Source organism: Varanus komodoensis, unplaced genomic scaffold (genome assembly GCF_004798865.1).
Source record: "Varanus komodoensis strain SLA01 unplaced genomic scaffold, ASM479886v1 scaffold12, whole genome shotgun sequence".
NCBI lineage: Eukaryota > Metazoa > Chordata > Lepidosauria > Squamata > Varanidae > Varanus > Varanus komodoensis.
The window spans coordinates 8798397-8942575 of record NW_025335349.1 but is presented as its reverse complement, the minus strand read 5'-3'; the positions used below and the strand labels follow the sequence as shown (position 1 = coordinate 8942575).

At 40.6% G+C, this 144179-nt stretch overlaps 2 protein-coding genes across 11 annotated transcripts in view; both read right to left on the bottom strand.

Moving 5' to 3' along the window:
• Nucleotides 1-40828, bottom strand: part of MYO6 (myosin VI) — a 124106-nt gene extending 83278 nt beyond the window's left edge. For all 5 annotated transcript variants that reach the window (XM_044421628.1, XM_044421629.1, XM_044421630.1 and 2 more), the window contains exons 1-2: nucleotides 40739-40828; nucleotides 6080-6212 (exon numbers count right to left, since the gene is read on the bottom strand). In XM_044421628.1, coding sequence (XP_044277563.1) covers nucleotides 6080-6196 — 117 coding nt within the window. In that variant the 5' untranslated portion in view covers nucleotides 6197-6212; nucleotides 40739-40828. The remainder of the gene's footprint in view (nucleotides 1-6079; nucleotides 6213-40738) is intronic.
• Nucleotides 40829-51706: 10878 nt separating this feature from the next.
• Nucleotides 51707-115726, bottom strand: SENP6 (SUMO specific peptidase 6). Of its 6 annotated transcripts, none has more exons than XM_044421622.1 (25): nucleotides 115012-115722; nucleotides 106458-106551; nucleotides 98859-98922; nucleotides 96504-96646; nucleotides 95315-95416; nucleotides 91616-91636; nucleotides 86962-87032; nucleotides 85982-86112; nucleotides 84852-85227; nucleotides 77984-78216; nucleotides 75170-75343; nucleotides 73721-73754; nucleotides 71471-71656; nucleotides 70540-70766; nucleotides 69808-70077; nucleotides 69245-69345; nucleotides 69052-69168; nucleotides 68108-68230; nucleotides 66780-66872; nucleotides 62464-62897; nucleotides 58559-58662; nucleotides 57532-57620; nucleotides 57126-57194; nucleotides 56886-57036; nucleotides 51707-53968 (listed from the first exon to the last, which is right to left on the bottom strand). In XM_044421622.1, the coding sequence occupies exons 1-25, from the start codon at nucleotides 115079-115081 to the stop codon at nucleotides 53759-53761; spliced, it is 3687 nt and encodes a 1228-aa protein (XP_044277557.1). In that variant the 5' UTR covers nucleotides 115082-115722; the 3' UTR covers nucleotides 51707-53758. The 6 variants fall into 6 exon arrangements, with proteins under 6 accessions (XP_044277557.1, XP_044277559.1, XP_044277560.1 ...); XM_044421624.1 differs by having other exon boundaries at nucleotides 69808-70023; XM_044421625.1 differs by having other exon boundaries at nucleotides 86051-86112.
• Between the last annotated feature and the right edge of the window lie 28453 nt (nucleotides 115727-144179).

The following is a 144179-nucleotide window of genomic DNA, read 5'->3' as shown; positions in this document are numbered from 1 at the left end:
TGAATTACAGTAAAGATAGATTATGTGATCAATATTAGGAGAATATATCCAAATGTTCAACTGACATTGACTGACAATGGCAGTCTAACATTTGTCTATTAGGTGTATCTTATTCATCCAAATAAATGCTGGTACAATTAGTTAATTTTGCATCCCCAAACTTCCCCTATCATTTGGATCTTGTGCTTCAGCTTCTGAGAAGAGTCCATTGGGTCAGTTTGAGCTACCATCTGCCACATGCATGCAAAAGATGCTCTAGACAGTTGGTGACCATAAGCAACGCATCAGGGAGGGTGCAGGAGACAGAGGAGAGGCAAAGATGTTAAAGTCTCACTATATAAGTACAAGTCTGGTAACCCAATGCTGGGTGTCATCCATTGATTTCAATAGGCTTGCTGTACATTCTTCATTAGTAACTTAAGTTTCATTGCTTTCAGTAGGTTTATGCTACATATGACCAAATAAATTAAGCCAAATGTTATTTCACAATTGCCTTTGTTCCTGATTTTTACACCATTTATATTCTGACTAGTTCAAATAGCTATACAAAGGGTCAGCACACAATTTTGCTACTTTTGTCAATCTCCAATAGTTAAGGGCACAATAAGAATGCAGACCACAGAATCCAGGAATGCATGGGAAGGACAACCAGAGAGAAACGCCAAACTATGACCCTGGATCCAAAGCTCTGTATTTCCCATTCTTCCTATGGAATCACTGCAAGTACCGAGCATTCAGCTTCTCAGGGAGAAGACAGTAAGTAGTTTCTGTGCATGCAGTTCCCTGCAAACATGGTGAAATCACCAAAATGACGCCACATTCTGGAAAGTGAGAGCAGCACAATGCAAGCATTTTGATAGCACCACCATATGTCTGAGATTAAAAACCTTAATGAGGATCTGTTTTATCCAGAAAAAAAGCAGACTGGGAGGAGGCCAAATAATTATCTGGACAGCCAATCCAGATCCTTTGGTCTACTTTCCCACACCAACCCTAGATTAGATGACTATTGATTTTAGGTTGAACTTGGAATACGTCTACATGCCATATGCCCAACTCAGTGAAATACAGCTGCTTTGCTTTTAAAAATAAAACTGACCAAATGGGTTTATATCAGAGGACACCATGTTATCCATTACAAAAATGATATACAGACAAATCTACTCTGGAAACTCTTGGGTTTTTTCATCTGTTAGGTCCATCTATATATATCCAACTTTCCTCTAAAGTCACATCCATGATGCCTCTTCTCTCCTTGTTGTTGTGAGGCAGAGGTTCAATGTAATATCCAGTCTTAGGACACGCAATGCGAAGTAGCTGCACTTCAGTGGCATTACAATGGAGAGGACATAAGCCCAACTCTACTTTTCAGTCTGTCCAAGTTCAGGGCACCTCAGGGACAGCCCTTTGCCCAAGTCTTATCACAGAACTGCAGCTTCCTTTTAAGGAAAAACCTTATGCCAGTCCATTTTAAAGAGCTAATCTGTTACCACTTAGTTTTCATGAACGAAAAGGGCACTTGGATTTAACATAAAAGGTAATCATATTATTGCTAATGTTACTTTGTACTGTATCTCCCATCAGTCCCTGCTGGTATGACCAATGTTCAAGTAGCACGGGGAAAGATTCTCTCTGAAGGACAGTAGACTGCCTCCCCCAGGACATCGCCTTCTTGCATTCAAAGAATTGCATTTGAATGAATCCTTACAGTCACAGGGCAAGGTGTTGTTGCTCTTTGCCATCAAGGCATCTCCAACTAATGGCCACCCTATGAATGGAAGTTCTCCAAAATGTCCTATCTGTGACAGACCTGCTCATCTGGTATAAATTCAAATTTGTGGCTTCCTGAAGATCATTAAGGTAGGGGCAACCATTTCTTTTTCTATACAATTGACCTATAAAGGAAATGCAAACAACGGCATGTCCCTCTCCTCCCTATACAAAGATATGTAAAGACCTATGAAAGACCAACAGAAGAACATACTATCTGACCAGGATAAAGTAAAGAATGGAAGCAATATACAGAACAACTTCATGGAAAAGTATGATAACTCCTTCAAAGAGGAATCCTATGATTCAAAGACAACCTACAATATCAGAAAGTGAAGTGAAAGCTACTTACAATGGCCAAGTCATCAATTCAAAGGGAGGTGGTAGCCAAGAAATTGGAAGATGACAGACTTGGTATGATAGCAATGAAGGAACTAGAAGAGATCAACCACACTATTCTATTCCAAATCACTATGTCTAGGCATGAAATCTGGACAATGAAGAAGTGAAGGGGAAGAAAAATGACATGTTTTAAGACAGTACCGGAGGTGTTTTGCAAATACCCTGGGCTGGCAGAAAGCCAAACAAGTGAGATCAAGCAAGACCTTCCCTGGAAACAAGTATGACAAAACTGACACTGTTGTACTTCAGGCACACCATGAGAAGGGACAATTCTCTGGATAAGCAGCAGGCTAGGGAAAGTTGAATGCAGAAGAGGAATATAAGATGGATCCATTCCATAAAGGAAGCCAGAGCCCTGAGTTTGCCAGAACTGAGCAGGGCTGTCAAGGAGGGGACATGCTGGAGGACATTCATGTTCATAGGTTGGCCCCTAAGTGGAAGATGATGTAGTGCCACAGAACAACAACTCATTGAGTCTGAATGTTTTTTTCAGGCAGGCAGAGAGCAAAAACATCTGTTACCTTACAGAAATGACTTGCTGATAGATAGCTTCCCTTATACAAACTCCACCAACCTGTCCCATAACAGAGATAAGTGTTTTCGCTCATTTTTGGCTGTCCCAAAAGAATTAAATCTTTGTTCCACTAATGGTGAATGCCGACAGGCATTGAAAGGGCATGAAGAAGTAGGCAGAGGCATAAGCACCCAGTTAGAGTCTGCCAACTGATTATTTCAATCAGGAAGGGGAAAAGTTCAATTTAAATTACTGATTTGCATCAAGTTTATCATCAAACTTTTTCATACATTCCCAGGACAGTTTTATCCACCTTGCTAAATGCGTCTTCTGTCTAAATTAACTCTTCTGCCTTAGTTAGCCAGCTTCCACCACCACATAAATACAAAAATCCTATCCAGTCTGTCTTCACTTAGTGTCAGAAACAGAAACTGCACACCTAGAACTTTCCAGAATTCACAGCTCGGAATTAGCTTGGCCGGAGCCATTTTTATGGGATGAAAAAATGAGTGCCTATCCTTGGGAGGTGATTCAATGTGTGAGGGAGATTAATTCATCTTATGGGTCTGTATACATAGGATTAGCTTGTTTACTTACATATACTGAGAAATAAAATACTAAATTTCACCTATCTTAAAAGGTTTTTTTTAATCCAATTTATTAGATGTTAAACGCTGAACTGTAATTACAGTTATTCATCCACCCAGATTTGGACAGGGGTAAGTAACTTGGGGCTTCTCCAGTGCTTTGGAATACAACTCCCATGTGCCATAGCCATCTTGGGCAGTGGGGTCCAGGACTGTGGGAATTATAGTCCAAATCATGTGGATGGCACCAGGTTGCTTATACCTGAGTTAGAGGATTCAACCAATATTTGACTGCAGATGTTTTGAACAATAAAAGAGTTCATAATATTTTGTTTCTGGCTGTTGCTATTTCTGCTCACCAGCTGAGTAGAAATATACCAAATATACAAATGTATACTGTAAGCCAAATATACATTTATACTGTGTTGGAAAAGTCTGTCAGCACTCTTCCAAGATGGGTGTAGGTTTTATAAAAACATATCAGTACAAAAGGAAACTACCTCTGAGAATGCCGAGATAAAGCAATGTTAAATTACTGCACAGTTAAGACAGTCCCAGCATACCAAGACCCTCTTCTCTATTGCATCCTTAGTTTTCTGTATGCCATCAACAATTTGTCAAATGCTGTCTCGCCATACCATCTCCTGGAAGCCTAAATTTACCCAGAAAGAAGCTAAATGCGTTTACCACACTCTGAGTTCTCTCTTCCTCGCAGAAGGGAAAGGGAAGCATCATTAGACCTGGTTTTACACTATTCCTGGGGGAAAAAATCCTGTAACTTCACCAGACCAGACTTCTTCCTTATATACCATGCTCCCCCAAAATAGGGAAGCCTGCAACTAAACCTCTTGACCTACGAACTAGTAATTTCCTCTGTTCCTATAGGTAAAGAAATCTTTGCATTAGTTCAGAACAATGCTTTTACTTTAGGCTCTTCCACACACATTCCAAAATGCATGAAGATAAGGAAAAAATAACAGAGGGTTTGAGGCAGGAAGAGAGGAATTCCTCTTCCCTTTTGTTATGGGATGCAGCTAAAAAAGCTAAAACCCACAAAGCTAAAAAGTAGCATTCCAAAACTTGAACAAGATTTGCCAAACCTGTTGCCAAGCATAAGACTGCAATGGTTTACTGCTTCCAACTAGCTGTTGGCCAAACTACACACACACAATGTCTGCTGAAAATGGCATTTTGCTCCCACCACACTGGCCAGCACAAATGATGCAGAGTGGAAAACAAAGCTGTGGCATCATGATATGAAGACAGTTGTCCTAGGCATTGTGGCAGCAGCAACCACAAATTTATAGTCTGATCTGGCCTCAGTTCTTCTCAAAACTAAACCTCTCCTGCTCCCAGAAGCACACTCAGCATAAATGGGTATAAAAATGAGAGATTTTCTGGGTATTTTTGCAGGAGCAATATGCCAGACAAATAACAATTTCACAGCACAATAGCCCTTATGATTCACATTCAATGTACTGTGACAGACTTGAAATCCTGTTTAATAGATCCATCTTCATTTTCCAACACTGAATGTTATAATATGAACATAAATGACAACCATGTAAAATGCATCATCCTTTTGGTTTCCTGTGGCCATACTGCATCTGAAAGATAATTAGACGCATATAAATACTGCTAAAACATTTCCAAATGAGCCTCTTTACACACATTGTTCACAATCCAACACACTATGAAGCATTAATGTTGCTTCAATATGCTGGATTATGTCCACTGTTGTTCATAGCATAGAGATACTTCTCAAGTTTCTTTAAAAAGTCACCGCAGTGACTTCATTACATGTAATTTGAAGTTAGTCGGCAATGGGTTGGATTCCCTGTGAATTTGTGACCTCATGGTAGTGTATTTTGAAAATATTAGTGCTACAAGAGTGCTATCCTGGAAAACTCACGTTCTGGTTCACTTGGGAAGCTTCACTGGATATAGATCTTTAGATCATCACCCACTGTGAGCACAAGATGATGAAAGAGCTTGAGGAGTAAGCAGCAGTCCACATTTGTTTGCCTCACTTGAGTACAGAACACCTGAACAGAGCTAGTGTTGTTCCTGAGAAACTGGGAATTGCCTGAAACAAATCCAGTTCCCCACATCCAAGGGATAAATGAAAAAGGAAAAATAGCAGCTGTTATATATACTGTGGCACTAAATTTTGGTTTGAAAGGTCACAAGAAAGTACTGTTTGGTCCTGAGAGGTTGTTTCCTTCCAACAGCAGCCCACAGGAAAGCACGGAAAACCACATTTGCAACCAACTGGAGTTTCAGAAGCAGTCTGCAATGTGTCATGCCATCTACTGACTCAAGTTAAGTGTGGCAATGAATATTCACAACACTTTGCTTAGGCTGAAGTGCCTTCCTGGACCACAGCCACAGTTCAGAGCACATTGTGCGTGCCTACCCAAGTAAATAAGGCCCATTTGGAGTTCGGGAAGACTTAATGAAAGTTCCAACCATAGGGATCAAGTCAAAAGCTCCATATAATGTTCTGGACTCCTCAACCAATGGGATGTTTTGAGATGCAGGGACTTCTAGCACTACAGTGCAGCAATCCTGCCCTTCCTCCTTTCATACATTGTTTCCAGTAAGAAAAAAGATGGAAGCAGCAAGGGGAAACATGGGAGGGTTACAAGTGGGCATTGTCACTGTATGGATATTCCATGAAATTCCATGAAAGAGGCAGGGCAACCACACAATAAAAGCTTTGACAAGAAGCACTGTCACACATAGCGCGTACATTTTTCCTTCCAGTAAAGCGAGTTCTTAGAAGTCACATTTCGTAGACACTTACCTTGCCTTTTTGAGTAACAGGTTCAATAGTTAAGCTGTCTGGTCCAATGTCAACAATCACTCCCATCTGAAACCCATCTGTTGGATGTGGAGCCCACACAGGCTTCCCGTCTTCCATTTTGAGGAACTATTTCCTAGGGAGAGAAGAAAACCTGTAGGTAAGACTGTTGTGCATTTCTTCATTCAAGTTTAGCTTGAATATCTATTTCAAATATTGGGAGGGAAGATATGTCATGCTACAAAAGAACACAGACACTACCTCTTTACCAGGCAACAACTTTTCATCACAACAATCAAGTGTAACAGATGGCATATGTTTGTATAATTGCTCATTATTTATTACCAAGAATGGAAAGATATTGGGGTGCCCAAAACAAGCCAAACCGGATGACTTGCAAAGCCACACGATGGCATGAAGCGGTGACTGGCATAGCAGCATTATTTGGCAATGTGTGTTCAAAGGTGGTGCATTTACAAGATCTTTATAACCCTGCAAGGAACCCAAGGAAGCGAACATCAGCGGCTTCTCTATTTTATCCTCACAACCGGCTTGTGAGATAGGTTAGGCTGGAGTCCATGACTAGCCCAAAGTCACCCAGAGTGCTTCATGGCCACGTGGGGCCCGGAACCTGGTTCCCTCAAGTCCAAGGCTAACCGTCTACCTACTGTGCCACCCTGGCTCTCCATAAATCACCACCTGCTGACACACTTGCTAGGAGGCCATTCACTGATTGAAAGCACGAACTACAAGAGTCTCTCTTCCAGCCAAGCCAGTACCTGGCAGGATTTGACAGAGGAATGTAATACGTATTCATAAGATGGAACTATCATGCACTCATTTTAGTCTGCCAAGGCTCAAAACATGCAAAACAATGAGTTACAATGAAGTTAAGAATTATTAACAGACTCCACAGCATTTCTCGGGGCCTGAGTATGCACTATGGCTTGCCGGGTCCAAAAAGGGACTGAAGGCCCTTGTAATCTGTGGAACTTTCAGTCTTCTTGGTGGAAAATTCAACACAGGGCAGGAAATCAGTATAAGTAATCCATATTTTCTGGAAAATAATAATTGATTTTTCATACTACAAGGAATAATCTGTCTTCCATTTAACAGCATATTACTTCCAACATATTTTTATACTTCACTTCTTGCTTATTTCAGTTACAAGCAAAGACAACAGACTGGGAAGCAAAGACAACACTTTTTTTGGTTTTCAGGCAGAGACCCAGTATATGAAATGAAGTCCAACAGCTCAGTACTAGAGGGAGCCACCAAAAGCTGGTTGCCCAGGGATGGGTATCCCTGGATTCTCTGGAGGTGTAGATGGATGTAAATCTTGCAGTAACAGGCTCCACACAGGCACAGAGCATGTCTGTGTGTGCGATGCACAGAGAGCATGAAGAGGGGGCCCTGCTTCCCCACTCATCACACACTGGGGGACATTTTTAAGCAGTTTTGTTTTAGGACCTGTTCCATTAAATAAAAAGGAACGTTGGGTTTGGCACTAGAGATTTTTGATACAGTCTGAAAGCCTACAGGTAAAGTCTCATGTCTGAGGAGAAAGCAAGCTCAGGCAATGGATCTCTTCCCCTTGCATCTCCAGTTGGCCACAAAACCTCTTCAGAGAGCAAGAGAAGCTAAAAGGTATTGCAAAATGGCTCTTCCTAGGCTTCAGTCGGAGTGAGGACAGGGAACTGCCAATATGGGAACCCTTGCATGGGTGTTAGATGGTCCCTTGGCCTGACTTCGGCTCATTTCCCACTATGTGCTCTCCAGATGTACTAGACCACAACACCCAGCATTCTCTAGCCACTACGTCGGAATGGAGATGCTGGGAATTGTAGTTGAGCATCTGGAGAGCACCCTGTTGGGGAAGACTATATTAAGGATTGTAATCAGGGAGTTTCTCTTATTCCCTTAGCAAATTTATTGCTGTATCCATTCTTCCTTGCTGTTCCCTATATATTATGCACTTTTATTACAAAGTAAAATTTCATGCTTTAAAAGGCACAGTATGCCAAGAGAGAACTAGTAAATACCATCAGTACTTTCCATTGAATTGCTTTTCCAATGCCTTCATTGAGTTCAAAAGCCATTTCGACTGAGGTTTCGTGGGAACAGCTGCAATATGGGAAGCGGCCAAATACAATTCTAATCCATACACAGCTGCTCTGCATATGCATAACCTATGTGAGGAGCTTGCCACAAAGTAATGAATTTCCACATCTGGAAAACCTCACACATTTGGTTCCAAAAATGCACTGGTGAGAGTGCAAGCATGCCAACAACTGTACGTATTTCCAGAAAGGCATGACACATCTGCACAAACCACGGAATGTGGCTTTTGCACATAGCTTAGGAGGACCCATGCACTGAATGGCCAATTGCCATTTTTGCACTAGCCAACTGACACTGTGCGCACGTCCATGTGAAGGAGCACAATCAGTGATACAGTCTCAATTTAACATACATTAACTACACTGCACATGAAATTATTTTTGGATCTTGCACATCCTAGCAGACAGCTGATTCTTCTGGTGATTATATCCAGATGTACCCAATATGGCTTTTTCTCATTCACAAGACAAAAAGCTCAGTGGTATTGATTTTATAAAAACAAAAAAACAAAAAACAGCCACAACTGCACATAATGCTAATCCAGAATTTAGTGTGATGCTCTTGTGCAGAAAGATGCTCCCAACTCCCATACCATGTGCTTCAGAGGAGAAATGAGTAAAAGATTCATATGGCACCTGTGTTGTGGATCTTGAAGGGACTCTTGGCAGCCCTTCTGGTTCCATTATTCCTCTCCTGCTCAAACTCCAGTCTTACAATTACTGATGTCAAATCACATTACAAAGAGTGAGAGGGGTTGCTCACAGCTCCCATGCTGCAAAGTTAAGATTAAGTTGGTCCTGGAAACAAGATGCTTTGAACTAACCTTGAAGATGGGAGGGGAACAAGATGGCCAACACAGCCATGTCAAACTGGGCACGTCTGTGTAAGACCCTCAGCTGCATTCATGAAACCACTGGCTGATTATTGTAACTGAATCAGTAATATGGTGACTTAGTCTTGCTCGATTACAAGCAAGTGTAAAAATCAGCTCTCCCAACCTTCTGAAAAGGCTGCCATTCCAAGCATCAATCTTTCAGTCTGAGATGTGGCAGATGGCTCATGGGGTGGCTTCCTTGGTGGCACCATCCCAAGCTTTGGAACACTCTCCCCAAATAATCTTGCTTGCGTCTCATACTGTTTTTCTAGCGCCAGGCAAAACACCCTGATACTGTCTTTGAAGCAAAGACATAAGTCCAAAAAATACAATGAAGATCAACTGTGCTCCCAAATCTGAAGACCCCATTAGGTGAGCTGGTCAATTACATATACTAGTTTGAACTCTGGTAATTCAGCTTATCACATTTGATAACCTAGTCTAATTGATGTAATGGAGCATGTTCCTTATGGAAAATGAAGCCAGACTCCACAATGTCCTTTTAATTACAAGCAGTAATTTATCAAGTTCTTTTTTGCTCCTTAAATCGTTGAGCTGGTGCAGAGGTGAAATAAGCATTCTGATGTTTATCACTTATCAGAGTCAGGCATGGGAAGCAGAAGAGAGTGTCTGAGTTTTAAAACAGCAATTATTTTGTATATTAATTATTTACACCTTCTTGGTAAGAAGAATGGAGGGAAGGCCACAGTTAATGAAATAAGAACTAATGAACTACACTTGATATTAGGTATTGCTTTTCCAACCATCAATCACAAAACCATTCAACAGGAATGCAAGTGAAATCATCTGTTTCAAGGCCACTAATCTAACATAAGGCAAGAATCCAATCTCCTGCATAGGTAAAAAGAAAAAGTATTCTGGATCGGAAGTCCAGTCTATACATTTATTCATACATGCATAGGGGATTGCAACGGGAGTTCTGAACAAGCATACAGGGAGAACTGAGGAAGGACAGGTACTGAAAGCATGACCTTGATCTGCACATGACCAGGGAACTAAAGTGGCTGGCCACATACCTTGGGCAGGTTAGAAGAACATGCCACAGGTGGGCACAGGAAACTAGAATGCAGGGTCATCCCATGAAGCTGATTGGTGGCAGATTCGGGCAAGATAAAGTACTTCTTCACGCAGCATAAAATTGAACTGCAGAACTCAATTTCACAAGATGCAGCTAGAGCCACTACTTTGGTTTCACAGAGGAGAAGGCTATCAGTGGCTCCAAGAACGGGTGAATACATGGCACCCCCAGAATCAAAGGTGGAATGTCTATGCATACCAGTTTCTGGGGCACATGGACGGGAAAGCATGTGTTGCATTCATGTCCTGTTTACATGAACAGAATGCTGGACTAGGTGGACCCTTGGTCTGATCCGGCAGGCTGGTTCTTATATTTTTATGATAGCTTGCTATGCAGCTGACTACACTGTGCCAGAACTGGTCCCCTTTTCTACAGGTCATCTAAGGTGCCATTGTATGGATCCATTTTATACCTAGATGCAAGTATATGAATAATTCGTAAGGAAATCACACAAGTCCTCCCCATGAGTGGACTGTCCCTGAAGCTTCTCCTGAGGGATTCTTCAATTTCCATTGCAGTGGGAAAAAAAAAACATTCTTTAAACGGGCATGTTCTAGGGGCCTGTATTTCTCCACCTTTCTAAAAATCCTATTAACCAACCACAAGGTGGTGCTGTAATAGAGCTGAAGCACAGTGGATTCTTGTCCTATCATATTGCCTTTGTTCCAAGTTTGTCACAATTTAGAATAGAATACCAGATTCTCCTTGCTCTAAAAATAACAATTAAAGGCTAAAACATGGGAAAAGCTCTGGAAGCCAACAACGTCACCAAGGGATAGTGAGTACAAAAGTCCTGAGAAAATCATATGGGGGTTTTTCTCCAGGGCTTAAAAGCAAAACATCCTTGTAAACGTCACCAAACTATCATTTGTTTCATACTAAAAGAATAAACTTAGAATTCAAAGGTCATTCTAGGCACTGAACAGGTACAATTCAGATACGTCAAGGAAAGGCTGATATGCTTTATTACTCTTCTTCCTTGTATACAACACAAATCAAAGCTTGTGCTTTTGATTGACCACAGTTTCCCACTAAGTACCATAGTGGGGGAGCTGCCTTTTTGTTTTTCCACTAGTGGGGTTAAACTAGCTTGATCCCCTGGTTAAATATTTCTAATTTGTTTATTTAATACATTTCTTAAAGTTAGAACAAACAACAGCATTTCCATCAAGTTTCAACCTTAAGTGAAAGCAGAAGCTTTGATGTCGCTCAGCAGGAGAGCACAAGGAAGGAAAGGCAACACATCAGTCCAAGGCTCATGACGGGCCTTTCAGAGCATTTGAACTAAGCCACCAATGGGACAAACTGCAGTGGGAGAACCCGGCACACAGGTTGAGCGTGTTGTGAAGTAATGCATCTCTCACGGTAAAAGCACAACAACAAAGCATAGAATAAACTCATAGATCAGCTAGCAAGCTTTCCTTGCTAGCTGTCAAAATACCAGGAGCTGCTGCTGCTTCAACATAGGAGTGTATTTAGAAAAAACCACCCACCACAAGCATGCACAAAGAGGCTGAACTGGCTTATTCCAGAATTCCACCATCCCATTCTGTGTGGCATATTCCTAAGTCTGAAACACTGAATTTTACTGAACTATGCACTAGCATTGGCCCCTGTCCTCTCTCAAACAAGTGAGAAAGGAATATATCAAATCCTTGCTCTTAGCCTGGAATATAAGCTTTCAGTCCGTAAAAGGCATGAACTGTGATGTCACATAAGCATAGTCAGTTTGGGCTATTGAAACCAACATTCACACAAACTAAGGAGTTCAAACACGAGCACATTGTTCAGAAGTAAACGTTTGTACATTCATAATGCAAAGCAAGTTTAATTTATGTTAACTTGGAAGCCTTCGGCTGCATTCCAAGAAGTTCAAACACCCGATTAGCCTGGTCATGTGTGCTCAAGCAACATAAAGCAAATCCTTTTTAACAACATCTGTATTCAGTTAGACTTGGCTGGTGGCCACATTTATTTCTTTATTTAGAAATGTAAATGAACTGATAGAAGTCATCTTTTCTTACCAATATTTTGAAGCCGTTTTTACTTTGGGCTCCAGTTGCTATCGTGACTCTAGACATGCAGGAGTTACAGTAGGTAGAGGGTCGCTGCCAAAGTCAAGAGGGCACCTCGTATTCAAGCGGCTCCTACGATTTGCTATAATATTCAGGCATACAGCTGTATGTATAATCATAGCTCTCTGAAATACTGAAAAACATACTGGGTCTTAAGAAATCACCACTTTCACAGTCCTCTCATTTATTCTGAACATTTGAGAACAGCATTCATCTCAAACCACCACCAAAACCAAAGGAACCTTGTACTAGGGAGGCACGTTGCCAGATGCTTAAGTGGGTTACACTGAACAACTCCCAGACATTTAACTTGTATAATCTTTCAACTGAGTCTACAGGAACAGGTCAGTTGGCCAAGGATGTGGCTATTGCTTAAATTTCAGTTCCCACATGGGATCTTTAGATCTTGAATTCATTTGTTTCCTCAAGGGACAGACTATTTCTTTGTCACCACATTTGTGATCAACATCTGAGTCATCAACTACTAGACTGCAACCAGGCTGTCTGCATTGGTTTCTTTAGTTTATTTTAATCTGAAATAAGGATATTTTTGTTTGTTCTTCTCAGACCAGCTTTACACAATCTAGGACAGATGGTAGCTCCTTAACATTAGGCACTAATAGCCAAGTTAAGAGGAAGTGGAATCATCCAGTTTCTATAGGCCTAAACATCGGGCAATCAGTGTTAATGTGAACACACCTGACTGCAGTTCATGTCCAGAGCAGGTGTCTCTTCCTCTCTAGCAGACTCAGATGAAACTTGAGAAGCATCTCTCTTTTATTCATACTTAACATGTTAGAGAACTGTAATTAAGATAGCTTTCTCCCAATATGCAAGAAGCAGCTGCCCATGTAAGAAGTTGAATCCAACTGGAACTTCCTTGCCTTCTCTCCCTTTCCAAAATGCTTCTGACTCCACAGCAGTGTGGCTCTTGACGCTTGAGGACTGGATAGCAGGAACGCTGGAGCCTTCTTAACCGGTCCGCTTTCTTTGCCTGTCATTTCCTGACTGGAGCAAAAAATTATATTGCCTCTCTGACGGCTCGAAAATGTCTCCCTCCTTCTCCAAGGTGGGCTTGTTCTCATACTCCACCCGAGCACCTCCACTATTTGATTGTGTTTACATTTGTTTATTAGATCTTCACTGGGTAACCTCGAAGCTCCCTGAGCATCTGCCTACCTTTGCCATTCACCCTCTTCCTCAAAATCAGACAAAGCCAAGCCAACTATACTGCACCAGAACTGGTCCTCCTCTCCACAGTTCATCTGATGCCATTGTATGGATGCCTTTTATACCTAGCCACAAGTATATGACTCATTCAAGAGGAACTCACATGTCCCTCTGATCAGCTACTTAGCACTGAAGAGCCATTAGCTCTAAACAGCCTTTCTGGAACATGTGTCAACTAGTCAAGCTCCTTTGACCTTCCTGTTAATTACAGGAGTGTATCATAGCATCCTCCTTTGGCAATGAATTCCACAGGTAATTGCATGTTATGTAAGTATACCTTTTCATTTGCTTTAACCTCATTTCTTTTTAGTATAAGAGGAAAAACAAGTCACCATTTAAGCAAAACAGGATTCTTTTGCTATTCTGCTGGAAGGTAACTTGCTTCTTATGTGAAAACATTGATTTTACTATGTCCAGAGGTCAAAAAAATTAGACAGCAATACATTTGGCACCAGAGAATTGCGTTTGGGAGGAAAAGCAGCCCTCAAAATCCTATCCAATGATTTACTTCTATGGGCTTCTCCACTGCACCCTATCTGCCTTTAGCTAGATTTGACAAAATCAGACACTACTGTAGCTCATCTATACATAGAATATTTTTCTCCTATTCTCATTTACATTTCAGTTCATTTTTTGAGCCACATTTAATACAATTCAGTGTTGCCCATTACTACACTATCCATTCCTTTATAACTTTGAAAAGTATTTTGCTTCATTTTGAAATAAGTTGCCCCAGATAAGCAACACCGTTGCAAGTGGCAAATGAATTTCTGCTGTCCAAAGTCTGCAGTTTTAAAATCATTTATTGAAATAGTGCAGAAAAAGTTCAACTTATTTTACAGCTGAGTCCTGCCATTGGCTGGCTTACTAAATGCTCTTTGAAGAGCAGGGAAAATATCAAGGACTTTTCAGAGAGATTTCCTTCACATTTCTTCTTTGAGATAAGCACCAGCACGAGAAGTACACTTATGAACTTTAAATTCTTTGAAAACCAACATCATGTTCATATGTGCAGTAAAGATCTGGCATATTAGATAAATATTGATTGTAATTTATTTTAATAGTATATCCCACTTTTTTCCCCAGAGAGAAACAAAAGTGACCGTTTGACATATATTCACTGCAACTTCTTCTTCCAAAAATATCCATTAAAAGCATTTCTTCCAGTCATCTTTGCAAACTACTCCTTTACATTTTAAGTTAACCAGAACAAAGGAATGAGTTATAGTTCTATTAATCTTCCCACACTTGACTACATTCTTTCATTGAGTGAAATGAAGCTACAAATCTCCCCAACAGTGAAATCATGCCTGAATATTGCCCCTGGAAATACACATTTTGTCATATCCTTTGTTGAGGCTAGAAACAGTAATGTTTTTATGTTTCTAGCATAATAGTAATTAATGAAACAGTAATGTCAAGTGGAGGCTTTTCCATGCAAACCTTGGCACATACAGCCTCTTAAATTGCTACCTTTACCATTCAAACATCTGTGATAAAACTTTAAAACCAATGCTGTACTTTATCCAATGCACATCTCCCCCACCCTCCCACCATAGTGTATTAGTGGCTACCAGCCATCCCCAGGCTCAGCAAGAACCCAGCTGGTTCCCCCCCCCCCATACTTAGCAGGTCCCCCAAGCAAAAGCGGTCATTAATCTGCAAATGCTAGATTCTGCTAAAAATAAACAGATCCCTATTACTCTAGTTCAGCTTTCATAAGCTTGCCAACACCTCCTCCAGCTGGAAAATACCTCCCAGTTTGGTGCCATCCTTCAAGTCTCACAATCTCACCACCAGCAAATTTACTACTACTTCTCATCCATTGTTACTTGCGAAAATACTGAATAGATACAAGAAAGGATTATCCCCGGGAAATCTACAAGTCACTTCCACTTAGATTGTTCCTGTTAGGCACTTCCTGTTCCTGTTAGGTATGCTGGGGTACCATGCACTAGACCCTCACAACTGAACACAAATTAGCCCACAGGCAACAATGCCATGTCAATACTTATAGTGGAGAGCTGCAAGTGTGCACTTGTGAAAGATGGCCAAGAAATAATGAAAAATTATAACCCTACCTGTGTACTTCTGAAGTGCTCCCCCCCAAAAAAAAATATCAAGTGACAGTCTTTCCAAATGACATTTTAGCATCAGTAGAAGGGCAATCAATGGCAAGTTTGCAAATCTGAGCAGCACAAACTTTTTGCTCCCCCCTCCACCCTTTTAACACACAATAGAATATTGACCTATTGTGGACAACACAACTCTAAAACAAGCCATAGTTTCTCAAGGAGGCTTGCTCATAAAAAGCCAGCCACCCTGCAGATCTCATGCCAGGTTTGGATGACACAACAGCTCACCATGGGTGGGTGCCTGTGGTAGGTGGTGCTGCCATGCAAATGAAGTCCAGGTGATGGTTTCACCATATTCTTAAGGAACATGTCCAACTCCCCTGGGTGTATTAAGAGGCAGGATTTGACATACATGTTGTGTCCCTCTGAAGGCAAGTTTGCCTGTGTCCAACCCATTCCAATGGCAGCCAGAGGAGGGAATCCTTTTTTTACAAAATGTTTTGGTAAGGAGAAGCTTGCACCAAGGATGCTGGTCCCTATGGAAAAAAATGCAAACGACCTCAATATCCTGTGTAGTCACTGCTGACAAGAGAAAAAGGTGGGCTGGCTTATGTTGAACTAGGACCTTCTAAGCAGAATAGGTTGAAGAATCTGAACAGCACAAGTGAGAAGTTCTAACATACGAATATCTTTAATCTACTGTGTATAGCCTTTAGTTTAGTTTTTTTTGTGGGGGGGGAGTTGCACATAAGGTACCACTTTATTTTAAAGTAAACTAGATTAAAAGTCTCAATGGGTAGATGTTCCACATATTTAAGGGTCCTAAACAGGGCCCAGATTAGTTCATGAGCTAATGCTCCCAACTGCAGCCAATAAGTCAGAAATGGGTATAGATGCAACCAGGACAGACAACAAGCACCTTGTCCAGGACCCCTTCAAACCTTCAACTAGAGCTCAGTAAGGTCTCTGGCACCCAAGTGTTATAATCTTCCCACCTCCTTCTCCATCAAAATGAGAAACACCACACTACAGGGCCTATAGCTGTTTTAAAGTGGATAAGAGATTGTTAATGAACTGAATTGCAGCATTAAAGGCAGCTTTTGTATATTTAGAATTCTCTCCACATGCCCACACTTTGCAGACAGCCTGTTTCCATGAAGATTCAGCACAGAAGGGAAAAGATCTACTAGCTGGATCTTTCTGTGCCAGCCTCTCTCACCTTGGTGCTCCCTTCAGATATGTTACTACAGTTTCTATCATCCTAAGCCAACAAGGAGAGCCAGGCTGGGATAATTCTGTTCTATGCAGGACGATTTAAGGATCAGTTCTGTGCACAGGAAACTGCTGGCTTCAAAAGGCTGACTGTGACGGATCACAGAAGGGAATATGGAAGCTTTCCATAACACTGCTTATGCAATTCACTGACATATATGCAGCATTGTAAACATATGCACCAATCAAGTTTCTTGAGCTGAATTAGTATTAGCAAAATAATTAGAGGCATAAAGACATCAGAAAGTTTACCATGCTGCTTTCCTGGCAAGCGCAATCATGTGGCCTTCAGAGAACAGCTTACAGGAAAGAGGTTGCATCACCTTCATTTCTAAGTGATGAAGGTGACTGTCCGATCTTACTTTGTGTGTGCTTAGACTTAGGCCCAGTTTGAACATAACGCTAATTCATGGTTTGTTGCCTTATCCCAGACTTGTCTGGAAGACCACTGAACTAACCATGTTTTCTTAGTCCAGAGCTGGATGCTTCCCTCCTCCAGCCTCTCCTGCCTTGCATCTCAAATGCTTTTGCAGCACTGCAAGTGAAGAGTGAAAATACCACGTATTAGAAAATTAAAGGCTCTTGAAATCCAAATATCTTAGGAAATGCAAGGAGTACTCCTTTCCACTGCCCATGGAGGATTGAGAGAGAAGCATGACAAGGAATGCCCATGCCTAGGAAGGATGTTGAAAGGAGTTTTAAGTTGTCATGTGCAACCATTTCGACTATGAAGCTCACTGGGTGACTTTGGGCTAGTCACTCTCTAACTTGCCTCACAGGTCTGTTGTGAGAATAAAATGGAGTGATAAAGGTCTACATAAACCACAATGGATTCCTCACATGAGGAAAAAAGCAGACTACGAAGGCAATAGAACAAAACAAAGAACTTTGACTGGGCTACAGTCGACAGCCATAGTGTTTATCTCAATCCAATTCAATTATACATAGATACATATCGCCCTCTCCATATAGTACAAGATGACTATAGATAGACCCCAATATATAAGGAATTTGGGAAACAGACGGAATTCATGTCAACATCAAATTCCTCACATTTTGGTTGATCCGGATAGCTAGCCATAATTGATGTCACGATGAACTTGCCCCTGCTCACTCCTTGCACACCTACAAAACAATGTGCATTTTGTTGGGCTCTGGAAACACTCTATAGCAACCTTTTATAACATTGTACCTGTCAGAAGTGTTTGGCCTCAACTCCTATCATCCCCAATCAGCATGTTCATTGGCCATGGGCTGCCATGTATGATAGCTCAAAATGTGAAGGGAACCTGACTGCAGAAGGCCACTCAGTAAGAGATTCAAATTGCTTCCATTTCTGAGAATCTACTACTATTCCCAAAGGTCACTGTGACATGAAACCAAACCACCTTCCTTCCCTCCTTCCATAATTTGGCAAGCATACAGAACTAAAAACTGAAGCAGGAAGAGTATCTTCCATCCAGTCCGAAGTGAGACCTTGATTCCCTGGGATGCATGGAGAGCTCAGGAAGTTTCATTTCATGTGTGCAACTCAGATCAGTGGGTTTGGTTCCTAGAAGACCTGCCATCATTTCTAATCTGAGATTTGTATTAATGGGCCAGAAGCATTTATTCTCAAATTTGATCAAGGACTAGTTTATTCAAAATATGTATTTGCATTTTTAATAAACGTAGCACAACATGGAAAAAACATTACTTTAAAAATACTGTAAGCATAATGTATAATTACTTTTAATTATTCTACTGCCTTCCCTATGAGGACAGCAAAATTAATTGCTATTTTTATGTATTCCCCAAGAGAAAGAGAAAGGTTCTAAAACCTTTCTTCAAAACATAATTAGATCAACTCCTGCCAGTCACTGCATCAGCTCTGTTTTGTTACTTGCTCCATTTAAACCCATTATCTCATTATTCAATCCATTAGGGAGGTGGATAAAGCCAAAATCATTCTTAAACATGCCTCAAATAAACTTAAATGGCTTATATATGCTTTAAACTGGCACATTCTGCATGTGCAAATGCATATTCACAATCCCTGAACTACATCTATGAAGCTTCGTTAAAAAAAATCCCCTGAAGACTCAGAATTATTCCCTTTCATCTCAATACAGCGCCAACAGCTTCTCATCTATTTCTGTTTAATCCATAGCTAGGATTAGGGGTGCAGAAACTCTTTCAAAACTAAAGGCCAAATTCTGTTTCAAAGAAGCTCTCAGCAACTGCATTCCAAAGAGAAGCTAGGGACAAAGTCAAGAGGGACAGAGCCTAGAACACAAGAATTTTATTTATTAATTTCATTTTTGTGCCTGATCCCAGCCCCATATACAAAGTTTGCCAAGACGTTACTGTGGCTTGAAGTTCTTGCTGCCATAACTATGCCTTGGGAGGCATTTCAACCTTTAAAATGGGGAGGGAAAGGGATGTTCGAGGCAAAGGGTCTGACCTGCTGAGGAACCCTGGGACCCCAAAGTCCCGCATCCTTAGTCTAGACGACAGGTTCAACATTATTCTTAAGACATTCCATTACATACACGTTAAGGGCTCTTCCATAATCTGGCTTTACTCAAAATAAAGTTTAAAAAATTGCACTAAGGAAGGCATGGAAGATCCCACAAGATACAAGCAGGGGCTTTCCTCCATATATGAAGATGTTTAAGTCCCATGTATCTAAAACTCAGTATGCCCAAAAGACAAATTCACAGCTGGAAGAAAAAATGCCCAATACTAGCTAGCACACTGCTGCCTCACATCCAAGCAACATCTACCCCTGTGTATGAATGCTTTTCTGAAACACTCAGAAAGCTCCTATACCCTGGGTGCCTTTGCAGTGGTTCTTTGCAACCTTGTCAGTTCGTATATCAGAAAATAAGCCACCAAACCCAATACTGGCACCCACATCCAGATTGGCAGTGCTTTTAAAATTCGCTAGACAAAACTGTGCTGTCACTCTGCAAATACTTCTTGACTTTCTACATGGCCTTCTAGGGAAATGAGTTACATGCTGCAATAGTTACCAACCACCCAGGATTATCAGAGATATTCTCATGGTTAACAATTCAAATGGCTTAGCCTCACCTACAAACCAGAAGAGCGAAACATGTCTATTAACACCAAGCCGGCATTACTACATGATTCTTATGTTTACAACATATAAATGGAAGTGGAGCTTCCACCCATGCTTAGGTGTGACTCACAACATTACTCTAAATGACCATGCCCTCTCCTGAAATAATTATTTTTAGGTCACTTTATCTCATCACCATTTGTGCTTATGTGGTTCATTTTTGGAGCACTCTTCTGAGAGCTATATTCATTTGAAGCTTATGAGAGTTGCCATGAACAATGGAGGTCCAGCTTCCATCATACAGTACTCACAACTATGAGTCTTCCTCAGTAATGTGGGCCACCAAGGAGTTGTGTGTGTCTTCTAGATTGCATGAGGCAGCCTGACAAGCCCGGTCAATTTCCCGAGAGCTAGCTGCATGTTCCAGAACGGGGTAGGCAAGATTTGAGTCCAATTTTAGCAACTGCCAAAATGGGCACCAGCACAAAATGGCTGCCATGGGAGACAGAATTCTTTATAAAACTCAGGTAACCTGTCCAAGAGACTGGGGGGGGGGGGTTGCAACCCTAATATATACAAATTCCTTTGACTTTGCCAACAGAAGCCTGCTTCACAGAAGACACTCCTTTTTCTCTTCCCTCACATCTCTCTGCTGGTCAACTTATTCCTCCCAATCATCTTTTGATTGTCACCATGGAACAGCAGCCACACCCCCTCACCAAAGCTCACTACCCACTGGCTCTCACCCACACACAGAACAAGGACCTCTGCTGGCCAGCCTTCAGAGAAACACTTCCGCACTCCATGCATCCATCCTGCATGCACCAATGTTATGTTTGCACTTCCACTTGCCCCTTGGTCTCCTCCTCACAGTGGCACATTAAAAAACAACAACTCATTATTCAGGTTTCCTCCAAATTTCCCACAGATCCTTTCACTCATGTTCACTTCCCTTACATTCAGGCATTCAAGTAGACAGCCCTCTCTCGATTGCTCCAAGCTGACTCCCCCATCTTGCTCACCTCTTCCTCCTTCCTGGCTGGTTTCCCACCATTGCCCTACCTGCCTGCTGGCTTATAATGCCTTTCCCAAACCCTTGCTACTCTTTAGCATCCCAGCTACTCCCTCTCTCTTCAACTCTTCTTCATCCCACTTACCAGAGAAAAGTGATAGAAAAAAGCTTTCTTTTTCCGCTTTTGGTTGGGAGCCTGGATAGTCCTGCTGTCTTCTGCTCCCTCCATCTTCTAAGCTTGTCCTCAGTGCCATAGGCAATCTGGGAAATTAAGATGGCAGCAACTGGAGAGCCTCCCTTTGCTTTGAAACAGTCCTAGCTGCCAGTAACATAATTTTTCTGTTAAGGAAAGAAGTAGTGGAGTGGTACCTCAGTAGGCACGACCCAAGATGCCCCAGGACACACTAGTGCTCACAGGTATATTCATTCAGTGGAACAAAAAATAGCTCATATTTTCAATTACATAGTGTCCACTTAGATAACATTATCTAGAACAATATTCAGTTATCAAATGCTACAAATCTCAGCTTAGAACTGATATGCCTAGGAAGGCTGTGGCTTATCTGTGAGTAATCTGAGGGGTCAGTTTCTTTCAAATTAATCAGTAAATCAATACTCCGTATGTTTCAGAGTAAACAACCAGGGTAGATTTTAACATGTAGGTCTTCTACAACAGATGCTAGTAATGCTTTAGAGAAATCCTATAGCGCTGTTTCCATTACACCATCCCCTCCATAGATCCTGAGATTCACTACAACCTTTCTCAACAGGGGGATGAGTTCAATTTTAATCTTCAAACAACATCTCACTCCCTTATATATGAAACTGGACTTGTAAGCAAAGACAAATGAGGAATCAGATGATAGAACATGATCATGTAATGACATCCGTTCTTTTTCTGCAGATGGGTAATGGCTGCTAACAAATGTTTTTTAATGTTACAGCAACACGGTTTCCTTGGGCCTCTGTTTAAAAATAAATTGCATGGCTACATGGGCCCTGCATGATTTGGTGTTTACATGCAACACCAAACAAGAGCTTAGCATTCTACTGGAGAGCCATGTGCCAGCAGAGTTCTCCATGTGCCTCCTGCACTATTTCCATCCACTACTTCTTCAGGAAGCAGCGTTTGCTGTTAAATCCAAATTGGCACAATAGCTTTTTCGTCTTCCTTGTCTTTCCCCTGTGCCCAAGACAGTTTGGTCAGGCAGAGACTAAGAACCAATCGCTGTTGTTACCTTGACATCAGAGTCACCTGCCAACTCCTCCCCTTCTACGTACCCCCATTTATCTCATCATACTCTGAATCTGGTCTAGCCTGGAATGCAGTATCATGAGAAAGCTGGGCCCCTTCTCTGTACATGACAACCCTGAAAAATATTCATCTCTTGATTCTAGATTCCACAAAACACTGAAGACTTTTTATATTCCAGTTAATAGCAAAAAAAAACCTTCTCTGCCAGTACCACGAGCTCTGCTTATACAAAGCTTAGGGCACCTATGTGATGTCACTCAATGTCTCTGCTCGCATACTATTAATCCTATTAATTCCACAGTTCCTGCTTCCTCTGGCCCCACCACTTCAAACAAGCAGCATTCTGCAAAAAGGCAGCTGACTGCATGTTTAAGCAGCATTTATATTATCCTCCAGAGTAATAAATCATTGTGCCTTAATCATTACAGCAACCAATTAGTATACACTTCTCCAAATGAGATTGAATTATGAAATAGCAAACTTGCTTTAAATCTGCAATTTATTAAACATGGACTTTCTTAGGTTTTAAAAAAATCATCCCCTCCCAAAAAAAGTCCCAATTAAATGAAAAGAAAGTATTTTAGCCCAATTCTCAAATATACTGCACATAGTTCAAAAGGGTGCTTAAGTTGTTTCTCCACTGGTTCTTCTTTAAAAACACTCAGAACTAAATGAAAACTGTTTTTTGAACTAGAGTTCAAAGAATAATCTTGGCATTCAGAAAAAGGAATTTTCTTAAAATTATATATTGGGACATGCAATGAAATATACAGGTATGCTCTGGACCAAACCATGATTTTATTCATTAAACACTCCTAAAAACATAACACAGGAAGAGCCGTGCCAGTTCGGACCAATGGTCCACCCAGTCCAACTCAGAGGGGCAACCCAGCTGTCACAGCATCCCTCAAGCGGCATGGGTACAAGTGAATTTCATAGATAAAAGTACCTCACACAGTACATAGTTTCTATCTTGAGTGTCCAGCCAGTCAGTTTCATGAAATACCTCATACTACACAAGAGGGCGAAAAAATCTCCACTTTCTCTACACCTTGCACAATTTTGGATCACATCTATCAAACACCTTTCTGCTGATAACTTTCTGCTGATCCACAAGAAGTGGATGAAGGAACAAGAGAAATGGCTATCCTTGACCTGAATCTAACACAAAGGGAAGACCTAGTGGACAAAATGGCAGCTACAAGAACTCTGGGGGAAGTGACCAACCCATACTTGAATTCTTGGAAGGGAAGCAAAACTGAAATGTAGCCAAGCATGCACCCTGGACTTTGAGAAGCCAAGTTTTAATAAACTCAGAATAATAAGCAAACCTGAAATGAGACCAGGATGGGTGGGATTTTTTTTTTTAAAGGAAATTCTAAAGGCACCATCAGAAACAATTCCAGCAAGGAAAAGGGATAGAAGACAACAGAAGCCCATGTGACTTCACAAAAAGCTTAGAGATGATCTGAAAACAAAAAGAACATGTACAGGAAGTGGAAGAAAGGCCGGACTACAAAGAAAACTAGCAGATGGCATAGAATTGCAGAGATGGCATCAGGAAGGCTAAAGCTAGGAACGAACTGAGGCTAGTGAGAGATGCTAAAAGCAACAGGAAAGCCTTCTTCAGATATGTCCAGAGTAAAAGAGAAAATAATGGGGGTTCAACTTCTCAATGTGGATGGCAAAATGATAACAGATGACAAAGAAAAGGCAGAAGTGCTTAATTCCTATTTGGTCTCACTCTTCTCCCAAAAGATGATCTATGATGTTACTGAAGAAGGGGAAGAACAAGCTGATGGAGCAGCATGGCAGCTCAAGATTGACAGGCAAATTGTCAAGGACCATCTAATTGGACTGAATGAGTTCAAATCTCCAAGGCCCAATGAACTCCACCAAGCCTCAGAAAGGAGCTGTTGTGGCTGAAGAACTCTCAGAACCACTATCTTTGAGAAATCATGGAGGAAAGGGGAAGTGCCAGAGGATTGGAGAAGGACTTGTGCTATCCCTAACTCCGGGGGGGGGGGGGGGCGCCACCACCTGAGAACTATGGAATGCGCTCCCCAGAGAGGTCTGCCTGGCGCCGTCGTTATTTGTTTTTCGGCGCCAGGCGAAGACCTTTTTATTTAAGCGTCATTTTAATTGTTGATATTATTCGCTTATTTTATCTGGCCAGGGCGACTTATTTTATATTGTTATCTTTTGTATTTTAATTTATGTTGTGAGCCGCCCCGAGGCTTCGGCGAATGGGGCGGCATAGAAATGTTTTAATAAATAAATAAAATAAACTGCAGACCAGTCAGTCTGACATCAATCCCTGGGAAAATTCTGGAGCAGATAAAGCAGTCAGTATGCAAGCACCATCAAGAACAGATCTTGCCAGACTGATCTAATTTCATTTTTTGTGTGGGTTAGTAACCTCCCTGGACTGTGTGAATGTGGGAGACATAATCTGGGCTTCGGAAAAGCTTTTGACAAAGTGCCCCATGATATCCTGATTAGCAAACTAGTTAAAAGGGAGTAAGGGGGAACAGCTATGGGGGATACACAGCTGGCTACAGAATCAGACTCAGAGTGCTCATCAGTGGCACCTTCTCGAACTGAGGAGAGGTTACAAGTGAGATACTGCAGGATTCAGTTCTTGGCCCAGTGCTCTTCAAAACATTTATTAATGATTTGGAAAAGGAAGTGCAGGGAACAATTGAATTTACACAGATTTGTGGATGACACAAAGCCAGGTGGGATAGCTAATACTTTCTGGAAAGAAAGGCAGAAAGAAGATGCAAGGCGACCTTGACAGGTTAGAGCACTAAGATGAAAGAAAAGGAAATTCAATAGGAACAAATGCCAAGTACTGCACCCAGGAAAAAGAACCCAAATGCATTGTTACAAGATGGGGAATACTTGGCTCAACAATTCTGCAAGTGAGAAGGATCTTTGAGTTGTTATAGATCACAAGCTGAATCTGAGTCAGTGTGATGTGGTGCAACAAGGGAGAATGCTGTTTTAGGCTGCCTTAATAAAAGTATCACAGAAAGTACTGTTTGTTTATTTATTAAAAGCTTTTGTATGCCATCCTTTATATAAATATTTCAGCATGGCTTACAGCAATTTAAAAACAATTTAACACCTCTAGTGATTAAAACATTGATCCTGTATAAACAATAAATAGACATCAAATAAATCAATTAAATCAAAATAGACAAAGCAAATGTGACTGGAATCATTAAAACTATTAACATTTAAAATAGCGCTTAAATAAAAAGGTTTTGACCTGGCACTGAAAAGAGTATAAGCTCGGTGCCAGGCAAACCTTTCTGGGGAGTGCATTCCAAAGTCTGGGCGCCACCACAGAGAAAGCCCTACTCTGAGTTGATGTCCTTTTTACCTCTTTTAGAGAGGGTTCCCTGAGCAGTGCTTCTCCAGCAGATCTTAAGGGGCATGAGGGCACAGTAGTTGCCCTTTATTCAGGCTCATCTGGAATACCTTGTTCAGATCATCCCAGACTGCAGCACTTCAGATTACAGGAAGCTATCAGGAAAAATTTTCTTACTGTTAGAGCAGTATGACAATGGAACCCAACACCTGGGGAGGTTGTGGGCTTTCGTATGCTAGAGGCATTCAAGATGCAGCTGGACAGCACATCCGAGAGGGATAGTTAGAACTGAAGTATTAAGTAACCATCTTGTAATGGTTCATACCATTTTTAGAAGCAATATCTGTATGCCCCAATTTAGTGCCCTATATATAAAGGCATTATGAAATTGCACAGCTATGTCAATAATCAAAGCACCATTATTTTACACATCTACATCACAATCAACACAACCTCAATATAGGACAAGTTGTTTTTAATGAAGTTTGCTGTTGAGTAGTGTGAAGTTTGTTTTTTAAATTATACAAGTGCTTTCTCAAAGCTGCCTTTGTGGAATAAGAACAAGCAGTTCTTTCTGAAGCAGTGCACAAGAAAGAATATGTCTCAATATATATTGGAATACCATCTAAGAACAGTGGCCAAGATCCAAAGCATGGCAATGCCCAAGGGTTCAGGCATGTCCAGAAGCCTTTCTTCCCCAGCCACTCCCCTTTGAACAACAAATCCTGGTTGCTTTATCACAAATGGCTTTTGAAAATGCTCTGACTTTCAAACTAGCTTGTCACTTGGCAGCTGTTCAAGAAATATAAGCCTAAAGCCGCTTCTGTTGTGCGGAGGTTGTCCAGTGTGCAAAGGACTATACAATATATCTTAAGATAAAAAATACTTGGTTTTCAGATTAGGGTAGTCTAGTACAACTTCTCAACCTAGTATCCTACAGAAGTATTCATTCGCAACTCCCACAATTCCCCAGCCAACATAATTTTAAATATTCACATATCAATCCACTTTTGACACACATCCAGTTCTGCAACAGGCCTCAATTACAAGTACTGATACTGCAACAGTGAAAAAGAGACTGCTGTGTTTCTATCAGCCTTTCTTCGAAGAAGATGAAAAGCGCTCATCTGATTTTATTGTTAGGCTCTGCCTGTATATTAGTTTAAACACTACACTAAGTGATTCGGCAGTAGCCATCTAAAGCCAGATAATTTAGAAGTGATTACATTTTGAAGTAACAGGCAGTTAATTTAGAGCTACCATTTCACAGACCATGTGGACTATGGCTCCAGATGTTCTGGCTTACAACTTGCATCATCCTTTATCATTAGTCACACTGGCTGGGGCCAATGGGTGTTCATAGGCCAAAACATCTGGAGGTCCACAACTTGCTTAATGCTACATGACATGGAATTAAGCCTCACAGTTTAAGGAACCTCTTCATGCATTACCAGGTTGTCTTAGGCAAACCATTTGCAAAATAGGGGATGACAGTGGTTTATCTTACAGGGTTCTTGAAAGGATTACAACTAGATCATGCAAGTGCTCTGAGTATTTGGAAGCTCTATACCAATATTTATTAACAATACAATCATTGTTGTGATACTATTGTCTGTAAGTTAATATTTGGTCAGGCTTCCATCAAGCGGAAAAATCTCTTTGCGGTACTTCTCTCTGCTTGTTTCCAGGTGCACATATTTCAACTCCATTTTCTGCATCAAAGCACATATTTTTTCCAGTCAGGCTCACTAATACTTCCAAAGCCACATGCAATTCAAATCAGGACTGCCTCAAAAGACAACTTTACACTCAGATTGCCTGTGCCAAACCAAACAAGGAAGTTCCTGTTTAGTCTTCTTCCTTTTAATATTCCACTCCTCTCCCATAAATAGCATCTAATATTAACCTTGCACAACTTTTGTTCTTTTACAATTTTAGTCTAGATATGCTGAGACTGCTATGCCAACAGGCTTCTCAGGTAAAAATACAAAATAAGATCCCATTTTCAGCAGATGGACTGAAACTGCTTGTGGTTTTTATTTGTCCCTTAGGATCCCCAGTTCCATTGGTCTGCTTTCATTAAACATTTACCAAGCTCAAGTATAAGGTTTCTACCTTTGAGGCACCAGTGAGGCAACCAAGTATCAGCTGAACTTGACTGAGATAGAAAAGGACGAGTTGGAGAAGCTATAAAATGCCTGTTGGCAAGAATCCCCATACAGCTAATAGTGAAAGAGGCTGAGTGTGCTCTGAGGAAACAGTATGTGCAGAACAGTAGAACCAGAAGGGGGTGATAAAGCCAAAGACCCTGCTCAATGCACGACCCCAAGTCAAAGCATCCCCAAGATATGCCATCCAGCTCTCTTGACTGTCTCCGGCACGGCATTGTGCACAGCATAAACATTTCCTGCAAACAAAAGACAGGAGGGGTCTTCTTGTCTGTTGTGTAAAGAAAGTCAACACTGGCTTTGCCATCACAGCTGAGCCGTATCATGGCATCACAGAACATAACCAGGAAGTTGACTTCAGCAGTACAACGGTGCAACCCATCTACCAATTCAGATTTTAAACAGCAGGTTTGGCAATGTCCTTGACAATTCCACGCCGATTACTGTGTGCCTATGGTTTAATTACTTCTTGTAGCACAGTGGTTAACATGCTGAGCTATGAATCAGGAAGCTTACCAGCTCGATTTCACCTCTGAACTCACTAGGTGGCCTTAATTAAGCCTCCCTGGGTCCCCCACCGCTATAATATGGATCCAAGGATCATACTGACCTACCTTGTGGGGTTCTTGTGAAAACTGGTGATCTAAAGGAAAGGAAGCACTTTGGATATCATGCAGCCATCTTCTCCAACCTGATGCCCTCCCATCATCCCCCTACAACACAGTATCATCTGCAGGCTGCATAACCAATGGCGATCAGGTGGCAAAACACTCCTTACACCATTATATAAATGTCAGATATTAATATAAATTTAAACATCTTTTGAAAAAACCTCATAAAACTTTCAGAACTATCATCTTTGTTTCCCCAGAAGTTGCAGTTATGATCAATTTATTTTTCCCCCACACAGCAGCCACCACAGACTTCATACAAGGGCAACAAACTCTACAAGGGATGCAGACACAGAACTGGCCCAAAGCGCCACACCACTACTGCATATCACTCCAACTGCTGGTGTCAGCATGAAGATGCTGTTCAGCTTTGAGAGGAAATTCAGAAGTGCAAACTTACATTTTCAATTGATTTCAATTTTGAACCTACAGTACACAAGTCTAACAGATGCATGAGCAACCCAGAAATTTCTATACCACCCCACATTCCCCTGTGGGTTTCTTTTTTCCCTTTTTTCTTAAAAATTTGTTTGTTTATTTGTTTATTTATTTATTTTTGGTAAGGCATCTTTTGAGCATGGTACTCCCCAGATACAGTGTTACTATAGGGTGATGCCTTTGCAACACAAAGATGGCCTCATTCTCTCTTGCACTCCTTCAAGATTGCAGGAAGCGTAAATACATATTTATAATTGCACCACTTAACTTTTCCAGTTGGGATACTGCACTAGTCTGATGACGTATTTACACATTCACAGTTCCAATGTAATATTCTCAAGTATAAAAATGGCTAAGTGTTGAAATTCATCAGAATAAGCCTTCCAAGGGCTTTCTTTTGTAGCCTCTGGGTTACCCCGCCCCTCTTGCCATTTTTGCCTCCTGGTCCAACTGCCCTATGCTTCTTAAGGTGCACCACAGGTATGAACAACAGTGTTTTGCTTTGAAGGAGATGGAAGTACTTAGAAAACAGGGCCAAAAAACTTTCAGAGTTACTCTCCCAGCAATGACAGCTCCTTTCCTAACCTTGAAAAGTGAGTGTGCCATAGAAAAACCACAAATGTAGTCTTGGCAACAGAATTTCAGGGGAAATGGAAAGTTTCTTGCTTAGATGGCTTTTATGTATAAAATTTCAATACCAGCTTTAAGTCAACATCTCTCCAACTATCTTTCAACAAAAATAACTTCCGGCTCTTATCATTACAAGAACACACTTGTAAGCATGCAGAAAAGCTAAGGGGTGACTTCTCCAAAGTAATGTTCCAGTTAAACTCAGGAATTCAGTACCTTGCCTAGCAACTTGCCCATGTCCCAGTGACTAGCAGATGCAGAACAAGTCACACAGAATTAGTAAAGACACAAATTGCTCAGAGTACAGACTTTATACCAGTTGAAATATAGGGGCTATCCTGACATCTAAATCTATTTATTGATGACAGGGAGAATAAGGTCAGGAATTGTAAGGAAACTAAACAACTTTCTTCAGTCTAGAAGTGAGAATATCTACCCCAGTCTCTAGAGTTCTGCAAAAAAAACTAATTCCTACTCTATTGCCTTAATGTAGATCATGTATTTTGTGGCAAGTGGGAATCTGTCCTGTCCTCCTCAGCAAAACTCACATTTTTAAAAAGTATGACCTATTTCTCAGCAGTCCTTTCTGCAAGCTATCCAAATGTATAGATCTTTGTAGTCGCTAATACAGAAAAATCTTTCACAACACTTAAGAAAAAATAAGCACACATGATGCTGTAGACCAGGGGTCTCAAACTCAACTTTCCTGGGGGCCGCTGGAAGCAGAGTCTGGGTGAGGCTGGGCCGCATCAAGTATTCCACCACTGTGGTGGTGGCGGGCCGCGCATCCCGCCACCAGCACTTTGAAGGCCACAGGGCCCCTCCCCCGTGCCCCGCCTGTCCCGGCAACTGGCCGCGAGTTTGAGACCCCTGCTGTAGACTGTACTTCTTAGGAGTTGCTTCCAAGCATCCCGACTGCAGTTGCTAAGTGGGCAAAACTGAAATGAGGGATGCAAATTCACCTTGGGTTGAACCCTACTTTTCAACAAAAGGTGCTCAGAAGATGACTGATAACCTTTGCGCCTTCTGCAGTGATATTTGAAGCAAATGCAAACCTGCCTGGCCTCCCCATGGCTGGACAGTCACAGATCTGCCTGCTTTTACCATGCCCCACTGCAATCACATTATGCTGGGTATAAATGTGAAATATATCCTTAAGCAAACGGCATCTTCTCCTGCTTGGAAAGATAAGTACATTCCCTAATGGCCACAAACAACTCCCCTGAAAGAGGCCTGGTTACATAGAAACTCTCTCTAAAGAAGCAAATTTGAGGCCTGGAGAGGTAGAACTACATGCTACACAAGGTCTAACTGGTGCTTCTATTGACAGAAGGGATTGAGAGTCAGGTTCACCTTTTGCAGGCTTCACAGGAGGAAAAGAAGTTTTGCTTGCATGGTATTTGATGCTACAACAGAATTTCATCCTTTTCTTTATATGAAGGCTTATCCTGGCTCTCCCCTCAGGACAAAACTGGGACCAATTCAAAACCAATGCTAATTTCAAGAGAAAGCAGTTTGTACCTTCAGAGACCAGACCAGCTCCCAACATGAAGATACACAAAGAGTGCTGAAGACCTCAACTCAGATTGTTTGTAGATCAGTGCACCAGAGAAGCCAAGTAACATTACTAGTATATGCTTGTTCTGACCTTGGAAGCCCTAGGCAGGTAGAGGCCTGGCTATCAAAGCAAGGAGACTCAGGAAGAAGATCTCCAGATGCTTTGCATGGCAAAACGCCTAATCACTGGCCACCCTGTCAACACCTTAAGCGAGTAAAAATTTCACACTAGAGATCAACCTTCTGCCCACCTTTCTTCTAAAGACCTGCCTTCATTCCTAGACATATTATGAGTGGAGCTGGCTGGACAGACTAGATGGCCCAGGATACCCATAAAGTAGAACAAATCAGTACTACTTAGAGCAGCCTCTGTGTACATGGAGCTTGACAGGAGTGCAAAGCACAAGAGAGAACCCCTTGACCTAAAAGAACCTGTTCTGTGTTTATACTAGAGGAAGAAAACAGCACAGAGTCCAAATAGCCCAGTGTCATTGACAACAACTCCAACCACTCTTAATGCAAGAGCTCCCTTGCACATTGCTCTCTGATGCCATGAATGGTTATACAAGCAACTGCCTCCCATCCTTGTTCATTGGTGCCATGGATGCCATTACCAAAACTCACTGAGTATACATACAGACAACAACCCGAGGTTTCCATTTCATTCTCTCTTCCAGGTGATCTTATCCTTTACACCAGGGCAAAATGCCCAGGTACAAAGGAGGACACAGAAGGAGTCCAGTCTTTAGGAAGTGTGCAGGAGGGAATTTTGGTGGTGGCAGCAATACATATCACGGGAGAAGCAGTACCTGCCAAAATTCTTATTCAAGGTTGCTCTCCAAAACAAAGAAAATTCTCTGCTAAGGTCTTTGGAGAAAAAAAACATGCTGATTTTTCTAAAATGCAGCACAGAGAACAAACAAAGGTAGCCAAATAAAAATCTTTTGAAATACATTGCTCCAGATCACTGTTGAATGTGTGTTCCTCTGCCACAGCCATGTTCATACCAGCTAACTCACATTGTGACAAGAGACTGAGTCTGGATAACCAGTTGGATGAAATAGTGTAAAAGAATTGCTGGCAAATACAAAAAATCACCAATCACGTATTTTACTGGATTGCACCCAGCGTAGCTTAAAGATCTGGGAGAAAGGCTGTGTATAAAGAACAGCTCAGGACCCCCTGGGACAACATAGGTACACCAGCTGCAGGGCCAGAGGTCCTATAGAAACTCCGCTCCCGAGATTTTGTTGCAGTCCAGAAGGGCACTCCATGGGTGAAAAGACAGGCAGCTAAAATAGGAGAAGGCTTCCCTTGCTCAGCAGCTCTTCATGATGCTTCAGGAGACAAAGTAATTGGGCTGCAACCGGATGCACATCAAAGTAATGCTAAATCCACCCCGTTTTTCCCTGAATTGCCAGGAAAATTCCTGACAGCATCTTTTACCTTTTCCATAAAATGAATACTCAAGAATTGCTATATTTTTTAAGTAAAAGTCAACTGCTGGCAAAACCTGCGCAATAGCCTGGATGCTGTGTGGCCGAGCCGCAGTGGTCCCTTGGGAGTGCCCCGTGCACCCAGATCAGCCAAATTCCACAGGGATCCCTGTGATATGCAATCCTTCCCCTGCACAACAGTAAGCATGGGACCAGATACGGAACATGATGCATGACAGCTGTGACTTTGACCCAAGTTCACCACTTTTTAGAAAGTCATACTGGTCCCTACAGTCTCTGCAGTGCACTCCTCTTGGCCTCTTCAACTTCAAAGACCCTAAGTTTATGGAATGAAATAGTGAGTTTATCATCCCTTGTTAGTGAGCTTCTGGTATAATAACACCACCTTGTTTCTTTTAAGTCCCTCACCATAAAATGCATGTTTTTTAATGAAGCCTTCCAGCCATTCTCTAATCTCTGTGCTTTACTGCTGCCTTCCCCCAACATGGACCCCTCCGGGTGGGCTGAAATACAGCTCCCAGGATTTCTGAACACTGACCGTGTTGGTTGTGACAAATGCAAGGTGACATATGAAAGATCAGAAGGAAACCAGGCATGGAGATACCGCCTTATTGTAACTAAGCCAAATTATATGTAACTCCAGTACATATTCCTGCTTACCCTCCACCATCATTTTCCTTTCTTCTATTGCAGGTGGAGTGCAAGTTGTAGTTCTCCAGATGTTTTGACCTACCACTATCATCCATCCTAGCAAACACAGCTAATAGAGGGGGATGATAGGAGTTGTAGGCTAAAACAAGTTAGTTCTGATCATCACTTTACACATCAAAATTCTTCAGTATAACTGTTTCAAGATTCCAGCCTTGAATGTGAAAATGTATTTTGTCAGTATGCTGATGACTTGCAGCTCTATTTCTACTTTTCACTGTCATCAGGTAAAACTATGGAAGCACCAGACCAGCTTGGCTGCAAAAATAAACTGGATAAGGACTAAATATCTTTAATTCAATTGAGAAAAGACTGTAATACTGTTTATGGGTTGTTCTTCTGATCAGATGGAGAGTACTCAACCTGTTTGGGATGGGCTGCACTCCCCCTGAAGTAGTTCTGCAGCTTAAGTGTTCTCTAGAAGCCACGACATCAGTGGAGACTAGCTGGCCTCCATGCCATGGAATGTCCTCTAACCATTTCAGTTGGTGGCTCATCTATGCCCTTATCAGCAGTCTATGATCTAGTAACCTCCAAGACATATTACTGCAATGCACTCTACCAAAGTCTGTCCTTGGGGAAGCCATAACGCATGCAAATGTGACACTTGTGGAGACCAGAAGGTCTGAGTGTAACACAAATGCTCACCTCCTTGCACTTGCTGCCTGTATGTTTCCATGCCCAATTCAAGGTGCTTGGTTTGACCTTTATTTGTCCAAACATGGCTTGGGACCAAAATTCTTGGCAGAACACCAGTTCAGGTATGTGCCCACCCATACAATGTGATTGCAACTTGAAATCTTTTTCCAAGTGCAGTTCTGAAGATGCCAAGAAAGGAAAAGGCACTCTCTGTGGTGCTCTGTCCCAGCCTGTAGAGCCACCTCTCCACTGAGTTCCACCTGGCGCTAACATCCTTTCAGGACCATCCTATCAGCACCCACATTAACTTCCCTCTACTTCCAGACATTCGATAGCATATGTTTCAGTTTTTACTAGTCCTTGGACTTTCACTGATGAGTAATTATTTTTATATATTTTATGGTTTTGATATTTTGTAAAAAGGAAAAAAGGGCCAGAGAGTTTTGGCTGTTGGGCAATGCGGAAAAATAAGTAGTAATAGTAAACATAACAAAATAAAAGTCAGCTTAAGGTGTCTTCCAATTTACAAAAACAAAACAGGATCTATGCCCAAATAATCATTTCCATCCATGAAAACCACTCCCAATTTGGACCTCATTGTGCCAGATATGACAAAGAATGCAGAAAAGTTTTGAATGAATGTCAATCCTCATTTATTAAAAATAAAATAAGGTCTTAATAAAGTCACTTTAATTTGACATTTAGTTTAGGAGAGCTAATGTTCAAGGGCACAGTGGGGGAGGGAGATGCACACCCCCTGTGCAAGCTACAACCAGTCAAGCTGTGCCAGATCTACAGTCTTGATACAAAGAAGAATCTGGGCCACAGCCAAGGGAAGCCCTGTCCTTAGAAGGTGCCAAAACGAGCACCACCACCTACATCCTCATATTAAACTTAGCTTAGTTTTGCATATGGGCATTGTTAATGTCAAGGACTTCAAAAGTACATGTACAGAATGATGTCATATCAGCTTATTTTTAGAGGGATAAATACTTTTTCAGTGAGTCTATTTTCAAGATTGTCTCTTCTTTTGAAATTTCTTTCCATTCTTTTTAATTACTTACCTTTTTGCTTGCACTGAAGGCGTGCTTTATAACATCACTTGCCGTGTTAGAAAAACTACTCAGAAGGCCTGTGACCCGGTAACTGAAATACTCTTGCCATCTCTTCGCAGTTCTAAAATGTTTCTAATTTGCATCCAATAGCTAACAGTGTTTACATACTCGGGAAGCCAGGTCCCCAAAATTTGTCCAGCCCCAGGGATATACTATGTATTGATTGCAACTCACTATTTGCAATCCTTATGAGAACCTGGTATTAACACCAGCTATTCCTGGAAAAACCCATAGTGTTATTTTTCAGAGTATGCACCTACACATTTTTTAGAAGCTAAAATGAAAAAAAGCACATGCTTTGCTTCCCTGATCTTCCTAGTTAAAATGATCTTAGGAAATATGAGGACTAAAGAAAAGAAAACTGTAAGGAAGGCCTTAAAGAACCACCACTACTCAAAAGCAATACTGAACCAATTGGCCCAGAAGTCCAATATTATCTAAGACAAATTGAAACTCCTGTGCTAAGGTAGCTACAGCCATACAGAAGCAGAACAAAATCAGATAAAGTCAGTTCCTTACCGCTACATCTCTCTAGATCAGAAGTTAGGAACTTGTGGCTCTCTAGATACTTTGCCTTCAAAGTTCTAGCCAGCATGGCTGACTGCAATGAAGAATGAGAGTTACAGGGAGAAACTACTAGAAGGTCACAAAGTGCCCAATCTCTAATCCACACCTAAATCTGGCTTTAATAACCCAATTTAAGAAACAACACACATTTTATGCAAAAGCCTTTCTACTAATTTTATAAGGACAGAGCTAGAAATACAATAATTAGTATTTTGATTATCTACTGGCTACAGGTAGACTAAAATTAGAAACAATTCATACAATTTCATCCTTCATCTCACCAAACATTGCAGCATTATCACACTAGCTGGATAACAAAAGAATAGAAATGTGCATATAAAAATAAAAAGGCACTTACACGAGGCAGAAGCCTTCTTGGGACAGCACCTTTGGAGAATAGTACACCTGATGAAGGTCTACTTTCTCTACTACTTTTAAAGCACAAGCTCAGGGCCTGGATTTGGCAGCCGGCACTATCAGGAGTCAGCCAAAATCAGTCACTTCCATGTTTCACTAAACAGCCTTACACAAAGGCAGCAGGCTTTCAATTAAGCCTCACCCTGAAAGATCTTGATTACAAATGGAAACACCTATGACTAACCGGAGCAATGGAGAGCCCCAATGAGTAGAGCAGACAATTTCCTGCTACTATGTTGCTAATAATTGACAAGTTTCAGCTGCTGCTACCTGGTATCAGGTGCTTCAATACTCAAATTAATAGAACCTAATTTCATCTGGCTGCTCAGTGCAGTGTCAATGCCTCCTGATACAGGCATTAGTGTCTTTTAAACAGCACCTATAAAACAGATTTCAATAAGCATTTTTCCCCCTTCTGTTGTGTTCTTACCTTCAGATTTCTTTCATGTTATGGATACACCCACGCAAGACATCCCTAGCTGCTTTCCTTGCTTCTCTCCTTGTGTGATGTTTAATATCTCAGTTTAGGTAAGATTACCTATGTTATTAGTCAATAGCAACTGATTCTATTGCTTCTTGTAAGTACTACTAGGCCAGAGTAGCTTTTCTCAATGATCACTGAAACTTAGTAGTTAATGTGTGCGTACACACACACCACCACTCTCCAAGAATCCATTGTAGGAAATAGAAACTAGTGGTGTCCCTGAGAATATGATTTAATGTTAAATTTTTACTAAAAGTATGTTTCAGGACTCTCTCTTTAGCTTGGCATAAAAAGAATCATGATTTATACCATTTTTGTTCTTGAACTTTTACACTGTTTCTGCTTTGCCTGACTGGGCCTTAGACAATCAACAATGGGCTAGTGATTGTTCAACAATAACTTTACTTGATAAAGAAGTTGCAACAACTTTCTTCAAGTAACTTGGTCAGTGCATGGTCTCCACTGCCAACATGCAAGTGGAATTTATCTGTTTTGCTTCCCTTCCTGCCATATGCAGTAAGTGGGATTATCCGGTCTCTGTCTCTACACTTTTTTTTAACAAACGTTTTCCCCACTAGGATAAATTGAGTTTGTTTATAGAAAATGAAGGTCTCTCTTCCAGTGTGTCTTCTCCCAATCGAGACACTAACACTGTGCTATTTAAAATCAGTATGTTTTGTTCTTATCATTCCCCAGAAAATGAATTTGCTGCAAGGAAGGAAACAATTTAAAGGATATTAAAATAACCGCCTTCAACAAATTATAGCATTCTTTGGTTTTGCAGACTTTTGTTACTGAAACTAGTATAGAGAAAGATAACTTTCATTTCCCTGTTAATGAGTGATAATTAAAGCACAAGAAACCTAGACACTATTTGCAACCTTTGTACTCTCCTGGACTTCAGACCAGATTCACAGGATATTGTACAACTTAATGGTTTAAAAGCTGTGTAGGGAAATGACCTTATTCTGAAGAAGCCCTGTATAATTCCCTCCCTGAGAACTTGTGTAAACTCTGAAATCTAATTGTTTCAGTTTAGAAACAGTATGTTAATTATTTACATGTATTTCATTTCCTAACCAACAGCATTTTATCCAGCTCTATTAATGTATTTTTAAGTTATTTTGTCTCCCAGCAAAACAGTGAAAGCAGTTAAACCAAGAAACCGTTTGCACCTACGTACCCTGGGGAGGGTGTTCCTGCTAAGAGGTGTCAGGTGTGTTCATTCAGTATAAACTCTCACAAGATAGATAAATTGGTGGGGGATGCTGAGAGCTCAAACTCCTAAAACGCACAGGATTGAGCACTTACAGTTAAGTCTGCTTCCATAATTCTACCCAAAACAAATAGTAATAATTAAAATTAAAGCTTTAACAATTCTTTAAAAATTGCAGAAAAGTCAGGAGGCATATCTGCATTTATTGACACTGTTCAGAAGTTTCAGACATGGCTTTTGTCTACACCCATACACAAATTTAAAGCAAGGATCATTGTAAACTGGACTTTAATTTTAGCAGCTATTGCAAATACTAAATGGCTAATTCCACAGAAGAGAATTTCTCTAGATTCCTAGATAACCATCACTGTTTTCTCTATAAATCCAGATTAAAAGTATATTCACATTTCACATCTTATCAGGTTTGGGTCATTTGAGTTCTTCCGACCTATCAGCTCTCACCTTGTTAAAGCTGGGTTAAAGCATAAGTTTCAATTGTCTTGGAGAAGCAGCTAAAAATGACACATCCTGTTACATTGTGAAACTCAGCTCATCAGGCATTTGGTGAAGTAAGAGCTTCTCTAAGTTCTGTTCTTGTGTCAGCCCCAATGGCCTAATGATCAGGCACTGCCCTCGTAAGCCAGGGAACGGAGCTCGAGTCCCATCTGTGGCGGTGGTTTTTCTGCCCACACTGCTATACACTGAGCTAGTATGTTGAGCCAAGTTTGCTAAGAGGGAAAGGCCTGGGCCTGCAGCTGGATGGGTGACTACATGTGGAAGTAGAGCATGGGGCTGGACACTATGGCTTTACACGTTAAGGTTTCCCCATGACAGTAAGGCTACTTGTGTCCAACTCTAGGGGGTGATGCTCATTTCCGTTTCTTAGCCAAGGGAGCCACCATTTGCAGACTGTTTCCGTGGTCATATGGCTGGCATGACTAAATACTGAGGCACACGGAATGCTGTTACCTTCCCAAGAAAGTGGTACCTATTTACTCGCATTTGTATGCTTTGAAACTGCCAGGTTGGTAGGACAATGACTTTATATGGCCCTTCCAACTCTACTGCTATTCTAGTCTGTTGTTTGCCACTCACTGTATAATCTATGGTTTGTTGACATACCTGAGGTGACTGCAAGGTGTGCTCAAACTCACAATTTAATTTCCATTGGTATTTCCCTTGAAGTACACTGAGAGAAAAAGCATGTACACAATCTACTTGAGAGCAGAGGCATTCTGCAGAGAAAATGAACATGTGGGAGTGGGGGCTGAGCTCACCAAGCACAAACTTTCCCACAGGCTGGGTATTGGGTCTCTTTCAGCCTGAGAGAGGAGTTCAAACTCAGGGGGGGCCTCACGTACGCTGCAGTCTAATGGCTAGTGAGAAAAGAAGTAGAAGGAGCAGGAATAAAATACCAAATCCTAGTATGCAGTGTAACTGTTCTTGTTGGTAATTAAAAATAAACAGCAGCCTTGAAAGAGCGTGTGTGGGAGCACTGTGTGAAAGCCAGAAAAATGCTCAACAATCAGCAGCTAGGCACTGGTGCCATGGACATTTGGGAAGCTCCAAAGAGATGAATGTTGACCACAGGCAGGGCAGATTTGGTCCACTACCCTGAGGTTCAACAGTCCCGCTACAAGGAAATAGGCACACTCTTTTAACATCTAGATCATAAACCCCTCTCTGGCAGCAATGCCCAAGCTCAGCTGTAGGTTCTTTGCAGAAGGGCAAAACAGCACCCAGAACATCCTCCAAGCCTCCCCGCCCCAGTGTATTTCAAGCCCCTCACACAATATGCCCATGCCTATAAAAACTTGTGCCACTTGGTACAAAACAGAAGCAACAGTCCTCAAGGTGCCATGGTCCTTTTCCTTTTCATTGTGGCAGGCAAACTGTATCCTCCTGTAAACTGTATTAAGCAGAGGTACATGCATCAGCTAAGAAAGCAAAGACCTTTCTGCCACATCTCTTCCTGTTTTGAGAAGTGGAATGTGCTCATAACCATCCTGATAAGAACCTCTAACTTTTCCCCTCAACAAATCCCAGAGCACTTCCTTTTTTCTTTGCTTATTCCATCCCTCTTTTCACTAAAACAAATTATAGCAAGGTTTTAGGACTTTTCTATTAACACCAGAGACTCATGTTCCACCCTAATCATCACCTAAATTAGTTAGCAGGCAGCATGTTAATTTAATGAATGAGGCAGACAAGGTAAGAAGCCAGAGTGTGCAGAAATACAGCACAGTCATTACCTTAGGATGATGCTTAAAGTCTCCCCTGCAAAAATTTCTTGAGCAGCAGCTGCCCTCACTCAAGGGGAGGGAACATCCACCCGGAGTTTTATTCTCCACCTCCCCTTCAGGAACCAGCCCTGGAATAGCTCTCCCTTCCAGATGACCTCTGTAAATTGGAGGAGGATGCAAAGGTATTTCGCAGAACCGGAAAAGCTTCACCGCGTTCTTCAGGTCAAAGTACTGCAGCCTCTCCCAGCCACAATCACTTCGTTCAGAAGACAATTGCTGCGCTTAAAAAGTTCTTGCAAAGGAAAACAATTAACCTGCATCAATTGTCACCCACGGTGCCCTAATGACAGGGACGGAGGTAATTCCACGTATCCATTCGAAACGTATAGATGAAAACAGACTTTAACACAGGCAACGATTTTGTACGGGCGCGCGCGCGCGCGGACACGGGGGCAACTAATGGATGCTTTTGAGGATCTTTCTACGGCGCATTTATGGAAGCGTCTCTGCAAAGTGCAGCGACTCTAACAACTCCACCAAACGAAAACTTCCATGTCGTTCTTTAAAAGAAATTGATAAAGACCATTAGCGGAGCTCAAGCTCCATCTGTCAAAGTCAAATCGGGATTCACACACCCCATCGCCATCAACAGCTACCATCGAAAGCCAGGGGAGAAAAATCAAGGCAGAGGAAGAGGCGAGCAACAGGGCGAGACGCGGCGAAAGGGAGGGGGGTGACGTGAAAGAAACCCGCGATGGAAAAGCGAGAGGGAGCGCCGGAGGGCTGGGAAAGCGACCCCCAGGCGAGGAGTCCGAAGGGAGGACAGGCGCGCGCACGCGGCGGGGCTGGGGCGAGAGGCGAGGCGAAGGCGCGGGTCCGCCGGCTGCCCCCGGGTTTACCTGCTGTCGTCGCAGCCCCCGAACTCCCCTCCCAGCTGATGCCGACTCGGCCCGGGCGCTGCGCCGCTGCCGCTGCCGCTCCTGCTCCGCCCCGGCGTTCCTGGGAGCCGGGACGGGGCGGAGCCTCCGCTGATGTCACGGCAAGACGAGCGCAGGAAGCTCCTGATGCTGCGGTGCCCAAGCACGCCGCCTTCCATCGCAAGGACTACTGAGCGTGCTCCTGGGTGTTGGGCATGCTCAGTGCGAGCAACGAAGGCGTGCGCCCTTACCTGGCCAATTTTTTGGAGGCAGAAACGGGAAGCAAAAAGAAAAAGTCAAAACAATACTTGAAAGAAGGAGAAAAGAGGAAGGGAAGGAGGCTTGTGGTGTCGCGAAACTTCTGCGCTGGGAAGCACGGGCCCCAGACGTGGAAAGAATGCTCAGTTTCTCCCACTGCAGCCACGGCCGTTTCCGGCAGTCAACTTCACCCCAGCACAAGCATAGTCGAGTGATCTCATTCCAGGGAGAAAATGCAAGCGCTTGTAGTGTTTAAGGTTTCTCGCTCTAAGAAACAAACAGTCCGACGTTCTCCAACGTGGATGTAGAAGCATACAAGTGACCCATAATTTCCATTAATTTGCAGGATGGGAGAAACAGCTCACTTAACAAGGAGTGTGTATTGAATTATCTGCAAAATAGTTAAAGGAATGTATTATTTTGGAGAGGTGGGAAGAAAAGAGAAACCAGTTTAAGAACATAGGAAGCTATCTTGTACTGAATCAGAGCACTATATTATTGTTATGAAGAAAAGGTGTTGCATGCTGATTCCCATCTAGATGCTCTTCCTCTTGGATGGGTTAAAATGCACATGTCAACACTGAATCAAATGCTTAAGTGGCCATTTAGATTATTGAGAGAAAGCCATGGAACCCGTCCCTGTGGCATTACTTGATGGCAATGCTCCGTTCCATGACTCTTTTCCTCCCAAACATGTTGTTTGCAGCAATGATGGGTTGGGTGTGGGGTGGAGCTCAGCAGAAAACTGGCATGGGAAAGCAGATTGGGATCACAGTTGATGGTTGTTGACTTATGGGTTGTGTTTGAATAATGGGTTCTCATTATTTATGAGCCCTGCACTATGGTTTACTGAACAATCCAGTATTCACAACCTAAGAAGCCATGGGTTGTCTTTGTTCATAGTTAACCCATAGTGCAATATTTGCAAGGAATGACCACCCATGTTCCAACAATCCACGCTAATTATGTGGAAACCAGGCCAGTGGATGCCTTTTCTTTAAAATAAAAGGGACTAGCTTAAGCATGTTATTTTAAAAGCATGAATAACTTCATCTAGTTTTGTCTTCAGGTGGTGTGATAGGCATGGGATATACTCCCTGATCCCCAACCATAGCTCTACACCAGGGGTCTCAAACTCAACTTACCCGGGGGCCACTGGAAGTAGAGTCTGGGTGAGGCTGGGCTGCATCAAGTATTCCACCACCGCGGTGGTGGTGGGCCGCTCATCCCGCGTCGCTCCCAGAGGCCGGCCCGGGTGCCGCCGGCGCTTTGAAGGCCGCAGGGCCCCTCCCTGTGCTGGCAATTGGCCCACAGGCTGCGAGTTTGAGACCCCTGCTCTACATAGAGGTGCACAGCCTTGGTGTCCCCAAGAGTCGTATAGGGTGACTCTAGGGAGTTGCTATGTTCACGTGTATTCACACATACAACCTCACAGAAGCTTATAAGGATGGAGTTAACTTTCTACTAGCCCTAGTAAAAGAAGACATTTCCTTTTCTCATCTCTACTTCCTCTGGGGATGTAATATAACAAGTGGTAGCTGAAACTTTTAACAGAAACTTTTTTTACACTGGCCTTCTATGTTGTTCTAGCAAAACAGAGAACAAAGAAATTATCTCAAAAGATAATTTTGAGCAAAACTTTTTGTGATGAATATATTAACTCATAATCAAAATTTCTGAGTCCCCCATATAAAGGAAAATCAGAATTATCATGACCTCATAATAATGATTTTAATAGCATAAGTCAAGATCCTATACAGTTAAAATGCATTCATGTTTGTTTTCTAATTAACTTTTTAATATATTTGTCTATTTGATGAGAGTGTGCGTGATTTAATGCACTTGTAATTGAAGATTAGTTTATATTGGTGTTTAGGAGAACTCTTTGTTGCTTGAATGTTGGATTTCTGAACTCTTCTTCAGAAACTTTTTGTTTCAAATTAGTTTTTTTCCTGCCCAGAATGATTTGCAGATACTTCTTCCCACCCAGCATATATAGATAGATAGATAGATAGATAGATAGATAGCCTAATAAATGTATACATTTGGAATATGTGTGAGGAAAGAAACCTTAGGACCATGTAGCTTTTCAATAAATATGTACACCAGAATACAACAAATGGTAGATTAAAGTGGGTGCACTACTATGAGGTTTGAGCAGAGCTTGTGATAAATTCACTGTCCAGTCCAGAATTTCCTGTACTATTGAAACCAGTTGTTTTCTTTTCATCTTTACATGTGTGACACAGAGTGCCATTTCACCTACACAGCCGACAAGCACATTTTTCAATAATTGTGGACAATTATATCTCTTTGACCTAGGCCGCAAGAGAGAAAAAACAGCTCCTTCCCTTGTACACCCAGTTTTGGAAGGCTGCAGCAGTAATTCTATGTATGGCTTTCTTAATTCAACAGACAGGCAACTAGTTTGCCATTTGAATTCTGGATGGTGTTACTAAAGGAGTATAAACATAAAATAGCTTCAAAGGTGTGTTTTGGCAGGGTTCTTGCAATAGGCCAGGCATACTTCACTAATTGCACTGCTCAGTCATGCTAAATTATGTGGGTATTTAACCGAGGTGAAGAAAACAAATGATTCTTAGCTATGACGATTACAGCCAGCTACTTTTGTGGCTGCACCTATGTTTATTTTCACCTTGGTCTCCAGGCCATGCCCATTAGTTTGCTTAACTCTTTGTAACATTATGACAATCTTAAATGAAAAGCAGCCTTCCACACATTCACTTGTGGCAGGAAGTCCTTAGGGGCACGGTAAGATGGCTCCTGCTGGGAAGTAGGCTGCCAACCATGCCAGGATGGAGGCTCCACCAGCGAAACTTTGGCAGAGAAGTGGCAGCACAGGACCCTGGCAGTGGTGGGTGTTCAGAGGGCAGCAACACGGTTTGTTGATAGTCCTGAAGGATGGCAGGGGCAAGATAGGAGTGGAGGAATGGGCTTTTGGGAGTGAGCCTCTTGTAATCAATGCCCTGCACATAGCCCATGTGCTCCCGTCATGAGAGATGTGAGGATGGTGGATGGGGCCATGGCCCCACCGCTTCCCCCTCCTGCAGCCTCACAAGTAGCTCTCGAAGCTTCTAGTGCACTGCTGCAAGCAGGCTGTGCACAGAAATGTGTGGGCAGATGCCCGTGCAGACGAAGAGCAGGCAGCGCTAGGCACAGGAATAGTGGAAGTGGGGCAACTGCCTCCAGGGGCTGGCTGCATGGGTGGGAAGCTCTGGGGATAGAGGATAGCATGTGGGCAGTTGTAGGGCAGCAGCAGAAGAGGCTGCTAGATCAACACATGGCACCTTCCCTCTCTGGCACAGCCACCCTCTCTGCACCTGAGCCCCGTGATTTTTCAGGAGACATGTTCTGCAACAGCAGTTGCAGTGGAACTTGTGGGGAAGGCTGGCTGTAAGGATGGGTGGAGGGGGGTGAGAGGCAGATTGAGGGGCTCACACGTGGGGTGCCAAGGCAAGCCACCTCCACGTGTGACAATGTGGACTGAGGTGGGGTGCAGGGAGCTGTTGGAGGTCACCCCCCCACACACTGGCCTCTATATGCCCAAGTGCAGCGGCAGGTACCCTATCGCACCGTGTGAGAATCTTGCACACAAGGGAGCATGGGCATACTTTGAGAAGGGCAGGGGGACTATGCTTATATATTGGCGCACAGAGCAGCAGCAGCAGCATAGAGGCCAAAATGCTACCGTAGTTAGTAAATGGCTGCTTTGGTTGGCTGAGTAGGAAAACAAACTAGCAGCTGGCTGATGAGACAATGTAGGCCAATGAGGAAGCAGCAGATGAAGTGAGCAGGGCAGTGCACTCTGGGATTGAATTTCATCCATGGAGGCTGATAGGGTACTTGCTACCATTGAGGGAGAGGAGGGTAGAAACCACACAATGGTCTGGAAACCTCAACCAAGTAAGAAACCATATATGGTTTAACATTACATGCGAATGCAGCCAATTCTGCGTGTATACAGAAACTTCCTGTTAAATTATTTACTACTTAATGACTGGAAGGGCAAATCCTGGCCTCTTCCACCAGCCATATCAGTAGTCCAAGGGCTGTTCAGTGGCTGTGACACTTGCCACACAGACAGGTCATCATGGCACGGGGAAAACCAGCCTGGCCTCATCCAGAGGTCAATGAAAAGGCAGCTTGCCAATGCTTGTCTGTTAGACCGAGTCAGCAGGCAGCATTTAACTTTTAATAACTGTGCAGCAATTGGAAAATTTTATGTGTTACAAAAACTCCACAATGAAACTATTTATAGAACAGGTCAATCTCTGCTTCTTTCCAATGCTTTTTTTTAAAAGCTTGAATTAGAATTAGTTTTTACTTATGGGGTTAATTGTGGCATGAGCTGGCAGGAATAGAAACAAATCAAAATTATGCTCAAGAGGTTTTTGGCAGCCAGTGCTACCCAAAGAAAGAGCCAGAAAGAACACATTGAATTCATCCTACTTCCGTTTGTGCTGGCAATAAAGTAGGTTCCTGGCCATGCTGCTTCCCACTCACTGGTAAGAAAATCAGTCTGCTTATTTGAAGAAGCCTTTCAGGAACAGGCCAGTAATCTGAACAACTCTCAATTCCATTTTTTGTTTAATCTCAGGACAGTTAAGCTAACAGGAATTTACATTCATCTGACCTACAGTTTGTTTTACCTACAAAATTATTTTCATCTGATATATTGAAGCTGCAAGCAAATTATGTTTTGCAATGGTAGAAAACGAATGCCATTATTTTTGTCAGATTTTCCAGATTAGTGCAAAGCACAACGAATGAAAGCATACATTAGTCAAATGTGAATTTGCATGAGAGCACAATACTTTTCTAAAGATGACTTGAAAGGAAATTTTCAAGAATCTTGACCAAAAATAAAGGGGGGGGGGGCAAGGATCCTGAGCCTGAAAGCTGGTTCTATGGTCAGAAGCGAATTCCATTCACTTTTCTGTCATCTGTTTCTATACTCTGCTTCCATTGTTATAATTGATGAAGATTAAATCTGAGGGTACAAAAAAGGAGTATCACCAAAAAGTGCCTCTCCTTGTTTAGCTAATGGAGAACTTACCAATGGTGAAGAATGACTTGGTTATCACCTTGAACACTCCAAAGCAAAGGCAGGACACAGATACAACTAATCACTGACATCCATCTAAAGATTAATTTTAGTAATCCAAAGTAAAATTCAAGGATCAATTTTGTGTGCTGATCTCAACATGCCTTTGGAAGTTGTCAAGAAATTACAAGGTACCCTTCTACTCTGCTCCGTTGTGAGCTTCTAGGGACTTGTGGCTGTCCTGCGTTAGAAACAACATGCTTGACTCAAGAAGTATTTGCTCTGGCATTGTAAGGCAATTCTTCTCATTTAAATAAGGGAAGCTTTATTCCTCTGCTCCTTTGAGAACTCGTAGAAAGTATACAACACTTTCCTACTTTCAGAATGTTCTGTCTTCAGAAAAACATCTGACTTCAGAAGTGCAAGTAGTACCACACTGGTTTTTTGTTTGGGAAATTCAAAATGGAGAGCATTAGGATATTAAAAAATTAAAAGGCTAGTACTGTGTTCTCTCAAACAGTTTCCCAGGTAACATTTGTGTGCTTCTCACAACAGTTCAAATTGTATTTTTGAAAGTACGCATGTGTACTTTTAATTATATGGCCTAACAATTGGAATTTTAAAAATCCTGGAACAAATTTTCCAATTTCTTTCCTAGAATCAAAGAAAGTTAGAATAAATGTCGGTTATGTTTTATATGTAGGAATGAAAGCTTTGAATGGGGAAAACACATTTGCTTGGAAAATATACAAGAAATCTAGCAATAAAAAAAATTCAGTCCTATAACACTAACCATGAATTGTTCTTTAGAACATAGTCCCAATGCATCTTAAATTGCAAGGCATCAGATGTGCTTGGAGTGTCAAAATGCAGTGGACGGGCCTGGCTTTGTACCCCGAATTCTGGGTCAAGCAAGCAAGCACACCATCTTCAGTTTAAGTGATTTAAGGCAGTGTGGTGTACTGGTTAAGAGCATGGGACTGGGACTCAGACAATCTGGATTCTAGTCCCTGTTCAGCCATGGAGCCAACTGGGTGACTTTGGGCCAGTCACAGACTCTCAGCCCAACCTACCTCACAGGGTTGTTGTTGTGGGGATATAATGGAGGAGGAGATGTAAGCTGCCTTGAGCCCTTTGTAGGAAAAAGGCAGGATATAAATCGAAAAATAAATAAAATGATTTAAGGCAGCAAATTAAACTATAGCTCTAAGTGATGGCTTTATTTTCCTAAGATTGTGCAAATTGAAGCTATATCTTATTTCTTACCTCCTCGCATCCCCATGCAAATCTTTACACTTCTAAAAGCAGAAGCTACAACCTACCTTGGCCTATTTTCACCTATCAAGTTAGGATGTGTGCTCAAGCCCAGTAGCATCATCCATTCCTTCATGCACTGTTATGGTAATTTAATTTCAACTGTAAATTGTGTTGAGATTATCTGCTGATATACATTTGAACCAGCACTAGATTTCCAGAATTCTATACCACAGTGTATACAAGTGGAATAAAGATCCTGACTGAAAAGCCATGCCTTACACACAAGGCTATCCTGATAGTTTTTTTTTTTAATTGTGTTTGAAAAGGAATAACAATCTAAGTGTATACAGATGCTTAAGGCTTCAATCTTATACCCACTGACATAAATGTAAGCTCCATTAAACTTAACATATCTTATGTTTAAGTAGACTTCTATAGAATATACTCTTAATGTCCAGTAATAAATTTACTTAAAGAAATAATTAAAAATGAACCCAGATATAATTATTGCCTCTCCACCTAAAACCCCTAAATGAACAGGCTGGAATCCTGTGTACTCAGGTTTGATTCTAAGTAAACATGCATAGAACTGGGTCATCAAGGGCTGAAATTTAAAAGTAAATTGCAAAGATCTGTTTTGTAGAGGAAGTGCTTGAAAGCACTTAAACACCAAACCCAGAATGATCAACCTGGACAGAATGGGCAATGGGAGTGACAGTTTCAGCATGGGTAGTTCTAGAAATGCTGGCTGGTAAAACCAACGTGCAACATGTATAATTAAGGGAAAGGCTCCTAACTGTGCAAGTGTAACCACAGGGGAAATGAAGGAAATTAAAAACAGCTGCTGGCAGTCCTCTGAAGAGAAAAAGTACAACAAAATTAGGTGAAAACTAATCAAAATTTTAAAAACTCAAGAAATGAAATCTATTTGGAGTTTAGGCAATTCTATTATTTCATGTGAACAGCTAGTAGTCTCCAGTGTATAGCACATACACAAAACCCAACTCAGCTCACTTGAAGGTCAAGGAAAAACTACATTTATTTTGCTCTGTAAAACAGGAATAAGAATGGGTTCTTAGACTATACTACTTAAGAAAAAATGTATAAAATTTTTTGAATATTCCTCATGTCAAAACTCAGTATATATGGAAAATAAGAATGGCAGACAGAATGTAGCTCTGTTACACCCTTAACATACTAGAATTCCAGAATCAGTGAGGACTTGAGACAAAGCAAAATGCAACTTGTATTTTAAATGGTACAATTGAGGTATATACCACATGACCTTTGACCTTAAGCTCTAATGTGGAATCTTTGACAGTAATAGTAAAAAAAGTGCTCTATTTTCAAGATGAGAAAATATTGACTTTATCACTGAATCCATAAAGGATAAAAATAAATTTTTAGGTAATTTTGCAAGGCATGGAAACTAATGGTCCACTGAGCAGAATCCTACTTCCTGAAATCCTTCGGTTCCCCCATTCTTCTGTCTCATACTCCACAAATAAAACTGTTTTGCTGTACTGTCCCTTATTGAAAAAATATGGCTAAAGTGTTTATTCAATAGAAATTATCAATGAGCCCTTGGGAAAGAAAGATACAGAAATTAAAAGAGTAAAATCCTGCTACACATGAATAACAAGACCTAGTTTTAGATTATTCCCTTAATATCCTGAACACGTAAGTCTGAGCTGGCAACTCTTTCAGCAACAAAAATAAAGACTGCCACAAGAGAATATTAAATGTCATTTGTGCCTCTGCCTCTCACAAATGTTTACCAGAAAGTCATATATTTTTCATGCTAAGTAACTTAAAACTTTTATAAGAATACTTAGAAGTTATTCTATCCAACATGAAAACCAATACAAGAGATACATCTAATTAGTCAGCTACTTGATAGGTTTGCTTCAACAACTCACCCATTCTGCTTTATTGAATACTGGTCATACCTTGTGCTATTTTAAAGCTATCTACACTGACAGCCTGCACATAAGTATATATTTTTTATAAGCACACCCCGGTAGTGCAATTCACTGGACTTACAAAAAAGTAAGCCTCGCAGGTTCAATATAACTTACTGCCAACCTTGTGTACAAGATTGCTGGGAGGAAAGTGGGAGAAGGGAGAAAAGTTGAAATCCCAGAAATATACAAATAATGGCTTATTGGCTCTTTTGAGTTTCAAATTTAAAATACCCTTTAGGTACACTATAAATAAGACCAAATAATATTATATACCAATATTATACCACTTCTATAATAGAAAGATAAAACTAGTATCCTTTAAATATTAATAAAAATTAAAGGACAAAAGTTTTGTAACACTTGAATGGTTACCAATATACATATTCAGGGTTGGATACAAACTTAGAGAAAATCCATTGCTATCAATGGGTCTTAAACTCAACTTACTTGAATCCCACTGATTTCAATGGGAATACTCTAAGTATAAAAACATCTTAATCTTTGTTGTTAGTCACGAAGTTGTGTCCGACCCATCATGACCCCATAGACAACATTCCTCCATGCCTTCCTGTCCTCCACCATCCCCCAGAGTCCACTTAAACTCACGCCAACTGCTTCAGTGACTCCATCCAGCCACCTCATCCTCTGCCGTCCCCTTCTTCTTTTGCCATCTATTGTTCCCAGCATTAGGCTCTTCTCCAGGGAGTCCTTCCTTCTCATTAGGTGGCCAAAGTATTTGAGTTTCATCTTCAGTATCTGGCCTTCTAAAGAGCAGTTAGGGTTGATCTCCTCTAGGACTGACCAGTCCAAGGGACTTGCAGGAATCTCCTCCAGCACCACAATTCAAAGGCCTCAATTCTTCAGCACTCAGCCTTCCTTATGGTCCAACTTTCACAGCCATACATTGCAACTGGGAAAACCATAGCCTTGACTATGCGCACTTTTGTTGGCAGGGTGATGTCTCTGCTTTTTAGTATGCTGTCTAGATTTGCCTTAGTTTTCTTCCCCAGGAGCAAGCATCTTTTAATTTCTTGGCTGCAGTCTCCATCTGCGGTGATCTTGGAGCCCAGGAAAATAAAATCTGTCACTACCTCCATTTCTTCCCCATCTATTTGCCAGGAAGTGAGAGGACCAGATGCCATGATATTAGTTTTCTTAATGTTGACTTTCAAGCCAACTTTTGCACTCTCCTCCTTCACCCGCATCAAGAGGCTCTTCAGTTCCGCTTCTTTCTGCCATTAGAGTGGTATCATCTGCATATCTGAGGTTGTTGATATTTCTCCCAACTGGAATCTTAATTCCAACTGGTGATTCATCTAGCCCCACCTTTCTCATGATGTGCTCTGCATATAAGTTAAATAGGCAGGGCGACAGTATACAGCCTTGCCGAACTCCTTTCTCAATTTTGAACCAATCAGTGGTTCCATGTCCAGTTCTCACTGTTGCTTCTTGACCTGAATATAGGTTTCTCAAGAGACAAATAAGATGGTCTGGGACTCCCATCTCTTTAAGAACTTGCCACAATTTGTTGTGATCCACACAATCAAAGGCTTTACCATAGTCAATGAAACAGATTTTTTTCTGGAACTCCCTAGCTTTCTCCATGATCCAGCATATGTTGGCAATTTGATCTCTAGTTCCCCTCCAGCTTTGAAATCCTGCCTGTACTTCAGTCTTAATCTAGCCACACCTAAATGTGAACTGCCAAAGGCCAATTGAGGAGGAGACTGATCTAACCCTGCTCTCTAAATCAGTTTTAGCTAGTGAGCACACTAACTCAATTAAATGAGTTACACTGACACTTACAGAATCACTTTTAGATATTAAGGAGCATAAAAAATACACCTGCACATAGTTTTAAGGGAACTAATCCTTTAGATTTTTTCAGATTGCTCTGTGATCCATAGCCAATTATTTTGTGGAGGTAGTGGAGAAGAGTGTAGAACAAGTCCAAACCCAGAGGTGGAATAACCAAACTGGTAATGCATAGCCACATAGGGTGTTGTGCAAAGTACCCCAATGGGTTAACCGTGAGTTAAATAAAACATAGGTTAATATAACATGCCAACCAGGTCACTATGGATTACTCAGTCTTGACTCTTGTTTGTAAGGTATTATGGGTTCTCAGTATTTTTTTAAAAATGCATTTTATATCCAATATGCTTCTCTATACAAGAGTCTTTGAATGTTATTGACAAGTTGTGCAAAGATGATCATATCCACAGAGATGACATTTTGCACCCTTCGGATTTTCTTCCCTTTCCAATGTCATTGGTGTCTTCCTTCCTTTAAGACTACAGCCTAACTTCTATGCACTAATTTCATTAGCACACGTTCTAAAAAAAGTTGAAAACAAATCAGTAGCAGGTTAGGCAGAATACATTATAAATACTCTAGGTCTTGACACCTGTTTTCCATTATTTTATTAAAAAAATAAATCTATATCAACATATGTATCAGCTTGCTGCATGACTTATCCTTTACCATAATATTAAGAGAGAAACATTGCATTCTTCACATCTTGAAAAGGAATACAAGCTCCAGGCCATTCTCAGGAATAGAACCGAATAATCAGAAACTAAGATACATCACAACCTGTTAAAAAACAAAAACAAAAATCTCATTTCAACCAAATCAAGATATTGCAACAAATAACCTTGCAATTGGACGTATGTCTTTTGCTAGGTAAATCTCTCTACTATAATGCATTCAAGTAGTACTAAAAGCAATTGCTAAGCCAGCAAATGTTTACATTTGTTTCCAACCCTTGTTTAATGCTTCCTCTTAACTAGCGTCTTTTAATTCCTAGTAACTCTCAGACAATTTTTAGACAAATACTAGGTAACTGAAAGTCAGTTATGCTCTTTTTGTATAATCCCAAGAACTGGTTCTGTATGAATTAATGGAGGAAGTTTTTTCCATGGTTTTCTGCTAACAGTGGTAAGCATGGGGGGGGGGGATATGGCAAAGGTAGGCTTCTTGTTCTTGTTAGGCTTCTTCAGCTGAAATGGATGCTATTTAACCATGCTTATGTGCAGTACTACAGCTGCAAACTGTATGCTCTTTTTATCAATCCTGTGACTTTGGAAATACTTCTTTGGAGAAAGTACTCTTTAAAATGTGGCTGCTGAGCATGTGACCACCAGCAAGAATCAAGAACTAATGCATAGTCGTCTGCCCTTTTGTAAACAGGTTGAAAAGGATGTGTGGCTGTGATGGTTGCATGAATTCCCTGCTTTATCTACAGTCCTGCCAAGGTATTTCATCCAAAACTATCTTCCCCTTTAGAAAGAACACAAAGGTCTCTTTTGGGCAAAGGCATTGTTACACAAAAACAAATAGTATCTCTCTTCTCATTTGGAGTACAGTACCTTCTGAATTTTTCTTTAGAAGTTATGGAAGGTAGTTGTTTTTGTTTGGACTATTAGAGGCCAGTATCATAAGGTGGAACTTTTTTACATAATTTAAAAATCAAATTACATCATGTCAATATGCCAACAAGTTGACTCAATATTATTAGACAACTCTACTTAAAATTAAGAAGCAAGCAAGCAAGCAATGAAATCTAGCAATATTTTGGTTTTCTGGGCATTACAAAAAATAGTAATCATACATTTAAAAATGTTTATCAGATAAAGCACATATGAATGCAACATTCAGAATTCTGACACAGAAATGTAATGTGGGCAGTATGCTGCTGTTTCAAGCCACTTACCAAAATACAATTTTATAATGAAAGAATGTCAGAGTACAATTAAACAACATTCAGGAACCACTAAAAAGGATCCAGTATTATTACTTATGCTGACTGTATTTGATACTGTGCTAAATACTGCTTGAATAAGACTTGTGCAGCATTATCCCAAGCACTTGTGAAATACCCTCTTTCATTATCTGAAGCATTCATTACTGAAGATCATATTGCCTGCGCTTGGATTTAAAATGCAAACCACTCACCTTGGAAACACAATGCATTTAGACACATTCTTACATTGTTGTACATAGTTGAAGTAGAACATCTTGTAACGGCAACTGTAAATCAAAGTATGGATTTGATTACTTTGCTACATAAGCATTCCCCATGCATTCTAGAAGTCTTACTGGGAAATGTTCAATGACAACTTTACTTAACACAGAAAAGTTAACCAATTTATCCTATAAATATTTTCTTTATTTGCATTGTGTCTAGAAGTTACTATTGTTCTATTAACAGAAATTCATAACAAAGGTTTCCTAAGTAGTGAAAAACTTAATTACAAATGTTGAAAAAAGTTGGCCTAATTAACATATGTACAGATTTGTCTAGTTAATACATTGAGGAGAATCTGTTCAATTAATGACACACATTTTATAAGCATCAACAGGAAACTTGATAATACTTGGAGTCCTTAAATTGGGTGGAGTGAATATGGTAAATTTCAGTTTTTTTAATGTCAAGATAACATGCCACAGAAGTATTCAGTCCGAACTGCTGTTGATAAATTGTTCTGTTGCTTCTTGAAAGGACTTCTCTGTCAAACTAGTGTCCTTCTGTCCCTTCTTTCCTTTGTTCTGCTGTTCCTGTAGATTCAAGATTATGTTCCTTATTTCTTCTCGTTTTGTTTTCATTCTTGGGCGTGGAAACCAGTCTGTCAGATTCATTGGTAGTTCAAAGCTTATAATGGGAGTCTGGAGGGCACAAAAGAAGTATGTTATAACAATAGTGTCCACATGGAAAATCTATGTAGTAATGCTGTATAAAGTACTCAAGGCGGCAAACTTCCCACCCTTCTGACCACATTACTTAAGTACTGTAATCCACCCCCCACATCACTTCCTAGTACACAAAATATGAAGCAAATGACCGGTGCAGCTATGAGCACATTCCTTGCAGTGTCTTCCCTTTATTTTAGTTTGTTATTTATAAACATTTCATAGCTGTTTACAGATTCTGAAAATGCAATAAAATAAGGCAATACAAAATAAAACATAGCAGCAAAAATCAGAAAGCAATGGAAGTTAAGGGAGACAGAAGCGGCTAGTTCCTTCCAAAATTGTTACATGCTATCTTTGCCTCCTCTGTTAAGAGCTAATTGAAGCACCCATCCATCTTCCATCAAGTCAGTATATGCAGGTTGGATGCAATTTCTTTACTGAATACTGCTAGTTGAATAATTAGTTCATCTTGTCTTGAAAAGAGATACTTTGAGAGAAGTTAGGTCTCACACTAGTGGCTGATGGATCAGGTAGATATGTTAGGGCCTTTGTCTAGGAATGAGAAGGTGGAGCACTGGTTTCTCATTTGCGTATCATCACTCCAAGTCATTGCCCACTCTCCCTGTAGGCATGGGTTAAGTGAAGCTCTGCATAGGAAGTCTGGCTTCAAAGGGTGGTCAAAGTAAGTCACTCTTCTTTCATTTCCAGTGGTTAGTCTCTTTTCTGCTTGTTCCTATAACTGCTACTACTACCTTCTAAACAAGGTTTCCCTTACCACCTTTTTATTTTTATTTATTTATTTATTTATTTATTTATTTATTTATTTATATTTATTTATTTATTTTTCAATTTATATCCTGCCTTTTTCCTACAAAGGGCTCAAGGCAGCTTACATCTCCTCCTCGATCTTATGTGGAACCTTCTCTCCCTTCTCTCCACATAGTCCCTCTGTCCAGCCTTTTCCAGCATCTTACATCATCCCTGGCTTGGGACTTCTTTGCTCCAGCTGCCTGGCCTACCACACAGCACTGACTCTACTTTGCCTTTTCATTTCCGCCTCAACTACACCATTCCCAAAAACCCACCCCAGCTAGTTGTCTTGGCATATTTTCTGCCACTGTTGGACCCAATTGAAGCTAGGAAGTTATAGCACTTACTCAAATGCCTCCATAGAGAAAATATCCTCTGAAATAATCAAGACCCAAACTTTGTAAAGGAATACTTTACAAATTCAGTTTTTGTGAATTCTGATGCAAAATGAGCTAAATTGCATCTTTCAAAATAATATGTAGGAACTTGATTTTGCATTTGCTGTATGTTCTACTATAATACTTGGCCAAATCTGTGGCTTGCACCATTGTTGTACTCTAGGAATTGTTAGTTGCTTTGACCATTTTAAGTGGAATAATACTGTATTAAATACCCATATGAATCTTACCAAATGAATCACAGACAGTCTTAAAGGACTGCATTATGTCCAGCTGGAAGGAAGGAATTCAGAATATAACTGGAAAAAGCCAACAAAGGGCTTTTAAAACCATCTACTCCAGCTTTCTTTTTGTTTATTGTTTTATGATGCTTATAGGTTTGGAAACATATTGATTAGTGTGTGCACGTGCATGCATTTTGAGCTGCCTTGAGTTTCTTTCCGCAAAAAGACAACTAAAAATACTCCAAAAAAATTCCATACTTATTTGTGCAAGGGCAGCATCCAGCAGGGTTATCCCAATTACCGTCTTCTGCTCAATCTGTTCATGCAACAGGGCTTTCAAGCTCATAAAAATAACTTCATAAATGAGCAGGATTGCTTGTTTCTACATTGGAACAGGTAAGGGAGCTTTGTTCTTAAGAGTTCTGGTAACCTTCCCTATTCCGGAAACCAGCACTCGATTATTCTTAGAAGCATGAAAGCACAGTTGTGCAAGCTGTTGCTCCCACATGCGCCTACGCACAATAGGGTAATACCCATATGTTTAATTTCCCTACAATAAAACCACTAACCTTAAGATTCTTCTCAAATAAATGGCTCAGTATAAAATTTTTTAAATGTTTTACTTTGTCATTTTACTCAGGTACACCTTAACTACTATATTCCATGCATCATTAAGCTCACATTTAAATTACTGCAGTGCACTTCATGTGGGGCAACGCTTGTGCTTGAACTGGAATCTGGAACTGTTGCAGTATGTGCACATATTGCACTGGTACTGAAGCCACTGCTCTGACTACCTGCTAGCTACCAGGTCAAATTCTTTTGAGAGGCACCAAACACCATGTTTTTAGGTGTCTGCTAAAAGTCACACCTCTTTGCTCAGGCCTTCTTTTCTGGTTGATTGTGCTGCCTGCTTTAATTGCTTTTTAAACGTTTGATGATTATCTGTATTTATTACAATGTTGTATTTTAATAGGACTCAGACAATCTGGATTACATTTCCCACTCAGCCATGGAGCCAACTAAGTGACTCTGGGCCAGTCAAGACACTCAGGCTACCTCACAGGGATATTGCTGCAGGGATAAGATTGAGGGCAGTGGGAGGAGTATGATATAAGTTGCTTTGAGTTCTTTAAAAAAAAGAAAAAAAGGCAGGATATAAATCTAATAAACAAACCACGTTGATAAATATAAATATGCTAAGTTAAGCAGTACATAAACTGATCAAAATAAATATAGGGAGAATATGAATATTCCAAGTTGATAAACTTGGAATAAGTTAATAAAATGGAGTAAGTTAATAAAGTTAATAAATAATATTAAGTTTATTAACTTAATAATAAGTTAATAAAATGCTGGGCATGCATGTCTCTAGAAATCTCTGTGGTTACTCATTCCAACTTAATATTCAAATGCCAACTGTACTGAAGTGGTTAACTAAAAATATCAGCAACTCACTTCAAAAAAGCTTTCCACATACTGTAGAACATAAACACCACAATCGCTGAAGTTGTTCTGCTGTGGCACTTTAGGATTTGAGCCTTTCATGACATCTTTGGAGAAACTTCGTTTACTACCTTTCCTGACTTCCCACTCCACTTCCAAGTATCTGCAAAACAAACAATATAGCTCAGATTTTTTTTTACAGCGTGTTTCAATTTCACATAAAAGGTTTTGCATTGGAAATTAGCTACTCACTCCCTTAGTGTTCTGACGACATTTGATCTGGAAGGGCCTCTCAATGAATCCATAAGCAAAATGCAAGGCCTACAAGTAAACACAGTATTTTTCCTCCATTAGGGCTACAGAATAAAGCAGCAGCTTCTTGTTAGAGCCAGGCCAGAGTGTCTTCAATTCCCCTGCAGCTCCCAGAGCAGCCTCCCATGTCATCTGAAGTTCCCCAGCCTTGCAAAACAGCATTAGAGATAGGGCTGGGAAGAGCAAGGGAAAGGGAAAAATTGAACAAAAGAACAACACTGCCTTTCCCTCTTCCTCCTCTATAAACTCTGGATCAAACTCAAAGGTTTTAGTCTCATTAAAAAAACTGTTACACAGAGTTAGACTTATTCACAGACAGTTATAAATACCTTTATTTAAAACTTACTGTTTACATATAGTGGGCTTCAGATGCCATTGTCCTAATTCTGAATTACAAGTGTCATCTGCAAGGCCATCATCATCACTGCTATTGTCCTGGAAAATAAATGTGTTATTATTTTAAAAGATTCTCTCAGACTCAGAGAAGCTAAATTTATAAATAAAGCCAAGAAGTACATTCCCTACTGGCCTACTTCAAATCAAATATAACATATCCTGACATATTGATAAGGTTTTTAACCATTACAGCAGAATAATTTTCTTCTTAATATTTGTGAATACTGAAAACATACTAGTTAGCATACCTGGAAAGTTGTAAGAATTGGACACTTTTAAAATAACTTTCTAGTATACTATCATTCTATTTACACTAGAGTAATGAATCTCCCTTAGGATTTTAAAATCATCATATACAAAAACATTCCCATAATATAGGTAATTAGATTTTGTGTGAAGCTATAAAGTGACTTTTTTAGTGACTGCAATAATGGATAAAGCTTGCCTTCTAGTGGCTGAAACTGGAAAGTTAACTATGAATGTACTATCCTAATGAGCTCCTGTAGATAATACAGTACCTTAATTAAAGTGCAAAAAGCAGTGCTAGTAGCACTAGGAAACAAATTTAATATCTACCTATAACCAAGCAGGGATAAATAATAACCATCTTTTAATCATTTCCCTTTGCACTGTCACAAAAGTACACTGAAACATCACACTGCTATCTTAATAGTTTATTCCTTTTAAATCAGTGCCTATTAAAGTGGTTGGAGAAGCTTACAATGCACCCAACACCCTATACATATGCTAAACTGAAATTACCTCACACACATTACCTCACGCTCATAAATGCCAAAATACAAAACATATAATTATGTATAAAAGTATCACGGTGAGTTAAGATATGTTAATTGGTTGCTTGTTGCCCTATAATACCCAGTTTCACTGTAATACTTTGTTTTAAACACTGTAGGAAAAAGTTTAGTCTTACAGCTAAAGAATACTGGTTACCTAAGTAAAGTTGTTAGAATTTTTACCTGGTTATCTTGATCTTCTGAAAAATCTATAAGCTCATCTTCATTTAATTTGCCACTGTCAGCTGAATCTTCACTATAGTTTAGCCTAATTTTCTGTAAGCCATCTGCATTAACCATAAAAATTAGTAAATTATAAAAAGTGTCATACACATAGATGATCTCTCAGAGAGAAAAGTGAAGCATGAAGTGGAGTCAATGGATATTATGCCAGCAATAATCCTGAAGAACAAATGATTAACTGAAATAAGTCTTGCAAAATAAGTGAACCATATTTTTGCAAATATACATTTCCTCATTAACAATGCAAATCTGTACATGTCCACTTAGAAGCAACTCCCAAGTTTAAATGATAACAGATTGCAGCTTCAACCATTATATTTAAAATACCTACTATATTCCAAGGTTTATTTATTTATGGGCTACTTTTTAACCCAAATAGGACTTAATTGTCATGTTTTGCAATTTCAAACATAAAAAAAAAACAACCAAATAGTTACAGTTTCAGAAGGAGTTGCCTTGTGCCTTATCCATCTCCCTGCAGACATGGCTCAGCTGAGGCTTTTTCAGATGGACAGAAGTGTTCACCTGAACAATTTTACAATTTTGAAAAGTTCAAAGGCATTTGTACAAGTAACTGCACTAAAGATATTTTAAAGGGGGAGTGACAAACCAATGACAGCCCTTCAGGTGTGCCATTGGAGTACTTTGAAGGGGCTGTTACTAGCTCTCAAAGCTCTGTTTTTTTAAATCTCTGGAAAAGAAAGAAAAGCGGGGAGGGGGGAGGGAGCTGCTGCAAGTGTAAAAGGGGGAGCTAGCACTGGCAGTTGCCGGAGCTAGGTCAGCAAGACTGACAAGAGGTTTCTGCAGCTCTTCCAAAGTGCCTTGCTCTAGAAATTTCCTGTAAGATGCGTTAGGGTTGGTTGTTGTATCAAGGAAACAACAACTGGGTTTGGTTAACTAGCTGATCACTTGTTACTCTCCTTTTCCTTTGTATATTATAAACAAGTGAATACATGGAAGAATTCAAAACTCCTTATTTTAGCAAACAAGGAAATTCAGTACCTTAAGTGAGCAACAGCAGCTGTTCTCTAATTCTGAAAATAGCTTTTGCCTTTAACCATCCACATTTTCAAGAGAAAAAATTCAAAAATGACCAAAGAATCCATCTTGTATCACGTGTAAGAAAGCTAATATTAACTACCTTTGCCATTAATGTACCAAGCCCAATAGTAACACACAAACAGTAATTTTAGAACTGCTGGAGCTCTGGGGAGGGGCTGACTAAAATTTCATCCTAATTCAGATACCCCAAATAATAAAAAAAATAATAAACCTTACAATTAAACTTATCCGACACATAGTCACCTGGAAGTACCTGGTGCTCCAGCAAAAAATGAGCAGGTTTGCATAATCACCCCAGTACAAATGCGCTGCAGAGTGTGCCAACAACCAACCCACCTATTCCTGCCAAGGATTTGGATGGTTGCCATGACATCTGAGCCTGGAAGGCATGGCTTGTTGGAGGAGAAAAGAACCCTCCTTCAATAAAACATGGGCACACCATGGCAACTCCCCACCACAACCCACAATAGCTTAAAGAAACAATGATGGGCTGCATGGAGCATACAAACTACCCCAGTATCATTTCTGGTCTGAAAAAGTCCTTAAGCTGTGCCCCTCTTCTGCTACATTACTACTCACACAACCACTTCACTTTTACTATGAATCAGCTGAAACTGATTAGAATAATTTGAAGCATGCCTAATGGAAAGTGTGCAATCTCCCCTCCTACAGCAATGTTAGAGGGGGTTCTATTAAAAGAATTGGAAATATCTAGCTGAGAAACTGCCTTATGAGGCAGTTTGCTTATCAGAGTACTATCTGCTCTTCAATGGTATCTATTCTCCCGGGTTTCAGAAAGCGCTCTATCATGGCTATGTTGGCTGAGACCCTTTTAACTAAAAATGCTGGACTGGAACAGACTTTCTTCATGCACAGTATGCATTCCAGGTTACTAGGACCAAAATGGGAAGACAAATATTATTTTGGAGACTTCAAATACAACAGCTGTCAAACCACAGTGCTTTGTATATATTCAGAAATGTACATACATGGATGTTTCCATATCCGTGTCCCTAAACCTCGTTCTAACAATGATCATGAGTTGCAAATAGTGGCAACCCCTCCCCCTGCTACTGTAAAGTCACTAACAGTGGCACTTCGGAGCAATCATCACGGGTTCACCACCCTTTAAAAATGTTTTCGTCCCTAAAATTGTGCAAATGTTTGTTTTCTTCATCACTTTTGTAAGCATATGTGTAGTCTTGCTTGATCAATGTCCCTCTATGATTTGGCTGTCAAAGGGAATTGCAGCACAGAGCACTACTGTTGTGGTAATTACAGTCTCAAACACTTAGCAAGAGTTTAAAAAAAAAAAAACCCTGAAAAGACAGAGTGAATGGGTTCTCATGGAAGTGTCAGTGTAAGTTCCCAAGTGGCCTATTTGTTCCATCCTGGTCTGCCACCAATATGAAAGTTAGGGGTTTTTTCTGTTTTGTACAAACCTGTCAGGAATATTTGTGCAACTTCTTGGACTGGAAATATATGCACATTTAATGACAGAAGTAAATAGAAGGGAATTCTTCCTAAATTTAAGGTCTGGGAAGTAAAAGGGAGAAATTTGTATACCTGCAGTTAATAGATCAGTGAATGCAGATGAGCAAATTGTTCTTCTATTTACTTCTCAAACATTAAATTTGCTTATTTCTGCAGTTTTTAGAACTGTCAGGAAGCTGTAGCAATAAGTGCTCCAAAAAGGCCCAGCTAAAGAGAGGTGGAGTTAATTATCTCTACTTCTTGGAGCTGCTAGAAATTCAGGGAAGGTGAAAAGAGTTGAGCTATGTCAGCTCAGCATTCAAAACTGAAAGGATTATATTGCTGAGAAGGAGAGAATTTCCTCACTGCCATTTTTGGTGCATTTTCTGACAACTGTGTACAAATTTGCCTGCAGGCAAATATCCATGAATGCTACCTACTCTTTGGTGTGACTGCACTTGGAATATTGTGTTTACTGTAGGTAAGGCGACCAGAACTGAAGGGCAACAAAAATGATCAGGGGACTAGAGCAACTCCCCTATGAGGAATGGCTGCAACAACAGGGAAATTCAGCTGAGAAAAAAGGCAGATAAGGGGAGACATGGTAGAGAGTTTTAAAATCTATGGTATAGAGGAAGTAGAGAGGGAGACATTTTCCCCCCACTACCACAACACTTGAGCCCAGTCATCCCATGAAGCTGATTGGTGGGAGGTTTTAGACAGATAATAGGAAGTACTTCACAGTGTATAAACTATGGAATTTGCTGGGTCACTTTTTAAAAAGATTGGACAGATTTATGAGGAAGGAGGCTATCAGTGGCATGCCTGTATTCACCGATTGCTGAGGAGCTTGGACAGGAGATGGTCTTACACCCATCCTGCCTTGGTCTGATCCAGCATGTATTTTCTTATATTCTCCAGCTCCACTGACAGCTGAAACATACAAGGAACAAGCAAGACTACACATACTGGACTGTTTTAAGAATGCACGTGCAAAAAGCTACCAAGAGTATTAGTATTATGAAAACCATTGTGCAAGTTTCTGGGACTAACAAAAATGTAAATAAAACCTCAATTGTACATTTTAAGGCTATGCTTTTTTTAAAAGAAAAGTTTTGAAAGAGGGTAGTGATCAGAGTAGGGAGGTGGCAACAACACAATCAATACAGTGTAATTTATTCAAAAAGCAGATCATCATGTTGTGCAAACTTGTCCATTGCTTTTGAGCAGATATCTTAATATATCAAATTCCAAGAAAAATTTCTGTGCTCTTGATACTAAAACGAACATAGAGAGGCAAGAGTACGCACCAACAGCCTGAATGTGAGTTTTATGTTCACTCTGCATGCCATTCGCCTCTGTAGCCCTGTGGTCATGTTTATGACATACAAGTTCCACAGTTCTGAGTTCTTCTGTGGTGCTATTTAACTGATTCAGTTTTTTAAAGCCACCTTTCACGGAAGGGCTTCTTTTGCAGTATAGCGACTCACTCTCCTCAGCCTCTGGGCTTGTGTCAGTTAAGCCTGCAATTTGCTTCTTGTTCAGCACCTTCTTTGTTATTGTTGCAGAGGGGGATTGATGTAATATATCCAATTCACTAGGTAAAGGAGGTGAAGTGCTTGAGTCTTGATCTAAAGAGGAAGATTTAACTTGTGAAGGTACAGTTTCCTGGTAATATGGATTGGTCTCATATATGGGTTTCTCTAAACCTGGAAAGCAGATCACAGCCAAAAACCAATGTGCTCTGCAAAAGAAAAGCACACAAGCAAATAAAAATAACTAAGCCGCCATCTTAACATGTGCTATAATACTAAACATGTTTTGGCTTCCTTTACTGACCAACTAAAAATCAGTTATTGCCAGGTCTTTCTCCCACACAGAGATGTGCTAATGATACTACATCCCTGAAATGCAACATGAAGTGGTCAAGGGAAGTCCCTTGCTCCTCTGTACACACAAAGATGAGAAGAGGGAGCACAAAACAAACTCCAGCTCCTCAGAAGTTCAGAGCCAAATTTGGGCAAAATCTTGAAGCTTCCTATGTTCCCAACAGGTGCTGCAATTTCAACATAACCATTGCTGCACACCTAGCCACTGAAGCTTTTCATGGCACAGAGACCAGAGGATGTACTTCATATTCCCACTGCAGTTTCAAGAAGAAATAAGGGGGAAGAAAATAGGTGATCCATCTTCAAGTGTCTGCCAGAAGCAGTGATTCTGCTCTCCATTAGACCCCAAGCCAATTGTTGTTGTTAGTTGCGAAGTCGTGTCTGACCCATCACGACCCCATGGACAACATTCCTCCAGCCTTCCTGTCCTCCACCATCCCCCGAGTCCACTTAAGCTCACACCAACTGCTTCAGTGACGCCATCCAGCCACCTCATTCTTTGCCGTCCCCTTCTTCTTTGGCCATCTATTGTTCCCAGCATTAGGCCCCTCTCCAGGGAGTCCTTCCTTCACATTAGGTAGCCAAATTATTTGAGTTTCATCTTCAGTATCTGGCCTTCTAAAGAGCAGTCAGGGTTGATCTCCTCTAGGACTGACCGACTTGATCACCTTGCGGTCCAAGGCACTCGCAGGAATCTCCTCCAGCACCACAATTCAAAGGCCTCAATTCTTCAGCACTCAGCCTTCCTTATGGTCCAGCTTTCACAGCCATACATTGCAACTGGGAAAACCATAGCCTTGACTATACACACTTCTGTTGGCAGGATAATGTCTCTGCTTTTTCGTATGCTGTCTAGATTTGCCACAGGGGCAAGCGTCTTTTAATTTCTTGGCTGCAGTCCCCGTCTGTGGTGATCTTGGAGCCCAGGAAAATAAAATCTGTCACTACCTCCATTTCTTCCCCATCTATTTGCCAGGAAGTGAGAGGACCGGATGCCATGATATTAGTTTTCTTAATGTTGACTTTCAAGCCAACTTTTGCACTCTCCTCCTACACCCGCATCAAGAGGCTCTTTAGTTCCTCTTCACTTTCTGCCATTAGAGTGGTATCATCTGCATATCTGAGGTTGTTATTTCTCCCAGCAATCTTAATTCCAACTGGTGATTCACCCGCCTTTCTCATGATGTGCTCTGCATATAAGTGAAATAGGCAGAGTGACAGTATACAGCCTTGCCGAACTCTGTTCTCAATTTTGAACCAATCAGTGGTTCTGTGTCCAGTTCTCACTGTTGCCTCTTGACTGCATATAGATTTCTCAAGAGACAAAGAAGATGGTCTGGGACTCCCATCTCTTTAAGAACTTGCCACAATTTGTTATGATCCACACAATCAAAGGCTTTAGCATAGTCAATGAAACAGAAGTAGATGTTTTTCTGGAACTCCCTAGCTTTCTCCATGATCCACCGTATGTTGGCAATTTGATCTCTAGTTCCTCTCCCTCTTCGAAATCCTGCCTGTACTTCTGGTAGTTCTCAGCCCACATACTGCTCGTAGCTTGCAGGATTTTGAACATCACTTTGCTAGCATGTGAAATGCGTGCAATGGTGCAGTACTATGAACATTCTTTGGCATTGCCCTTCTTTGGGATCAGACTGTAAACTGACCTTTTCCAATCCTGTGGCCAATGTTGAGTTTTCCAAGTTTGCTGGCGTACTGAGTGTAGCACTTTTACTGCATCATCTTTTAAGATTTTGAATAGCTAAGCTGGAATACTGTCACCTCCACTAGTTTGTTGTTGCTCAGACTTCCTAAAGCCCATTTGACTTCACATTCCAGGATGTCTGGCTCGAGGTCAGTGACCACCGCATTGTGGTTCTCAGGGACGTTAAGCTCTTTCTTGTATAGTTCTTCTGTGTAATCTTGCCACCTCTTCTTAATCTCTTTTGCCTCTGTTAGGTCCCTGCCATTTTGGTCCTTTATCATGCCCATCTTTCATGAAACGTTCCCTTCATATCTCCAATTTTCTTGAAGAGATCTCTGGTCCTACCTATTGTTTTTTTCTATTTCTTTGCACTGTTCATTGAAGAAGGCATTCTTATCTCTTCTAGCTATTCTCTGGAATTCTGCATTCAATTGGGTGTATCTTTCTCTTTCTCCCTTGCCTTTCGCTTCCCTTCTTTCCTCAGCTATTTGGAAAGCTTCCTTAGACAGCCATTTTGCTTTTTTGCATTTCTTTTTCTTTGGAATGGTTTTAGTTGCTACCTCTTGCACAGTGTTGCGAATCTCTGTCCATAGTTCTTCAGGCACTCTGTCTATCAGATCTAATGCCTTAAATCTATTTGTCACCTCCACTGTATATTCATCAGGAATATGATTTAGGTCATACATGAGTGGCCTAGTGCTTTTCCCTACTTTCTTCAATCTTAAGCCTAAATTTTGCAACAAGAAGCTCATGATCTGAGCCACAGTCAGCTCCTGGTCTAGTTTTTACTGACTGTATAGAGCTTCTCCATCTTTGGCTGCAGAGCTCACAGTCAATCTGATTTCTGTGTTGACCGTCTGGTGAAGTCCATGTGTAGATTTGTCTCTTGGGTTGTTGGAAAAGAGTGTTTGCTATGAGCATCATATTCTCTTGACAAAATTCTACCAGCCTGAGCCCTGATTCATTTTGTACTCCAAGGCCAAACTTGCCTGTTATTCCGGTTATCTTTTGGCTTCCTACTTTAGCATTCCAATCCGCAATGATGGTAAGGACATCATTTTTGGTGTTAATTCTAGAAGGTGTTGTAGGCCTTCATAGAACCAGTCAACTTCCGCCTCTTCAGCACCAGTGGTTGGGGCATAGACTTGGACTACTATGATGTTGAATGCTTTGCCTTGGATTCGAACTGAGATCATTCTGTCATTTTGGAGATTGTATCCCAGTACTGCTTTTCCTACTCTTTTATTGACTATGAAGGCTACTCCATTTCTTCTGAGGGATTCTTGCCTACAGTAGTATACCTGATGGTCATCTGAATTAAATTCACCCATTCCTGTCCATTTTGGTTCAATGATTCCTAAGATGTCAATGTTTAGTCTTGTCATCTCTTGTTTGACCACATCCAGCTTGTCTTGATTCATGGATCTTACATTCCAGGCTCCTATGGAGTATAGATCTTTGCAGCATCGGACTCTCCTTTCACCACCAGATACATCTGCAACTGAGTGTCCTTTTGACTTTGACCCAGTCGCTTCATTCTTTCTGGTACTACTATTACTAGTCCTCTGCTCTTCCCCAGTAGCATATTGGATACCTTTCGACTTGAGGGGCTCATCTGCTGGTGTCATATCTTTTTCCCTTTTGGTACTGTCCATGGGGTTTTCATGACAAAGATACTGGAGTGGGTTGCCATTTCCTTCCCCAGTGGATCACATTTTGTTAGAGCTCTCTGCTATGACCTGTCCATCTTGAGTGGCCCTGCACGGCATAGCTCATAGCTTCATTGAGCTACGCAAGCACGCTTGCCATGTCAAGGCAAAAGTGGGGCATGTTCTCCCTCTATGCATGAAAGCAAAGGGAGCCTCCAAAAGCCTAAGATTTGATGCAGCATGGTCTTATAAAAGATCATGTTATATTGTTAAATCCAACTGCAGCAAATTGGAAACATCCAAAGGGCACTAGACATTTGAGGATGTCTGTCGTATGACTAAAAATAATGAAGTTCCAGAGCTACCCATATGCAAGTCCTACTTACGCTTCATTGAGAGGAACAAAAATAAAATCTTTTGCAAAAATATCAACATGTCGTGTCCATGTTTTCACTCGGCCATGCCGTTTCTGCTGAATTCTGGAACGAACAAGACAAAAAATTAAATTATAATTAAAGGAGTATGTGTTCTTTCTACCTACAGTAAGAGTTCGTCTATCAGCAGCACAGCTTAAGCGTACTAACTCTTTGAAGAGGTTCAGAGCCCACATTCTGTGTTCCTTTGGCATGAATAACCTTTTTAAAAGCTTACAAGAATTGCCAAATAGGAACACTAGCCATAACTTCCTGCTGCTATCCTTTACACCATCTACTACAGTACAGGTGGGCTACCTTTAGGGTACAAACACCAATTCTTAATCCATCAGAAACCACACCCCACTGAAAATTTGGAAGAGTAGGGAGGAAAGCCTTTTTAAAAGGAGGTGAGAAAAATATATGTTTTCTTCTAAAGTAAAATGGCTTTTCTAGGAAGTATCTGCAGATTTTGCTTTAAAACATAGAACCCCTTGCATGCTTCATTTAAAGAGAAATGGCAGTGTGTGTCTGCCTGCACTTTTCCACCAAAACTTAGTAGGAAATTCAGTGGTGGAAATTCAACAAACCATACTGTAATAATCACATTTTGTGCCCACAGACATACATTTTCTAACTCCCCTCAGAATGAAAAAGGTTCACCACTCTGAACTACTAGCTGGATATAAAAAGCAAATTACTATTTTGTTTTTCTACTCAGTTTATGATCAATACTTGCTACTTGTTATGTTCTGGACATAACAGTTCAACAATGATTTAGCATTAAAAACACAAGCACTGGGCTTTTGCCCTTCCCTTCTCTGGCACAGCCATAGGATTGGAAGCTTTCGCTTCCATTTTCAATTTATCATGGTTATTATGTCAAGCCCAGAACTATGACTGAATCATAACTATAGGATCCCCAGATGTTAGACCGTAATGTCCAACACCTCCAGCCCTGGTCAAGGAGGATAGAAAATGCAATCCAATATTTGGGGGCAACAGGTTTGGAAAGACTACTTTAGAGATACAAACTATAGTATGAAGTTGTCTTCTTTCCCTAAACCATACCAATAAGACTAACCAAAGTTAGTCAAGGTTCAGTCAAGACAATTAACTTCAAGTAGTTAAACATAGAAGCAAACACTTCCAATCTCCTTGGGCTGCACCAATGGAGGAGGAGGAGGGCATAAAAGTGTGCTCACATAAAGCTAAGCTCAGCATAGCTTCAGAAGAAGGCCACTGTTTCTACAAGAGCTGGAAACTGGAATTCCTCAAATATATATTTTAACCAGATTTACGTGAGTTTTGAGGTTTCTTGAAGATTTCTCCTTTCTCTTTGATTAAGGCGTTTGTAGAAGAAGGAACTGAACACATGAATCCTATCAGCATCTTCTTTTTTCAATTTTTCAAGCACCAGGTACCTTTATTTTGAAAAAGAGAGCCAAGCACACAAAGATTTGTTTCCAGCGCTTCCATTCTTGTCTATAAAGCTTTATTTCTCTAGAAAAGGTAAAGGTTGCTACACATAAGCTATCCTACCAAAACAAAAACAGCTTGCCAAAAGAGGTACAGAATTTCCCACCAAAGAAATAGCCATACAAAGGGCAACAAACAAACAACCCTGGGAGATCTTTCAGATTCCCTGACAAGGACCAATTAGCTTCAATTTTGGAAGTAGGATTTACTGTTGCAGATGAATGTGGATAAATCCTATCAATAGAAAAAACTGGTTTTGACATGAAAAGATTTGAATTATAGTACCTTTATATAAAACAGGTGGCATATTAAATGTATTTATTGAATTTATATTCTGTATTTCCACTACAAACAATGCCTAAGAAGGCTACTAAAAATAACACAATTATAATTAAAGCACTAAAGCGATTAAATAAAATCGTATACATAAGAAACAAGGACTTCCACAAGACTGACGCCTGTCAAACAGCCTGATTCGAAGCAGCGTAAGATGGGGGTTGGCAACATGCCGCCTGACAGGGCCACACCAGCTTCCCCACCAGACTGCTTCCTCCTCACCAATCATCTCTGCAGCCAGGAAATGGCAAGCAGCAGAAGTGGCAGTAGAAGCAGGCAAGTGTGTGGGCAGGAGCAGCTGGCAGAAATGTGATGTGCAGCAGCGGGCAGCAGAAGTGCTAGAGGCACATGAAACACTCCAGAGGGACTGCAAACCCATGTACCAGAATAAATAAGACTTCCTAAGTGAAACAGACACCACACAACTTACTTTAAATAAAAATCAATGATTACGTCGTTTAAAAATTCTCCTCCATTTAAACAATGAAGATCTTCATTGGTAACAGAAATGCCACCCTTTGACGGAGGAGGGGGATATACGATCAATCTGCAAAGAAAAATATGTTAGAGACAGAACTCTTAAAATGTAAAAAAGCATAATAATATTTAGAAAGATCTCTTACTTTTCTATAGGGCCAATAAAAACAGTATGTGGTTCCCCACTTTCATCATCATCAAAAAACTGGAACTGTGTTGCATTTCTCAGTTGCATCTTAGATTCAACCTTAGAAAAAATAGAATGTAACGCAAAGGATTAGAATATTTACCAACTCCTTAATGTACCACTTTTCCCTAGAACAATTTCTTGAAACCAGTTCTAACACACTGGCTTGGGTTTGGTTCAGCTATAACATTCTCAGCTTAATAAATAGAAAACTATCACCAAACCCATGCATGTCTCGCTTGCTTCTTCTATCTTCCACTTGAATTCTAGCTTCAGAACAGAGATCCTGGTTTGTCTGAACCAGTATTTTCTATTATCTCTAAAGCAGGTAATTCTAGTTTAATGTTAGTTTACTAACCAGGATATGAGCAGAAGAATCCTGGGACAGGGAAGAAGGAATTGAAGAGATGGAAAAACTAATACTTCCAAAGCACTGCCAACTTATGTCAGCTAGGCTGGAATATGTACATGGGGATTATCTGAAAACAAGCCCAACAAATGTAGATAGTTTTAAATTTTCACCTTTCCAGTTAATCCAATGGTAGGCAGGAGAGAGATTAACTGTGACAAATTCTGGAGGGGCTTTAGATCCAGTAGAATCAAGTCTGCTTTCAACACTTCCCATTTCAGGAGTCTACAACCACTGCTAACAGTAGGTTGATGCTGGTGGGGCTTTTCATAGACACACAGAGACCTCCACAGATATGCCCCTCTTTCCCCACTTGGCAGGATTCCTTTCTGCTGGTGGAAAGGCAACTTAGACCTCAACCAAAACCTCCTCAGCAAACAGCTCTGCAGGTTCGGAATGCCATGAGTCAGGGTCAGCTCTTGGCTTATTTTGGTTAGTAGACGAACATTTCACTAGGACTTTCCATTTCAGATATAATAAAAAAAGCCAGTTTAAACAAAATTGCTTCTGAAGCAACTTCACAGAAGAAAATTATATCCAAACAGCCCAAGGAAAAAAATTAAAATAGAATGAATTAAAGATACACAACCTCCACTCTTTTTCCTGAAATAATGCATTGTACCATGCTACGTGCAAAAAGAACAGTTAAAAGAAAGTAAATAGTGTTTTAAAGTTTTGGGCATTGCAATAAAATGCCTTTACAGTTATATTAACTAAAAACAGAAGCTTTGAACTTTCTTCTTTAATATTTTAGTGAAAATGTGGGAGCAAGTGACATTGAAAAGAATATTTGCAAATTGACAACATTATTTAACATTAATACAAATTTTAATAAAAAGTAGTACATGTTTTGGTTTGCCTTCTTTATGAGCCGTGTTCCCTCTAGAAGTGTCTTCAAATGATTTTGTAAAGGCCACAAGCCTACTATTTGCTTCTTCAAAAGTAATTTTCACAAAAAAATCAGAGATGTTGTTCCTGATACCAATATCCATGATTATTTTTTCAAATATTGCATTTGCATGAGGATCAAGGCCGGTCTCAAATATTAAAATGATGTACTGTTCTTCTGGATCTGTGAAAAAAGAAATTCATGCTAGTACACAAATTACTGTACATTTATAGTTCAGTTTGTTAAATATAAGATTTGTCTAACCCTCAAACAATCCTTAACATCTGTGTTCATACAAGATGACATTAGGTACGTACAGATACCATTAAAAAAATTTGGTTCTGGGCAGGCTAAATAAAGAGGCCTACTTTCTAGATGGAAATATATGTTTAGCTACATCAAATTGATAATACATATTTCGGAATGATTTTCTTTAAAAAGTGTGCATAAGCCAATGTGCTTTATTAGTTTTAAATTAAATTGCTTGAACACAGAAAAGCATATAAGAACTGCAGCATCAAGTACAACAAAGTAGTTCTAATATATATATATATTTAAAGGACATCTTTAGAATATGGGCCTCACATGCTCTAGTTAAATATGTTTCTATCACAGGGACATTTTTCCGTACAAAGAGGTAAAGCATGTACTACCAAGATCTACTAATCTATTCATGCATGGTTTGAGGTTAATGCAATTAACCTGAATACAGAAGTTAATACTGATGCTGACAAAATGGGACCACTAGCTTTTAACAAAGTTATTTAAGTTGATTTCAGAAAACTGTATGATAATGAACATAGTTTATTGATAAACCACTCTGCATGACATATTTCTCATTAGAAAAAGCAAAAAACCCTAAGTCTGAAAAGCAAATGTTCACTTACTTGCCCCTTTGCAGTCATACCAGACATTATCCTTCTCCCTGTTCATCTTCAGTTGCGATCTCAAACTTTGGCAGGCAGAAGGTATAGTTTGCAGGAAAACTACTGGCAACTTGCGTACCCCACACCATTCACACTTGGTAAGTTCAGAGGTTTTTAAATTAATATCATTAGTATCATTTTCTGACTCTAGAAGGTTACAAATAAAAATTCAAAGTTATACTGAATTATTCTGAAACCTTTGTTTCATATAACAAGTTTTAAAGCAAAAATTAATTCAGTGAACACAGAATGAATCATTACTATTCCCAAAGTCAGAAAAGTCAGAAAGACAAAGACTCAGTAAACATTAGTTTCTCCCTGTGGTCTGTTCAATATTAATTAACTTATATGGAATGAAGCCTGTTACTTAAGAAGTTGGGAATATTTCACAGTAGCTATATCATGTAAAGCTTGGCTATGAGTGCTATCCAACTAATACCACGCAGCACTGAAATGGCTTCTGTCAGGAATAACTAGGGGACCCTGCAGAGCAAATTTTGCAGATATGAAAGACAGGGATGTGGTGGAGGAAGAGAGGTAAACATTTCCTTGGATAATTTCCTATAAGCTTAGAAGCAAAGACAGGGGCTTGCATCAAAAACTACAATTGTACAAGCAGATGTACTTGTGCAAGAACCACCTATTACTGATACTCTCTTTTACTGAAAAACCACTCCTACCACATCTTACACTCAGCATCAGCTTTTGGGAGCCACAGAGAGCTGCAATAAGAAGGAATGTATGGGGGAAATCCTATTGTGACTAAAATTCTGTTTGCATGTTTTTTTGGATCCAAGCCAGGATTTCTAACACTGCCTGTACCCCTGATGTGCAGAGCAGAGACAGAATATGGTCCTCCTCACCATTTTATCCTCACAACAACCCTGTGAAGTAGTTTAGGCTAAGAATCTGTGACTTGCGCAAAGTCACTAAGAGGGCTTCATGGCCAAGTGGAGATTAAAATCTGGATTGGTTATAGTACCAGTCCAGCACTCTTAACCTCTTTGCCACACTGATTCTCCATATGAGTCCTTACCTACCCATGACCCAACCCTCCCCCCATCACCTGTAGCAAGGAGAATGCCCATTATAACTGCAGTGCCTATGGAACAATCTCCCAGAACTTGTACATCTTCCCACCACCTCTAGGACGTTTCAGACAGTTGATTTGTATGGGAAAGCATTTGGGTAGGCTGCTGCATAGACACAGCAGGGATTCTACTTTGTATTGTAATGCATTTTAAAGCTATATTACTAAAATTAGGTACTTTTGGACAATTTTAATCATACTTTTAATATCTGCAAGGGTTGAGGATGTTTTTAAATAAACTTTAAAAATACTTTAAAAAATACAGTTGTATTAAATTTGCTCCATTTATACCACTTCAAGCAAATGGAGATGTGTGGTATAAAGGTTCAACCATTACATCATATTCATTGCTAAGCACAGTAAATCAAGCTCCAAATCCAACTACCATATTTTTCCGTCTATAAGACACCCCCATGTATAGGACGCCCCCCACTTTTCTTACCGACCTCCAAGCGAGCAAGCGGCTGCCTCACGGCGATCGCACTAATCTCTCCCCCAGCGCACCTGCAATTGCACCTGTCTCCCCCCTTGAGCACGGCCACCACCGCCTTTCAACTGGCCCCCTGTTGAAAAAGTTTGAGAGCCCCTGGGCTACACACTCTCTGCAACATCAGCTGACGTCAGTTACATAAGGCTCATGATTGGAGGAAACCTGTTACCTAGTCTCTGCAATCGGAAGTTTCACTCATGAGGCTAGTTTGCAGAGATAAGGTATAGGCAGTTTTGCAACTGCGATTCTCCTCTCGGCCCTGTGTATAACAGGCCCCTCCATTTTTAGCTAAATATTTTTAAGAAAAAGTATTGTCTTATACACAGAAAAATATGGTATATTATCCTTTCACCCTTCCCACTCATTTAGAAAAATTGTTCTTGAGTAAAGCAGACAAAGAAACTTAAAGTTAGGCCCTGCTAGCAGCCTAAATTCTGAGAAAGATGCAGGGGAAAAAACATTACTTTACCTTATAAAAAATCATACTGCAGAATCATAATAAAAACATCTATTTATTTGGGTCCTCATTTTACACTAAAAGCAGACAAATGTATCACATAGAACTATGTTTAACCACAACTTGCACAATCATGTGGAGAAAATCATCATGCTAGTGGAGAAAAATACTAACCTTCCAAGCGTATCTTGATATATTCTAGGCAAAACTGAAAAAGAAAATTTATATTACTAAAGATATACAGTCTCCCATCAATCTTCCCCAGCCTGTATTTCCAAGCAAAAGTGTTAACTTGGGCAAGTTAAACATGCTGCCTTCTGACCCCCAGATGATTTTTTTGGGGGGGCGGGGGGCGGGGTCTTGAGATTAATTACTCACTTGTGAGATTTAGGCCTTTTTAAGATGTTCCCAGGACAACACAGAAAAGAACTGTGTGCTATATATACATTTTATAAATGTTTAAGAACAGATAGCATTTCAAATGCTCAAGAAAATTATTTTTGTTTAAACTAGTCTTTTACACTGGGATGGAATTTTATTGCTGCTATTCAATTCCAATGAACTAGATTCTTTTTTTTTTCCACTGAAAAGTTTCAGTGTTAATCCCTGAAAAGTAGGAAATTTGATCCTTAGACATATTTAAGTTTAATTATCTGTGCCATAGTTTGTGCATGTATCATAAGTTTGTTCAACACATTACAAGAAATGGTGGAATTATCTTAAACTGCATGATGTATATATCACAAAAAGAGTAACCATCCAATTTTTGAATTATGCATAATACAGACAATACATCTGCACAATTCTCTTACGAATAGTCCTTTTTTTTCAAGAAGAGAAGCTAAGGGCTTTGAAATTATTAGAAGCTTTATTCATGCTATTTTTCTTTTTAAAATTGTTATTGTATTTCAGTGATGCTAAGGAAGACCACATTTGATGAAAAGTATGCTTCTTTACCAGCTGCAGCTTACTGGGATTTTTTAAATCACAAGAATTGTGTAAAGCAGATAAGAATATTCATCATTCTACATTTTATTTGAAGATTCTGAAAAAAGTATATTTAATAAGAGTTTTATGAGAAACTACTGCAAGATCCTCCATTATATTCATTTCATTTCCATTTCCCAATTTGATGTCCTAACTGAACATTCAGTTAAACTTATCTCTCAGAACAAGGAACATTTCCACCCTAGTCCTCAGTGACTCTAACATTCATGTTGCTCACACCTACATGTGTTCTGATTCTCTTCCTAATCTCCTCCACTAGGCTTCACATTTGGACACACTACTTTTTTAATGGCATTACCTTTCTCTTGATCTTCAAGAATTGCTGTTTGAGGGCTTGCTAAGAGGGAATTCTCTGTATCCAGTATCACCTGTCTCTTTCAAATCCTGAAAACTCCATGCTTTGCACATACAAACATTTACCCTTCCATGACCTGCGCAATATCACAAGCATAGTGTTGTCGTCTGTTTTCATTACATCAATACCCAATTCCTGAAACTCCTCAAACCACACTTTCAGCTCTTTTCTACTTCAGCTCTCAACTTAGATGCCCTGTAATCCCATTTGTTAGTATAAAACAGGAAGTGGAAAAGCAGGAAAAATATTCTTTTACTTACAATTACAGGTTCCACCACCATTTTTCTCAGGGTTCCTATTCTTATACTTCGACAGTTTAGAATGACACTGTCAAAAGAGTTCTGGTATGGTAAAGAGACAACGGCATCCGTTGCAGCTTCCTGGGAGTGAACTTTGCGACGTTTTACTGGGGCATTGGATACAACATTGCCAAACTGCAAAATAGTTTAAATAAATAAATGTTTTGGTAAATTATAACTTGTGCCTTTAAAATGTCTGAGCTATCCTTCAGAATGTATTTAGGCATATTAATCATGATTTGTATTATGATCAAGCTTTTGATCAAGAGTGATCAATCAACCACCTACTCTTATTTATAAACTAATTCCGCATATTTTAGGTTAAGATACAATTAGTCTGGGAAACTCATAACTGAAGTGATAGTTGTGTTTCAGCTGGCATAAAGCAATGTTTAAGCATTGTTCCTGTTCACAAGCAATGTATATTACTGCCCGACACAACCACATTAAAGCCAGAAGTCTCTGCAAAAGTAGGAGTTTAAAACCATTATGTCTTAGTCACATACCAATAAGGCCAAGCGGTTGGAGGCCTATGCGAAAACGAGGGGCAATAGCCCCTCCATGTATGTTGTTGACTCTGGAAGCCTGTTTACATTTTTTTAAGAATTAGTTTCTGGTTTCCTGTGCCTTGACTCATTACTTCAAATGAAGCAACTAACTTATTTTTAGTATGTGCTGTGTCATACTCAACAAAAAATATTGGGAGTTACTGATTCACTTCACTGACAATTGATAAGAAAATCTGTTTTCATAATGAACAGCTAGATCTTCCATCTCAGCTGGAATAGCTAAGGATGACCTAGCAAGTGGATGATGAATGAGGCACGGCCATGGCTTAAAGTACATGCTTTGCATGCTGAAGGTTCCAGATCTAATCCCCATGAATGCAGATGAACCCATGGCCTAACTAAGTATATGGAATATGCTATGTTCTATATAGATCAAACAAATAGAAGTAGTGGAGCATCTGTGAACAGCACTGCAACCCCAGAATGTCCTATCAAAACAAAGAATATGTAACACACAAACTGACAACCTCTAAAAATGGACCATAAAATATATATTAGATGCTTTTACCAGGCGTACCATCAGAAATTGCATCATTTTAGTGTACAACACCACAGGCATAATCCAGTGAATAGTAAGTAAATCCTATTTATCCTACAGAAGAATTAAGCATGTGCTCAATTTGCTCCCATTGATCGTGCATTGTACTCCTTGTAAACATAATCAACAAAAATATGCAAATTTGGAAAACAGTAAGATTATAGATATATAATACAGCACATTCAATGCTTGCTTAGGGGCTACTCCAGAGTAGGGAGAAAATTAAGTGAAAATTAGATTGTTTCATCATTTCCTGGACAGGCTACATTGTATTTCCAATTATTTGATTGTTCTTCATTTTCCAATATTGCCACTGAGTGCTTATACAGTGCTTTAATACCATTTACTTTTTTAAATTTTTGATTTTAATTTGCCATGTTATCTAATATTTTGGATGGTCTGTTTACATGTTGGCTTTTTGGCACTGTATGTAGGTTTATACATCCTCTATTTAGTGAACTTGCTTATTCTTTGCATGTTCTATATGTAATATTTACATAAAACTCAAGAAGCTGGACACTTAAGAAGTTTAGTAACTTAATATATTTGAAGATTATTTTAAAGAAATGCTGCCATGACTATTAAAGTCTTTAGATTAACATACCGTGAAAGTTGTCCCCCTTGACAGCACTTAAGCAGTCTGCTCATGGTGCATTTTTGTCTTTGTTTATCCAACTCTTGCAGTGAAGCTCAAACTAAAAAACAAAAATCCCCACCATGAAATCCTTAAAATGAAGTGCTATTAATTGGGACAATTTTCAACTTTTTTTTAATTTTAAGGAATTATCATCCTTGCTGGGTGCCACTTTGCTTACTGACACCTGAGTCACACTTACCAGCAACAATGTTGGAGCCATTTTCCTATGACTGCTTTCCGTACTCCTCTGTTACTAAAGGAGCAGAAGAAACACCAAGACAGACCAACCACAAAGAAGACCCCTCCTCTTTTTCCACTCTCAGGGATCCAATTTCTGTTACTAATGTGGTTTCTCCCCTGCGAGCATGCTTCTCTGTCATGGTCCTGAAAATCTGAACCATCAGATCAGCAAGGAAAGCAAGCATAGGGAAATGACTCCCACACTGTGGAGGCAACCATTATTAAGGTTCCAGTCTAGATAATACTTTTGTTTATACTAAGTAATTCAATGGGAATTCATTGCTGTGTTTTAAAGCAGCCTCCCCATTCAATTTCCAACTGTATCAAACTTTTTTTTTTAAACTTCAAAGTTTCAAGAGCAGCTTGCCATGCAATCTGGGGGATGTAATGTTTTTCAATAGTTCTACTAACTACATGCTACTACCCAGAGTTTTCTAGATCCCATTCTAAAATTAATATCAAACTACAAAGGTGTTAAGACTATTAAATCAGCATAGGGTTGATTTCAGAGGACATTTCTCATACATTAGTCTTATTGAAATGATCATGTTGATTATAACTAGCTGAACTCCCCTTGATCTAAATAGGACTGATGCATAATTAACGCTCTGGATCCATCCCATAAACAAGTAGATACTGTAGTGCCATGTCTAGAATCAAGTTCAAGAGACTAAACTGCTTTCTATTAACATACTGCACAGCATGTTTTCACAAGCATACATGCACATTTATTTATAGAAACCATATGTATGCTTTACATACACATTTAAAACTTCATATAAAAGTGCTACCTGGTCTTTCATTCTTGCTTTTCTTGGTAATATAACTGCAGCCTCTGTGTCTGCTGTAATACTAGTTAGCCTTTGTTCTAGTTCACAAGTGTTTTCCTTCAAGGCTGCCTCCACCTTTCCTGTGGAAGGTGCAGGAGAAGAACAGGCTGAATCTGCTGGACGTGGAGATATGCTCTCCATTCGGTTAGTGCTGCCAATTTCATCCTCCTCATCATCATCACTGGACAAAACAACTGAAAGGGAAAAAAAGCATTTTCTCAAACTATTTATTTAAAGTTTAGTGCCTAGGCTATCAGGCCCAAAAAAACTACTGCAGTCCTTTTGGGTAAAAAAAAAAAACCCAAGGCTGTGATGCATATTTTAAAAAGGATAATTCCCTATACTATTCTGCTGTTTCCCAGCAAGCCCTTTAAAAATTTTTACATTTTTTGCAAGACAATATTTTTGTATCAAAGAAATCAACAGTTGTTTTTCCCCATATAAAAGCACTGAACTTGGCAAAATGTATGGTATTCCATTCTTATAAAAAGAAAGGGAAATGTTCTTTTTTCCTCATGCACAATTTCCAATAGTTAGAGCGTATGTATCTGTATTATGGTGCCTTGCGGACATATTCATCCCACTTTGACTTTTCCACATGTTGTTGTGTTACAAGCTGGAACTCAATGGATTTAACTGGTGTTACCACTTCATGTACAAAAGATACTCAACACTGTGAAGGTGCAAAATATTTTTATTGAGGCAAACAAATTAGGATATGTTGGTTGTATAAGTATCCATCCCCTCCTTGAGAAAGCACTCCACCAAAACTCAGTGCCCTAGTAAGACCAGTCAGAGAAAGAATTAAGAGGCCAACCGTAACTCTGACGAAGGGCAGGTTGCTTACCTGTAACTGTTGTTCTTTGAGTCACCATCTGTGCATTCACACATATGGGTGCTGTGCCTGCGTAACACCTAGATCCAGGAAGATCTTCTCAGCTCAATATTGTTTGGTGGGATTCTCCCCTCCCCAGTATAAATAGGCTGGGTTCCCACCCATTGTCTGTCCAGCTGGAGACCAACGGTTTGCCATCCAGTCCATACTGGATTCTCTGTTAAGGTGAAATAATCTGTTTTGATGTCACCAACACCGATGTGGGCCAGCAGGTGGGTTGTGTGAATGCAGAGATGACACTCGAAGAACAACAGTTACAGGTAAGCAACCTGCCCTCCTTCTTCGTGGTCTCTGTGCATCTCACATAGGGGTGACTATATGTAGAGGTGGGAGGGTGTTGTTACCAGAGAACTGTGGACAGAACAGCATGTCCAAAGGAACAGTCCCGTCTGGCTTTAATGTCGAGTTGGTAGTGGTGGAAGAATGTAGACAATGTCGACCAACAGTGGCTTTGCAGAATTCATCCAGGAACGTAGGGCCATTGAAGTGGAGACAGCTCTAGTGAAGTCTCCTGTCAGATTGTCTGATAGGTCTGTGTTGGCTAGTTGGTATGCTAGTTTGATCATTTCAACTGTCCATTTGGAAAGATGTTATGATCCTATCGGTTCACTCTTGTCATTGTCTGGACCAGTAGAAGGCAAGAGCTCTTTGTACATCCAAGGCGTATAGAGACCATTCAAATTGGAGTTGTAGGTGCTGGAAAAAAGCCCAGTAAAACAATGTCTTCGTTTAAATGGAATGTTGTGGCTAGCTTCAGTAGGAAAGAAAGATCTAGACGTAGAACAACTTTCTCTTTATGGAAATTTAGACATGGTAGATTCTGAGTGTGCAAAGTTCACTTGCTCTTCTTTGATGATGTGATGGCCACCAAAAATGATGTTTTCCACAAAAGAAGTCTGAGGTCCACAGATGTGAGTGGTTCAAAAGGTGGGTTGGTAAAAGCCTAGAGTACAACTGAGAGACTCAACATCAGGATGAAGGATTGGATTGGAGGGTTTAAATTTTGAAGTCCTTTCATCAAGCGTTGAGCCAGTGGATGGGAAAAAAGAGAGGATTCATCAATTCAGCCTCTGTAGTGTGAGATTGTGAACAAATATACTTTTAGCAAAGTTGGTTTTAGTCATTTTGATGTAGGCAATGGAGGAATTGTAGAATCTTATGAACTGGGATGGTAGATGCCTTGAATGCATGGTCCCTACCATAGTTTTTAATTTTCTCCATTTGGCCAAGTACAATTGTCTTGAATTTGGCCATAGCACTGCTTGTAGTATCAATTGCTATCTGTGGATCCAAGTAAGTCGTATCCAATGTTAGTGGATCAGCCAGGTGGTCAATTTCAGTGTCTGAAGGTTGCAGTGCAGAATTTTCCCATGTTCCCAAGAAACTTGGTCTGGAATCTCCAGTAAGTATACGTATGTCTGGTGCAATAGATGTAGGAGCATTGGGAACCAGTCCTGTTGGGATCACCATGGAGTTATCAGGATGCAAGATGTTTGATCCTGTCTTATTTTTGCCAATGTCTTTGTTATGAAGGGAAACAGTGGCTTCATTCTGCCTTGTTTATGTAGAACACAGTTGTCATGTTGTCCATGGCTACTTCTACATGTTTCCCAAATAGAAGTTTTTGGAATGACTGAACAGCCTTAAATACTGTCATGAATTCTAGGTAACTGATATGTCATCTGCGTTCCCATCCATGCCATGTTCCTTGAGCTTGTATGATGCATAGTGTGCTCCCCATCCAGTTAGGGATGCATCTGTTGTCAAGGTGACTGCCAGTTCCAACAGTAGGAATGGCATTCCCTGGTCCAGGTTGGACTCAATGGACCACCATGTGAATGTCTTCAAGATATATTGTGGAATCGTTCTGATGGGTCGCAATGGGGACAGTGAATTTTGTTGAACCATAGCTAAAATGGTCTCATCTGTAGTTTTGCATATTGCACCAGCAATACTGTTGACACCATGTGTCCAAAAGCCCACTGTATTGCTCGTATTGTAGTTGGGGCATGTCGTAAGTGTAGAACTGACATCATCAATTGTTGTAATTGGTCTGTGGGTAAGTAGGCTCGAGCAGATTGAGCTTCTAAACACTCTCTGATATAAGTAATTGTGAACGAAAAAGTTAGCATTTCTTGCTATTTTATGTATAGTCCAACTTGGTCTAGGAGATTACAAGTTATGGAGATTCATCTCAACAGTTCACCACTAGATGGGCCAACTAGTAGCCAATGATCTAAGTACGCATAAACCTGTACTCCTTGAAGCCTCAAATGTGCACAAACTGGTGCCATACATTTTGTGAATGCTCCTGGTGCTGTAGAAAGTTTGAATGGGAGCACCTTGAATTTGTACACATCATTGTCAATCTCAAATTGGAGAAAGTGCCTGTAGTTGGGATGGATGCTTATATGAAAATAAGCATCTTTTAAATATAGATGTGAACCACTCCCCTTTTTGTAATAATGGTAGCTTGAAGAGTGATCGTTCTAAACTTTTTGGTGTTTATGAAACAGTTTATTTCACATAGGACTAGAATGGGGCAGTGACCTCCATTTTGGTGGGGGGGGGGATGGTGGAGTACCTAGAGAAGAAACTGTGCTGTCTCTCCAATCAGTCTACTGGTTGAATTGCACCTTTCTTCAAGAGCATTTTGATCTCATCATCGAGATCACTGGTGAAGGTGATGTTCTACGAACTGTTCTGAGGGGAGGAAGGGTCTCAAACTCGATTTTATTTCCATGTTCTTTCTATGATGGATAGGACCCACCAATGGGAGGTGATGGATTCCCAAACTGGGAGATGTTTCAGTCAATCCCCAAAAGGGAATGGTGCAGTAAAATGAGGGCTAGATCGTGCTGCCTGTCAACATTGCTACTTGTCACTATCTAGCCTTTTCTTAGGCTGTTGAAATCAGGTAGTATTGGAATGGTGGCCTCAGTTTGGGGACAATTGAGGTTATTGCTGTGCCTGGTGAGGTAGGTATGTTGAGAAGATTGGAAGGGGCGGTACTGAGATGCATAGCTCCATGGCCACTTACATGGACCCTGCTGGGTCAGTTCCAGTCCCAGTCACCATGCCATGAGTCTTGCTTTGTGAATCATGTCAAGTCTTTCATCAGTTTTTGTACTGAATAGTCCGGTACCATCAAATGGCATATTTTCAATACATACCTGCATTTCTTGAGGCAAATTCATTGTCCGAAGCCAAGCATGTTGATGGAGTGCGGCTGCCCTGACAAGCCCTCTTGAATTGCAGTCAACATGATGTCTTGCTGTTGAGATTTGTTGACTGAAAAGTTGCATTGTTTCAGCAATGAACACTCTGGCCAACTCTCTGTTGAGGAGGAAGAAAAGTGGCCAAAGATTCCATTTTCTGCCATAAAAAGACCTGATAGAGTCCCATCATTGCCTTGTGGTTCAAAATGTGAAGGCCAAGTCCCATGGCAGAATAAATGTGGCAAGGCATTATGTCAATACAGCATCCTTCACAGTCTGTTGGGGCTGAGTTTTCTTTATGTTGTCAATCTTGTGTTGCTTCAACTACTACAGAGTTTGGCTGTGGGTGTTGTAGAAGGAATAGAATATCTTGTTCCCAGACTCCATACATGCTTTCAAGTCTGCAGGAGGTCCGTTGTGGCTGGTTCAACTCAATGCACTGGTATCAATGGGAGAGCTACCAGGACTGCATTCTCTGTGCAGGTAAAATAATAGAACCCTGTAGTGTTCCGGCTCAGTAGTTTGTTGAGCACCTATTCCCAATGATGTGGTCATATGAATGATTTGCTTGAAGAACCGTGCAAGACTCTTCAGGCAACCCAGGACCCTGAGCTGAAACCTTGTTCTCAGGTGAAGTTGAGATCCCTTAGGTATCTGGGCATAAATCCAAGTCTGATGCATAGCCCGTATCAGGTCAGTGAGGTATGCTGTGTGATTGGTGGCCTGGTAGTTGTGGAAGGAGACTTTTGGTCCTAGTGTTCTTGCAATTGCCATGGGCAAGCATGAGCTGGTAGCCATGGGTACTCATGTTGTGCAATGTAGGCCCACAGATATCTAGGTCCATAGTGTGGAAATAGTGGTGGCATCCAATATGGGTTTCTTCCATACTGACAGCTCTCCGGTTCATAGGCATGGATGGAACGTTGTGTTGAATTCAGTGAAGCGTTTACCAAGAGCAACCAATATGGGCACAGTGTTGGAGGTTGCTGTATCTGAGGATCCACACTTTTGGACTAGTCGTTTGTTCAATTAATGATTCCAGTCTTGGTGAATGGGCTGAGGAATTGCAAATCTTGCCCTCAGAGATTGAGGTGGGTAGAGCTATGTCTGGTTGGTGAGTGTCCGAGCAAACTGGTTTTCTCAGGCTCAACCATACCGATGGCACTCAGGTTGGAGTTTCTGTTGGTACCAATATGGTAAGTAGTTCCTGAGAAGGCTCATCAAACTGCTGAGTCAAATGGGAATGACGTTTCCACTTTTTCTCAGGTTTTTCTTTTTCTGAGTGTTTTTCCCGTCTTGATTCCTTTGATTCCTGATGTCTTTGATAGCCACTAAAGCTCTATCCCAAATTTCCTTCTTCAGGCAGTTTTCTCGGTTCTTTCTTGCTTCTTTTGTAAACACTTGATAGTGGGGGTACTTGTCAACATGATGCATTTCCCCTGGCATAACAAGCAGAATGAATGGCTGTCAAGGGCGTTTTCACTCCACAGTTAGCACACTTTCTAAAGGCAGGATGTTGCACCATCAAGGAATAAGAAAAAGAAAAGACAAAGTGAGGTAAGTTGAGAAGATTATAGAAGGGGTTTTTTTTTATTTTTTGTGAGAAAAGTTTAGTAAAGGGGGTGCTCAAAAGGGAGAGTTGTGAAGAGAAAATAGCTGTGAGGAAAAAAGCTGAGTCAAAAAAGGCTGTGAAAAAAATGAGGTTTTTCAAGAGAATAATGAAGGAATAACAAGAGCAACAGGAGACCCGAGAAACAGTGGATGGTGATTGAAAGAGAACTGACAATGGGTGGGGGGATCCTGCTTATTTATACTGGGGAGAGGGGGTGGGACTCCTACCAAAAACCATTGAACTGAATCTTCCCAAATCTGGGCACTGTGCAGGAGCAGCATGCATATGTGTGATGCACAGAGACCATGAAGAAGCAACTGGAAAGACCTGCATCTTAGATAGGAAAAGCCATTCATGGGAGGACTATCACCCCGACTCTTCACAAAGTTGAGCTTTATGAAAGATTGGTGAGAACAAAGCCATTGCTGAAACAAACCCATATCAAAGTCTGTTTCGAGTTTGCAAAAAGGCATGTGGGAGGCAGTGAGAACACATGGAAAAATATTTTCTCTGGTTTCGAATGAAACAGTAAAGCATGGCGGTGGCAGCTTCTTGTTGTGGGGGGGCGGTGTTCTTGGTAGGGACTGGGAAACTGCTCAGGATTGTTGGCAAGGGAGATGGAGCCAAATAGAGGTCAATTCTAGAGGAAAAGTTGTAGAATTGTCTGTAGGGAAATGGGACTGGGACAAGGGTTCAGCTTGCAGCAGGGCAGTGACCCTAAACACAAAGCCAAGGTAACTGTGGAATGATTTAAAACAAGAAAGCTATTGTTGTGGAATGGCCCAGTCAAACTTATCAACACAGTGACTAGACCTATGCTTAGCTTCAAAAAGATCACTCTATCATGGACATGCCTCAAGACAATCAAACAACATCATCATCATCATCATCATCATTATTATAACATTTCTATGCTGTCCCTTGCCGAAGCCTCGGGGCGGCTTACAAACACAATAAAATACAATAAAATACAAAAATAACAATATCAAATTAAAATTAACAATATAAAATAAATAATTTAGTCTCCTCAAAAGTGTCTTCTGAAGAGGAACATTTTGCAAATAGCTTATACCCATCTTAATTTTTTTCAAAAAAATTACTTACTTGGATCATTTAGTTCAGATGCTGTTGTACTCCTCTGCCTTATGTTTCCTGTAATTCTAGAAGCAACTTTTCCATTTGGCCGCAACATAGCAGGGCCTATACTACGCCTCACCATGACATCAGCTGAAACTGTACCAGAAGACCCGTAGAATTTTTTTGTATTTAGTCCTGTGCTTAAAGATTTTTGCCCTGTTGAATTATCATGTATTGATTCTCGTGTCAAAGATCCCAAAGTATCGTTTAATGCCAAGTTTTGCATTGACTGTCTTTGCAAGCCCCCAATATAAAAAGTTCCACAAATTTGGCATTTGTTCTGAGTTTCATTTCCTTTCCCAACACATGGGCAAACTGTGGAGGAATTATTCTGTTCCAGACCCTAGGATTGAGAAAAAGATAGGTAATCTGTTTATTTTTAAAAATGATAAAGATACACACAGTAAACCTATCTAATAAAAATCACACAGAATCTTTGGGAAAAAATGGATGGGAGCAAGAAAATATCAATTTGCAAAATTTCAAGATGAAAAAACCTGCCAGAAGAACCTGAGAACATAATTCAAATTAAAATCTATTCCCAATCTTTCCTTAAATCTATTCACATTATTTCCTACAGTCTTTACTTTTCATCCTTATCTATACTCTACCCTTGCCTCTAGTCTACACGGCCTTTACTTCTTACCCCTCAACAGAAAGTGTCACTCAAATGTTGTCATCTGACCCACACAACTTCAAGCATCTCAAGCTGTAGATATGTTGATAGAGACTTGTGCAAATTGGAACCTGGGTTGATTAGATTATTAATGTTGTATCCTTTTCCTACATGGTACATCATATGTACAAACATGCAAGTGAAAGAGCAGAAATGAAGCAAGGTCACCTTCTTACACCTCAGGGATCTGTACTAAAAACCCAAGTTGTTTTCCAAGTAAGTTTGCATGTATGCAGTAAATTAAATCCACTTATCTTTTTAAAAGTACACTGGTAATGATGTTGCAGTAACAAATCTGCAGCCATGTCATCCCAACTGTAAAATTATTCTACCCAAGACCTAAAAAATGCAATTTAACCTATTAACAATGTCCACTTCTGAGTTTAACAGAATTTAAAGGGAATGTTTATATATAACCCACCTCTAGGTGGGTTGCACCTTTTTTTGTAGCAGGAGATGAATATAAAGTGCAGTGACGTTTCAGTTGTACCTTCCTTGTAATTCCTGAATCTGACTCTGATCCAGACTCTTCTCTATTTTCCAACACACTTTCTGTAAGGGAAGAGGGAAATCATTACCAAATACTAAACTGTACTCAAGTAACAATGAAATCCATAATTTATTGAAATTTCCCACTAAGATGCTGAATATACCAACGCTAGTTCATTATACAACACAGTAGTACAAGATCTGGAACCTGGGAAGTTTCTTTGGAAAAGAGAAAAGGAAAAGCAAGCATACATGGACACACCTCTAAAGTAATCATAGGAAACAAAGCAACATCTATGTTAATTCTTTTGATAGATTGCAGAACCTATTTTCTTGTTGGACAATAGGATTACTTCCACTTCATACCACATAGCTAAGGCCTAGTAAAAAAATACCACCAAGTAAAAAAAAAATACAATTGATAAACCTAAGAATGCAGCAAAATCAAAATACAAAATAATTATTATTCATTCTTTAGAACAGAGTCAGCAACTAGTGTCCCTTTAGATGTTACAGGACTCCCATTCCCATCATCCCTTACCATTACCTATGCTGGATAGGAATGATGGGAGTTGAAATCCAACAATATCTGGAGGGACACAAACTGCCCATGCCTGCTTTACAACACTGCATACTACTTTTTTATATCAATTTCAAAATTTGTTCACAAACTGAGTAACATCAATCAAAGAATATTAAAAACAAAAAAGAAACTGCAAAAGGAGTAACTGCAACAAAATCCATGGAAGGCCCAGAAATAGTAGGAACATTTCAAAAGTCAACAAAAATCATACAAACAAGAAGGTTTTTCTCAATTTGTTACTGTTTTGATTCAAAGGGATATACATAAATTTACTATTCCATATGTAATATAAAATAAATCAACTTGAATGAAAATAAGTAGAAACTTACTTGTCTCTGGAAGCCGAGGCATTCTGCTGCATTCATTCTCAATCTTCAGAATATTAGGGGGATATTTTTTTCTGGGGAAAATTAATTTTAAGTTGTACTCAGCAGAAGTATATTTATATTTTAAATATGTCTAATAGAGAACAATCACATCCTTTTAAAATATTTTTATTTCACATTGCAGAATATTCATTTTAAAATACTGCTTTTAATATATATGAAAACACTGCAAACTATCTTATGTTCCCATTTACCAACACAAAACTCTCTAAAAAGATTCTGAATGAATACATATATGCTATTTCACTGATTAAAAAGTCTATTGTTTAGTTCCCCCAAACTAAAACAGAGTTAAACATTAAGTTATTACCACAAGGTAGGACACAATTTAAAAGCTGTTTTAAAATAATATATTCTACTTCTCAGCCTCAGGGAGAGTGCCTGCCATTATACAGACAACATGGCACCCACTCACATACAAAGGTGAGGTATCTGTGGACTTGGGAGAATCTTGATATTTGTAGAGGTTCCCAAAAAAAAAAAAAAAAAATCTTAAGAAAAAAGACCTAGCCAAGTGGAAAAACGCACTAATGCTCCAGAGAAGATACGCACTAATGCTCCAAAGGTGATATGTTCACAATGAGTCACGGTTTCTTCCCCAACAAAAGTACTATGTATTGCTAAAACAGCATCTTTTGTGAGGTGTGCACATTATTGCACACACTGTTTATATTACATATTGTTTATACTTGCACATATTATACTAAAGCATAAAATAATAGTTATAACTAATCATGTACATAAATTGAAGCAAGAAACTACAAAGTTTATTTCAATATTAACATGGTATGATCAAATGTTCATCCTTTGGGAGTGACAACAACAACTGACTATTTCTAACACACAAACTGCTCTGCTGTAATGGGCTTAAAAATAAAATTGTTTAACATAAAATTAAACAGTTAAAGAAATTTCCATTTTGTATTCTCTAAATCATATTCCATAGTTTTTCTTCCTCTAACATACATTCCTGTAGGAGTTATACAAGCATAGTAATAATGAAAAGTCTGTTTAACTCAATGGATTCTGATATTATTGTATCTACATCTGTTTAAAAACCCCCATGTTTTTACATGACGCAGTTCACTTAATGATTAACATCACAGTTTTGTACATTATCTCCCTAGTTACACTGAACAGAAATGCAAAGCAATTACTGGAAATTTAACATATAAGAAATAAGAAATATAAGAAACTACTACATAATTGCCATTACTTTGCAGCTTTCATTTCTTACTAAGAAATACTATTCTCAATGCAATAATGATTGTTAGTACAACTATCAAACAAAGCAAGAACAGAATGTACATACAGATTAAACTTTCTTACAGCAACATACTTCTTATATTAAGATTTTGAACCACCCAGTGAGTTTCGGCTATTGGGTGATACATTGCGGTTGAACAAAGTACCTTAATGAAGGGATGAGGAAACCCCAGCCAGCTGACTAGATAAGGCCTGCAGGAATTCCCTTCTACCTCTGGCCCAACACTTGGTTGGTTATGATCTATAAAGCCCTAAACGGCTTGGGACCTGGATAGCTAAAGGAACGCCTGCGCCCATATATGCCCTCCCGCCCCTTGAGATCAGCAATGGATGCCCTTCTCCGGGAACCCTCTGTGAATGATATTAGGAGGGTGAGTACCCGGAGGAGGGCTTTCTCTGCGGTGGCGCCCCATCTATGGAATGAGCTCCCCAGAGAGGTCCGCCTGGCGCCATCGTTATTTGTTTTTAGGCGCCAGGCGAAGACCTTTTTATTTAAAACTTATTTTATTTGCTAAATTATTGAATTAATTAGGATTTTAAAATTAGCCGAGAATGCACCGGGGGTTTTTTAATGTTTTTTTCCTTTTAAATTGTTATATTACTATTATTTATGTATGTTTTTATGTATTCTTTGTGAGCCACCCCGATGCTTTGTTGCAATGGGGGCGGCATAGAAATGTTTTAAATAAATAAATAATAATAAATAAACACTTACGCTACTAAAGGAAAAGTTTTCCTCTCTAGACAAGAGCTTTTTCCTGCAGGGCAAACAGGACAGGTTAAAGCTGTTTGATGATTCAGTTTGGCTTCCTTCCAAATCTCATCTTGAGTTTGTCATCTAAGTAGACAAACTGAACAGCCATGCAGTGGCCTGGGGTTTGAGATGCTATTAGAAAGTGCTGCAGTATTATTTTTCCTGCTTATCTCTGGGTAGACATGCTTCCTCTTATAAATTGGTAACAATGAAATTGGGGTGGTGTGTTTTTCAGCTTTACTCACTTTTACCACGATGCTTAGCTGTCACTAGAATGCCTTCCCCCTAAAGTACCACAAACTATCACAATTACTTTGAAAACAAAGTTAATTCAAGTTAATGTTAACTGACATCTTTTAGTGAAGAAGAGGATGGGTGGGAAAAAGGCAAAACTGGGGTACCATTATCAAAGGAAGGAGGAAGAACCGTTCTTAAAATTGGAGTTCTCCTGCCCACCTAGTTCAAATATGTCACTATGATGGGAAATGTGCAGCCCACCAGATGTAAGACTCAAACTCCCAACTTCTCTTTCCATTGGTTATGCTGGCTAGGTAGGGCTGAAGGGAGTTGCAGCCCACCAACATCTGGAGGCCAACACATTCCCCACAGTTGGTCTATGTAGCATAACAGGCTTTGTGCAAGAGCCTACTTTCATCAAACTTCACAAAGTTTCAATGAAGTAATTGCAAAAAAAAGTGTTTCTCCAGTGAATAGATGTCTAACTGCAGCCTTGCATACTTTATATTTTATCCTAATAAAACATTTTTATACAATTGTACCAAAATTTCTATCTCAGTAATTTAACAAAGCTTTTGCTTGCAGTTTTTGTATATTAAGTAATTCTCTGACATGCATTGTGTATAAAGCATATTGTGCAGCATGTTTTTAATTAGTATATGCTGTTATTTCTGATCACCAAATAAATTCATTCTAAAAAATGTCAACAGAGGTGAATAAATTTCCAAACGTAGTCGTAGTTGTTCAATTCTACTAATGAGGCACCTAAATGGTGACAATGCAAATGATAACAAGGCACTTTTCTAAAACAGCTACAAGTTATTAGGAAAAATGAATAACTCGAACATTTTATGTTCTAAACCCCATTCACAAAGTTCTAGAAAATGAATTTAGTCATTTGTACAATCTTAAAATGAACATGTTCTCCAGTATGACTTTTGCACTCACTGGGTTTCTGATGTCCTAACAATAAGTGAACATGAGATAATAAAATATTCCTTTCTGAAAAAATTAAGCAAAATTAGTATTTCTAATAAGCCTTGACATTCTTGTATCGCAGCATACAACTTCTTTCTAAATTGTGCCACTTAGTAATGCAACATTAATAAGTTTCTAAAATGTATCAACTTGTGTAACAAATAAAGACCCCAAGAATATGGAAATATTCATAATACTATCTCTTTTTACTCAGATTTTGGATTACAAAATGTGCTATTAATGCTTTCCAAATTATACTCCTTTTTTAAATTTGCTGCTAAAAAGGTAAGTATGAAAATTTTAAAATTACTTTTAAGGAAACAGAAGCCTCTTTTCTCCATTCTAACTTCTCTTCCAAATGCATGTGCTCAGAAAAAGCAAGTAAACTTCTGTTCTTCTCCAGTACACATTCATATATCCCTTTCCTTATAAAATGTAAAGTAGTAAATAGCAGAATATTGTATAGGCTGAATAACTTCAACTTACAAACCATCTAAAATTATATGAGGCTATCCAAATACAAGTTTCTTGTAGAGCAGATAAGGCTGAGCACTTGTAGACATGAGATTTCTATAGTAGGAAATGAACTCTACAAAACCAGAATTGTCACTGAAAAGGCCCATCTCCTGGTCTCATGGGATGACACGTTTCCCAAAAATAAGTGCTGGAGCAAACACTGCCCCACTGATCACTGTCACAGGACCAGATCATAAGGAAACCCTTTAAGAAGATAGGATCCAGGGAGTTTCAGACTGAAAAGACTGACAGTGCCTAAATGAACAATGAGTGCAAACTCCTCTGTTCCCCTCACTAATATTAACATCACTAATATGAACAAGTCTGCTGAGGGATAGAATAACTAGCCAGAACAAAGCAGGACAATACCATGTCCTGCATATATGGTTAGCTACCACTTCCAATCAAAGACATTTGTAGCTGTGTATTAGTCTTACAATTATAACTCTCCAAAGCCTGGATTGGATGTAGGCTTGAGGGTAGAACAGAAACATCTAAGACATACAAGGTTCTTTCCCCTTCCCTCGTCCAATGCCATACCTACTGCAACCAACTCAATGTTTGCCTTGGATAACATGCCCCTTCCTTTTGCTTCTATCTGTCCAGTCTCAATGGACACACATTTTTCATCCCCTTTACCCACTACAACCAAGCCAGAACAAGCAACCAAGCTCCTGCATGTCTGCATGTGTAACACTGTAACATGCCATTTAAACACAAGTTCACATGTAGCTCAACATGTTATATTCCAGCAGTTTTCATAGCAGAATAGCTTCTTCCGCAAAGCTAGCAGGCATACATTTGCAGTTTCCATAATATTCTTATTACCATGCTCATTAAACTTACCTTTCCTTTAGATCCAGATTGCTTAAAATATGAAAGAGAAAAATATAATAAGATGCAAAGCCCTTCAACATCAATAGATCTTTAAAAACCTGTATTTGGATACTTAAGATTCCAATATCTAAATCAAATGGGAATGCTATTTGCTGCAAGTAGCACTAAACATGCTTAACCTGATCATTTGAGTCATCACCACCACCAAAGAAAGCAGCTGATCAGTTAATAATCTCATCTCTCACTTGGCTGCAAAGCTCACTGGGTGATTTTTTTTTAAGGTAGTTGTGAGGGTAGCACAGACTGGAGGAGTATGTAAGCCACCTTGGGTTCCTTGCAGGAAAAAAAATGGGATATAAATATAATAAAAATTAATACAGGAAACCATAGGTTTTGGCTGGCAAAAAAAGTGGTCTGATCATTCCCCACTTTCCCTTAGAAAAGGCCAAGCAGGGACAGAGACCAAACCCTACAGGACTCTGTAATCTAAAGATATTCAATGTTCTTTTAGGCCATAGAGCCTGCATTTTGTCCTTTTGCTTACCCTTTCCTGATAGAAAGGGTAAGCAAAAGGAAGGACAGAACCTCCTATTTCTTGGGAGTGAGAAAGATGGCTGCTTTAGGCACACATTCTCCAGGACTGATGACTGGTCTCCAGAAGAATCAGAAAAGGAATGAGAAGAGGGTATGGGGGTGATGTTGGGAATATGGTCCATTCTGAGACAGAGAAGTGGAGATACTTATTTTCAAGGTCAGACTCCCCAAGTGGGCAGGCAGTCTCTGAAAACAACGAAGATGTACAGATGGCAGGACTTGGAGTAGGGGAGTTTCTCGGTCACAGGCCAGCTGGCCCCAGATCTAGATCCCATGAAGGAATGTCAGAGGAGGACACCCAATTAGAGGATCGGCGGCAGCAAGGATGTGTGCTCGTTTTCAGAAGGCCCCTTCCAATGGGATGGGGCCCAGACATACTCATAAGAAAAGTTTCTAAGATGAATACTAGATTGAATGCAACAAACCATTCCGGGCATGCTCAAAGTCTCATTCTGGGTATTTTGTGCTTCTGGTCAGCAAAGAATGCTTTGCAAGGAAAACATCTGTGGCTCTGAATGTGCGAGGGAGTAACCTCAGCACCAGACAGTATTTGCCTTTCTTTGGCTGATGTTAGCTTGGCTCTACATTTGGCCACATACTGAAGACAAACAATCCTGAGACTTCCTCTTAATTTTGGAATGGGTTAGGAGAAGGAATGACTGCAAAATTTCCAGTTCCAAGTTGGGCATAAGGATACTTTCTCATTACACTTGGCAGTAGGCGACATCACACACTTTGCCATGAAAGGCTAGAAGGGGAACTTAATTCAGCCCAACAAGGTATGTGCGCATATGTGGCCCCTAACCCACAGGTTAGTATCACATGAAGACCTTGGGGCCAAACGCATTTTGCAGTCCTGACTGAAACCATGATCCGTTTAATTCAGGTTTTTCATATACCTCTTGCATTATTTAAACAAAAGTGAATGCTACTTGCTCATGATCTACTTCAGACGCTTTTTGCTATCTAGGAGAGTAATAACATTTGGTCATGCAGTCCGCATTCCTTGTGTATTGTAATATTCTTTACATACAAAGATGAAGGAAAACAGTTAAATTATCATACCGAAAGCACACTTGAGTGAGTCCTCAGAGTAAACAGTCTAAAATCCCAGGACATTCCAGAAGCAAGGCAGTGCCATGCTTGTATGTGTGTACTCACATATACTACTTGCTCTATTTACTAAACTTAGAACCTTTTTCGCTTGGCTGACAATATTCTTCTATCCAGGCACCAAGAGAAATTTGTTTAAGGATTTCTGGAGATGATCCAGAAGCAGTGGGGAAATTGGAGAAGAATTCAGGATGGCACAGTACCAGAGGGGTGGATAAAGACTTGTAAGGGCCTGAAGGTTGTGCCCTCCTGATCTAAATAAACTTTTTCAATTGCTTTCATTAAAATATATCCTCCATACTAGTAAACCACCAATATTAACTTACAAGAACCTGTTAAAGTATCTTCCAGTTGTGATTCCCAAAAGATAGAGATTCTTTACAAATAATGATTCTATTACTGAATCTCTATCCTCCACACCAATATGGTAATAATTACTTCACAACAATACATTCAAAAACATTTCAGTAATGAAATACAGAACTCAGAATTATTTTCCTGGTTAAAGTCCAAAACTCTAAGTCAGAGCTCACTCCACAAAGCAAGATGCATACACTATATTAAAGCCTCAAATTCACACATGCACTAGAAAGCCTTCAAAATCAACTAGACTTCAACTAGCAAATTTGATCAGGACTTTTGATCCTGATCTTGCCATAGTTGGTAAGATCAAGAAACTCCAAATAATACAAGAACCATGGCAAGGCAAGTAGGAATCAAAAACCACCACAAACCCAGTAATAAGGCTTGGTACTCAGAGGGCCTTCAGTGCTTTTTGTTCCCAGGAAAATGCCAAATACAAGTTTTCCATGACTGCTTCAGGAGTCCAAATTCTGTAGGGTACAGAAGACTAAGTGTCTGAACAATGGATGCATCCATGCACTAGTTGATACATGGATTGTGGAAGGGCACAAGGGGAAAGAAGACAATAGAAGATGAAAGAATAAACAGAATCCAGGTTCGTTGGAATGTAATAAATGGTCTGTTTCTTCAGTTTTTGGAGGTCTTCATATTGCCCAAGCTACCTTTGTAATAAAAACAGGAAAATGACCATTGTCGTCTCACAACCAAAACTCTTGGGACCTTGGGAAAGTTTAACCTTCCAGAAACCAAAATGTACTTCCCATGTTAAAACTGTTATCTTGACTTCAATCCTAACTTTGCGATTACCTCTCTAATAGATGACAAAAGTATTTTAAAAATTCCAACAAATTACCTATAGTTTTAATTCAGTTCAATGTTGAAAAATAAGAAGCCATCTTGTTCTTCCTTGAGGTATTCAAAACATATTTTCCTTTTATTATACCTAACTGAATCCTTCACTGCCATCAGGTTAGTTTGACATCACTATTATCCTTCTTTCACATTTAATTCTATATAAATATCTTTTAAGATTAAACCACTACATATCACTTATTTAGTTTAAAACACCTTATTGAAGCTACTTTTCTATAATAACAAAAAGCCAAAGAATGAACAAAATATCCCAGCTCCTGTCAGTCTGTAGGCATTGCCTATAATCCAAAGCCTCTCTTTGGAAGATAATCAAAATGCGCTTTCTGCCATGAAGGGGTATGTCTATCTCAGTCTAATTCATGCTCTATGATATCACTCTCTTCTTCTCAAGTTACGACCTCTCACTAGCAAGTCTGTAGTATCTTTTGATAGATCTTTTTTCCCCTCCAAGAGCCCTACAAGAACTCCAGAAACCTATTAAATCCCCTTCACAGTTTTAGATATAGAGGGGAATATATACTCATTTTTAAAGGCAACTTACTCCTAACAGTTATTGTTTACCAAAACACTGGAAACGCCAAGTATTTTAAAAGGATGTAAGAACGCATAATATATAAACCAGTATACAACATTTATGATAAAAAATAGAAGCTCAATAGGAATGAAAATCAGTAGAATATGAAATGGTACAAAATTCTGCCAAACAGAACTTCCAGAAAATAGAGACAGTGATTAAGAGAATTGCACTATTCCTTTACAGCTCACCTTTGTGCTGCTGTCTTTACTACAGGTGTTTGTACATGAGCGTGGTGACAACGTCTAGCCTGCGCTAATGTTCCAGAACAAGATATACTGTGAACATTTTCACTGCAAACATAAAAAGGAAAAGTATTAGAATTTGTACCATACCTGAAATATGGCTCTGTTCAGAGAAACTCTTCCTTTACGTCTTTCTCTTTGTGGCAGCTAAGTAAGAGCTTATACAACACTACCTAATCAAAACCACTTCTGAAATCTTTGGTTAGCTAGCAGCAGCACTTTAAACACTGCCACCCAACAGCAGAAATATGGGGAGCCCTTCACAGCTACTAGGGGTGCTTCTGCATCTCCGCAGTACATAATTTCCCACACATGTATCACCTGAGTTGGAAGAATTTCACAGTAACTTCTGCCTATAAATCTATAGTTAGCATTCAAAGTGGCACAGAGTCATTCCCATATATCATTAGAAGTAATCTGTTTTCAACTATCTAGTTGATTAGGTTCTGCAGCCAAATGAAGTGAGATGGGCAACTTCTGAGATGAGGGCCTTTTCACTGGTAGCACTCTGGTTGTGGAAAACCACCTTCAGAGAGACTTGCTGGATGCCTGTGTTGTGCTCTATTCCATACCAGGTGAAGAGCCTTTTTTATCTTTCAGTTTAAAACAAAAGTATTAGTATATTTTAAATTTTAAAGACATTATTGCTATCTTTTACTTTGCACTTTTACTTTATTTTGTTTTAAACATTTGATGTTTTATCTTCATTTTTACTATGCTATTGTATTTCATAGTTTCAAGTCTTTTTGTGAACACACACAAAGGTTCAGTTGTTTGAATACTTAAAAATAAGTACTTTTAAAGCAATGATTTTAAGTGCTTTTTATAAATTCAATCCCTTTTATATGATTATCATGATCAGTTGGCTAAAAATTAATAAGCAACCAACCTTGCCTCAGATTTCTAATATATTGGGATTTTTTCCCCTAAAGCTATGATGTAACTAACTTGCAACATCCAGCCAAATAACCATAAAGTAATTTGAATTTTAATGAACCAAAACTTCTCAGAACATATCAGGAACATGCAAATATAACTACCTTAATGTTGTTAAAATAAACATTCTCACAATGAAGTATTTTTCCATGAAGAGACCAGTGATTAAATGTTTGGAATTCGTTTGGAAGCACTATACCTAAATTGCTTGCTGCTTCCCAACATGTTCAGTCCAATAGGGTTTCCTTTTGAAATTCTAGAAGCATCAGATTTGTTTCGTCTAGTGTATATTCTCATAGAATCATCTGTGGCACCAATAGTTCCTGAGCGATAACGTTGTAACTGAAATGAAACAATTAGCAAAAGCTTAAATTCACAAGGCAGTTATCAAATGCAATACAGAATTCTACTTAACACTTCTACTAAGTTTCAAACATTAAAATATTCTCAATGATTCTTTAAAGTACTGTGCTGTTCCATCTGTCGCTAAATGAATGGCACTGGCATAAAAGTTTGAGAATCATCACCTTCTGACTGAAATATAACCAGAAAAAATTTGCAATATGAATTCCATCCTTGGTCTTTTACCATTTTGATGGAATGTACCAAGAAAGTACATGTGAATAGTCTTGACTCACACAGGCTGCCCATTAGAAAACCTCAGACTTGGAAAAAGTACAGAAAAATAATACAATAATTATTCCACATAAAAATAGTTACTGGAAAGAGGGCAAAAAGGGGATATTAGAAATGCTGAAGTGTCATAGAACCACAAGACCATGTGCAAAAAAGGGGTAAAGGAGATTAGATTTCCACACACTGAAACCTAAACCACAATTTTTAGCAATTCAAACATCACACACAACATTATGATCTTTTTATGACAATTACATACACATAGCAAGCATTTTCGAATCTCATAAATTTTCTAAGTCTAAGGCTGTTACCCAAAAGACTTACTAGAGAGTAAGCATCACTGAACAGAGTAGAACTTACTTCCAAGTAAACACAGATTTGCACTATAAATTATATAACGGGATGGACAACATAGTGTACTTGCTGTACACTGCTGTCCCCAAAATTGTACAATTAAAAGAAAACGGTATCAGGAGCAACCATTTTAACTATTGTAATAGTCCATAGGAACTACAGAGTACTAAAGGTCAAGAAGGGTTAACATGGCTGTTTAGGACACCATTTTTATTTTATAAAATATATACCATCAATTCATTACAAGATCTCAAGATGGTTTAAATGCCGTTTTCAAATTTGTGAACAAGTTAATTTTTACTTTCCATAGTCATTCTATATGCTATTTAAAATGTTATTTTATTGTTTTTAATTTTTTTGGCAGACAGTGAAGGGAGTTCAAGGGAGATGGCTTCCTGACCACCTAAAGTTGCCCAACCTGTTATATATGGTTAAATCAAACATCATAGTAGTAGAGGTCTGCTAGCACAACAGGACTTTCTTCCTCTCACCTCCCTAGTGTAGCCCTGTGTATGACCTGAAAATATGCTGAGGTCTTAACTCCATGGTCAGCAATGATATTGTGCTTTCTTACAACTAATGGTCAATACACTCAGACTTTTCTTTGGTCTTTCAGGCCCAAATCCAAATAGGGAGGACACAGTGCCTTGGAACAGCAAAACTGGCCCACTGGTCCTATATTTTCTTATGAGGCATTTGCACCTTACTATATTGCTAGAGGAATCCTGCCATTTATTGAACCATGTCTGTTTTGTTGCTTGGAAACAAGCACAACTGTAAACAAGAGCCCAATTCCCCAGCTAACCAGCTCAAAATGTATCTTCTAAAAATGAAACAACAGTTATCAAATGAGCTACCTGCTGCTCTCCAGATGTTTTGAATGACAACTCCCATCAACCCAATCCAGTGTCAACTGTTGGGTACAGTGGAAGTTCTAGTCCAAAATACCCAGAGGGCACAAATTGGGAATGATTGGCTGTAGTCTTAAAGTGTGAGAAGATAGTGAATTGATTTCTTAGTACTTCCTATTCAGCAATAAAACTATTTGTCATAATTATAAAAACAAACAAACACAGGAGGCTAAAGGTTCAAAATTCCAAGTCTTTTGTTTTCAGCACTCCAAGGGCAAAGAAACATACAGTGGGGACCCCATATCTGCTGGCTCAGTTACCACATTTTCAGTTAACTCTGGCTGACCTTGTCTCAAAAGAAGAGTCACAAAGTGTTTCCTGTAAGCAAAAATTCTTTATTTAATAGGGAATTAAAAATAATATGCTGTGGTAAGAACAAACAAAATTGTGAAAAAAGAAACGTAAATAGTATATATAATACAGCGTTCACTGTTATCCACGTTTTCAGGCATCCACTGGGGGCTTGGAACTGATCTGCATGGATATGGGAGTCCTCCTGTATTTAGAATACAGAAAACTACCAGAAGACTTCTTTAAAGCTAGCCCAAAAGGTTAGAATTTGCAAAAGAGATCACACAATCACACACAATATTAGCTATTTTATCTAACATAATATATGCATTTTATATAAATTATAGTAAATAAAGTCTCACTTTCTTTTCACCATTAGGACTACAGGTTCCATCACTCTCATCTACACTCAGCAGACTGGCTTCACTGAATAGATAAAGAACAGAAGAAAAAAAAAGTACAATCAAGCAATAGCAAAATAGGGTTTCACACATTTTATCAAGTTCACAGAAGATTTCACAAACCATCTTATAGTTTACACTATTCTCAAGAGCATTATGTTACCAGTTCACCTCAAAATAAAGTATCTATAAAATGTTCTTAAATAATCATGGATCAGTAACATTTTTATGAAATTACTGAGAATATGCAAAATACTTTTTAAGACATGCATGCTTCATAAGCTCTCTTCTGCATGCACATTAGGTATTCTAGGACAAAGAAATTATAGCTCACAAACATAAGACATAATGATACACAAGCCTGAAATTTTGTCAGCAGAACACTGTTTGGCCAGTGCATTAAAAGCCTCTACAATTCAGCATACTCAGTGGAAACATTTTCTAGAGCAGGGCTGAGCAAGTTGTGGCTGTTCAGGTACTTTAACTTTAAACTCCTATCTGACCTATACCGTACAGTCAATATTGAGGGAATGATAGAAGTTGCAGTCCACAACTTCTGCAGGACCACAAGATGTCTACCTTTGTTCTAGAATCAAGATCAGGAGTGTTGAATCTCTAAGCCCATAGGCTAAATATTACAGTTCCATACAAGGTTCCACCCCAATCATTGAATTTTTGGTGGCTTCCTAGCTTCTGAATGGATTTTTCCACATTCCAAAACATCGAGATGCCTCTCCTAAGGCCAGTAAGAGCTCCTGCCCACCTACTGCAGTCCCAAGAGAATGAAAGAGGTCAGAAACCTGTTCTAAATATTACCTATAAAGTGAACGGGGTACACAAGTCTTTTGCCCCACACTTGCCATTTTCTAACATATATGTTCAATATGTTAAGACTTAGCATTTCTCTGTGGTACCATTTGGACATGGCAATCAAAATGCTTATCTATCCTTTTGAATAAAAATGGCAAAATTAACATAAAAATGACTAGTTCCCCTCTCAACAAGGCTTTACCATTTCATATATATCTTTTTATTTTACAGATGGCACAATGAGATAAAAATAGGTTTGAAAAAGATACAATTGCTACTAGACTACGATATTTTGTCTGTCTCCTCAAGGAGTACTTAGCTCAAACAATTTTCACTTTTGCTTTGTATGGAAAGGTAAGATAAACTAGGGCTTGGTTGCATAGGCTGTGCGAAAGGACGGCATACAAATATTCTAAATAAATCAAAAAATTAAAATAAAATAAAATAGGGAAACTCTCTGTTGGTGTGGCCATGGAAGTGATGCCCACCCACTTTTCAGCTGGCAAGGGACTTTAGGAGATCACAAATCCTTAGCCTCCTTCTGATTCTAACCTAATAAACCACATGAGGCTCTCTGCCACTACAAAGCCTTCTTTGGGAAACTTCTATAGTGGGTTTTTTTTGTTTTTGTTTTTTTTCCAGGAAACCCTCCCCCATCTAATTCACATAGCTTTGTCAAGCTTCTGCCTGTTCTGTCAAAGGAAAGGGCATCTCCCTTAACAAATGATAACATAGAATTCATGGAATACTAGAGTTGGAAGGTGTCAGAGGGCCATAGGTTCCAACCCCTTGCTCAGTGCAGGACTCCAATTTAAACTGTCCTTCTCAGATGGCTCTTCAGTTGCATCCTGAATGCCCCTAGTGAGAGCGTGCCCACAACCTCTCTAGGTGATTGTTTCCATTGTTTTGCTGCTCTAACAGCCAGGAAACTTTTCCTCCTACCTAGCCTGGCTTCCTGGAACTTGAGCTCATTATTTCATGCCTGCACTCTGGAATGATGGAGAAGAGATTCTGTCCTTGTTTGTAATAGCCTTTCAAGTACTTTTAGAGGACCATCATATCTCCCCTCAGTCTTCACATCTAAAATTAAACATGCTCAGTTCTTTCAATCCCTCTCCATAGAGCTTTGTTTCCAGACCCCTGATTCAACCTTGTTGCCTTCCTCTGAACCTTTTCCAACTTGTCTGCATCTTTAAAACTGTGGTGCCCAGAATAGGGTGCAGTACTGCAGATGAGGCCTAACCAGTGCTGAATAAAGGGAAACTAGTACTTCCTGTGATTTGGGATGATACTTCTATAAATGCTGCCTAAATTAGCATTTGCCCTTTTTGCAGCCATATCATATTGTTGCCGCATTCAGTTTGTGATCTACAACAATCCCAAGATCTCTAACAATCCCAATTTCTCATTTGCAATATTGTTAAGCCGAGTATTCCCCATCTTGTAACAATGCATTTGGGTTCTTTTTCCTGGATGCAGAACTTGGCATTTGTCCTTATTGAATTTCATTGTTTTCATTTCAGTGCTCCAACCTATTAAGATCACCTTGAATCTTCTTTCTGTCTTTCTTTCCAGAGTATTTAACTAACTCACACACTTTTCTGTCATCTGCAAAGTTGATAAGTATACCATGAACTTCTTCATCCAAATCATTAATAAATGTGTTGAAGAACACTGGGTCAAAAACTGAACCCTGCAGCACCCCACTTGTAACCTCTCCTCAGTTTTGAGAAGGTGCCATTGAGAAGTACTGAGTCTGATTCTATAGCCAGCTTCAGATCCCCCAATAGTTCTTTCATCTAACTCGCTTTTGGTTAGTTTGCTAATCAGGATATCATGGGACACATTGTCAAAAGCTTTGCCAAAGTCAAGATAAGGGAATGCAGGGAACAGAGTCAGTTCATCAGGGAGGTTATACAATCAAAAAATGAAATCAGATCAGTCTGGCAGGATTTAATCTTGAGAAGTCCATGTTGGACTTCTTTCAAGGTGTTTGCAGACTGAATGCTTTGTAATCTGCTCCAGAATTTTCCCAGGTATTGATGTCATACTGACTGGTCAGTAGTTCCCAGATTCTTTCTTCCTTTCTTGAAGATAAGAGCAACAGTTGCCTGTATCCAGTCATCTGGCACTTCCCTTGCCTTCCATGATTTCTCAAAGATAATAGGGAGAGGTTCTGAGAGTTCCTCTGCCAGCTCTTTTATGAATCTAGAATAAAGTTCATGGCCCCTGCAGATTTGAACTCATTCAATCCAATTAGATGATTTTTAACCATTTGCCTATCAATCTTGAGCTGCCATCCTGCTCCATCAGCTTGATATTCTTTTGGGAGAAGACTGAGTCCAAGTAGGAATTGAGCACTTCTGCCTTTTCTTTATCATCTGTTACCATTTTGCCATCCACATTGAGAAGTTGAACCCCCATTATTTTTTCTTTTACTCTGGACATACCTGAAGAAGACTTTTTGTTGCTTTTAGCATCCCTCACTAGCCTCAGTTTTTCCCTAGGGTTGGCCTTCCTGATGCCATCCCTGCAATTCTGTGCTACCTGCCTCTATCCTTCCTTTGTAGTCTGTCCTTCCTTCCACTTCCTATACATGTTCATTTTTTTCAGATCATCTCTAAGCTGTTTTGTGAAGCTACATGAGCTGCTTCTGGTTTCTTCTACCCCCTTTTCCTTGCTAGAATTGCTTGTGATGGTGCCTTTAAAATTTCCTTTTTAAAAAATCCCCACCCATCTTGGACTCCTCTTCTCATTACAGTCACTTGCCATGGGACTTTACTTATCATTGTTCAGAGTTTTTTAAACTTGGCTTTCCTAAGTCCAGGGTACGTCTTTGGCTACATTTGGCTGTTGCTTCCTTTAGAATCAAGAATTCATGTATGGCTTGGTCACTTCCCCCAGAGTTCTTGTAGCTGCCACTTTGTCCACTAGGTCCCTGCTACTTTGCCCATTTTGTCTGTTGGCTATTATCAAGTCATGGATAGCTGTTCCTCTTGTTCCTTCCTCCACTTTCTTTCCACTACAATATGAAAATAGGCATAATTCAAACCCATTGCTACAGTTCCTGGGATAGCTGTTAACTGTTGTCATACAGACACTTTTGGGTGTTATAAAGAGGTTAATATCACAATGATCTAAAATCAGCTGAAGTCCCCCAATTCTCCTTTGGCACTGTTAAGTTTCAAGAGTAGAATCCATCCTCTAACCATGACAGCGTTCTAGGCTGAACAGCTCCTTTTGCTAAGAAGGAATCAATGCAACTCTAGCAAAGGCAGCTTGACCCTAAGGCTGCCCAAAGAGGGAGGATGCTAAACTCGATCTGCTAACCATCCTAAACATACTATGAAACCAAGAATCACGTGTGACAGTAATTGATATGAGGAAGAAAAATGACAGGTGAGTTCCAAAAAGAGGGGGGAAAAGAAAAAAAAACTGAGGAAGAATGTTAAAAACGGCATTTAACAGGAAGGTCCACTTTCCTGTCATTGGCACAATATCTGTTCAAGATGATTTTTTCAGAACAGCCCATGCTTACTGGCTTCATCACTTTGGAATTGATGCTGATGAGTAGTGGGCTGTTGTGACCATCTTCTCTGCTTATACTGAGGCTAACTGCCCAAGGCCTATCTTTTGAGCTGCCCTATTTGTTTTGGCAAATAATCCATGGTCTCATTTGTTCTGGCATTAAACAGACCATCCCTGTCAATAGTCTTCTGTATGGGACCTGGCTGGGTCAAACCTGCAGATCTTAACTAGACATGCTTTCTGAGTGCCATCATGCCATGCCCACCATGTCTCTGGCATCACAACTGACTTGCTGTCTCATAATATTAATTTGTTGTCAGGAGCAACATACGAGAAAATGTCATGACCAGAAAATGCAAACCACATCTCTCTGATCTTCAGTTGCAGAGACAACTTTCTTCCAGAAGTTGATGCCATGACATTGCTGCCTGAAATTTGCCACACACAGGCCCAATGAAGCTATTGAATAGAGATGTCTTTTGTCTATGGATGAAAAATGTATCCTGAATTACTTTGATTGCAAATACTCTGCAATGATGGAGTTCAATCAAAGTTAAGTTAAAAGGAAGAGGCATCCTTTTCTTGTACAAGGTACCTATATTCTAGCTGCTTAGAAGTTGTCACAGAGAAAGTCAATTTCCAAGATCGTTGCACCATACGCAGAAGAGCAAGAAGGAAAGGAAAATAACTAGTGCTAATGCCTTCATGGATACATTATGAAGCACTGGGCCTTGTGACCCACAACGTTGGCGGCTGTGTTTCAAATGAACCAAACAAAGGATTCGGTCAGAAAAGGCTAAAATCTTCTGTCAGAGAGGCAGGTTGCATGCCAACTGCTACATCCAGAGAAGAAACAGAAAGTGTCATGGAAGAACAAGAGATGGAATCAGATGCACAAACTTCTACATCCAGTGGTCATGATTCCAGCACATAATAGTGGTGGATGTCAACAGTGTAGGTAATAGATCACAGTTCAGTGGAGTGCTGACAGGCACATGTTATCATGCATGGGGGGTAATGCTTAAGATGAACAGCATGGAGCCAGCATGATCAGTGCTCTAGAAGGTGGTAGGGTTTAGAATATAGCCTCCAGAAGTGGGCCCAAGAGCATCATTGAAGGATGCAGTTGTTGGTACCAAGATAAAGATAACAAGGGGATATCTTGAGTGATTACAGTAACTCTGCTACTAATCATCTCAAGAAGAGGTGTAATGGAGGGAAGAAAATAGTCAGATCATCCATCCTAGTCAGAGTGATAACAAAAAGGGATACCAATGATATAACTGTCTGTGCTTACCTCCCCTGTGATCTAAGCATCAAACATTTGATACATCTGGAGACTGTTCTCAGCACTACACCATACTGGTGATTGCTGACATACTGCTCCTGAGGAGGGATTTAGTCTCAAATTTTACTTTCTGATGGCAAAGTCAATTAACCTAGCTGAGGAGTTAGCACAGATTACAATACCATTGTTACCAGAGAATCCAGGAGAGGAGGTATGAAAAGTGAATGCAATGGGGTGCTGAATGTAGAACTATACTGCCCAAAGAGCTTTGACTGTGAGGCAGTATAGAAATGAAATTAATAATAGTAATAGTAATAGCAAAAGCAGCAGCAGCCTTAGATTCCTTTGTCATCTTTTGGGAATCAGAACTCTTAGGAGTCCACACTTTTTTGACAACTTTTTGGACAGTCAAGAGTATCAGTAAACTCTGGCATCAGAAGCATTGTGCCATTTGTTAGAGGAAATGCACTCCTCCATCACACCATTTATGGAAAAGTTCCTTTAAGGCCATATGGACCGAAGATGCCTATGGAGGAAAACAATCAAAGATCAGAAGAAAAGAAAAAAACAAAGAAAAAACATTTAAAAATTAACAGGAAGAACAATATTAATAGAAAATATTGAATAAACCTGAGCAGTTGGATAGAAAGAAAAACACTTTTGTAAAGGAAAAGAAGCATCCCCAAAGCAACCACAACACCTACTGAAGCAGAACCAAGGCAGCAGAGTTCCTCACACAGGAGCAGAGCCCCATAGGGGTGATGCACAGAAACCATGAAGAACTAAATATGTTCAAGGCTACTTCCATATTCACTTTGAGTCTACTCCCAAAACTACACTCTTTAAGGTCCATAATGCAATATTCAGTATAGCACAATAAGCTGCAGTGAGTGAGGTATGCAGATTGTTCCTAATTTATAAATCATTTCTATTCTACCCAACACACACACACTTATTTCCTTTTCATTCAACCAATTCTATTTTCTCTCCTCTCCCCACCCCGCCATCTCGATCTGTCCTTATTTCATATGAGATATACAGCATGTATCATTACATGTACCAAAGTTAGAATGCCACTGTGAACATTGATCTGCACACAAAGGTGCTGAATTTCAAAGGCATACATGTCTTTCTGTTCATAGATTCTCACCTTTTAAGAAAAAATGCAGAACAAAAAATAGACTATTCTGAGCTTCTTCACAATGCAGAATCACTCTATTTTTTTAGGCTCACTTGTCACTGAGATAGTAACAAGGCTAAAAGTTCATTTTAAAATGCTCTTCTGATCAAATCCAATTAGCTAATTGTTTATGATAAATATTTAAGTTATCAGTAGTTGCTCATTATTTTCAATAAACATCTAGGTTATCAGTAGCTGTTCCTTAATTCTTTTCTATCAGAGGAAATACAGAAATAATACAGGACACAGAATGTCAGTAAAACACTAATACTACAACTCCTATCATCCCTGATCAATGACTACACTGAGTCCAGCATATGGATGATCACAAGTTGTCCATCACTGACATAGACAGGAGTTAAAAAGCCCCACAATATTTAGAGTTGCATAACAGCAATCTATAAACTTCATTCTTTAGCCTATGCTTCTTCCAAAGTCTAATAATTCCAACTCATCAACTGTTTAAGGCATTTATAAAATCCCTGGCTTAACTGTTTTAAGCCCAAACTAAGAATGGATTCATTTCTAATAGGAGTGATAGTTACCCTAATATTTGTTTATGTATAGCATATTGCAAAATTAACAAACCTGGTAACACCCTTCAAATAATACATGAATGTATATATCTCATGTGTATATAAATTATACTATTATGTTTCCATATTAGAATTCTGAGGGGTAAGCTCAGTTTATTAATGAATTACTAGAATTGTCCACATATTAATTTCAATAGCCTAGATAAAAATATCCTTACTCTTTCTCTGTATCTCCTTCACTTTCTTCTGAATGATCAAAGCTCCAGCTATTTTTAAAACCTCCATCCCGTTTGGACTGTGATTTATCCAAAGCTGAAACAAAAATAAGTTAGGTTCAATTTCGGCTCTAAGTCAAATCACCAATCAATACTTAATTGAACAATCTTTATAGTTAATAATCACACCGTTTTAGCTGACAGTGGCAAGGCAATATTTTAAACATTACTTTAGTTTATCATTTAGCCATTTGAGCTTAAGAATTTATCTACAATTTCTCTATTATTCTACAACTTGTAGAATATCCTAGATCACAAGATACAAACTTGCCTAAAGTTACTCAGTACCCTCATATACAAACCAACACTCTAGCAACAGTGTTATGCTATTAGTCAGCAAATAAAACAAGAACAGCACTAAAAAGTAATGCATCAATTTGCCAAACAAGTACTGTCTTTTTATGTTTAATTTAAAAGAACACACTTATTTAAAAGGGGAATCTACAAATCGCTCCCCAGTAGCAACTTGGGAAAAGCATGTTATACAAGTGGCCTTACCCTAAATTCATGTACTTTAACAAGATCTGTGAAATTAGAATGGGACAACTTGCATGCGGTTATGAATTAAAATTCCTGACATATGTATGCACACATTTCATGGTACTCAAGTTTCCTACTAAGCTTGCATATCCATATGAACCAAGGGAAGAAAATGTGAATCACTATTAGCACTGTACTATATTGTTGCTGTTGAGATCTCAAGAGGACTTTCAAGTTATCCTAAATATTTCAAGTAATATTCAAAGAACACTAGCTCACCTGCTGTGTGTTTTAAAGGTTTATTTTGGGCAACAGTAGGACAATTATTTTGTAGAATTTTAAAGTCACCAGCAATATTAACTAATAAAACAGCCTTCTCCAATCTGATGCCCTCCAGATGTTTGGGGCATCAATAGCCCTCAGCACCAATCAGCTCAGAATGGTCACAAGTCATGAGAGCCATAGTCCAAAACACCTGGAGGATACCAAATTAAGGAAGGCTGTAAGACATACCAGATCTAAAAGACTGATCCACAACTTCCAAATGAAAATCACAGAACTCACAACATTGCACCAAACTCCAGCTATTGTTAATACAAATTAAAAATGACAATTTGGTTGGACTATTATAAAGGGGTATGGGCATGTATCTATTTACAATCATAACTTTGCAAACAATCCAATCTGTACATTCACTGGATATATCAAGTTATAGGAAATGTGTTGGCTAAAAATCCTTAAATTGCTTTGTGGATGATTAAAACTGTACGTTTCTCAAAAGTAATTTCTGCCATAATTTCCAGAGTTTGTCACTTGAGCCCTTGTACCAGCTGCTACCAACCTGATACCCTCCAGATGTTTTAGACTTCAGCTTAACAATTGGCCATGCTGGCTGGTGCTAATGGAAAAGGTAGATCAGAACATTTGGAGGGCACAAGGTAGGCAAAGACTACCTCACAGAAGTTCGCCTGTCAAAGACAGAATTCCACTCTTATGTGTTTGACAGCATAGCTCCTTAACTTCAGTTTGATGTAATAGTATGTCTTTATCAGTTCAGAATGTTCAAAGCTGTGAGTTCTCTCTGACAGCAGACCAAGTCAGGCTGTGATATATAACCTTGAAAATTACTTTCAAGGTTACTGCTGCAGGTGGCATTCACCCACACCTTTGTCACCCTAAGTACAATTGATCTAGCATGCCTACTTTTAAGATCCAGATGCCAGTACAACTAAAAAAAGATACTGTGCTTTCCCTATTAATAATAATGCATATTTGAAATAGCCCTAAAGCAGTAGAAGTTCTGGAAGGAACAGGGCAGCTTATATCACAGGATCAGCACTATGTTTTCTCTACTGGACTATATGTGGTACTTTGATGTTTGTCAAATGTTTTCACTGTACATAAAGAATGGGCAATGCTGGTTACAAAATAGTATATATACAGAACAAAAAGGCATCCATTACACACTATAAATCCCTAAAATATTCCTTTGGGCAGTCCAACTATATGCAAGGAATCTTTCAAGAAGCCAAGAGGGCCTTTAAAGAACTTGCTGGATTGTTCTGGAGTCAACATGTCTTCCACAAACAGGAGGAAAAAGTGCTGAACATTCAGAAAAGTCCAGTGTCTCTATTCACAAAAAGCTATTCTTGAAGACAACCAAGTGTTGGAAAGAGAAAGAAACCTCACCAAGAAACCAGTCAACACAGATTCTGATAGTCATCTTGGCCATAGCCAAGGATTTGGTACCAAAAAATTAATATGGTCCCTGTTCTAGGTAATCCTGAAGCCAAAGGGGTTCTAAAATATGGACTGAATGCACTTCACTAATTGGACAAGTCTAGTTAGATTATAGATTCTCCCTGTTAAGGGCACATTATCTATCTCTCATGCCACTTTTTATATTATGACTGAATTACTTTAATTCATAAATTTGTTGCTATTTTCAAAAGAAACGATTTTAAATGGTTGTTCTTTCATCTTCTGAAATTATGTTAGTGTCCTAGCTGCTAGCTGGATGTATTCTAATATACTACTTTTATTTGAGTTCTAACAAAACCAAATCTGACATTTCCTGGAAGGTTTATTTCTCCTATATAATCACTTTCCTGATAAACCAAAGCCTCCAGGTATTTTGTACTATTTGTATTTTTAGCTTAGTAAAGTCGCTCACTGCAGCATGCAATTAAGCTAAGATTCTGAAACACTATTGCAAAGCAGTGATTACCCACAACACCCAATGTTCACTTTTCTGTCCTGCTGAGATCTCTAATCAACCAGAATTTCAGGTTGCTGTAGCACCTGAACCAGTATTTGGATGAAATATAAATCTGGATTCCCACAGCTGAACTATCAAGCCACTGCAACATTTATAAATGTGGCTGCTGCTTAATATTGAAAGGAAATGTTTAGTAAATAAAACATGTATAAAGGAAAATTAGAATAATGCAAGGCTAACTACTTGCAATACTTTGATAATCTTCTCTTACTTTAAAAATCCATTCTTATTTGAACAGATGTCCCATCCTTTATTTTTATTCTAAGAAGTGAAAATTGCTAGAACAGAAACAAGTTTCCAACTGGCCTAATCAATTTTACCATTCAATTGACTTTATGGGCCTAGGGAAATGATTTCAATCCAGGTTAAGTGTATACATTTATCAAAAACTCCACTGATGGAGAAGAGCTACTGACATATTAAGTATGCCATCAAACTATAGTGTATACACCACCTTACTATCTATATCAATTCAGAAGCACAGTGAGAGAAACTTTGTTTTAAAATATGCCAAAAAAACAAACAAACTATTAGTCAATTGTTACAGAAAACTAAATTCAATCTGATTACATTATGCCCATTGAGATGAAGCCAGTGGTGTTGATTGGTTAAACTGATGTGCACAGGAGGGCTGAGAATCTTTAATTGTAGGGAACAAAGTAACTTGCAATTCAGTTTCTATGGGGGGAGCAAATACTAGGAGTTTGGCCATGATTCAAACAGCATATTGGAGCAAGCAAAATCAGGGAAATGGAAAGTGGTTTGGGGTGAGAAGAATCTTAGAAGCAGCAAGAACACACTAGAAAATGTGGACCAGGAACTGGTTTCCTCCTCCTCCTTTAAGTCTCCCACTCTTACTTCTGGGGATCCCTACCACTAATAACAGGAAATGATAGTAAAAGGCTGGTGGTATCAGAGTGTTCTCCATAATGTCTACTTTACCCTTCAGTGGGCCCAATTAATTTCCTCTCCCTTCTCAGCAGGGCCTAGCAGATCCATAGTAACAACTAGAACCAATGCCTAAAGTACATCTTCTCACATAAATCTGAAATAAGTATTTGAAGGGAAAATACTGGTAACTGTTCTCTCATTGGGCGTCTAACAACAGTTCTCAGTACAAAGTGTATTAGCATTGCACTACAACAGCACTGTAGGGAATATTATTAAAGCCATGTTTCTTAAAGTGGGAGGCTGGTTTCCAAAATGCGAAATGGTTGCCAAGGAAGTTACTACTTGGTACAGAGACTAAAGTTAACAAAATGTGCTAAACATAATTCACTTTTTCTATCAATCCACTCCCCTTACCACCAAAAATAATTTAGAATCACAAGCTTCCTTTTTACATATTATCAAGTATGTAAAAGATGGATACCTTTGTCTCATCCACTGCTTAGGCCATTATCTTTGACTGGCTATGATGCAGGTGCATGTCTTGATCTTACTAAGGCAGCTCTGTCCCATATTTCCTCAAAGTGGACACTGGGAAGCACACTTCCCAGAATGCCCCTCACCCTTAGCTCAGAAACTATGCTTCATTCTCAGACCATGCATGGAGGCATGAAAGTATTGCAGGCCCATGGCTACCACAGAGCAACCTTCTAAATGATATTATTGTTCATGCAGTAATTTGTCAATAGTAGCTGGGTCATCCAATGTCAGAAGAGTGGGGCAAATTTTATAGCATTTTCCTAAAGCAGGTTACTGGTCAACAATTTTTATCAGCAGAACTAAAGGGGGTGGGGGCAAAGAGATGGAGTGCTAAACCTGCTCCCTCCCCTTGTCATCTTAACTGCCTACATACAATCTTTATGCCATCCTGTCTGCATAAGCTATACTAAAATATGACAGAAAATTGGAAATTCAATTTATTAAGTTAATTATGTTCATTTTCCAAGTTTCCATGTTACACACACAAGCAATCCTGTGATGTACTGGAATGCTAGAATTAATCTTAAAGCTACTGTATTTTAGAAATTATCAGTTCTTATAGAACACAAGTATTCATAAAGTAACAGGAATCATGGTCATTCTAAGGTATAAAACAGGCATTAGCTACAGAAAAGAGTAATATCTTCCTAGAAGTCACTTCCTTCTTCCCTATGACAAAGATCCAACTGATGTCTCATGTCCTCTTGATTCTGTTCATTCTAATTGTAAATTAACCACAATTACTGGGAAGAGTGCTTCGGTAAGGTAAAAATATATCCAATACACTTGGTGGCCCAGTCATTGTTAACAGAGTCCATTATATGAAATGTATACCATAGCCATAAACACGATTCATTCATAAAAATGCTCCCCAGTCACCAAAAGCTGGTCACTATGAACTAGTGTGTTTCCTCAAAAAACATACTTATAGCTTACAAAACTGTACATGCTGCTTGCTGTTGCTATGTAATAATGAAACAACCCAAATCTTCAGATGGTCTTAGAACTAAACGATATCTCATGTATTCTCCTAGAACAGGAGTCTCCAACTTTTTTGGACCGACAGGCACCTTTGGGAATTTAAAAACCTGCCACAGGCATCACCATAAAATCCTAATCAGTGGATTGACACCTTGGTATTCAGCTGCTGCATCTATGGCTCTTAAGTTGCATCTTATTGAGCAAAAAGCATGTTTGTTTCATGTCAAAAGATATATCAAAATCTCCAGATATTTTCAACTATCACTTCTATAATTTATCACCACTGGCACATCATGGCTGGGGTTTATGGGAATTCTAAGCTAAAGCATTTGGAGAAAAACTGGTTTCCTACTACTGCAGTAGTGAATCAGTATTTATTTATTTATTTTTATTTTTCGATTTATATCCTGCCTTTTTCCTACAAAGGGCTCAAGGCAGCTTACATCTCCTCCTCCATCTTATCCCCACAACAACCCTGTGAGGTAGGTTGGGCTGAGAGTCTGTTACTAGCCCAAAGTCACCCAGTTGGCTCCATGGCTGAGCGGGGACTAGAACCCAGATCGACTAAAATGAAATGCAACATGAAATAAATATTTTTACATATTTTACTTTACCTAATAACAAAACAGATTACAAAGCTAAACCAATAACAATACACTACAAAAAAAAACAAGCAACAACCAACAGAGGAACAATTACAATGTAACCACATAAAAGCAGTCATTAACAGTAAAATTCAAAATTCCTGGGAGAAATGTAGTCACCAAATGCCAAAAAGAGAACAGTGTAAACACCAGGTAAGCCTCCTTGGGGAGGGCATTCCATAGATGCTGACTTATACTAAGTCTTAAGGCTCATCCAGAAGCTTTTCATACTGCAGGAGATATCTGTTGAGATGACAAATTAAGAATGTAAACTTAGGGCACAATGCAACAGAAGAGGGCTCCGATTCAGAAGTCTCCGCCTAGCCTATGTCCTTCCTGTCCAGAGTCAGGCAGGTCAAAAGGAGGATAGAAACAATTTTCTCCATTTAAAATGCAAAATGCAGCTAGACCTGGTGGCTTGCCTTTTGGCATGTGAGAAAGAGACTGGAGAGCCCACAGGGTATTGCATACTGCTGCCTCCCTGCTCCACCCACCCCCATGCCCACTCTTCTCCCTCTCTGACTTCACCTATCAGTTGACAGGATCATGTGATCTCTTAAGAGAAACTTTCCCAGGAAGCCTGGAGGGAAGATGAGGATATGCAAGGGAAAATTCATGTTCAGATCTCCTTCTCAGTACTTGTAGCTCTTATAGAGGTACGGAGAAAATATCTAAAACATCCTATGCCACTCCAGATGCTCTCTAGGTGCTACGGGACTTGTAATTACATTCTGAACTGTTCTATTCAATCCCACTGCTGCTCTTCTGCACTATCAGTAAGGCACCTCTGAAGCAGTGATTTTTTTCCAACATATCTCAAGAACATGTAGGTGTAGCCTACACTTTTCTTGCCCTCAATATCTACTTATTGGCCCAATTCAGACTTAATGGACTTTGTCCAATAAGCCCTCCTGCAAGGACTTCACAGTTTGATCCTGTTTCACAGTCCAGTGTTATAATCAGAATATAAACCAAATTCATAGAACGAAATGTAAATGTGAAAGTGTAATTTAACAAATTCCAGAATTCTTAAAGGTACAAGATCTGTGGCAAAATTTGTTTCTGGACAACAAGCTAAACATCCTTATAAGAGAGGAATTACTTCACGCCAGATTCATTCAGTCCCGTCCCCCCCCGCCCCAAACCGAGGAGTTTGAAAGTTTTCCCTTTTGAAGTACAACTTGCACTTGTGTGGTTAAAACTGCCACAAAAGCATGGAGAGTTGTTTCACATGAACAGCTTTCCACATCCCATTCAAGCCACCAATGTGGATGATTGCATTTGGGAATCAAGATTAAGTTTCCCCTTACAGCTTGCTTCAATAATGCATTGTCATTTTCTGACACTGCACTGCTACATTGCCCAAAACACTGCATCTAGGGATGCTTCCCATGTTACATTTTAGCTACATGAAGAGGGTACAAAAATGCACTGTTAACACTATGAACATTATCCCTACATTAAGTATGCCTATGTGCTAACCAATTTATGCAACCATAAGATAAGATAGTCATGCTACTCTTTGAACATTATGACAACTCAGTGTCTTCTCACCGAGATCTTTGTACAAAGAAGATGAAATGTATGAACCTTCCCTTAGATTATTTTGCTTTCCAATCTGAAGCATCAGCATGGAACCTTATTATCTGATTTCAAGGAACAAATCAGTAAAAGTAATATATTGAAAATACATGAGTATCTAATGAGTAAATGTGATATTTGAATATATTGTAGTTAAAAAGTGTGCACAGCCTTTAACAAAAACTTGCTATCCTTTGAAACTCTCTCCCGTGACAGATCTGTGTAGAGGGAACATTAGAACGTATGTTTCATTATCCCCAGAATGCTGAGTTATCACATGCATGTTTGCATAGTTTACTAAGGCTTTATATTCTATTAAGGAATAGAATTATTTTAGATAACTGTACTAGTTCCTTATAAACTTTTTATTGTTCTTAGATACAGTGCTGTAAAGGTACTTTAACAATCATAATTATGGCTGCAATTCTTACATACTTCTGTGAGAGTAAGTCCCATTAAGTACACCGGAACTTACTTCCAGGTAAACATGTACAGGATTGTGCTCAAAATAACTCTTTTTCCAGGTGCAGTAGGTATGAATATATAAATATATAACTCTAGAAGGCAACGTTCTCACCTTAGATTTCCCTGTTTTTCCTTCTCAACATCTTCAAGTTAGCATTTCACACTTTTCAAAGCTAAAAACTGAGAAGTTTAAAAGCATACCAATAATAGGCAAGGGCTGGAAATAGATGGCAAGCAAAAACCACTGCCCATAGAGTCTAACCACAGCCAGCCGCCGTCCATAAAAGTACCTTAACTCAATCAGCTTCAGTTCTGACCTAAACACTAACCTGTCAGCCGCCCACCACTACACTCCCCCCAAAGCCTCTACATCCCCCTCCTGCACGTACCTTCTTCCCCCTCACCTTAAGAGCCGCACGGCCGCCTCATCCCCGTTACCCCTCACCCCACAGCCCTCCCCGCAACCGTATAATGCATACCGCCCCCCGCACGCCGACAGGGGGGGAACTCCTCCATCGTAATCCTAGGCACGACTACTCGGAAGTAAGTCCCACCCGGTTCAATAGGGCTCGCTCCCATTCAAGCGTGTTCAGAATTGGCGCCACAGACGGCCTCCTCCTGTCCTAATGAACGCACTTACCGTCGAGAAAGGGGCTCGGCCCGAAATCCTCGACCCTTCTGCCGCTGCCGCCGCCGCCGCCGCCAGCCATCTTCGCTCGGCCGCTTCTCGGCGCTCAGACCATCGCGGCGAGGAGTCGCTTCTGGCCCAGGCACCGGCGCCTCAGGGACGGCGCTAGGCCTCTCCTCCTGGCCTGCGCCTTCTTCACCTTCGCTCGCCGCAGCCGAGGCTGACTTAGCACGTCTGAGTCGACCGGAGGTGGGGGTGGAAAGGAAGGCGACTCCAGCGCACCTCACCAGCCAGGGTCCAGTCGCGCAACTAGGCCTGTATAACGCGGAGAGGGAGAAGGAAGCACACACGGCACACACAGAAAGGGGGAGAGGGAGAGAGGAGGAGAAGGAGAGAAGCCGCCCCGGCTCCCTTCCTCGCGCCCGCCTTTCCTTATTTTGTCCGGCGGCGCCAGCCACAGCCCCCGAGTAATTCGACGGAGGCCGGAGCAGTCGCGCTGGCTGCTCCGCTGCCCGCCCGCCCGCCTGCCAGCCACCCAAAGGCGGGGCGGCGAGGAAGAATGAACCAGACCGAGCCAGGCTTGACTTCGCTTCCCTTCCCCCCGGTTGCAGGCTCTTGTTGCTGCGGTCAATGCTTTCTCGTCTCGCAGCGCTTCGGCAACCAGTGGTGCAAACCCACCTCGCTGCAAACGTTCAGTCCACGACCACCACCTTTTCTCTGGGACTCCCTACTTCCCGAAGGAGGCCAGCCCTTAAACGTAGGCACGAAAAGGTGTAGCTAATTTCCAGCAAAACGCAACACCTCTAGTTCCCCCTTCCCGCCACCCCCCATGCTTAAAATGGCCGCAGCTGAGGGGCTGCTGGTAAAGGATGACCGTTTCTGGGTTTTCTCCTCTTCGTTTTCCACCTCATCCCCTGGGGTCTAATGCTTGTGGCGAAGGCGACAAAAAAGAAGAAAGGGAGGGAAAGTGGGGAGCGTGAACTTTGAAATTCTTCAAGGAATGTATATAAAGAATGATAGACATGCTTCCCCTCTTCCTCAAGTCATTAGATTCGGAGATGCATTTTTAGCATTCTTTCTCTGTGTATAATATATATCTTCTATATTATATATATATATATATATATATATATATATATATATATATATATATGCATGTTAGCATACCCTTCCCCCAAGTCTTTGGGCCTAGAGCAAAACAGTAATGAAAGATTGGCAGGGATAGGGTATTATTAATATACATATGTATTTACATTTCTAATCTAATGGTGCTTTTGGATGCAGTGAACTGCTCTGAGACAGCTTCTGGTATAGGATGGGTCGAAATACACAGTATCAGATCCTCTAGTGATACAGTCCATCTTTTTTTTGACTGTCAAACAGTTATGACAACTGTTGTTAGAAACATGTGCTCTGATTATTCCAACAAGATTACACCAGCATCAAAGTCTTCAGAGCTGCCCTTTGAGGATGCAATCTATTACTACCAGGTCTGAAGTACTTTGTCATGTCTTAGATTTATCTGCTTCTTAGGCGGGGTATGCTTTAAGGATACCAGAATGACTTTCAGACCACATGTGACTAAAGCACCTTTTTCTGTTTTTTACTATAAGAAATCTTAAGTTTCTTTTATGTAACCCACTGGTTCTACATACTGACCTGGTGGTTTGAATGGCCATTTTGAATATTCTAGCCATTTTCAATAGCTAAACTGTGGCTTATTGTTACTGTTAAAACCTGGTGGGGGTGAGTTCTCCAATGGCTAAACAACTTTCCACAAACTTTGCAGAACTCCACTTGCCAAATTTGGACAAACAGTGATTGCAGGATGCAACATGCACATCACAGCCCACCATGCTTAAATAAGCCATAATGTGCTATTTGATTTTGTGAACCAGCTCACAGTGCAGCTATTGCCATAAAACGCATGCAAAATGCACAAAGCCCTTTAACTTATTTTTATTTTTAAATGTGACCATATTCGATTATTACTATAAGTATGAGGTCTAACCATAGGGAGAGAGGTACTGATCAGCTAGGCCTGCTAGGGCAACCATATTGGACCACAAGTGTCTATACTGGCTACGGATGGCGAGAGCTGTTGGCCAAAACATCTAGAAGGCACTAGGCTGGGGAAAACTGCACTAGGGTCACTGGGGCACCATCTGTTAAAGACAAATGTATCACCAGACTGCAGTCAATGTGATATTAGTGTTAGTACAGAGCACAACATAACACCTCAGAAAAGATCTGCATTAAAACATACTGTTTATAATAAAGTGGCGACTAGGCCATGGTACTAAATGTGATATATTGTTACCAAAAGTAGATATGCTGATTTTAAACGTTAGAATCGGCATGTTTGAAGTTCATAGATTCTAACTTTCTATTTAAAGACATGATTTTAATAATTTAATAAGAGTAACAGGCAGAAACATCTAAGCCAAGGGCAGAACTCCATGTTTCTCTTAAATTTTATGCAATTTATTATATAGCACATTTCAATCTTACCTTTAGATCACTTTGTGTATGTTGTATAATACACATGCCCCCTCTGTTTATTTCCACGATAGTCCAATAAGCTAGGCAGAGGAAAGTGTTACCATGTGTGCCCAGCCACACTTGCATCCCAACACACAGGGCTACACTTTACACTTCAGGTTTTCTGATATTAGTTATTGTACATAGTCTTGCACCAAAGATTAATGGCATTATTGCAAAATATATGGGACTGCCAAATGTATCATTTTGCCACAGAATGGAAATATTAATTGATTAACCCAATTAAGCTTGGGCCACATACATCACAGTCTCCCCCTATTCCTCTTCTCTGTGTGTGGGTGTGTTTGTATACACACCCAAACATATTACTAGGAGGTAGAATGACAAAGAATAACAGTGATGGGAAAGTTACAGTTGCCAAATAGGATAATAAGAGAACACTAGAGATTTGGCAACCCATGCTGAAAATCTTAATGTAACAGGGTAAACTTTGAATATAAATGACATACTGGACATATAAAGGATAGAATGGAGAGATGGTAGAGAGAAAAAAATAGAAAATGAGAGATTACCCCACAAACAAACTATCACAGAGGAAGAGCAGTACAAGAGGCAGTTTGAATTGCTGTTGATCCTCTGAAGCCAACAACAGGGGGCACCAAGCAACAGGTGCAGCAGGTGGTTGGCTGAGCTTACCATTGGTGACAGAATTGCGCACGATCAATACTTCCCTCCCTTTCCTTTCTGGGGCAGTTATTCCTGCTTCAGTCCTAGTCCTTCTCCCACGTGCACTCATGCTGCCTGTGCCTTTTCCCAGCCTGCAGCTCAGAGCTCTGAAATCCTGAAAGGGAAGGGGATGCAATAAAGGTTTGTTTGCTCTTTGCATCCCCATAGCACAGCCACCTCGTTGCTCCCATCCCAATGGCCTTCCCCTTCCCAGCTCTCAAAAGGGCAGTGTAGCGCGATCCAGCCAGCCTTCTATCCAGTGCAACACAATCCCAAACACAAGTCCTTTCCATACCCATGTTTTCATTTCTGTTTCCCCTTCCTCTCCGGGGTAGTTGCTCCACTGGGCATGCCCTCCCACTGCTGCTTCTTAATTCGTGCCCCCTTTTGCACAAACACATTGCAGCTAAGATCTTTTCTCTTGTTCTCAGCTCAGGGTTTTGGAGCTCCTGCCAATTCAGAGGTCTCCCCTCCCTCATGCTCTGTGTCTTGCATCACTGCAGCAGCTTCCTTGTTGCTTTTATCCCAACAAGCAGTAACCCATTCCCAGGTTTAAAGGTCCACTCAGCACTCCCTAGAAAGCTGTTCAGCAAGAACCAGGAGGGTACCACACAATGGAAATAAAATTGTAAACACAAGTTCTCAAGACAGGAAGGGATAAATTAGCCAAATTATTATTTTACTCCCCACCATGTTCTCATAGAATGAGACTTCTGCACAAGGGCCAAACTCAAATCTACTTCAGGGAGCATGATTAGAAAGGTAACTTAGCAAACAGGTATTTGTAGGTTTGGATGTTCCTCTTCCTGGTGGTGTGGTGCCTGCAGACACCTTTCTTGGTGTTCCACAGAGTTCTTGCCCCTCCTGATTTTAATGTTATGACTGTTTAGCTTCCCCTTTTTTAAGCCTGGAGATTGGCATGGAGCAAAGTAATGTGCTTGCCTTCAGGCCACTTTACTAGCTCAAGGATGGGTGGCCATATCATTGGCACACCTCTCTGGGGAGCCCATTCCAAAGCTGGGGTGCCACCACAGAGAAGGCCCTTCTCCAGGTAGCCACTCTTATGATCTCCTTCAAAGAGGGCTCCTGAAGAAGGACCTCCACTCCAGATCTTAGAGGCTGGGCAGGTATATATGGAATAAGGCACTTCTTCAAATTTGATCCATATCCAGCTGCCCAGAATACAGACACAATTTTCCTGGGGGTGGTGGGGAGTGTTCTGGGGAGCCAGAGAGGGGAAGGAAGTATTCTGAGGCTCTAGAAGGGGTTTGTATTTGGAAAGCTATTCACAAAGTGCTGTAAAACAGTAAGCACAGTAAGTTCTAAGGCCTCATCTCTACCTTGTATATCATTTCTTGCCAAAGTTACTTCACTTTTAGTATATCTTTGAACCCCATTTTTCCTAATTCAATTTCAACATTCTAGCTGCTACACTGCACAGGTTAGGTATGTTTTGAATGTAATGTTGCATTGCCCAGTGCCAACTTACACTGTTGCTGCATGACCTCATTCATATGCACAGCTGAAGTTTCATGTATACAATATGGGACTACCTCAGGATACAGTGAACACACAACAGATGTATTATGTTTTTACTACATGGAGAACAGTGTTTTCTAAGCTAAGGAAATTAGCTCCCACACTTTTTCAGAGTTCAAAAGCAACAACTTAATTTTTACATATGCTTATGCTTAAAACACACACCCATGCCCATTTGTTACAAAAGAGAAAAGTATATTGGTTAGTATACTCACCCCCTAGCCCATGGATTATGTTCACAGGATCTGAGCAGGTCAGTGAAGAAAAGAACATTTTGGAGTGCATACATTCATAAGGTTGACAAAAGTCAGAGGCATCTTGATGGCATGTAACAATAATCAGCATAGTAATTCTAAAGGAGTAGCAATATAGCTTCAACCTCTCCTGCAATTGCTATGTGTACTTACTTCGGAATAAACTCTACTGAGATAAGAAAGAACTACTTCCTCATAAGCATATTTCAGTTCGGAGTGTTACCTGTGACCATTAAGTACTGCCATCTACTTTTCAAAACCCAGAATCCACAAATGGACTGCTGCTTGCTTAATATAATCTCTTTGCTGCCATGGCCCTAAACACATGTGATACCATATCAGCTTGGCACATCACCATAATAGCTCTGTAAATCTAGGAAAACATTGTGATTTGTGACATAATTTCAGTGTTCCATACTGAATACTTATGTGCAGAAATAACAGATCTTCAGATTGAATCATTCATTCCAGATAGATCTCCATAAATACTGTACATATTTTCCCTTGAGATCATCAGTCTTCTGATGCCTAGTAGACAAAATATGATAATAGACGTATTTGAGACATGGATACTCAAAATTTCAGCTGAAATCAGTGTAATGCTATAGAGTTGTCAGTTCCTAAATTACTGTTATATCAAAGCCCCTGTGTAAACGGACAACAAAGTAAAAAGTATTTTAGACTGGACTTCTGTAACCACTTACTTGAGAGTAAGTACCACTGAAAGCAGTGGAACTTATTTCTGAGTAGACCTACATAGAATTGCACTGTTAAATTATTCCAAAGAATCAACTTCTATTTATTTTCAGTACAGATTTTGAAATGGTGGTGGGGGAGCAATATGAAAAATGGACATCCATTTGTAGAGATGGAATATTGTAACATGCAGACATGAACTCACATCCTCAGACATGTGAACTCCCTCTTCTAATGCAGAGTCATGGCCACAGCATTGGAAATTGTTGATTTGGAGACAATTGTAATCAATAGGTGAAATATCTCTGTCCTAATCATCTCCAATTTTCTAGGATGATATTCAGTTATCAGCACCAGAGGGTTAAGGCAGGGTGCTTACTACTGTCTCTGCTCTTCAGCTGGAAACATCAGCTAAACCAGGATGTTGGAGTCATAGATTCATAGAAAAGTAGGACTGGGCCAAGAAGACCATCCAGTCCAACCCACTGCTGGGACAGGAGACCAGTTACACCATCTCACTCAGATGAGTGTCCAGTTTCATCCTGAATGTCTCTAGTGTGAGAGAGCCCACAACCTCTCTTGGCAACTGGTTCCACTGTTGTATTGTTCTGACAGTTGTCTGTGTCTAGCCTGAAACTGGTGTACTGCAGTTGTTCATTGTTCCATGTCCTTCACTTGGCGATAAGTGAGAAGAGGTATTTTCCTTCCTCTGTGGCACAGCCTCTGAGGTACTTGTAAAGTGCTCTCATATCTCTTTGTAGTCTTCTCAAGGCTAAACATGCCCAGCCTCTCTTCATAGGGCTTAGTTTCCAGACCTTGGATCATCTCCCTTGCCCTCCTCTGAACCCTTTCTAGTTTTCCTGTATCTTTTAAAAACTGGGTGCCCAGAACTGAAGGTATTCCAAGTGAGGTCTGACAAGTGCTGAGTAAAGGGGAAATAGTACCTCTCTTGTTCTGGAAGTGATACTTCTATCCATGCATCCCAAAATAGTGTTTGCACTTTTTGCAGCTGCATCACGTTGCTGGCTAATTTTTGACTTGTTGTCTGCAAGATCCAAGGTCTTTTTCAGTGCTGATGAGCCAAATATTCCCCATCTTCTGTCAATGCATTTGGTTCTTTTCCCCTTGGTTGAGATTCTGGCATTTGTCCTTATTGAATTTCATTCTGTTGCTTTTCACCCAGTGTTCTAGAAGATCTGGGACACGCTGGATCTTCTTTTTGTCTTTCAAGGTATTCCACCCAGTTTTTTGTCTGCAAATTTATTGTTCCCTGGTCTTCCTCATCTAGATCATTAATGAAGGAGTTGAAGAGCACTAGTCCTAGGACTGAGCCCTGTGCCACCCCACTCACTACCTCTCTCCAGCTTGAAAAGATGCTGTTGATGAGCACTCTATGTGACCGATTTTGTAGCCAGTTATAGATCCACCTAATAGTTCTTCATCGTGGCTTCTGTGCATCACACATATGGGTACTGCGCCTGCGCAGTGCCTGTGGCTGGAAGATTGCCAGCTAACAGTTTTTGGCGGGAAGCTCCGCTCCCCCCCCCCCCCCCGTGGCCTATAAAGAGCAGAGCATCTGCCATTTTGTTCAGTCTTTGCGACCGCCATTCGCTGTGCCTCGTGCCACTTTCGACTTTCGCTTTGACCGTTGCCTTTGTTCTCAATCGTTCCACTTCTATTTTCCCAGTTTTCTCCTTGTTCCCAGTTCACTGTCCTGCTCCGCGTAGTTCTAGTAGTTTTTCTCTTATTATTCCTTCTTTTTTGATCTATCTGTCATATATATATATACACACACACACACACACACACACACACACACACATACTTACCCTCTGCAGTGTCTCTCTCCTTTTTCTGCGATGGCGCAGCGAGCGGCCTTCCGCAAATGCACAGAGTGCGGGTCAAAAATGGCACCAACTGACCCGCATGACCTATGCCTCCTCTGCCTGGGTGAGGGGCATAGGACAGATAAATGCGCTCATTGCCTGGCCTTCTCCAAGCAGGCCAGGAAAATCGCCTCCGGAGACTCCTTTGGGATCGGGCCCTTATGGAATCGGACCCGCTGCTTTCCGTCCCAAAACCTGCCTCCGCTTCTGTGGCCCCACCCTCACGGCCTTCGGATGAAGGTGCGTCTGCTTCGGTGGCTCCCTCTGCTTCACCCAAAAAGAAGCACGAGAAGCGGAAGCATGCCGAACCTGAGAAGTCAGCAGGCCATAAGAAGGCCAGGAAGGAGAAAGTCTCCAAGCCTCCTAAGAAGCCCAGGAATCCGGACAATCCCCGACATTGGGACTCAGAATCGACGGGCCCCTCGGTACCGGCGGTGCTTACGGTACCGACTCCGCCCAAACCGGTCCTTCAGGAGGCTATGCGGGTTACCCCTCAAGGGTCCCCTCGCCGTGTGGCTGACCTCCCGCCTGTGCCCCTTCCAACTCTAAGGGGCTCGATATCTGACGGGGAAATCCATGACTCCCCCCCAGGACTCAGTTACCAACACCCATGCCCACGGCCACCATGGAGGCAGACGTTGGACTGTCCCCACCGGGGAGCCGGAGGAGCCGCTCTGTGGAGCAACGTTCGGAGGGCTGGCGTCGCCCCTACTATCATACTTGGGGTGATCTGCTCTCTGTAGGATACTACCCTGCTCCTAGGGGATGATCCTCTCCACCATCCCGTGATCAGCCACATTTGTCAGATCCGAGACGGCGTCACCTCGATCCCCTCAGGATAGAAGCAGCCGCTCCTTCTCCCCAGCGGAGTCGTCGTCATCAGCCCCACCCTACTACAGTGCCGATTCGGCCAACTCGGAGGTCGACTCAACCTCCCCAGACGTCGCCGTTACATCCCAGGGTCCTGCGTCACTGGATGAATCCCACATCTCCTTCGCGGAGCTGATGTCTAGACTTGTCCAGTCCCTCGACATCGACGCCATCCAGCGTCCGGGACTGACAACGGACAAGTTCTATGATGTTGTCCGCGGGGAGCAGTCGACATCTATCGTCCTGCCGCTCATAACCACCTTGCGGCAGGCGATGACGCAGCCCTGGGATTTGCCCTCACACCCTCAACTGACATCCAGGAGGTACGAGTCGATGTACAGGGTTCGGAAGGAGGACATTCCCTTCCTCCTCCGCCATACCAAACCGAACTCCGTGGTCGTCGAATCCTCACAGGGCAGAGAAGCAAGAGGGCACATGGCACCAAGGGACAAGGAGGGCCGAAAGAGCGACTCCCTGGCTAAGCGAGTCTACACTGCTTCAGGCTTGGGGCTGCGCATATCGAATTACGAGGCGACGTTGGCGAGGTACCAGTACTTCATTATGCAGCGCCTCCACAATGTCGCCTTGACCCTCCCAGACCACCAGGGTGACCTCACTAAGGTCCTGATTAAGGACGCTATGCAGGTCGCGGTGCAGCAGTTATCCACGGCAAGGCACCACGTGGATACTGACTCACGAGCCTTGGTCGGTGCCATTTCTCTCCGGAGGCATGCATGACTTAGGAACTGCAACTTTCCGGAAGAAACCAAACGCCGGATAGAGGAAATGCCCTTTGACGGGTCCAGGCTTTTCCACTCACGCACCGACCACAAGCTTAAGAAGCTGCATGAATCCCGGATGACGGCATGCAGGATGGAGATACAGACCCAGGCTAGACGTAAGTGGTCCTGGAATCGGCCATCCTACAGGCAGTTGTACCAACCGAGATAACAGCCCCAGCACTGTCAGCAGCAGCAGCGCTGCCGTCCGCAGCCCCAGCAACGTTTCCAACAAGGCCACCGCCATTTCGACGATCGGAGGCAACGTTGACAGGACTGGCGAACCATTCCTCTCACTCCACCAATACCCACCCCCCTCTCATCTGGGGATCAGCTCCGAAGCTGACTCCCCATTTGGGAGTCCATCACATCTGATCAGTGGGTATTGTCCATCGTTCAGCATGGCTATCGAATAGGATTCGACATCGTTCCTCCATCGAGTCTGATCCGGTTTACATCATGTTCACCAGTACTGCTCGACGAAATACGTCAACTTCTTCGTAAAGGAGCGATTCGTCAAGTATTCCCATCTGACGGACTCCACGGATTTTATTCCAGATACTTCACGGTCCCAAAGCGGGATGGTGGTCTACGTCCGATTTTGGACTTACATGACTTGAATAAGTTTATTGTACCGAAAATGTTTCGCATGACCACCCTTCAAAACATCTTGCCGTTGCTAAGGAGAAAGGATTGGTTCGCCTCATTGGACTTGAAGGATGCCTACTTCCACATTTTGATTCACCCAAGTTACAGGCGTTTCCTTCATTTTGCTGTTGCACCCCATCTTTATGAGTTTACAGTTTTGCCCTTTGGACTGGCTGCAGCTCCGAGGGTATTTACCAAGTGCATGGCTCCTGTCTGTGCTTTCCTACGCCTCCAAGGCATACAGATTTACCCGTACCTCGACGACTGGCTGTTGGTATCGCAGTCCAGGGAAGGACTCCTCGCAGCCATCCATACAACTTGTGCCTTACTGAATAACCTAGGCCTACGTATTAATACCGAGAAATCTTCTTCCGACACAGACGCTCACCTTCATTGGAGCCCGCTTGGATTTGACGTTGGAAAAAGCCTTCCTCCCTTGGGACAGACAACAGACTCTTGCTCACCACATCCATCGAATGCAATGAGATGGAATGGTCCCGGCGAAGTCTATCCAGAGGATCCTGGGGCATATGGCTTGCTCAGTTGCCGTAGTTCCGCATGCCAGGCTTCGGCTCCGTCTGCTACAACTTTTTTTCAACAAGGTGAACCATCCTCAGAGAGAACCACCGTCGAGGTTGATTCGAATCCCATCTTCCGTGCTTCATTCTCTACTTTGGTGGTCAGTACCAGCCAATCTGACGGTAGGAGTCCCCTTCAGGGCTTGGCCTCCTACGATAACCCTCGGTACCGACGCATCTCTCCTAGGATGGGGAGCGATATGCTCCAGCCTATCTACCCAGGGTACGTGGAATCGTCGAGAATCCACGAATCATATCAACTTCCTAGAACTGCTGGCAGTATTCAAGGCCCTGTGCTCTTTTGAGGACATTCTTCACCATCTGGTCGTTCAGATAACTTTGGACAATATAGCTACCGTCTTTTATCTGAACAAGCAGGGGGGAACAAAGTCACCGACTCTGGCCAGCCTTTCTATGAAAATTTGGGACTGGTGCATCCCGAGAGACATCACGTTGATGGCTGTTCATCTTGCTGGTGTGGACAATGTGCAGGCAGATCTTCTCAACAGGCACATGTTCACCTCTCACGAATGGGAGCTAGAGCCTCGCACATGCGACCACCTTTTCCAGCGCTGGGGGTTTCCCGACGTGGACTTATTCGCCACCCAACAGAACAAGGTGTGCGATGCTTACTGCTCGAGAGCGGGAATCGGACACGCATCCCTAGGGGACGCATTCATGATCCCTTGGAACAACATGATCTTCTATGCCTTCCCTCCGATCCCTTTTCTGATGCGGGTCATAGCGAAAATAGTGCACGACCAGGCATTGGGGATACTAGTTGCCCCTTGGTGGCCACGTCAAGTATGGTTTGCGACACTACTCAACATCTTTCACGGGGAATTTCTTCATCGACCATCGCTTCCATATCTTATAACACAAGAGGACAGTACACTTCGCCACCCGGACTTGCTGTCATTGAATTTAACAGCGTGGCGAATCCGATGACTGCCATTATTCCATCGGTGCCAGCGATGACTTTGGCCAACTCGAATCCAGTCGTCGAATCCAATCACTCGGGCGCTTCCCCTTTCTCTGGTCTCTCTGTACCATCGGGTTCAAGACAAGACCCGTCGAATCCAACACCTTTGCACCCTGATATTCAACATATCATCGATTCTGCCTTAAAGCCATCCACAAGGAAGTCATATGCGGCTAAATGGAAACTTTTTTCCACCTTTGCTGAGTCTCGTTCGTTCTCTCCATTCCTGTCATCTATACATCAAATTCTTCAGTTCCTATTGGAACTGCACCATTCTGGACTGAAACCGTCGTCCATTAAAGTATATACGGCTGCAATAGCCTACTACCGTGGCTTAGTCGACGGATCACCTCTTTTTTCTCAACCTATCGTCAAGCGATTTTTAAAGGGGCTATATAATCTTAACCCATCAATTAGACCGGTGATGCCCACCTGGAGCCTTTCTGTCATTGTACAAGCCCTTACGAAGGCCCCTTTTGAACCATTGGCGACAGTGGATCTGCGCTTGGTCTCTTGGAAGACAGCGTTTCTTGTGGCTGTCACTTCAGTCCGAAGGGCCAGTGAGCTTTGCGCTCTCCACATAGATCCTCCTTATTTGAACTTTCACAGGGAGAAGGTCATTTTACACCTCGACCTGTCTTTTCTGCCTAAAGTGACTACACCTTTCCATACGGGGCAAGACATTGTGCTGCCTGCCTTTTTTCCGTCACTGTTGACTCCATTGGAGAGATCTTTGCATTCACTCAATGTTCGGCGTTGCTTAGCCTTCTACCAATCAAGGACGGAGTCTATTCAACGTTCCAATAAACTATTAAGTATTCTGCTAGGGATCAGGGCGATCCAGTCACTCCACAGAGACTTTCTAAATGGATAGTCCACACTATAGTCTTATGCTATCAACTAGCTAAGCTCGATCTGCCTTCAGTTCCTCGAGGCCATTCCACTAGAGCCATTGCAACCTCATCTGCCTTCGCATCCGGGGTTTCGCTTGATGATGTCTGCTGAGCCGCTACTTGGGCAAACTCTTGCATCTTCGCCAGACACTACTGTCTCGATGTTGAGCTCAACGGGATTGCTCCTTTGGCAGAGCTGTTCTCTCCGCCGTTCTTCAATGAGGACACCTTCCCTCCTCCTTTATGGTAAGCTTGTTAATTTACCCATATGTGTGATGCACAGAGGCCACGACGAAGAAAAGCAGGTTGTTTACCTGTAACTGATGTTCTTCAAGTGGCCATCTGTGCAGTCACACAACCCACCCGCTGGCCCCGCTCGGTGTCGGTGAGTGGATACATCTTTCGGTACCAATGATTCTCTTTTTTCCATGTTACCGACCCTCCTTTTTTCTTCCATCTGGAATTTAATTTTTTTTCCCATAAGGTGGCACATGTTCGGTCGCAAAGACTGAACAAAATGGCAGACGCTCCACTCTTTATAGGCCACGGGGGGGAGGGGGAGCGGAGCTTCCCGCCAAAAACCATTAGCTGGCAATCTTCCGGCCACTCGAAGCAACCTGCTTTTCTATCAAGCCCACTATTTGCTAGTCTATCAGGATGTCATGGGGCACTTCGTCAAATGCTTTGCTAAAGTCTAGCTAAAGTCCATGACATTTCCACTGTCCATTTGGGTGATTACCCATTCAAAAGATAAAATTAGGTTAGTTTGGCATGACTTATTGTTAAGAAATCTGTGTTGGCTTCTATTCATGACTATATTTTCTTCAAAGTACTTACAGACTGATTTTTTAATAATTTGCTCCAGTATTTTCCCAGGGATTGATGTTAGATTGACTGGTCTATAGTTCCCTAGTTCATCTTTTTTTCCCTTTTCTTGTAGATAGGGACAACATCAGCTCTTCTCCAGTTGTCCAGCACTTCCCATGTTTTTCAAGATTTCTTGAAGATTATAGATAGTGGTTCAGAGTTCTTCTTCCAGTTCCTTTGTGACTGTAGATGGAACTTTCAGGTCCTGAATATTTGAACGCATTAAGTTCATCAAGGTGCTCCTTGACCTTTGGTCTGTTGATCTTAGGCTGCCATCCTACCCTGTTGTCTTGTACCTCATTCTCTGTGGGAAGGTCATACTTTTTCTTGTGGGAGACGACTGAGCCAAAGTTGGAGTTAAGCACCTCTGCCTTTCCCTCAGCATCTGTTATCTTTTTGTCATCCACATTGAGTTGCTGAATTCCCCTCTCTTTCATTTTGTTTGTTTGTTTTGGAAGCCACTGAAGAAGGCTTTTTGTTGTTGTTGTTTTTACATAACTCATTGCAAGCTGACATTGTGTCCTGACGGACATCTCCCTCCCCTGTGTGCCCTCCTAATGAAATTCCTCATTTTGTGGCCAAAGACATGCTTTCCATAATTTGAGAGATGTAACCCATCATTTACCAGTAGTCTTTCATTCTGGAAGCTAAGCTTGTAGTCCCAGAAACAAACATTCTCTCTCTGGCACCACTGTCATAACCAGGTATACCTGGTTAACCAGGTATTATCGAGGTATTTTTCTTTCCCTATCATTTTCTCTTCCCTTAATTGGTAGGATTGAGGAGACTATGTTGGTCCAGTGCTCTATATTTTCCTCCCTAGAGCTTTGAAGCCAGAAGTTATTTCCTCAATATTCCTCTTGGCTGTGTGTTCCCACATGGATGAGAAGGAAGGGGGACTCATCAGTGGGTTCTATGAGTTTCATTCATCTGCTGGTTGCATCATTGATCCTGGCTGCAGGAGAACAGCACATATATTTTGCTTTTTTTGTCCCATTTTATAGAGCTCTGGAGTGGATTGATGGATCATCAATCGGCCCCCCAGTTTGGGGGGGACCTGTTGGGGGACTCATAGGGGTTAGCAGACACCTTTTTTTCAACCTTTTTCTTTCTTCATTTTATTGGAGCTCCGGCCTTGATTGGCATCTGGGCTGGCGTCTTTCCAACAAAAAGGATGTTTGCAGCAACACGTTTGCTTTGGAAGAGCTTCATTGAATCCCATCTATTCACCAGACCAAATTTAAGGTGATGGTTTTGGCCTTGAGAGTCCTAAGTGGTCTGGATCCTGGATATTGGAGAAAACAACTTCTGCCACATCACACACTCCAGCCAAGAACTGAAGCCCTATAGCAGTTTTCTCCATCCTTCTGCCCTGATGATGTTTTGGACTTCAGTATCCATACAGCCCCAGCCAGCAGGACCAGTGGTCCAGAATGCTGGGAGTTCCAAAACATCTTCAGGATAGCAGGTAAAGGAAGCCTGCCATGCAGGTTTCACAAGCCTTCTTTGTGAAGGCTCTCATCTTGTCCAAAGCAATTTTTGGGGGAACTGTCAGAACCACATCTTGGCCTTTTTTGAAAAGGCATTTAAAACATTTTTATTTTCTGTATATATAATGCATAAAGGTGTCAGGACAAAATGAACAAAGGTTTGCCATAGTGTGGCTGCTCAAAGTCTGACACTGTAAGAACAGCTTTAGACTTAAGACGGAATTCCTGATGTGATCAGGAATCCAGCAAGTCTTGCTTCCTAGGTACACCTTAAAAATGCTAAAGTCCCTGTCCTGAAAGGTCTGTCCTCTGGGACACACCTTAGACTTTAGACTTAGACACTGTCTGCCTTGCCTGAAGGTTCTCTTTTGTATTGTGTCCATCTCCTATTGTTTTATTCTAATGCGTCTCTAGTTTACTTTGTGTACGATTCCCTGCCCCTCATGGTGTATGTAACTGATAGGTAATAAAAGTATCTTGTACAGACCCCATCTTTGTAGTCCCTTTGGAAACTGCCTACGTGTTGTGTGCATTTCCTATATGCCTGAATAAACTGTAAATGTTCTTTAGATTATCTACCCCCAGAGGACTGTCTTTAGGTGTTTTATTCCCTCTTGACAAAGGCAAACAAACACACGGGAAACTACATCCAGTTTAATCTTGTTAGTGACAGAGGGTAATACATTTCACCTTTTTTTGCATTTTACTTTACAGACAAAAATATAGGTGGAATCTATTGGCTGTTTTCTTTATTCTTCATAATAACACATTATATTTCGAGTTTTCCTAGATAAGCCTGTTTGATCCATTGTTGCTACTTTCACTTTTGTTTCAGAATTACAAGATCTGTATGCGAAGAGCTTTTCCTTTACTGACTTTCCATACTTTCTGCTAAATGACCTCAAGGTAGCATTGGTGAGGACTTGCAGTTTGTTTCAATGCTAGATTTCCTCCTCACCCGCTCCCACTTCTTTTAAAAAAGCAAAAGTAAAACTAGATTGGGGTGGCAGCATTGAAACCACTCACAAATAAGGAGTGGACAATAAAACCCTTATCTAAATAGATCTTAGACTCTTTTCTGTACTCTGACGTTTGTCAAATATTACTGCATATATCCCTGATATCTATATCAGATGAAAACCTGCCATCTTTTATTTTAAAACATCAGATGTTTAAACTCCTTTAGCAACTCCTTTAGCTAATTTCTGCCATGGCTATTTAGCACGGCACTATGTAGGGAGACATCCATATTAGAAGTTCTGTAGTTTTCCAACTTCTAGTTATCACCTTGTGGACTGCCATTAGCAAGAACACAATACATCCCTTCAATGTCACTTTTGCATTTTATTCTGCCAGACCTTCAAAGCAGTGTGCTATCTGCTTTAAAAACATTTTTCCTCCCTCAGATCCCACTAAATTCCATAGGACTTACATCCAGGTAAGTCTTCTCTAGGTTTGCACTGTTATCAGTCTCTGATATATACAGATATATCTCCTGTTTATATATCTTTTATTTACTTGTACTTGATTATGGATAAATAAGTTTATTGTTTTTATTCTAATATGTTGTATCCCACACAGGGCTAAATGGTGAAAAAGAGGCATGAAAATGGAATAGAGAGCAATAAAGACTCTCTTCTTTAATCAAGGGGCAGTATCCAACAGTGTTCTTCTGTCAATAGTATGGATGAATCAGAGTACAAGAAGGCAATGTCATATTTCAATTTGCAACATGGCCCATATCAGCACCAGGCACATGAAGCATTTGCTGTGGCTCATCTGTCTTGGCATGCCCACTGGGGCTGACTTTGCTGTTAGAAGAAATTATTCCATCACGTCTAATATTAATAAGTAGAGGACAAGATTGCACTCAGGGGACAATCAGACAGTTAAATCATGTCTAGGAAACTGAAGACTGTGCTTATGCTCTCTGCTCCTATCTACTTGAAGAATGTAAATTCTATTCATGACATGTTTCCACAGAAAGATGACAATGCACCCTAAGTAACCAGCTATGGCACTGATAAGTAATCCAAATGTGGTGTAATTTCTTCAGGTTCCTGAGAACCCATGGGTTGTTTTAGGGTTTTTCTTGTCCACAGTGGTTTGTTGTGTCATCTGAACCCAGCAGAGTGATTTTCATGTGGGTTATTGAAGAGCCAACAAAGCAACAAAAAAGGTCTTCACCGCTCACTTTTCACCATCTTGCTCTTCCACTGATATCAAAATGGCACTTTGAAAGGCTCATCATTAATTTCCTGGCTTTCTTGCGGGTGAGGGAGTGCTTCAAAAATGTGCTATTTGGATCTTGTGGCTCTTCAGCACAAGTATTGATATGACAAGGTGGCCTCTCAGCTATTTTTCACACAGTTGTGAAGGTCCAGGGAAGAAACAGCCGCAAGAGAAAGGAGAACCTGATAGCACAATTCAGTGGTACAAAAAAATGTGAAAAAGCCAAAGTAAATGCAAAGTAATAGTAAAATATCTCTTTTTTGGCAATATGATTCTCCAGCTTTTAAGTGCTAAGTTGGTATTTTCTGTGTTCTCTACCTTTTCAATGCTTCCTGAAGACTCCAGCTACTCCAGAAAGGGGAGGTAGTAATTCACCCCCCCCCCCCACATTCATCAATGCTTTCAGAACAGTTAGTGCTGAAGTTCTCTGACATTTTTAAAGCACAGAAATATATGCAAATGTAATGGGTGAGAAATAAATGGAAGGGGATTCCACATAAATTTAAAGGCTGGGAAGTAAATTGAGGGGAACTAAGGACACCAAGAACTGTCTGTTCAACACTTAAAAGGAAAGAATTGCTACAGTAAAGGGGAAATATTGTCATTTTCTTGTTCTTTTGACACTTTACCCCAGTTTATCCATGTCTTTTAATTGACAGTTGGTCCCTGGTAACTGTGCGTAAATAGGTGTGTAAATTAGTTTGTGCGATGGCCAAAAGGGAACATTTGCAAAAGACTGACAGTAATAATATTAAAAATAATGATACAAATGATGCCCATTGTGCTTTTTAAAATTTGGGGGGGGGGAACATAGGCAACAAAAAAAAAAAGTAGTGATTAGAGCAGGGAGTGGGAGGCAGGGCAGATTCTGCCACAAAAAACACTGAGATAACAGCAGGAAGACAGGTGGAAGGAGAGGATGAACAAGAAACAGTGGGTCTGATAACCTGCTGGACATGCTGTTGGATGTTTAGTGAATCATGGCTTATTCATAGGATGGTTTAGTGTGATGTGCAAGCACACTCTGTGATTGGAACTAGAGTTAGTTTCAAATCTTTTACAACTCCATATCCTCAAATAATAGTAGGTTCAACTTTAGACATTGTGATATTTTCTATGACACAATGGTTCTCTTATATTCAGTGTGGGTTATTTTAATATACCCACACTAAAGCATCCTAAATGTAAAGCTCTGAAACATGGGGACTTGCACACTTGAATATGTTTACGCATGTCTAAAATTCAGGATGAGTAAATATTTGTAAAGGGATATGATAACTCCTCCTAGATTTATTCAGTAGTAGCATTTTGGCCTCACTTCATCTTCTATCTGTAGAATAGCATGAGAAATAGCAATAAAATGGAGCTTTCCGTTTCCCTGTTTTGCATCTATATCCACAGCCTAAAAGAATATGGTAGGATCCTACTGTTGTTTTGCTGAAGTCACAGATAAAAGGTTCTATAACCACAATATGAAAATTAGTATATTATTAATATAAACTTAGCATAAGAAAGTCTTAATTCAGATGATAAGGCATGTCACATGGGCCTGTATTTCTCTTCCCCCGTCCCCTGTTGTGCATACATAGAGCTAATGAAGAATAATTCTTGTTATGGGACACTATAGAGAAAAGGCACTTTGCACGAAATAGCCTGGCCTTCCAACACCAGAGGAACTTGTACATGTCACTAAGACTTCTCTGCTTAGACAGCAGGTTCCTTGTCTTGAGACGACTCCAGACACAAATGTGACATATCCAGACACCAGCAATGGGAGTACAGGGTCTGAGTGTTCCACATAAGTAACCAAAGGAAGTTGGAATATGTGCTGTAATGAACTGGGTGGAACAGTATCACTGCTCACATCCCCTTTGCTAGGTATAGACATTGGCCATCCCTCATAGCAGTGGTGGCGAACCTATGGCATGCGTGCCACAGCGGGCACACAGAGCCCTCTCTGTTGGCACACGAGCTAAGTCGCCCCAGCATCACCCCAGCAACCAACCATCAGGTAAGAGTGTAAATATGGGCCATGCACATGCTCGGGAGTAGTGGCATCAGGTGATGATGTCACAAGGCGTGACTCATTAGCCGTGACTCGTCCAAGCTTTCACATGGCTGGTCAGTGCACTGTCCAGGATATATATATATTTGCTTGGACTGGCTGTGAGTTTAATACATTTTTATTAACACAAGATTTTAGCTTTGAGTTTTGAGTCTCAGCATGCATACAACAGCGAAGATCACATTAATTGTGCAAAAGCACGCCAAATGCAAACTTTTCCCTTTCAATAAAAAGCTGTTTGTATCATTGAAAGCTCTGTTATTGTGTTTTTCTTTTAAGACAAAAGATGCTAATATATATGAGTTGTTTTTTCTAAACGAAAACCTCAGTATTCAGATTTTATTGCAGTGTTGGCACTTTGCGATAAATAAGTGGGTTTTGGGTTGCAGTTTGGGCACTCAGTCTTCCTTATAGGGAAGACAGTGAAGCTGCTGAGGATGCTCCTAAGGATGTACTATTTGTCTACACTACCCAGTGTACCCAGTGTTGTCTTCTGTCCATGCAGACCAGAATGTATGCCGAAAGCTCAATTCCAAGCTTCTTCAATCTGGCACAGCTATTGTTGTCAATGCAATATTAGTCTAGTACATAATGTGCTGAAAGAATCAGAAATACATGGTTTTGGTTGCTGATGGAGAAAAAGATGCTAATGATTGTCCAGTGAATGGACCTGGCATTAAATCCTTAGAAATACAAGCTTCAGATTTTAACAGTCTCTTGTCTTTTTGACATACTTGTTGTAATTAGCACAGCCAGGTTGTTCCTTCCAGCTGTGGAATTCTAATGGGCAGTAAGATTTCCAAAGCCCTAATGTTCCTGCTTAAAATAGTTTTCAAAGAGTTACCCTAACAGCATAAATTGGTTAATAATTTGTCCAGTTGTTTTATAGGTCCCCACTGTAATTGCATTAGTTTATTGACAATACATAAAGCTTCTCTAATATCGAGTAGTGGGGTGGTGATGAGGATCTCGTTAAAAACACACAGAGACAAATATACAACCTCTGAGGTAATCAACTATGTTGGAATTTATCATCATGACATCACCCAGTGATGCTGTCACCTTTTCTCAGAATAATTAACTCTCATATAAATATTCAGTTTTTGTAAGATGCCAGTTTTCATAGGAACCATGGGAGACATTTGGGGGAAGAGGAAAGAGCTGGAGCTTCCCAGGACCCTTAAGAGGTAATTGAGCAATTTATTATAAAATTAGAAGGAATCTTCTGTGATCAAACCTGTTTAGCATACAGAATGAAGGAGTTTCGCCTTTTTTCATAATTTTAAGAAACATGATAGGTTCTACAATACATTCAGGGACTGCTTGGAAACTTTTTATCTCACAACTTTTCTATGTGAGGTGCTTGGTTAATCCACTGCCCCCTATTTGAGAAGGCGGTGGGGTAAAAAAGGGGGAGGGGTGGGGGAGGTGATTGGTTGGCGGCTGAGTGTGTGGGCGGGGCCTGGAGGCACTGAGAAGAAACCAGCAGAGCTGGGGGGGGGGGGTGTTGCTGAGCCGAGGGGAGGCAGCCTCCTCCTCAGACTCCCCAGCTGCGCCGCAGGACGCAGTTAAGACCCCAAAGGCGGAGGTGCGGCACTTGCCCGACCCACTCATGACTGGGGAGAGGCCACAGCCTAGTATTGCCAGGTACTGCAGGGGTGTGAGAGGCAGAAGCTGACAGAAAGCTGAGTGCACAAGGGAAACAGTGAGATACTTCAGCCAAAAGTTATGCGTTGTGTTATTTATTAAGAAAATAAGTTACTGAACATCTTGAAACCAATATGCTTCTTGTGCACATAATGTTTCATTTTGTTTATGATTAACTCAGCATCATAGGCTGTCTGAATACCAGTGTCTTCCTCAGGACCACATAGTCCAACGAAGGAGCCTTATAGCCTGAGCACAATACTGTGGGAGAGGTTAATTATTAGGATTGGAATTAAATTCCTGGTGGCAGCATTACATGCTGAGTGAAAGAGAGGGAAATGCCAGGAAAGTTAAGGACATACCATATCAAATTACAGGAGAGTACTTGTGGCAATTGTCTGGCACACTTGGCTGCCCACCAAAAAAAAAAAAAAAAAAGGAAAGAAAATGGGACTTTGCTGTTGTCCACTAACAAAGGGTATAACCAAAGGGCAACCCCAAGCCCCTGCTTGTGTCTTAGGAGAGCAGTGGGAAATAGTTCTAAAGGCTGGTGTTGGGGCCAGCTGGGAGTGACCAGGAAGTGTTTATTATGGTTAGTGTGTCCATGTGTGTTGCACTGGAGGTTTATTTTGGTATGTTGTGTGCGTGTTGCCTTCAGAGATTTTTTTTAATAATAGCGTGAGTTTAGTATGTGTTTCTCTGAGCTGTACTAGTTTCCCTTTTATGAATGGTTATTTTGTGCTTTGTGTGGTCAGACATCGGTTTGATACTTGGCAATCAGAATCAAATCTGCCTTGTACTCAATTTCTTGCAAAAGTACTTTGTCACTGACAGCCTCATCGGTCAGAGACAAGATTCTTTCCCCCTGCTCTTTTAGTTTGCTTTCTATTAAGTGGGTATTTTGCTGTGCCAGTGCTGATCAAGTATGGAGTCTGGGATTTGTGACTGAAACCTGCCTCTGTCTTAAGTTCATTTTCTTGGGTAAATTAGGTTTCCTTTGCTAGACACCTGTGGCAACCATTTTGTGACTAGTCATGCCCCCCATGACAGCCATTTTGTGGTGGTGTCCAGATCAGTTTCACAAATGTACAAATGTTCCTATACACCCAAATAGGTTTTTGATCCCTGTTTCAGATTTTAGGTTTAGCATTTTCTAGCTCTAATACTAAGCAAACTAGAAATATAAATGATATTCCTTGCATATTTTCAAGTTGTATTCTCATGCTGTCTTTTAAATCAGCCTGTCTTACTAAATTACAGTATTGCTGCCCTTGGGTATTAAACAGATTAGATTGTCACCTCGATCAAGATAAGGTGGCCAATTGTTTGGTTATCATGTTCCCTTAAAGGGTGATGAATGGTTGTTAAAAAATGTTTGCAGTTCAGCATACAGTGTAAAAGGATAGAGCACTCCTTAGTTTCCCCAAAGATCTATTCATCATGCTCCAGTGCTTAATTCAGACAACCTGCAGGCATATACCAACCACCTGGTGGTGGTATTAGATAATATTTGATCCTTATGAACTGTACCAGGTCCTCCATGAGACTGATTATTGCTGCTTTTTTGATTAGATTCTCTGATATTAGGCTATATTTATAAATCATCCATTCCATATTAGGTTTCTTGAAATCAGACCAGCAATATACTACCAAGCATTATGTCCCAGTAGAGCTTCTGTTCCAGCCAAGGCTCTTGGTAACTGGCAAAGCAATGGTCCTAGTATATTACTTCCAAGTTGGAGAACTGGGAACTGGCCATACTGGCTGGGAATTATAGGAGCTGTGGTCCAGCATGTGTGGAGGCCATGAGGTTGAGGAGTGCAGAAATAGGTAATAAAATGAGATGGTTCTGACTTCTTTTCCAGAGACTGAGTGCAAATTTCTGCTTCAACGAGATTACTCCTACCATAATAGCAATGGAAATAATTTCCACAGAAATGAATAGACTTCCAAGAACTGTAAGTTTCTTAAAGTTGCTGTTGCTGAGTTCAGCAGTATCATTATCTTGAATGAACTGGTAAGATTTTTGCCACTGCTTTTGTTGCAGTTGTTTTAAAATTAACACATCCACGAAATCATTATTGCGATAATTCATAGTATTACATATTATTATAATCTCATTTCAGTTCTCTTTTATCTCACACTGAAAACTCTTTAATAGTGTAACCAATTTCTGTGCATATTAATGTTACTGTTACCAAGGTTTGCATGAAAAAAAATCCTTAAATCAGGAATGCTTCAAATATGTGAAGCATTCTACACAGATTTTACACCCTCTGTTGAGAGCAGTGCTTTATATGCCGTCTTCAGAACTTGATATAAGATAAAATTATGCATGCTTTAGATGCAGACAGTCCATCCCACACTTACACAGAATAAAAGAATTCTTTCAGTCCCAAGACCATTTGCTAATGCCAGTACTATCAGTTTTTACTCTAGTGTGTTGATATATCCTTCAGAATTTGACTGTTTACATTTTTAAATAGATTTCAGTTACTAATTATTTTTCATTTCACTTGGAATTAAGCAATAATGCCAGGACATTTTTGGAGAAGTATCACAATAGCTCTGGTAAGAACATTCCTTCATTCTGTCTTTTTTGAGTCAGGATATTACTCAGTATGGCAATATTATGTTAAAGGATTGTGTGTGTGTGTGTTGCTAACATGTCATATAGTCAAGTATTATGTAAGAGTATTCATATTTGGTTTTTATATCGAACATTCCTATGTTTTCACTTAATGACTTATCTCACAAACTGTCATTTTCTGGTCAGGTAGTTAAAAATGTAAGTTGTTTGCCATACTATTGCTAAACAAGTTGACTTTAGTTACTGGAGCAAACACCCCCACATTTCTTACAACGCTGAACAAAAAGTTCTGTCTTCTTTGGTATGGGACCGCAGCAGGAGTGAGGACTGCAGTTGCTTCTGACAAAAGTTGTTTTGGGCAAAATCCCCTCAAACGTACACGTTAAATATTCACTTGTACTTTGAATTCACTTTGAATTCTAAGATCTAGTTTCTTTGTTGCATGGATGGCTCCACCCACTTGTTATAAATTTACAAGGGGACCCTTTCAAGTAGCAGTGTGAGTAGAAAAGGATAGAATTCAGGCAGGGGAGAGGGTGAGGCAAGGGTCAAAGGCTGGTGTGTACTAGAATAAATTTTTAAAAATTAAGTTGTATGTTTAAAAGCATTTCCTGTGAATTTATATCTTATACGAACCAGATTCCCAGCTGTCCTCAAACAGCAACTATTACTGGAAGAAATAAGGGTGATTCCACTCTCTTGAGCCACTCTTTCTCATCTAAATTTCACCACTACACATGCAGGGTGCTTATTGTATTGCATATATATGCACAGTGGAGAAATAGGGCCAAAGGCGTATGCAGCAGCATGGTGGAAGCAGGCCTCGCAGGAAGGATGCAGCACTGACACTTTGTACCAACAGGACACTGGTGTCACCTGCCACCCCTCTTATACCTGTCCCTTCTGAAGTGAGCTGCTGCATTCTTTACAGTAGTTCTGGGAGGGGACAGGGAATGACTTTTCTCAGGATATATTTGCAAGGGATCACTTTGCTAATGCCAGTACTTTAGGGTGGCCTGGTCTTGAATGGGTGATTATGACCCAATAGCTTTATGAATGACCCGCTCCTGGCTAGTACTGGTTTATTGAGAGGGATCAACACAGCTGCCTAAACTTGGAACTATGCTTGGCAGTGTAGGTAGAAGGACTGTCATGATGAGAACCTACACTTCAAAATGTATCACTGCACAACTTTGCATATGTGAATAAAATTCACTTTAGATGCTTAAAGAACCTCCCAGTTAATTCCACAAACACTGCTTCCCTCACTCCTTTACCCACACATACTGATTAGGACTTAATTGTGGCCTAAAAAGAGGAGGAGGAGGAGGAGATCTGGATTTCCAGATTGATAATGCTTCTTACCTGTTATGGTAGCCAGGCAAGTGGTTGTTTACATGTTTCCACTGTGTGCAGTGCTGGCATCAAACCTTGTAGTTACTGAGTTTTGAAAATGGATGCACACTAATCTGTAGCTCAGACTGCCATCCAGGCCAGAGGCAAGCTCCTGTCCCACCTGGCTGTGCTCCGTGTGATGGTGATAGTGGCCAGCAAGGAGACATGCAGTTCACTGTCTATTCAGTCTTCTGAACACAGCTCTGTCTGATGCATGGAGCACAAGTGAGGCAGAATGCTAGCAGCACTGAATGATGCAAACGTTTCCCAGGGCACCTGGAACCACATTTCCTGGAATCCTCAACACAAGGAAGGTTGCTGCAGTGTGTACAAAATGCCAGGGCAGGAAAGGGTAACAAGGAGCAAGGGATGGAGGATAAGAAAACAAGCCCTGCTTCCCTGCTTGTCAGGTTGTGGTCACTATCACTGGTGCTGCAGTAGCAGGCAAAGAGGGCTAGAAAAAATTCAGCAGTTCCCTGTCATCCTTCAGTGGGATCACCAGGAACATGACAGGTTCTCAACTGAGTTCAGCATTAACTGAGCTATTCTCTTTTTTTCCTTGTTTCTGGAAAAAGCTGTGTTTGCTGAGCAGTTACAAAGCAACCTGGGGTCAAGTGGCTGCCACCCATCATTCTGTATAGGTGCAGCAGACCTACGTACTAATCTGTACTGCATGAATTAGTTCATCTTGCCATACTACCTGTCAGTTGCAGCTCTCTTGTAAAGGATCTGTAGCCAAATATCCATGGATGCCAAAGTAGCTGGCTCCATGATAACTGCAATCACACTAAGGATGCTGCATCACTGTTCATATAGCTTTGTAGCACATCTTTATGCTCCATTTTACCCTGCCTTTACTCCATGCACTGGGCGGTGTATGCACTCTGGAATGCTCTGGTTTGAACTAAACCACTGGCAAGAACTCAGCTAGTGCTGCTTCTAAGCCTACAAAGCAGCTGTACTGGGCAGCCTCTAGGACAAATGTGGCATCCTACCAGTGTGGCTCCTCTTCATTAATAGAGCAGCAGTTCTGTCATATCCAGCATCCTCCTTAGCAGGCCTTCAAGCAGGTGCTGAGACCGCTCTGTCCTTCAGAGAAATCTGATAGGAAACCTGTAACAGTATATGGCCAGTAGGCTTGTAGGTTTCCAGCTGTGCACACTTATGTACATGACTCTGGTGTGTCCACAACTGGGATACGGTATCCCATTCTGGGCCCCACATTATATGAGAGACAAGCTAGCTTAGAATCAGTCCAATGCAAGGTCACAGGAATGGTAGCCGGGTTGGGAGGGATGACATATGAGGAGAGATTGAGGGAACTGGGTCTTTTCAGCCTGGAGAAGAGGAGACCCTGAGGGGATCTTTTAGCAACTTATAGGTATGTGAGGGGATGTTGTGTGGAGGAGGGCTGTGACCTCTTATTTCCTGCAGTGGAGGGCATGATGCATTCTAGTGGGGCAAAGCTCAAGGAACCAGGCTTCAGGCTGGATGTCAGGAAGTACTTCCTGATTGTTAGGACCCCTAGAATATGGAATGGGCTTCCAAGGGAAGTGGTTGAAGCTCCATCAGTGGGGATGTTCAAGGAAAGATTGAATAAACGCATGTTGGTGATTACACAAGTGGGTGGAGTCAGCTGGAGCCAGGGGTCAGACTAGATGGCCCAGGAGACCCCTTTTGACTTGCTTTGTTTCTGTATTTCTATCTCAGATACCAAATTCATTCTATTGGCATTTGATCCTTTGCCCTCACACTCCTGAACTGAAATGGAGTGAGAATTGCAAATATGGAAGTGCAGGTGAATAGATCACTATACCTACAGATGTGCAGTAAGCAAAGTTTGGTCAAGATGAAACCCTTCCCCACCTCTTTTTTAAAATTTGAGAACTAACATGCATTTAGACAGATCCATTTTAAGATTATGAAGTCTAATTCCATATTCTCTGATAAGGCAGACTTTGAATAGTTTGATATAAGGAATGACAAACATTATATGTGATCTCTCTTCAGCAACGAGTCTAAGCATGCATAGCTGGAAATAGGCCCTACTGAACAGAGTAGGAAATGCTTCCAAGAAAATGGCATTGTTAATATACATGATATAATCATACAGAGTACCACAAGGTGGCATTGTTTTATTACTTAGTAAATTCAGCACAAAGTAAGTAAAGTATTACTAAGTATTACTTAGTAAATTCAGCATAAAAATGTACACGAATTTCTTTATCTCCAAATGTAGCATAACCTAGCTTTCTTCAATCTGGTATGTTTCAGGTTTGGTGAACTTCAACTTCCAGCATAAGCCAGGCTGGCTTGGGCTGAGCGGAGCTGAAGTCTTAAACATCTGGAGGGCGGGCATCAAGTTGGAGAAGGCTGCTATGGCTAATCCATATGGAAGAGGCATAGTTAATTGATATTAAACTAGTGGGGGAAACGCCTTGCAGCTTCACTGGATCAGGTTAATTTTGCCTGGAGCAGCCTTTGGTCAAGTCATTAACAGTAATGAAGAGAATTTAAGTGTGTGTGCATGTGTGTGTTGGAGGCAGGGAGTACCTTCTTAACTCAGATTGACAAACAAGATCACAATTTCGTGTTCCCATGATAAGTCAGTGTACAAAGGAAGTGCCACAGTTTTTAGAATTATTACGAAGTTTTGTTAAGCTACATTATAAGTTTTGGGCTTTAGTCAATTAAATCCCAAGCACCTTCCTTTCTCATATTTCCTCCCTTAAGGCTGGGCTGAGGAGGACTCAGAAAATCCCAGCCTTTAGGGGGGAAATATATACTAGTGTATGTCGAGAGGTTTGTCCTCACTAGTAGCATCCAGTTAGTAATTAATTTGGTGGGAGCTCTTTGTTAATAGGTGGTTTACCAGGAGGAAGGGTCCTCCATAGATAGAGGGGGCACAACCCTTGCATGTTGCCCTCTGCTTAGATGGATTCATCTGATTCTGAGGAGTTGGTGGAAGGGCAGAGCTGGGCAGATAAGTTGCCTGTTTTGACTCTCAGGTGCAGTTGAGAACCAGCCTCCCTTGGAAAAGGAAAGAGGCATTTCGGAGCTGCAGGGGAGGCAGTGGAAAAGGAGTTCATTGACCCTATCAGGCGAATTGAGGAGACCAATTATGAAATGTCTGGTGATTCCAGTGCCTGGTCCTCAAGCAGCAGGAGCCTCCCTGAGGATGGAGTCAGAAGCTCTTCTGAAAGAGGGAGGGAGGGGAAGTTTCAGCTTGGATTGAACTCTTTGTATGTACAGATGATTGTCTCACCTCTCGGAGAATGCTTTTTGATTTATGCTGTTTGTAACCAGTTAAGCCTTAATAGAAGGACTCCGCTTCTTAAGTTTTATCTGAGTCTGCTGGAGAAAAAAAGAAGGAGGGAGAGATCTGCATGCCACAGGTGGACCTAGGGAAGCCCTGGATCCATGGGATTCAAAGTGTCTCTGTATCCTGACACGCAACCCCACTGGAAGAAATTTAGGCCAGACCTAGAGCTGGTGTAGGGAGTTTCTCTCCCATGGCAACCATTGGGAGGGATTTTGATAAAAAATCAAAATCAGCAAGCAAAACAGAAATGAAAAGGAAAAAGCCCCAAGCACAAGCCTGTCAGAACTCTTTTCTTCTTCTGCCACCACAGGATTGCCCTGCCTTTCTCCTTCTCCCAACCTTCCTCTCAAGAGACACAGGGTTTTACTGCATAAGGCATTTATCATACACTTGTCATTCCTGACCCATAGTTATTTACTGGTTGTTTAGATGACGTTTTGATTCTTCCTTCAGCAGTCTTTTTTAGAGCAGAAAACTGTGTCATTTAATTGTGAAAGTGAAAGAAACCAATCTTTTTCACTTGTGCATTTGCATTATTCCATTATATCACTGTGTCTCCTAATGGTTATGTAGCAAAAAAGGCAAAAAAAGGGCTAATATTATCTTTTCTGCAAAGAATATAAAAATAGGCAAGCTCTATAAAGTTTTCTATACAAAATTCTTAATCACCTCTTAATCTACACGATCTCAGTTCTGTGATGAAATCAAAAGTAGATATGGATGCTTATCAGAACTTTCTATATGAGGCTATTAATTGCTGTATCTACTCTTGATTTCATTCCAGAATTGAGACCTAAAGTTTGCACAAATAACTTTTCCTTTCCTTCTTTTCTGCTACATAATGTCTCTCTGCTATAGTGGAAGATCACAATTACATAAGTAGGAAATACCTTTTCCCTTGCTTTCAGAAATAACGCCCCATTTGTCCCACTCTAAACAGATTAAAGAAAGTGAACTTAAGAACAGTAGTAAACCTTGGGAATTACAACATTCTCAGAAGAACACATAAACAACTGTGAGTAAGGAATAACAAACTTGTGGTAAATTCTTCACATAGAAAAGCTTGCACACACAAATCAGTGAATAAAACCATTGTTTGCATCCAGATGTTATGTAACATTTTAGAAATTATGGACAAATATTTGAGAAAGGCATTCATAGACCAGCCTACCCCAACCTGGCATCCTGTGCATGTTTTGGACCACAAGTCCCATTGTCA

Bases quoted from the DNA above. Each gene is read 5' to 3' on its own strand.
- SENP6 (XM_044421622.1), bottom strand. From the start codon at position 115,081: ATGGCTGGCGGCGGCGGCGGCGGCAGCGGCAGAAGGGTCGAGGATTTC. The intron at 73,755-75,169 runs GTAAGTAAAAGA...TTTCTTTTTCAG, and splicing joins TGGTGGTGGAACCTGTAATT to TTTTGCCTAGAATATATCAA. The intron at 57,195-57,531 runs GTAAGTTTTAAA...GTTTACTTGTAG, and splicing joins AAGCCCACTATATGTAAACA to GCCTTGCATTTTGCTTATGG.